We start from the raw sequence: 143,819 nt of genomic DNA, 5'->3' as shown, positions 1-143,819 counted from the left end.
GGCATATAAAGTTTGCAATATCAAGGGGCCTCTCTTCCCAGTGTTGGCCGACTAGGCCATCTTCTGCTAAATATGCAGCTAGAGATATGATCTCGGGGGTACTGGTTAGTTCATATTGTTGTTCCACCTATAGGGTTGCAGACCCCTTCAGCTCCTTGGGTGCTTTCTCTAGCTTCTCCATTGGGGGTCCTGTGTTCCATCTTATAGATGACTGTGAGCATCCACTTCTGTATTTGCCAGGCACTGGCATAGATAGCCTCATACGAGACAGCTATAACAGGGTCCCTTCAGCAAAATCTTTCTGACATTGTGCAATAGTGTCTGGGTTTGGTGGCTGATTATGGGATGGATCCCCAGGTGGGGTAGTCTCTGTATAGTCCATCCTTTTGTCTTAGCTCAAACTTTGTCTCTGTAACTCCTTTCATGGGTATTTTGTTCCCAATCTAAGGAGGAATGAAGTATCCACCCATTGGTCTTCCCTCTTCTTGATTTTCTTGTGTTTTGCGAATTGTATCTTGGGTGTTCTATGTTTCTGGGCTAATATCCACTTATCAGTGAGTGCCTATCTAATGACTTCTTTTGTGATTAGGTTACCTCACTCAGGATGATACCCTCCAGATACATCCATTTGTCCAAGAATTTCATAAACCCATTGTTTTTAATTACTTAGTAGTACTCCATTGTGTAAATGTCAACATTTTCTGTATCCATTCTTCTGTTGAGGGACATCTGGGTTCTTTCCAGCTTCTGGCTATTATAAATAAGGCTGCTATGAACATAGTGGAGCATGTGTTCTTATTACCAGTTGGAACTTCTTCTGGGTATATGCCCAGGAGAGGTATGGCTGGATCTTCCAGTAATATTATGTCCAATATTCTGAGGAACCTCCAGACTGACTTCCAGAGTGGTTGTACAAGATGCAGGCAGCTATTTTTAATTTGTCTAGTGTGTGTGTGTGTTGGGGTAGGGCAATACATCATGGCACATATGTGGAGGTCAGAGAAGTTGCTTCTGTCCTTCCTTCCTTCCTTCCTTCCTTCCTTCCTTCCTTCCTTCCTTCCTTCCTTCCTTCCTTCTTTCCTTTCTTCCTTCCTTCCTTCATGTGTGGCCCTGGTTTGGCAACAAGTGCTTTTACTTGCTGAACCATGTTGCTAGCCCCAGAAATCCAATTTTTAATAGTTACAGGACTATTAAGGCTTTATGCTTCTCTTTGAGGGAGGTTTTGCAGTGGCATCTTTCAAACTGTAAATCTGCTTCTAAGACACCAAGTGTCTAAGCCAGCAGTACACACTCCCTCCTTCCCACACTAGTGACTATTCTCCTTTCTTCTTGGTCATTCCGGTTAGGACTTGCCAGTTTTACTGATCAGTTTAATGAACTGCCTTTATTTCTTCAGCATTAATTATTATTATTATTATTGATTTCAGTTTCATTAGCTGTGTCTCAGTTGAGGAAATGCCTCCATGATATCCATTTGTAGGGCATTTCCCCAATTAGTGATCACTGGAGGAGTGCCCAGCCCATTGTGAGTGGTGCCATCACTGAGCTAGGTTTTATAAGAAAGGAGGCTGAGCAAGCCATGGGAAGCAGGCCAGTAAGCATCACTCCTCCAATGGCCTCTGCATTAGCTCCTGCCTCTAGGTTCCAGCTCTGCTTGAGTTCCTGCCCTGACTTCCTCCAGTGATGGACTGTAATCTGGAAGTGTAAGCCAAATAACCCCCTTCCTCCTCAGTCTGCTTGTTGGTGATGGTGTTTTGTCGCAGCAATAGAAACCCCTAAGACAAGCTGTGACCCAGTATCTATTACTGTTTTCTGTGTACTTTGGATTTACTTTCTTTTTCTTTCTTTAGTCTTTAAAGAGGGAAACTTGGGCTACTTATTCTTTCTTTTTAATTAGATATTTTCTTCATTTACATTTCAAATGCTATCCCGAAAGTCCCCTATACCCTAACCCTGCCCTGCTCCCCAACCCGCCCACTTCCACTTCCTGGCCTTGGCATTCCCCTGTACTGGGGCATATAATCTTTGCACATTTGATGCTATGAATTTCCTTTCAAACATGGCTTTAGCTGCCCTTCCCTGAGATGGTTTATTTGCATCCTCATGCCTTCTTGCTTTTCCCCACAACCCCACCAGCCTCTCCAAGGCTTACCCATATCTGCCCTGTACCAATCAGCCAACATGTCTGCTGTTATCACTGGGTGTCCCCAACTCTACCCAGAGCTGTGCAATGGATATGCTCTGCTTACTTCTGACTTGGGCACCTTGTGGATTCAGATCTACTAAAGAAACAAACTAGGGAGCTTTTGTGATAAACAGATAAGGGCAAGAATGCAAAGAGAGAAGAGAGCTGGAGTGTAGGGCATGGTGAATATTTTCTAATAGAAAGAAACCACAAAAGAACAAGATTTGCCAAAGAGGGAATATTTATTTATTGATGCTGCAGGGTTGACAGGGACTTTAATCATATGCTTTAATAAGTTTCTCTTTCAGCAGCTCATGGGTGGATGTGTGTGTGTGCCAGGGGGTGGCTGATCTATGTCCATGGTTACCTCAAATACAAGTGGGTGCTGGAGGCTTATATATCTACATGTGGAGCCTCATATCTTGCACTGGCAGCACACGGGGGCACAACAGCAGGGCTTGCAGCAGCTGGACTGGCAGCAAGATGATCCACAACCTGAAGAACAGCAGGGTTTGCAGCAGCTGGACTGGCAGCAGCAAGGCTTGCAACAGCTGGACTGGCAGCAGCAGGGCTTGCAGCAACTGGACTGGCAGCAGCAGGGCTTGCAGCCCCCACAGGAGCCACAGCCCCCACAGGAGCCACAGCCTCCCTTGCAGCCTCCACAGGAACCACAGCCACCACAGGAGCCACAGCCTCCCTTGCAGCCCCCACAGGAGCCACAGCCTCCACAGGAACTACATCCTCCCTTGCAGCCCCCACAGGAGCCACAGCCTCCACAGGAACTACAGCCTCCCTTGCAGCCCCCACAGGAGCCACAGCCTCCACAGGAACTACAGCCTCCCTTGCAGCCCCCACAGGAGCCACAGCCTCCACAGGAACTACAGCCTCCTTTGCAGCCCCCACAGGAGCCACAGCCTCCACAGGAACTACAGCCTCCCTTGCAGCCCCCACAGGAGCCACAGCCTCCACAGGAACTACAGCCTCCCTTGCAGCCCCCACAGGAGCCACAGCCTCCCTTGCAGCCCCCACAGGAACCACAGCCTCCACATGAACTACAGCCTCCCTTGCAGCCTCCACAGGAGCCACAGCCTCCCTTGCAACCCCCACAGCTGGAGCAGGAACAGGCTGGCACACAGCAGCACACAGGCTTGCAGCAGCACACAGGCTTGCAACAGCTGGAGCCACAGCCCCCACAGCTGGAGCCACAGCCTCCTGAACAGCCACAGCAGCTCATGGTGTTTGGTCGAGGATGGAGTAGGACAGAGGAGCAGGTAGAGAGAGAGAAGGTGTGCAGGTGTGGAGCCTTCTGACCCTGGGGTCTTTATATCCCTGCCCAAGTCAGGTGTGAGGCTGCACATGGTCACTTCCTGATTGCTCTTTGTTTCCTCCTAGTGCAGCTGCATGGCAATGTAATAAACATTGCTCTGTCCTGCCACTTCCTTCATATCAGTGGTTTTCTACAGATCTTCAGGATTTGGCATCTCAGGGTCTTGTATTCCTGGGCACAGAAGAGCTTCACCCATCCCTGCCCAGAGCCTTGTAGCCTGGGTGTCTCACAGCATTCAGGAGTTTTCTTTGTGTTATTCATTTCTACTCCATTGTCTTGTGGAAATACTGAGCTCTGCTGGCTCTCCATTCAAATTGGACAAGATGGAGGTCCTGTTCTAACCGTGTGCCAGAGCGGAAAGTTCAGAACAAGTTACCTGGCTTTTTCAGGTTCCTTGCTCAGCAGGCTTCTTGGAGTGTCTGTTTCCTCCTTGGCTTGTCCTGTTTCAGATCTGGGGCCCATTGTTCCCAGCTGATGCTCTCACCCAAGCTTGCTTGCCTTTCTTTCTTTCTTTCTTTCTTTCTTTCTTTCTTTCTTTCTTTCTTTCTTTCTTTCTTTCTTTCCTCTCTCTTCCTTCCTTCCTTCCTTCCTTCCTTCTCCCCTCCCTCCCTCCCTCCTTCCTTCCTTCCTTCTTCCCTCCCTCCCTCCTTCTTTCTTTCTTCCTTCCTTCTTCCCTCCCTCCTTTCTTTCTTCCTTCCTTCCTTCTTCCCTCCCTCTCTTTCTCCCTTCTTTTTTCCTCCCTCCCTCCCTCCTTCCTTCCTTTCTTTCCTTCTTTCTTTCTCCCTTCCTTTCTTTCTTCCTTCCTGCCTTCCTTTCTTTTTGCTGTTGTTTTGATTTTTTTGTTCATTTCATTTGTTTTCTTTTTTATTGAGCGGTTCTCTTTTCTCTTCTCTCTGTCTACTCTTGCTCACCAGAATTCCTTAGGTTTTCCTTCAGTCCACTGTGGGTTCTCAGAGCTTCCAGCCCACCCTGTTCCGAGGTGCCCTGAGCCCAGCAGAAGCTTCACAGTCTCTCTGCATGGTAAGCCTGCTTCTCAAAGGCCCAGCGCTTGTCAGGAGCTCAGCCTCTATGTCAGCTCTTCGGCTCTGCTACTACCTCGGATCTGCACACATGCTGGTGTCCCATGCATTCAGGGGCCTCTGCCTATCTCTGTCCAGGAGTTCATCTTTGACCTTCACCCCAAAAGGAATGACAGAAGGCACAACCCTCTCTCACGTGAAAGGCTCATTACTTTCTGGAGATGATGGATTTATTTCTGTTCTTGACTCTGGTGGATTTTTAAAAAATGCCTGTGCCTTTGTAGGCTTAAAAAAGTAAGTACATATGGATTGTACAAAATAAGGGGCTTTGCCTTGATGCTTCCATAAGGCACCCACTACACCTTGATCATATTCACCCTCTCTATTGTCCTGTTTGGGGGGAAAAATGTGTGCATGTGTGGTGTGCATCCATGGAAGTGTGTGTGCTCGTTTTTGTGTGTAATTGCAGGTGCTTATGCCAAGGTGCCCTGTGAAGTTAGGGAACAGCCTCAGGTATTCGCTGTCCACCTTGTTTGAGACAGGGTCTCTTTTTGCTGCTGTGTCACAGGGCTGACTATCCCACGAGCCTCTGGCAAGTCCTCTGTTTCTGCCTCTCATCTTGCTGCAGGGGTGCTGAGACTATAGAGATGGCCTACTGTGCATGGCTTCGCCTTCACATGGTGTCTTAGTCGGGGTTTTTCATTGCTGTGGCAAAACACCAGGAGCAAAAGCAATTTGGGAGGAAAGAGTTTATTCCGCTTACACTTACACATCCTCATTCGTCACTGAAGGGAGTCAAGACGAACTCAAACAGAGCAGGAGCCTGGAGGCAGGAGCTGATGCAGAGGCCATGGAGGAGTGCTGCTCACTGGACTGGCTTGCTCCTTGTGGCTTATTAAGTCTACTTTCTTATAGAACCCAGGGCCATCAGCCCAGGGGTGATCCAACCCACAATGGGCTGGGTAACCCCACATCAATCAATAATTAAGATAATGCTCTACAGGCTTGCTTACATACAGCCCAGTCTTATAGAGGCATTTTCTCAATTGAGGCTCGCTCCTCTTTGATGACTCTAGCTTGTGTCAAGTTGACGTAAGACTAACCAGGGTTTGGGGATCTGAACTCAGGTCCTTGTGTTTGCACAGCAAAAACTTTACCCTCTGAGCAGTATCCCCAGCACTCTTGTTGCCTGCCTGCCCGTCTGCTTGTTGTATGCTTTTCTTTGTTTCTTTATGTCTCTCCTCTCCTCTCCTCTCCTCTCCTCTCCTCTCCTCTCCTCTCCTCTCCTCTCCTCTCCTCTCCTCTCCTCTCCTCTCCTCTCCTCTCCTCTCCTCTCCTCTCCTCTCCTCTCCTCTCCTCTCCTCTCCTCTCCTCTCCTCTCCTCTCCTCTTCTTTTATTTCCTCCCCTTTTCTTTTCCTTTCATGACCTTTTATTTCCCCCTGGATCCCACTAATGAAAGAAAGCATATAGCATTTATTCTTGTAAGGCTAACTAATTTCTCTTATCAGGTGTATCTTCTTTGTGGCTGCATAAAGACTCTATTTTGATTACAAGCCATATATCCTTGTTCATCTGTTGATGGACATATAGGCTGCTTATGTAACATGGAAACAGAGACACAATGCAGAGAATCCGATGTTTCTGGAATGTTCTGAATGGTAATTTTGGGTATAAATCAAGAGGCAATATAGCTCACTCATATGGTGGCTCTGTTTTCAGGCTTTTGAGAGATCTCTGTACCGATTTCCATGGTGTCTGAACTAATTTAAGTTCCTACCAATAGTGTGAAGGGTTCCTTTCCCAATATGTCCTTGCCAGCATCTCTGGTTTGTTTTTTTAGTAGAAGACCTTCTGACTGGGACGAGTTAATGTCTCAATGCAGTTTTGATATACATTTCCTGATGCAGCATTGACCAGCAACCCCCTGCCTGTGTATTATTTAGGCATCTGTACTTCTTTTGATGGACTATTCTGTTCATTTTCTCATTTACTGATTGAATTATTTGCTCTTTTGATGTTCGATTTATTTTAAGATTTATTTATTTTATTTTATGTGGATAAGTGTTTGCCTGCATGTACATGCATGCATGGTTCCCACAGAAGTCAGAAGAAGGTACTAGATACCCTAGAATCGGGGTCACAGACAGTTTATGAACTGACATGTGGGTGCTGGGAGCTGGATCCAGCTCTCTGCTTTTAACTACTGAGTCATCCTCCCACCCATTGGTGTTTACATTTTTAAGTTCTTTATATAGTCTGTATTCTAATTTTTACTGGGTTTGAAGAAATATAGTTTTTAGCTTGGCTAATGTGCACCAAAGCTGTTTGCAGAACTTCTCCCCTTCCCCCTGCTGCTTGAAGAATTTTCCCTTTCCCTGCCAATATAAACAAGTTCAAAACCACCCGGCCCCTTCCCCATCTGGAAGGACTGACTAGCGGTCAGGATGACCACAGCTGCCAGAGCAAGATTAGCTGTTCTCAAGAATTAGCCATAACAAAAATAACAGTCCTTGGGACCCCTGACTCAGTTTGAATTCTAAGATAAACCAGCCTTGCTGACAAAGTTTATGGCACATCAATAGCTGACCATTAAAATTAAAAATATACTGTTGCTTTGCTAGCCAATAATAATATAGCTGTGTAACCCCCACCCCCTCAAAAGAGTATAAAAAAACTGTACTTTTGATAATCGGGGTTGACTCTCCCTGTGAGGATGAGCAACCCCACCCACGTCGGAATAAAAACCTCTTGTCATTACAGCAATCTGTTGTCAAGCTGTGTTTCTGGGGATTGCGTTCTCAACACTTGGGCCCCTGGGGGTCCAACAAGTTAATAGCTGGCAATATTTCTCTCCCATTATGCAAGTATCTCTTCATTCTGAAAGTGTTTCTCTTCACATTTAGAAGCTCCTCAATTTTGAAGCAACCCCATTTGTAGTTTCTTGCTATTATTTTTTCCTGTACTATTGGAATCTAGATGAGTTTGATCCCTGGAACTCACATGTCGGCAGTAGAGAACTTCATCAGGCAAGTTGTCCTCTGACCTCCATACATATGCCCCAACATTCATACACATAGTCTCCCAATAAGTAATCTGAAAGAACCTAGTGGGGAAACCCCCACTCAACTCCCGATTCGGCGTGCACCCGAGAATCACGAACAAACAGACCGTCTTGATGTAAATACACGAGGTAGTTTAATGGTGAAGCTCCGGGTCAAAACATATCTCATGCAGGAGACAGTGGATTTGACCACGAGGCTTGGAAGCTAGGGGTTTTTATAGAAAAGGGGCTGGGGCTGGGGGAGGAATTGGCGTGGTTTCACATGATTGGTCCATTTAAACATCAGCAGACTGTACATGCAGATAACATTTAACTTAGGTCAGAAGGGCGGGAGATAGGGAGGCACCGGGCCAGTCCAGACATGTCATTCTCTTAATCTTTATGACCAAGCAGCCTCAGGAATGTCTTAACACGGGCCTTCCCAGGCATGTCCTGGCCTGTTCTGCTATGTTCTCAGCCCCAGGTTTCAAAGTTCACAAACAACTCTTTAGGCTATTTGACATAAATTACAGGAATCACAGGTCTCAAGTTTTATTTTCTTTCAAAACAAATGTGTGTGTATGTGTGTATGTATATGTATATGTTTATGTATATGTATGTGTGCATGCATGTGTGTGATTTTTGAAAAGAAAAGGCATCTGAATGGAAGTATTTCTGTGTGTGAACCACACTGATCCCTGAAGACATGGCCTATTAAGTGAAAATCTCGGTGGCTGGCTGGATATCTGCTTATAAGTTATTAGTCAGAGAGGTCCCCGAGGTCTCCAAGACATCACAGGCTATTGCCATTTCCCTTGGTTACCTACTGTACTCACATGGTAAAGTAAGACCCTGTTTCTAAAGGCATGATGCAGTGTCAGGAGCCATAATAGGACAAGCTAGTAACTAGCAGGTGATCTTCCTGAGATGGTCTGCTTCAGATTATGATACAATCTGTGACATATTTGCTCTTATGAGGCAAGGCACTAAGAGAATTCATTTTAGGAAAGATTGCTGCTATTAATATGCGTTTCCTATTATCATTATTATTAAACATATATAATAATCACTAGATATTAGCCCTAGTTATGAAAATGTACTGTCATGTAGTTATGCTATATGAACAAATAGATGACTTAAGTCTTAATGATGACCCTATAAGAATTCCTAAAATTATATCAGTAATTATTAAGCTCTTTTATAGTGGGACTGCTATTAGGTCCTTTTCTGATATTCAAAACTGCAATGAGAACTCTGCCACTCTTCCATATGTCACCAGTTAATTGCTCTCAAATAGTAACTAGACTTTCCCCCTACCCAGACCACATTCCAAGAGGTTGTAAAACAATTAACCAAAGATCATAAAAAGGGAACTAATGATTTGTTGTAGGTGCTAGGACAGAAGATAAAATATTGACTGGGTTTATCTATACAAAACTTCACTAATAACTTAGTTATGGTTTTAAGCCTTCTGTGAACCTGTGGAACTGAGACAGGTGATGGATGTTTAGCCAGATAATTACTCCTAATGGATATGCATGTAAACATTTGCTGCTGTAAACTTCTATTTCAATTTATGATTTGATTTTTTGTGTGAACTTGTGATGAACGCTTTAACATGTGATTATGAATCCTGAAAGATGTATAAGTACTGAGGACAAAGAGATGAGAAGAGAGAAGACATTTTTTCCCTTTCCCTACTTAGAAGAAATTTTTTCCTTTCCCCACTTAGAATTTTTCCCTTTCCTCGCTTAGGATCTTTTTGCTTTTCCCCTAAGATAACTTTCATAGGAAACTTTTTACAACTTGGTAATAAACACTACAATCACTTTTCAAAGTGTTCCTTTTTCTTCCTGTGACTTCTGATTAGCAGGCTGAAAGTTAGAGCTCCTTGCTGAGACAGCACAAAAGCAATTTACTTACCCTTTGCTGTTTTAGGAAGAGGTGCTAAGTGCCAGAAACTGCAGTTTCTGACCTCAGAGGATCACAGAAGGCAGGTCAGCTACAGTAGAAAGGTAACTTAGACAAGTAAACTTTTTATTATTATTCAGCAATCCTAAATATCTCATAAGACCGGGCTGGAGAGATGGCTCAGCGGCTAAGAGCACCAACTGATCTTCTGAAAGTCCTGAGTTCAAATCCCAACAACCTCACGGTGGCTCACAACCATCCGTAATGAGATCTGGCGCCTTCTTCTGGAGTGTCTGAAGACAGTTACAGTGTACTTATCTATAATAAATAAATAAATCTAAAAAAAAAAAAAATCTCATAAGACCAAGCCTTACCCTCTGCTGACACTTTTCCTTCTCAGCTGCCTCAAGAAGAACCCACAAGAAAGAAGACTCCTGCTGGGGCTGGCCACAATGCAGGACACAGAGACACCAATCTCAAACCAACCAGGAAGATTCCTTCCTGATAGGTAGCTTTCATAGCTGGAAGATAATATGCAGGCTGTGGGGGAAGAAAAGTTACCATGGTCTTTCCCATTGCTGGATCCTGCATGTCACATACTGACCTTCCATGCAAGATCTGCATGCAAGTGCAATTGCTATTTGATAAGAATTGAGAGCAGCCCCACAGGAAGAGGTTTCTATAATCCTGGTCAAAAGCCCATGGCTGGAGAAGTCATGATCCTTAGGGTAGACCCCCACTACTTTTATTTTTGTCTAATTGCCCTCTAAATATTTGTGTTTCTGCCTATGGACCTAGGCTACTCTTAGGTCAGAGGGGCTTCTTTTGTGGTGGGGAGCTTTCAGTGGAAAGATCCATAACTGGTCATAGCACTAAAGTGAGTGCTACTGAATAATAGACTATAGACAAGGAAAGTGAAATGAATAAAGCAAATCCTCTCTAATCTAAAACAGAATAGTAGAATGAAGACTCAGTACAGAATTTTCCAGATAGAATAAGACCATATCTCAGAAAATGGGAAAGATGTAGGGATGAGCCATTAGAGAGAAAGTGGGAGAGTTAGTGCAGACATCCATTGCCAGAAGAATTTAGCATGTGAGAAAGTTGGCATGGAGAGAATAGAACATCACCTGATGTTACTCAGGAGTCCCTAGCACCAATAGACACAGCATGTAGGTTCATAATCTTCACCTCCCCCGTCTCCCACTATGTCATAGGTAAGATTGGGTGATGATCCAGCAGTGCACCACAATCACAGAGCAGAGATCTACTCAAGAGATCCTTGAAGCTTCTAGAGAAGGAGGGGTAGATCCCTCCTTCCTGGAAGGTGAGGGGTGAGACACTCTGGAATGCTCTGTAGTAAATATGACATAAACATGAGGAGGCTGGGTGTGGTTGCACATTCCTCTAAACTCAGTACACAGGAAGCAGAGGCAGACAGATCTAAGCTTGAGGTCATTCCAGCATACTTTATCTTAACCAACCAACAACCAACAAACAAAATGAAAAGAAGGAAAGAAAAAAGGAAGGAAGGAAGGAAAGAAGGGAGGAAGGAAGGAAGGAAAAAGGAAGGAAAGAAGGAAGGAAGGAAAGAAGGAAGGAAGGAAAGAAGGAAGGAAGGAAGGAAGGAAGGAAGGAAAGAAGGAAGGAAGGAAGGAAGGAAGGAAGGAAGGAAGGAAGAAAGGAAGGAAGGAAGGAAGGAAGGAAAGAAGGAAGGAAGGAAGGAAAGAAGGAAGGAAGGAAGGAAGGAAGGAAAGAAGGAAGGAAGGAAGGAAGGAAGGAAGGAAGGAAGGAAGGAAGGAAAAGAGGAAGTAAGAAGGTAGAGCAATTTGGTCTCCATTCTGGGAAGATTTTTGACCCAAAGTTACAAGTCAAATTTCTGGGTCAGAATTAAGATTTTTTTTCAGATACACCGATCTTCAAAGGATGTGTCTGCCAACTTTTCTTTCTTAGGACACTCATGGTAGGTGTCATATGATCAAGGTAAACCAGGAAAAGTCTCTGGCTCTGCTGAGAAGTTCAGAGAGGCAGCCACAAGCCTTGCATGCTCAAAGAATTTCTCAGGTGACAGCAGGCTCAGAGGCAGAGGGAAAGTCCCCTCAGAGATCTTCATCCTGGGAGAGACACCAAGACCAGCAGGACTGCAAGACACAGATTTCTGGGACTACAGAACAACTGGGCAAGATAGCCTACAGTGCTGAGACTATGCTGAGAGGGAGCTTAGGGTGGGTGTTGAACCCTGATAATTGTGTTCTTCACTGAAAAGTCCTGTTTCTAGTTGTGGTGTGGCTCAGCCTAGGCCTAGTCCTAAAAGCTTCTAGACTCTGTACAACCTTATCTAGGCCTAGAATGTTTTCAGCCTCTAAGACTTGCTGCTGAACAAGCTCACCCTTTCTAGTTCTTTCTGAGCACTTGCTGCCTGGTCAACTCAGCTGTTCTAATTGAAACTCCTCCTCTCCAAGATGACTCATTTAATCTGGCTTCCTTCTCTCTCTCAGCTTCTCCTAAATTGCTCTGCTTGGCCTCAAACTAATGCTAACAATCTGTTCTGATCTTCTGGCTCCTCATCTCTGGCTCATTCTGTCCTCACTGTGTCTATAGCTTGTTCTCTCTCTGCAACCTGCCTCTCTATAACTGTCCCAGTAAAACTCCCCTTTCTTCTCTCTCTCTCTCTCTCTCTCTCTCTCTCTCTCTCTCTCTCTCTCTCTCTCTCTCTCTCTCTCTCTCTCTCTCCTCTCTTAAATAGCTTTCCTTACCTCTCTTTTCATGAGAGTTGGGCATATCAAATCGTTCTCTTACTTGTCACTTTGTCTGCCACTCAATTAGACATCACTTTCAAACACTGCCATGACCAAAGGTAACTTATAGAAGAATTTATTTTGATTTATACAGATGGAAAGTCTATCATGGCAGAGGTGTGGCATGGCATGGCAGCAGAAACAGGAAGCTGGCTGATAGCAATTCATCTGTACATAGGAAAAAGAGCATCAGCAGAAAGTGGGCTGAGGCTATAAACTATCAAAACCTTCCAGCCGTGACATACTTCTTCCAACAAGGCTCTACCTCCTAAACGTTCAATAACCTTCCCAAACAGTGCCACCAATAGAATACCAGATGTTTAAATAGATGAGGGTAGAGGGGACATTTCTCATTCAGATTACTATAGTAGCACCAAGAAACCAGTCAAAATGTCTAAATTTGGGATAGAAGATTGCTTTTTGGTTTATTTCTTATAATAAAAGTCATTTAATTTTTTTGACAACTTTACTGCAGGATGATTAATGTTCAATGTCAGCTTGACAGAATCTAGATTCCCCCAGGGAGGTGGGCCTCTGGACATGTCTGTGTGGGATTATCTTTATTTCATTACTTGAAATAGGATGAACTATCCACTGTGGGGGCACCCCTCTCTGGCTTTGGTCCTGGACTGTGTAACCAGAGAGAGGGAGCCAAACAGCAGAATCCATCAATCTCTGCTCCCTGACTGTGGAGCTGCTTCAAGATCTTGCTATCTTAACATCCCTGACATGACGGACTGTACCCAGGAACTGTCAGCTAGAATAAACTGTTTCCTCCTTAAGTTGGCCTTTGTCACAGTATTTTATCACAATGACAGGAAAGGAAACTATGAAACATGAGTAAAGCAGACAAATATAAAACTATGTCTGAGAAAGGGAGGGAGGAAGCAGGAAGGAGAGAAGGAAGGAGTGGGGAAGGAGGAAAGGGAGGGAGGGAAGAGGAAAGGGAAGAAATAGAGGAAGAAAAGGAATGAGGGAGAGAGGAGCATGGAGAGGGGGGAGGCAGGGAGTGAGGAAGATGAGGAAGGCAGAGAGGGAGGCAGGAGGAAAGGCAGGGAGGGAGGCAGGAGGAAGGCAAGGAGGAAGGTAGGGAGGAAGGCAGGAGGAAAGAAGGTTGGAAGAAAAGGAAAGAAGAAAAGAATGGGAATAGAATAGAAGAAGGGGAAATGAAAGAAGAAAGGAAAGGGGGAAGTAGAGGGAGGACAGACAGAAGAATTGGATGCATTCAAACAATAACATGCATTACAGAGCAGCAATTATTGCGAAAGAGCTGCACATACAGGCAGATAAGAGTCTATTTTTTATGTGTGAGTGTTTTGCCTGTGTGTATGTGCATCGTGTGCAAGCAGTGCACTCCTGAGATGATACAGCAGACACCCTGTAACTGGAGTTACAGGTGGTTGGGAGCTGCCATGTGGGTGCTGGTAAGTGCAACAGGGCCCTCTTTGAGACCAGGCAGTGCTCTTAACTGCTGAGCCACCTCTTTGGCTCCAGGAGAGTCTATGTTTCATACAAAAAGAGCTTCGGAGCTCATGTAAGTAACTTCTCTCACATGCCATGCAAGCGATCCTGAGAAAACTCATGGACACATGGGCACTGAACATAGAAGGGGCACTAACTGGGGGGAAGGAAGCTGATCATTGGGGATGGGAGATGATGAAAGTGGGCAATGGGGGAGTTGAATAGAATAAAAATATGTGCATGAAAGCGTGTGTGTGTGCCTAGAAAATCCTAAGTGGACAGAAAGCTCTATCTCCACAGGGACAGGAAGATCAACACATGGGGCTTAGAGAACAACAGGGGAAGAGCAAAGGGAACCAAATGTGGCTTCTGTTTTGCAGTAGACAACAAATGGGAATTTCCCAGGATCGCTCCTAAACACACACAAGGAAGTGACCATGTGCTCCAGGCAGCCAGCACACAGAGATATAAGAGTTCCTGGAGGAGAGGTCGCCACACTCACACACCTTCTTCACCACCTGCTCCTCTGACCTGTTCCACCTCCAACCGATAACCAGAACCATGAGCTGCTGTGGCTGTTGTGGAGGCTGTGGCTCCAGCTGCTGCAAGCCTGTGTGCTGCTGTGTGCCTGTCTGTTCCTGCTCCAGCTGTGGGGGCTGCAAGGGAGGCTGTGGCTCTTGTGGGGGCTGCAAGGGAGGCTGTAGTTCCTGTGGAGGCTGTGGCTCCTGTGGGGGCTGCAAGGGAGGCTGTAGTTCCTGTGGAGGCTGTGGCTCCTGTGGGGGCTGCAAGGGAGGCTGTAGTTCCTGTGGAGGCTGTGGCTCCTGTGGGGGCTGCAAGGGAGGCTGTAGTTCCTGTGGAGGCTGTGGCTCCTGTGGAGGCTGCAAGGGAGGCTGTAGTTCCTGTGGAGGCTGTGGCTCCTGTGGGGGCTGCAAGGGAGGCTGTGGCTCCTGTGGAGGCTGCAAGGGAGGCTGTAGTTCCTGTGGAGGCTGTGGCTCCTGTGGTGGCTGTGGCTCCTGTGGAGGCTGTGGATCCTGTGGTTCCTGTGGAGGCTGTGGCTCCTGTGGGGGCTGCAAGGGAGGCTGTGGCTCCTGTGGTGGCTGTGGCTCCTGTGGAGGCTGTGGATCCTGTATTTCCTGTGGAGGCTGTGGCTCCTGTGGGGGCTGCAAGGGAGGCTGTGGCTCCTGTGGTGGCTGTGGCTCCTGTGGAGGCTGCAAGGGAGGCTGTAGTTCCTGTGGAGGCTGTGGCTCCTGTGGGGGCTGCAAGGGAGGCTGTGGCTCCTGTGGTGGCTGTGGATCCTGTGGAGGCTGTGGCTCCTGTGGGGGCTGCAAAGGAGGCTGTGGCTCCTGTGGTGGCTGTGGCTCCTGTGGAGGCTGCAAGGGAGGCTGTAGTTCCTGTGGAGGCTGTGGCTCCTGTGGGGGCTGCAAGGGAGGCTGTGGCTCCTGTGGTGGCTGTGGCTCCTGTGGAGACTGTGGCTCCTGTGGAGGCTGCAAGGGAGGCTGTGGCTCCTGTGGTGGCTGTGGATCCTTTGGAGGCTGTAGCTCCTGTGGGGGCTGTGGCTCCTGTGGTTGCTGCCAGTCCAGCTGTTGTAAGCCCTGCTGCTGCCAGTCCAGCTGTTGCAAGCCCTGCTGCTGCCAGCCCAGCTGTTGCTAGTCCAGCTGCTGCAGTCCCTGCTGCTCCTCCAAGACTGTGGGTCTTCATGTTGTCCAATGAGCTGCTCTCTTCCCATTTACTGCCAAAGGGAGATTGAGATCCTGCTCAGAGGTCCAAATCATCCTCTCTGTTTGAGGTTTCTGGGGATGAGTCTAGACTGCAGCTCAGAGCCCTAAAGGTCTAGTCTCACTTTGTGATCGGAAGGTCTTTCCTTGATCTACAAAGCTGGACATCCATTTGTCGGGCAACAGAGGACAAACAGTCCTCCTGCCCATCACCTCTAATGGGAAACCCAGATCCTTTTTGGTGTCACCTAGGATGGCAGTACTTTTCTCAGCATCCACAGGCCCCTTAGAGCCCCATCCATTCTTCCATGCCAATAGCAGGAAGGCCACCCCTACCATAAGGTATGCTCACCACTGGCTTCTATGTCTGCTTTCTTTCTTTTTGCTTTTCTTCTCTTCATTTAGCCCAAATGGTACACTGCAAAACATTAAATAAACAAATAAACGCCCTTCTTGTGTACACGATACAGTTCTTACAGTGATTTTTTTAAACCATCTTCAGCCCAACAAATGAAGCCACCTACACCTATTCCCTACCCCTTCCCCCTACACCTATCCCCTACACCTACTCCCTACATGTTATTTATGTATTCACTTGAAGAGCAATAATGAGTGGTAGACGTGCCCCAGGAAGCCCTTGGGGCCACAGATGCCAGGAAATCGTGGCACTGCCTTTTCAAGGAAATGAGAACTGAGAGGTCATACCAAACTTTAGCAGGAGAGGACAACAGGGGACCAGAACCTTCAAGACTCCATTCAGGAGCTAGTGTTGGGAATGAAAGAGGAGACTGTGCACATGGACACCAGGAGCAGGGTGTCTAGCGTGCTCATCTGCAAGACAGGAATATCCGTATCCCCATGATGGATGCAATAGTTTATATATGCTTAGCCCAGGTAGTGGCACTATTAGGAGCTGTGGAGTAGGTGTGTCACTATGGGTGTGGCCTTTAAGACTATTATTTTAGCTTCTTGGAAAGCTAAATTCTTTCTCCTGGCTACCTTTGAAAAAGAGGTGGAACTCTCAGCTCCTCCAGCCCCTTGTCTACCTGGATGTTGCCATGTTCCTACCTTGATGATAATGGACTGAATCTTTGAACCTGTAAGTCAGCTCCAATTAAGCATTGTCCTTTATAAGAGTTGCCTTGGTCATAATGTCTATTCACAGCAGTAAAACCCTAACTAAGACAGAAGTTGGTCCTGGGAGTGGGGTATTTCTGTGATAGACCTGACAATGCTTTTATTTGGAAGAATGTAGATTTGGGGTCTTCGGATTTGGGAAGCAATGGGATGTTTTAGGTGGGGCTTAATGGGCCATCCTAGTAGGAATATGGAAGACTTGGTAGCTGAGAGTGATTTGAACTTTTCAGATGTGGCCTAAGAGATTTCAGTGGAGAAGAATTTCAGTATATGGCATAGAGACGCCTTTTGTGGTATTTTGTTGAAGAATATGGCTGCTTTTTGCCCTTGTCTGAAGATTCTACCTGAGATTAAGGTAAAGAGATTTATATTAATTGCATTGGCAAAGGAAGTCTCAGAAATGCTCATCATGTACTTGTTCTCTAGTTATATCTCATGAAGAGTGTTTTGAACAAGCATTGCAAGCTTAGAAAGGAAAAATAAAAGGAGACACTAGGAAGTGAAATGGAGCTGAGTCCTGTGTTCAAGGATATTAAATTGAATTAAGGGAGTGGTGACCTTGGGGCAAGATTCCACGTAGCTAAATTTAGGTCTAGGCACCCTAGTATAAGCCTTTAATCCCAGGAGGCAAATGCAAGCAGGTCTGCAAGTTCAAGCCCAGCCTAGGACAGAGCAAAATAGGAGAAGAAAAAGTTTAAATCCAGGCGTGGTGGCGCACACCTTTAATCCCAGCACTTAGGAGGCAGGGGCAGGCGGATTTCTGAGTTTGAGGCCAGCCTTGGTCTACAAAGTGAGTTCCAGGACAGCCAGAGCTATACAGAGAAACCCTGTCTCGACCCCCCCCCCAAAAAAAAAGTTTAAGTCCCAGTGTGGTAGTATACACCTTTAGTCCCAGCATTCTGGAGACAGAGCCATTCAGATCTCTGAGTTCAAGGTCAATCTACAAAACAAGTTCCAAGACAGTCAAGCTTAGGCAATGAAGGAATTGGAAAACAGAAAGTTAGTGATAATATAACAGAACAAGGGGACTATGTTGCAGCTCCAGTAAGCAGGAGAACTTGGCAGCTTCAGCCATGTAGTTCTAGCTTTAGAGTCAAGGATAGAAGAGACTACTGGGACAATTAATGCTGGTTAGCTGGAGCTAAGAAGTTAGTGGTGATTAAAGAAGAGACCAGCATCACTGAAGTGAAATCTGGGACGTGTTTTCTGAGAGCACAATGAAGCCGTGTTCCAGAGATAGCCAAGGTTATACCTCGTGCTGCAGCTGGACTTGGTAATATGTAAGAATCACCAGGTGGTACTGATTTTGAAGGTATGGAGGGGTCATGGAAAGCAGCAGAGGCTTGGCACTGTGAGAAGCCAGGAAAGGGCATTGAAGAAATTGCAGCCTCTGTTGCAGTTGATGGCCCAGTAACTGAAGGGGTCAGACAAAGAAGTTGAGGCTTGGCATCATGAAGAAAGCCTATGAGAGACTATTGGTGAAGCCTAGTTGCAGAGGAAGACCCTATTGTATTGGAGATGCCAGTACCATGGGATGATCACCAAGAACAGCAGCCATAGTGAAGTGGAGTCAACCTGAGCTTAGAGTGCTACCGAGGCCAGAGCTGGAGAAGTGATGCCTGCCCTTTGGAGGCACCCAGAAGATCATGTGTGGATCCAGACATTGGAACAAGAAGCTGTAAAGTTGAAGTTGCCTTGGAGACCCTAAGATGTTAAAGATTCCAGAGCTGTGGGGTATCTGCTGAGGAAAGCTACTAACAGGGAGTGGATCAAGCCCAGGAGAAAGAAGTTTGTTGCAGTCAACAAAGATGAAAAAGGAATTGGCGTGCTTAAGACTGCTTTGCCATCAGAAATGGAGATGCAGAGTTTGGAGTTTGCCCTGCTGGTTTACTGTCTAGCTTTGGGGATTACAGTTAAGTGATTAGATGAATCTCAGAAGAAACCTTGAATTTTTAACATTGATGAGACTGCTATAGACTATGGGGACTTTGGAAGTTGGACTAAATATACTTTTTTTTTATTATGCTATGACTAGGTATGGCCCACATAGACTCATATGTTTGAACAAGCCTATGGGGCCCAGGGAGTGGAATGTGATGGTTTGTACATGCTTAGCTCAGGAAGTAGCACTATTAAGAGGTGTAGCCATGTTGGAATAGGTGTGGTCTGGTTGGGGTAGGTGTGTCACTATGGGCTTGGTACCCTCATCCTAGCTCCCTGGAAGCAATCTTCTAGCTGCCTTTGGAACAAGCAGTGCCATGCTTCACCTTGATGATATTGGACTGAACCTCTGAACCTGTAACCCAGCTCCAATTATATATTGTTGTTGTTGTTTTTTTTTTTTATAGAGTTGCCTTGGTCATGGTGTCTGTTTATAGCAATAAAACCCTAACTAAGATACTGGGTAAAGATTAAATGCCTGAACCATTCAGAGTGTGTAGCATACGGACGTAGCACATAGGCACATGTGAAGGACATGGGACATAATCAGCACCACTGAAACCCTGGCCTGAGTTAAGTTATTTGCTATAGTATCAAGTTCCTCATTTTCCTGAGAGTTGTCTGCCAGTGATCCTCTTCATCAGCCGAAGATTCCTTGTCCTGTGAGCCATCCTCAGCATCATCTTTGGCTGCAGGGTCTTTCTGACATCTCTCTACAAGGCCCTTGGGATGGTGGATTCAGATGCCCAGGCTGGGTGAGACACAGGGAAGTTTCAAGAGAGGGTTGATGTGGAGTAATGATGGGGAAGGGTGAAACAGGCCTGAATGTGCATGCTACTGCTCAGTGGGCTCCAGGCCTTGATGGAAGGGAGAGAAAGAAGAGGGAATCAGGGTGTGCACACAGTATGAGTGCAAGCTCAGTCTTTTCCCTCAATGAGTTCATCCTTAGCTGCCATTGCCATGGCCAGACTCCAGGTTCTTCAGCCTTTCACCATGGACTCAACACCAGTGACTCTTCAGGGAGGCTCCAGGCCTTCAGCACTTGACTGAGGCTATATCAATTGGTCTTCCTTGTTCTGCAGTATCTAACATCTTGGACTGATCAGCTACTAGGTTCTCTGCCTCTCCAGTATGTAGAGGGTCATTGTTGGATTACCCAGCCCCTGGGGTGTAAGCCAATTCAATAAATTCCCCTTTATGACAAATATGTGTTATTCTAGTTCTGTTTTCCTAAACATTGCCAACTAATACCGCCACAGACTTACCCCTTTTTTGGGTCTTCTATCTGAGCAGAACGGGTCTCTGGTTGCAGGTGGGTGAAGGAGTCGACAAGTGACAAACAGAGATGACACAAGAGAACGTGTTGAATCTGAGTGTATTGTCCAAACGAACACCAGACTTTTTTTATACAGAAGAAAAAAACAAGACAAGCCAGGCAAGACACATTCGCCCGAGTTACAGTGACACAAAACAAAAGGAATGTATACAACAAAAGATAGTGGGGACCAGGCCGCTGTTTACCACTAAGAAGGGAGCCAGGTGTAATGCTAGTCTATTGTTAAGCCCACCACCAGGGGTTCTTAGTAAATGCCTGATTATGCTGTTTCTTTGGGCCTAGTGAAGAAACCTGTCTCAGGGGGATTCCCTAACTCTTTCATGGTTAACCCACCTATTCACTAGGCCATTGTGTATTCCCTTGTTTGGGTGAGACTCAGCTACTGTCTTAAGTAATCACTCTGCAGACCAGCCCTGACCTATTCTAGCTCCGTTCTTTGTCTTTGTAACGCCTAATTAGTTTCACTGTCTCTACTAGAAGTGAATTTGAACCTCACTGAATAGGTAACTATCTTACTGAATTCCTACTGAATTCCAAGCTCATCAGCTTTAATGATTTTCTAGGACATTGGAACACTGGCAAAGGCTTAGCTATGTCAAGAAATCAATCCTTAAAGGCACTTATAATAAAACAATACTGAAAGAGAGCATGTGGATCCATACACCAAACTAACATAGGGTTTGAGTATACGGGCTATGGGAATGTCAAGGTTCCAGGAGGCATAGTTTCCTTGAAACTCTTTGCCTTGTGAGTGCTTCCAGGCCTCTTGTCCTGTCAAGCAGACTTCACTGGAGTGGGTGTAGCATAATACACCTATTTTAGAGCTCACCTGATTAGTCTGGGACCACACAGGACAATGTCCTTTTGGGTCAGATCCACTAACAAAGGGTCTTAATTATACCTGAAAACACCCCTTTCTGATAGATAGGCCACCATTCCATGAGTTCAGTCTCTTCATACCACAAGTTCCATTCACACATAAGGGGAATTGATTAAAAAAAAAAAAAAGTAATGTTTACAACTTTGCTGTCACAGGAAAGACGATATATTCATAGCATCGGTGGGACATCCAGATGATGGCATTCAAGAGAAGTCAGTGTGCTAATGAAAGACCCACAACGTGAGGACTTGCCCACGTTCTGACTCAGGAGAGGCGACACCCCAAAATCACCCACAAGAAATGGTCTTGCTGCAACTGCAAGAGGATTTTTATTCGAGAGCGTTCTCGGGCCCATGGTCATACACCACGCAGGGGTAGAGGACCATGGCGCCCTGAGTAGCTGAGTAAGGGGGTATTTAAAGGAAGAAACCACAATTCATGGAGGTGGGGAGGGCATTGTTGGAAAATACCAAAAATACCAGTTAAGAGTCACAAGGGAGTATAAAGTCACAAGTGTCAGGTTATCTCTCAAGACAGTTTCTAAGAGCCCCTAACAATCTAAGAGCCCCTAAAGATAGCACATTTGCATTGCAGGTTCCAGTAATGGTCAGGGTGCCATTCTTTGAATTGAACCCAGGAAGCGGGTAGGTGGAGGAAGGAATGTCGCTATCTGTTTTATGACCAGTACCTGGAGCACTAAGCCACAAAGGCTACACTCCCAAGCCTGGGCCCAAAAGCCTCGAATTTTGTTTTTACTTTGCTATACTTTTTTAATACTTCTTCATTCCCCACTTCTTCTAGTTAATAGTTCTAATCTTAGAACTAGACACTATCTTCTCCCTGACATAGTTGATCCTTTAGGGCATGGTACTGTTATCTCAAAACTAAAAGCCACACTGCATTAATTCTTGTTTTAATAAAGGTGACTTGCCTATTTAACACACATGGACCTATAATGAAAAGCAGAAGCAAAATCAAAAGGGGTCCCATAAAGGTAGAAAGTAGGGTGGTCAAGAGTACAAGATAAGGGCCTTTCCACCCGAGTCTCAAGGTTTTCTGCGTGGAGATGTCTAGCAGGTCTTCTGGAGCAGGCCTTCTGGAGCTGCTTTTTTGCTCGCTGTCTCACTCACTGGAGCACCATGAGCCTAGAGAACAAAGGCTGGGAAAGCAGCATGTCAGCACTATGTACAGAGGCTATTTTTACCAGTGGAGGGGGCCCCCTGTAGAGTAATTTATAAGGGGGTCAGTCTAAACTGTCCAGGGGTGTTTCTAACTCTGAAGAGCAAAGGGTAGGAGAGCTATCCAATCATTAGCGCCAGTCTCCGCTGTCAATTTGGTAAGGGTCTCTTAATGGTTCTATTTATTCTCTCTACCTGTCCTGAGCTTTGGGGCCTGCATGCACAATGTAACTTTTAACTAATCTCTAATATCTTGGCCAGTCCCTGATTTACCTGGGCAACAAAGGCAGGTCCATTACCTTGGGAAGATTTCTTTTAGGATCTTTAGTCCTGGTAGGAAAAGCTTCTATCTATCTTGAAACGGTGTCTATAAACACTAACAAGTACTTGTTGCAATATCTAGCTGGCTTAATTTCTGTAAATTCTACCTCGTCATAGCACAGGCCTTGCAGCTTTTGGCTATTTCTTCTGTCAAGTCAGAGAGTCCTGTAACATAGCAGTCAAAGGACCTAACCACACCTTTGAATTTCTTGGCCCCCAGGCGAGTCAAATACTGTCCATAACTTGATAGTGCTCAGGGGTGTATCTAAAGCTGGTCTCTCTGATGTCATAATAATCTTTAGGCTCCTTGACTGCCAGGATCATTGCTCCTTGAGTCACCTGTTTGGCAGTTAGATCTGCTATCTGATTTTCTTTAGCCACAGCATCTTAGGTCTTTCTGCAGATGTCAACAGCCCTCTTTGTCTGTATATTGCTCCGTACAGTGGCAAAAGCATACCTGCTGTCAGTGTAGACTTTTCTTTTGCCATTTATGGACCTTGTCTCAAAGTCACAAGTTCAGCTTTCTGGGCCGACGTCCCTTCAGGGAGGCTGCTGGCCTAGATCACTTGCTTTCTGTCCACCACCATACTGCTGTCCCTGCCTTCTGCTTACCTTTAACCTCGAGGCTACTGTCATCAGTGTACCAGCTCGAACCCTCAGGCCAAGGCTGATCTGATCCTTCAGATCATTTCAAGTACCAGTTTCTCAGCACAGTGATGAGTAGGTGCAGTCTCATGCAGTGGGACAGCAGGTGGAATGAAACGAAGGTCACTCGTTCAGTCAACAAAAAGTTCTGATGTGTCACAGGAGCGTTGGTAGTCATCCAGTCAGGGGGCTTTCAGATAATGTTTTCAAGAGCGTGGGATGCCATTACAGCTAGTTACTGTCCCAGAGTGAGCTTATCAGCATCCTTGACAAGCAGATTATGGCAGCAATAGCTTTCAGGCAAGAAAATCACCCGCTGGCAACAGGGTGTAACTTCTTGGATAGGTAAGCCACTGGCCTTTTTCAAAGTCCCAAAGTCTGAGAAAGGACTCCTCTGGTGACCCCTGATCTCTCTTCCACATAAAGAGTGAAAGGCTTGGTTAGGTCAGACAAAGGCTGGCCATCAGTAGGGCCTGTTTTATTTCTCTAAAGGCTTTCAGGTGATCTGGGATCCACACAAACACTTCTCCTTCCTTGGTTAGGAGGTACAATGGGAAGCTAAGGTCGCCAACCCAGGTGTCTAGAGTCTGTAGAAGCCAGCAAGTACCCAAGAATTTTCTTACTTGCCTTGGCGTAGTTAGCCACTACTTCCCGTCTCGAAGGGTGTATCTCAAGTAAGTAACTTCAGTCTGACACAGCTGAGTCTTTTTAGCTGAGGCTCGGTCTTCAGTTGCCCAGGTTTCCTGTCTAGATCCTGTCTTTTTCTTTCTCTCCTATCAAATTTCTCTCTTGTCTAAGATCCCTCCTGTTTTCTCTTTCTTCTGCCTCCCGCCTCTCTCTCTCTCACACACACTTTCTCTGCCTCTTTCACTAATCACATAACTGTCTCCCTCTCATAATACACCTTCTAATCTCTGAAGTTTCTTTCTGATATCGGGAGCCAACTGCCTTATGAAGGCCGGCCAGGCCACTGAGGCCTTCTGGGCTTCCGAGGTAAGATTAAAGGGAGTGAACTGCCTGAAGGCTTCCATAAGCCTTTCAAGGAACATTGAGGGAGGTTCGATCGGCCCCTGCATTACCTCTTACCTTAGCCAAATTAGTGGGCCTGTCTCGAGGCACCTTGGAGACCAGAGCCTGGCATTAGATTTTCAAGCTCTCCTTACCTTCAGCCATGTCGCAGTCGCAACTGGGGCGAGTCAAAAGGAATCCCATGTAGATCTCATTTTGTAGCTGTGTAGACCGCCCGTTGGCTCCCGGGCTATTTTTCTAGCCTCTAACAGAATTCTCTCTCGCTCTTCGGTTGTTAAGAGCATCTGCAACAGCTGTTGACAATCATCTCAAGTAGGCTGATGAGAGAACATAAGGAACTCTACAAACCCTGTGAGGCATTGGGGATCCTGAGAAAGGGGGTGGTTAGTTTTTCAGTTATAAATACCAACAGAGGAAAATGACCAGTACTGAAGGGTTTAAAGTTTGGGCGGGTCCACCAGAGTCCGCCTGGACTCTGTGCTCTGCAGTTCCATGTACCCGCAGCGGTCAGCCTCTTGACACCCCGAGGGGTTTAGGGTTCCCTTGGCAGCTGGGGTTGAGGCTGTGGATAAGGGGAAGGTTGTGGACTAGGCCACTCAGGAGGCTTCATACAACCACAATTTTGAGAAGCAAAACCAAATTTTAACAGTGAAAACAATCTAGTTTTTTCTTTAAAAATGAACTCTAAAAACATTACTTGCTATAAATTTTGGCTGCCTGTTCCTGCACACAAACACAAGAAGGTGTAGCCGCCAATATTTCAAAAAGACACTACCCTAAATCTTATCTTTTATAAATCGGATTTCTAGGATAAGAATTACATAGAATATTACTCAATTTAGGCGTATCTTTAGAGACCTGTTCCCATGGATTGTCTCATGCTGCATGTTGTAGTTCTAAATTACTCTAACCCAGAGTTACCAGTTTTAAGTCAACTTTTTGTTACCAATGTTACAAATTTTTAATCATAACTAATAACTTATGAGCCACTAATCTATAACCAAGACATATAAAAACATATTTATACTTTTGAAACTATTTAGAAACAAAAATGAAATGGCCGCATATATTTGCTCATTTAAACCAACCAAAATTCTTAATTTTTCTAGCTGTAACTTCAAGAGAGGAGCACCTTGTCACCTGATGAATCTAATTATCACAAGCACAGAGATTTTTGTAGAACTTGAGAAGCTGCTGGTCCCTATAAGAGCAGCATTTATAATCAGCTCCTAGCAGGACTTCTCTAGCCACACTAGATTCCTAACTACAGGTGCAGGGCTCCAAAGACCAATTAATACTGTTTATTTTATTTTATTTTTTACCAAATTATCCCCAGATAGTCGGAGAGTACTGCTTTTCTCAAAACCCATTCTCTCACATCTCAGGTGTAAACTATCTCTAGTCAGGGTATAAAGCACCTATGAGAATTACCTTTGCTTTCTTTCTTGTCCTCTACAAGCAGGCAAAAGAATTAGACGATTTTGGAGGGGGAAGCTTCCGCTTCAACAGAACTCGGTCCCTCTGACCGATCCGGAGACGGCCAGGCGTCCCTGGCTCTCCTTACCTCCCAGGGCGTCCCCTGGGGCCACAGCCTGTGGTCCTCCTAGCACGTCTGCCAACCACAGTCCTCCGGTCCTTACGGCCCAAAAGGACAGCTGCAAATACCGACCGCGCACGCATTTCAGACCCCATCACCCCATCGTCTACAAACACCAGCATCCATTTCTACCTAGACGACCAAAACCAGAGAAGCACACTTGTTCCTCACTCTGCCAGGTGTAAAACCAAGGCACGAGGTGGGACTCGAACCCACGATCTCGAAACCCGAAAACCAAGACACAAATTTAATAAACTCAGATGGATCCGAACTCAGACTTCGCCATGCTTCAGAAACATAGGACAAGACACAAACAACCCAACACAACAAGCACATGTTCCAATGTTCGTTTCAGAAAACAGACACTCAAAACAGAGACACCGGCCGGCACACACACAAGAGGGGATCCCCATACCTCCAAGTCGGTTCTCGGGTGTGAGGGGTGGTCGCGTTTCCCGGCCAATGCACCAAATGAAAGACCCACAACGTGAGGACTCCCTCACGTTCTGACTCAGGAGAGGCGACACCCCAAAATCACCCACAAGAAATGGTCTTGCTGCAACTGCAAGAGGATTTTTATTCGAGAGCGTTCTCGGGCCCATGGTCATACACCACGCAGGGGTAGAGGACCATGGCGCCCTGAGTAGCTGAGTAAGGGGGTATTTAAAGGAAGAAACCACAATTCATGGAGGTGGGGAGGGCGTTGTTGGAAAATACCAAAAATACGAGTTAAGAGTCACAAGGAAGTATAAAGTCACAAGTGTCAGGTTATCTCTCAAGACAGTTTCTAAGAGCCCCTAACAATCTAAGAGCCCCTAAAGATAGCACATTTGCATTGCAGTTTCCAGTAATGGTCAGGGTGCCATTCTTTGAATTGAACCCAGGAAGCGGGTAGGTGGAGGAATGTCGCTATCTGTTTTATGACCAGTACCTGGAGCACTAAGCCACAAAGGCTACACTCCCAAGCCTGGGCCCAAAAGCCTCGAATTTTGTTTTTACTTTGCTATACTTTTTTAATACTTCTTCACTGATCTGGAGGTCAGAACACTCATACATACAGAAGTTACTAACTCAGGTAATAGCAACAATAGATAACCAAAGCCCTTAGCAGGGACTGTACCTTTCATCAGCATGGAAGAAATGACTGAAGGCAGCTCAATAGCCTTCAGTTTCCCCCAAAGACTTCTGGAACAACAGCTCTTGGGAGCAGGTGAAGAGTGAGGTTAAATTTACCACATGAGAAAAGATGGATCAGTGGCAAAGAGCACACACTGCTCTTCTAGAATCTCTGAGTTCAGTTCCCAGCACCCACATCAGGCAGCTCACAACTGCTTGTAACTCCAGCCCCAGCAAAACCCAGCTCTGTCTTCTGGGGGCACCAGGGCACACATATGCACAATGCATATATGTACATGAACACATACATAAAGATGAAAAAAAATCTTCACAAATTGCTGTGTGAAAGGATTTAAAGAAATAGCTCTGCAGTTAAGAGCACTGGCTGCTTTTGCAGAGGACCAAGGTTTGATTCCCAACATCCACAAGGTAGCTCACAATCATCTGTAACTCCAGTCCCAAGACATCTGTCAAACTTGCCTGGCCCCACAGGCACAACACATGTGGTGTGTGTGTGTGTGTGTGTGTGTGTGTATACACAAGACATCCATACACATTAAATAAATAATTACTAAAAATTATTTAAAAGGTACATTTAAAAATGATCACGTGAAAGAAACCAGTTGGCATAAAGGAAGATCGAAAGCTTTCCACCTGAGGCCAGCATGTATCAGAACATACAAAAACATAGGCCATACCAAAGCCTTGGAAGGCCCCAGGCTGAGAAGAGTGGACAGATACCCTGAGCTTCTAGCCTATATCCCAGCTCCTGCCCTCATTTGCCCTTGGAACTGCACTTTTTTTTTTTTTAATGAATTATCCCTACTTCTAACCGCTATACACATCTCCTTTCAGTTTTTCTTTAACTTTTTATTGATTCTTTGTGAGTTTCACACTATGCACTCCAGTCTCACTTATATCTCCTCCACCCTTGCAACCTCCCCCACCTAATACACAAACAAACCAACCAACCAAACAAACAAACAAACAATAGAAAACAGCTCATCATGGAAGCTGTAGTGTATAGTGTGTCCCACAGTACACCCCTCTCTCCACACATCTTCACTTCACATTGCAACGAATCGTTGGTCTGGTTTGAGGTCTCTGGCTTCTGTGACACCATCAATATTGGATCCTCACTGGGACTTCTCAGGGTTATCCTGTTGTTGCCCTGTGTCATGGAGATCCTGAAGTTTTGGATCAGCAGGACTGGCTCTTTCATGCACCTGAACAGTTCACAAATGATGTAGATTTAAGTGTGAGTCAACTCAAAGCCTTGGGTCTGGCCAGCCCACTGGCTCTCACTTATTTGTACCACCAGCGGGAGTGCTCCAACACTGCTTGGGCAAATTCACTCAATGCTGCTACAATAGGCAGGATTAGTTCTCTTCTCATGCCCTCAGGGAAGGCTCACCCACACCTACACCTCCAGAACCAGCTCCACTGTGCTGCCCAGTGAGGGTGGAGGCCCCACTCTTCCAAGTGCTACAGCCAGTGAGGGGCAGGGCCGGCTCTCCTGCTCTCACATTCTGGGGGGCTGACTCACTTGTGCCTTTGCCACAAGGACCAGTTTCACTGTGTTACTCAGGCAAGGTGCAGGGCCCACTCTCCTGAGTGCTACAGCCACTGAGTGGCATGGCTAGTTCTCCTGTGCTCATGCCCTTGGGCTGGGGCAGTTCACCCATGACCTCTACTGTGCTACCCAGGGGAGATAAATGGCCTACTCTGGAAGGGGCAACTTTTCCATTCTCATGTTCTTATGACTCCGGGGGACAGCTTTCCCTACTGTTGGAGGTGGTGAGGAGGGAGGAGAAGAGGGTGTATCTCAGCGACCGCACCACTCCACAGCAGATGTCCATTTAACTTCTTATTGCAGTACACAAGAACCTGGCAATCTTGTCAGACATCTGCCAGAATCTGATACTCACTGACATCAAAGAGTTGCCAGTTAAAAGGTAAGCTTATATTTTTGATCTCTTGAATTATTCCACTAATTCTGGGGGCATCTGAAAGAATGCATGTCTCAACAGCCAATTTTCCCCTTCCACCTTCCTTCCTTCCTTCCTTCCTTCCTTCCTCCCTCCCTCCCTCCCTCCCTCCCTCCCTCCCTCCCTCCCTCCCTCCCTCCCTTCCTTCCTTCCTTCCTTCCTTCCTTCCTTCCTTCCCTCCCCCCTTCCTATCTTCTTCCCTGGGAGTACACGGAAACATTTGGCTCAGGATGGTAGACTCTCAGCCCTCTGGGACATATGCCCCAATTATGGCTGTGTTCACACACAGAGGTAGCCAAGATATGGTAGCACTCATGTGGTCACAGCCAAAATAGCTCTGATACCATGATAGCAACACCCTCATTATTGCCCTGAGTCTGGGACACATATGGCTGCTTGCTCTCCCAAGCATCTGCACTTCCTAAGATGTTTTCTGGTGGCCAGAGCTTTGCATAACTTTCCTTTCCCATCCTCGGAGCTCCTTGTTAACTTTGCTCCACAGAGTTGCTTTGCTTTGTGTATTTCTGGTTCATCATACTCTTCTGGCTCCGGATCCTTCCGGATATTTTCCTGCATTAGGGGTGTCCGACTTTCCAATACTAAGGAACCTAACCATCAGGGAAGAAGCCTCTAGGTCAGCAGCAGCTTGATTTTTCCGTATGATACTAACAATGTATGTGGTATCTTCAGCAACAGGGTCTTAAACTTCAAATTCTTGTAAGCAATCAAGAGCAATGACAGCCGGGCCTGGTGGCGCACGCCTTTAATCCCAGCACTCGGGAGGCAGAGGCAGGCGGATTTCTGAGTTCGAGGCCAGCCTGGTCTACAAAGTGAGTTCCAGGACAGCCAGGGCTATACAGAGAAACCCTGTCTCGAAAAACCAAAAAAAAAAAAAAAAAAAAAAAAAAAAAGAGCAATGACAATCGCTTATGCTTGTAGAAATATTTAACCTCAATCCAGGGTTTCTACTTCACCTTTGCATATTCAGTTCCTGGATAAAACACACACACACACACACACACACACAAAACCTTTATATTTATAATAAGCCTTAATCAACACTAGAACTGGGCAGGCATCTACCCTCTATGCTATTATGACTATTTCCCTGCCAATAATACCACTATGTGATTTGCCATGTTTTTACTGGGCTGCTCTTAACTCCAGGTAAGCCAGCCTGCATGGCCATTATTTTAAGGTTCTTACCCAAGGGCGTTTTTTCCTCTCTCTATCTTCCTTTCCTCCGTGATGGTCTCCTTAGGCTCCTAAGCCTGGGACCCCAAACCCTACCTATGTCTCTTCTGCCCAGCTATTAGCTGTGGACATCTTTATTTAACCAATAGTTTTACATTAAGGAACAAAGTCCTATTGTACATGCGTATTCTCTCTTTCCTGGGGGCAAAGGGGGACAACATTTAGCATTACAATACAAGCAGCTGCAGACCAACCTACTACAACCTTGTCTAAGTGGGTGGGGTCTCCTGGACACCTTGAACCAAGAGCTAGAAGAGAAGAATCCTACACCTGGCACTGGGCTTTTTATTTGACAACCCGTGGCTTCTGGGGGGAACATTATCCCCTGTTTAGGGGATAACTATTTTGTACAAAGCTTATAAGCTCGTAGTGTCTAGAATATGTGCTTTAAAAATAAGCAGAAGGTTATGAAGAGTTAAGACCTGTAGTGCATTAATAAACAGATTGGGTGGATACTTACCATCTTAGAAAGGGTGCTATTGAACAGTGTGAACAATTTCATGACTGATAATTTGGAACTTCAAAGGTGAAGAAAATGGATGGAGAGTGACCACAGGAGAACTTTAAATGATATCGTTCCACCTGTGTAGATTCTTCCCAGCGGCTGCAAACTGCAGAGAATTAATTTCTGCCACCCAGCAATGTACCGTAGCCATGCCACAACCTCAAATCAGGTAAAGGAAGGCTTAGGGATGAAAACTGTATGTGTAGGAAGTATGTCACAAGGTATAACAATGTTTGTGTTACTTTAAATAACAGGCAATGTCCCTGTGGATAGTATAAAAATAGACATAAGGAAGAGACCGTGGGCCAATCAGTCACCTAGGACAGGGATATAAAGGCCCCAGGCTCAGGAGGTTCCACACCTGCACACTTCCTCTTCACCTGCTCCTCTGACCTACTCCATCCTCAACCAAACACCAGAACCATGACCTGCTGTGGCTGTTCAGGAGGCTGTGGCTCCAGTTGTGGTGGCTGTGGCTGTTCAGGAGGCTGTGGCTCCAGCTGTTGCAAGCCTGTGTGCTGCTGCAAGCCTGTGTGCTGCTGTGTGCCAGCCTGTTCCTGCTCCAGCTGTGGGGGCTGCAAGGGAGGCTGTGGTTCCTGTGGGGGCTGCAAGGGAGGCTGTGGTTCCTGTGGGGGATGCAAGGGAGGCTGTGGCTCCTGTGGGGGCTGTGGCTCCTGTGGGGGTTGTAAATCTAGCTGTTGTCAGTCCAGCTGCTGCAAGCCCTGCTGCTGTCAGTCCAGCTGTTGCAAACCCTGCTGCTCTTCAGGTTGTGGGTCTTCTTGTTGCCAGTCCAGCTGTTGTAAGCCCTGTTGTTGTCAGTCCAGCTGCTGCAAACCCTGTTGCTCTTCAGGCTGTGGGTCTTCTTGCTGTCAGTCCAGCTGCTGTAAGCCATGCTGCTCTTCAGGTTGTGGGTCTTCTTGTTGCCAGTCCAGCTGCTGCAAGCCTTGCTGCTGCCAGTCCAGCTGCTGCAAGCCTTGCTGCTGCCAGTCCAGCTGCTGCAAGCCCTGCTGCTGCCAGTCCAGCTGCTGTAAGCCCTGCTGCTGCCAGTCCAGCTGCTGTAAGCCCTGCTGCTGCCAGTCCAGCTGCTGTAAGCCCTGCTGCTGCCAGTCCAGCTGCTGTGCCCCTGTGTGCTGCCAGTGCAAGATCTGAGGTTTACAGGTCACAGTTCTCCACTAATCCTGCGGACCAGCTCTCTCCAGACAGAGACAAGAGCAGCAGCCCTGAGCTCTGAGGTTCTCTCCTGGGTCTTCATTCTTTGGTCTTGAAGCTGCATCTCCTGACTGAGGGGGGGGGTGAGTCCTGGGGTAGAGAAGAACTCCTCTTGCTGGAAGCTCTCTCTTCATTCCACACTCAATGGATCAGATCTTCCTCCACTTCCTTCTCTCCAGTCTGCAAGACTCTGACCTCCTTGGCACCTGGCCTCACCTGGAGGCTACATCAAGACCACAGGTAGGTGTCAGGCTATGGAGTTCACCACAACTTGGGGCCCCAGGGAGCTGTGAATCCTTTCCACCAAGCACTGGCCAGACCAGGCCCATCTCTATGTGACCTCCCCTGGGTTTCCATTCTTTCTGATTCTGTCTGGGTGAGCACACTGTGCCTTTGATACAAACATCCTTCAATAAACATTATCTACCCACTGTATTTCTCATGTGTTTTTTTATTCTACTTACTGACCAGCAATATGCTCCCATACACATCTTCTGCCCAGTCCTCCTCTGAGCCTCCTGTATTAGTCCCTAGTGCAGTGTGCATCATTCTGTCTGCTCTGCTCATGAAGCCACTCTGAGCACACCCAGCATGGGGCAGTGGAGAATCAAGGCAGTGGCTTCTTGGGTAACTTTGAGAATCTGGAAAAAAAGACAACAAAAAGCACACAATACAGTTGATATGGCTTAGCTTAGTTACACCCTTGCAAAATCAGAGCTGAGCTGCAGAGGACTTCAGCATGGGCAGAGACTGGGGGCTCTCGAGGCCTTTAAGGGGTGGGCCTGCTTGGAGCATTCAACACAGGAACCTGCCTTGTCATGGGAGGGCCAGGAAACAAACTTGAAATACTTTCTGTTCTCTAGGTCCTAAGAGCCTTGCGTATCACACCAAGATGTTCTGAAAACTGATCAGAAACTCATTCAGGGTTGCTTGAGCTGCCTGCAGCAAGGGATAGGGAGACATGATCAAGTCAGAAGTTCTCTCTCTCTCTCTCTCTCTCTCTCTGTGTGTGTGTGTGTGTGTGTGTGTGTGTGTGAGTCCAGACAGCTCTACAGATGGGCATCAGCTGGAAATTGAAGGCAGAAGGTATGTATGGCACAATGAAAACCAGGCAGGGAGGCAGGGAAACCAACTAAAAACAGGGAGTAGGAGGTACTTGCACCCACACACACTGTGCTTGTATACACATACATATTTTATGTATGCACTGAGTGTATGCACTACATGTACAGATATGCACACACTTTATATCTGCTACAAATGCACTGTGCATAATGCATACATTTTTTCATACCTGTACAAACTATACATGCATACAAGCACACAGTGACCATAAGCATATTGCATCATGAACACCATATACACAAATATGTGCACACGCACAACATATTCTACACATACCAAGAGTACAGATACACTGCCCACATAAGTCATATGCATGGTTTTCATGTGAGGTGGGTGGTATAGAGTTGACTTACATGTTCTAGCCACCAGCTAGACAGTTTCTCTGAATCTATGTCCTCATCTGTTGTGGGACTCTGAAGTCCACACACAGGTGCTTAGGAAACCAGGATCATAGGCTGAGCCCACATACATGAATTGGAGGTTCATGAAGATGGGCTGAGGCATGTGTCCACTTCTACTGGGGATGAGGTTCCTGTGGGAGGGAGGGCTCCTTGTGGCAGATCTGGATGCACATTCTTGGCCAGGGGTCAGGGAAGTTAGACAGATAAATCTTTAGTTACTAATCCACAGCAGCAGAACTGAGTTAATAGCACTGTGTGTATGTGTACAAAATTACAGACTGAATGAGTGGGTGGGTCAGCAACCCTGTCTGAGCATGATGGATATATGTGTGAGCTACAGGGAACTGAGCAGGCTGATGACCATGTGTCAGGTCAGTGGCCACAGGTGTGAACCACAGGAATGGGCAAGCAGGTTGGTGACCGTGTGTGTAAGCCACAGGGTGAGTTGGCAACCACAGATATGAGCTGCAGAGTGCCCCAGTTTCTTTTTTCCACTCACCATCTCCTTATGTTCTTCAGAGAACCTGCCTCATGGCACAATGCACTGGAACCACGCAAGAAATGATATGGTGCTGATATACCCAGAGGACAGACAGCACCTCTGCTGAGCTATAAAGACTTCTCTCTACTCTGCTCCATCCTTATGGGTTACCCATTTCCCAATATGTGTGGTTTGTGACTGTCACCTTATCTAGCAAAAGGATGAATGACAGTACTGTGAGAAAGGGTCTTTGCGGACCAAGTTAACAATCTTAAGGTGCAGAGAGGTCCCTGGTTTATCTGTGTGATCTTCACATGCCACAATAAGAGCTTTTACAGAGATCGCAGACAGATCCACAGACAGACATGTGGGAGAGCATACTGTGTGACTGAGGAGGCAAATTGTACTCATTTGATCACAAGTCAGGAAATGTCAATCACCTGGAATGGCCCCGTGCTCTCCGGCAGAAGGGACCCTGCTAAACCACAACTTCAGACCTCTGTCACCAGAATTTAGGAGAAAATGTCAAAAGACACAAAGTGCCACACTGGTGTCACTTGTTAAGCGGTCATGGAAAATCAATGCAGACTTTGGTATCTGGGAGCAGAGGGCTGCTTAGATGGTACTGGAACACATGAACATGCAATGCAGCTAAGATAGTACCTAACGGCACGACTTGGATTTAGGTAATTAGACATGGAAACACATGTAACTCATCACAGAAAAGGCCACGAAGTCTGGAATAGATTGTTGGTGGATGTGTGGATGTCAAGGACTTGAGGTCTGAGAAAGAATGGCAGTTATTAGAAACCAGAGGGCAAGCAGTCATGTTATATGCATGTGGTCCTGGTGCCAAGGAGGTCAAGAAGCAGATCTTGTAAGTGGTTAATGTAGATATTTAGCTGAGGATATTTCCAGGCCAAGTATTAGAGATGTGGCTTGTTTTCTCTTTCTGCTTGCAAGAGGTGAAAGAGAGCACTGAGGAAGGAGCCACTAAGCCAAACACAGCCTATCAAGACTGCAAACGATGCTGCGTGATGATAACCCTTGTTAAAGAAGCATGTCCTGCAGACACAGCCTGATGATCAACTGCTGACTTGTCTGTCTGGCATGCAATGCACAGAGCTGGTCAGCCTTCTCAGAAGCAGCCTGGAACAGAGATGGGGCATTGGGGAATGATCTAAGAGTGCTCGCTCCTCCTTCATGATGTGAGTTCCTGTGGTATACATGAGAACCCCACTTGATTCCAGAGCCATTCACAGTAGGAGGGGTGAAGGTGTGGTGGTTTGAGGGAGAAATGCTCCCTCCTGCTCTCCCGGGTTCACAGATTTGGTGTCCAGTCAGTGTGTTCTGTAGGGAGGCATGGCTTTGTTGGGAGAAAGGGTCACTAAAGACAAGTTTAGACAGTGTAAAGGCTTAGCCATTTTCAGCGGTTCTTTCTGCTGCTTGTGTGAGCTCTCAGCTTCCTGCTGCTACAGCTACACCTACTGTTTCCTTCTGTTCCTTGCCTCCATGATGGACTCTGATATCTCTGGAACACAATCCCAAATAAACTCTTCCATCAGTCACCCTCATAATGATGTTTTACCATGGCAATAGAAAGGCACTTAGACAAAGGAAAATAAAGTGGGGGATATCTGTGCTTTTCAGGTAAAGGATAGGCTGGTAGGACTCCTGAGCTGCTGGGGTGCTGCCCTTCCAGAGAGAGGAAAGGGGCTTGAAGGTGGCCTGGAGTCCAATGGGACCTTTGTGGTCTACAAGACAGGGTATCAAGTTGTAGAGTTCTTACCCAAAACTTCAGTCCCTAATTAAATTTGGCTGGCAGGATCTCAGACTTTCTGGGGATAGGCTTCTCTTTGATTTCTTCTATCATCTTCTTGGGAATGAGGGTCCCTGTAAATGCCATCTTCTGCTCCCTATCCCATAGAGCACTGGGTAGTTTAGATGGTGACAGCAGGGGCTCAGGAGCTAATGGTGTTCTGTACAGATTTGTACTTACTACTGCTGGCCTCAGATGTTGGGGTGGGTGGGTATGATGGTCAAGCTTGCTTGTCAATTTAATGGGATTAAAAATCACCTGAGAGGACCTGGTGGCTGAAGGTCAGATAAGCAGTCACCACTATGACCATTGGTGCAGAAGAAACAGGTACTGGGTGGCTGGCAGATCCCAAAGCCTGGGGGTCATCCTGAGTGGGGACAGAGCTGGCTTCCCTGATGACATGGGAACCTCAGGCACCACGCTTCTGTGTGCACCCAATTAGAGTCTGCTGTCCCAGGAAGACCCTGGTGGGGCCTGGTGATCCCCACTATTCAGTGTTTTTCTCTGCTGAAGCAGCGGGGTCACCTGAGCTGTGTTTCTCAAAGTGGAGTTCATGCTCCCAGCCCCACCTCTCAGACTTTCTGACTCAGACCCTTGCAGCTTCTGATACAGCAGACATCCTCAGCTGTTGGATGGTTTGATGCAGAGGATTGTGCAGGAACCCTGCCATCACGCGACAGAGGGTGCGTTCGAGGAGTGCCTGCACTTTGGTTTGTGGTCTCCAGATGGTAACCCAAAAGGTCTGGGACTCTGATTGTTTCAAAGATTCTGAACGCTTAAGACACAGTTTTGGTGTCTGATGGCAGGCCACAAAGCAGAAGTGCTGGATATGCACGGACTGATCATGGGCGGCTGCTTTTACACAGCCCAGCAAGAGTCTGTACTGCTTTAAAGCCTCTGTGCTGGCATCTATGTTTAGTGGTCATTTCCCTCTAAAAACAGATAAATCCAGGGCATGCATTATTGACCGTGATAAACATTCATTCAAATACACTGGGATTACCTCCATAGGGAGGTTCATAACCTCTCCTGCCCTACCAGCAGACTTGAGCCACCCCGCAGGAAGGGGCTGACCACTTTGGCATCCCTTACACATATAGCCTGTCTGACTACTTGGCCATTGAGATGGAGACATATTCTTTAAGGCTTCAACAGACTCCTGTGATTCCTACGGCTTAGTTTGCCAAGAATTAACAGTTTGGCTTCTCCACTGTTTTAACACATCTGGTGCAAGCTGTGAAAGTAGAATTACTGGTGTCTATGCTATAGAAACTGATGGGAGAGATGCCATTGATAAGCAGCTGGGAGGAAGAATTCATAGTAAAAGCATTTTCAGAAGAGAGGTAGGGAATAATGTTCCATACATTTGGAGCTATTACTCAGTAGCTGAGTTGAAGCAAACGATGGATCCCTTTGATGCGTGGGAAGGTAAAGGTGTAAGGTACTGGCGTGTGCCTCATGAGCAGATAGAATGTCGGACTTTGGAAGAGCGGCATTTACCTGGAAGCCTGCATCATATGGCCCCAATTTGAAAGAGGAGGCTGATAGCTCTTGGTGAAGAAGATGAAGGTGTGAACTGTAAGACTGGTCCTAAGCCAGGCAGATTTTTGGGCCCTTCCACAAGTACCCAAATTAAAGTCAAGAACGCTGCTTCAGTGAGGGTGTCACCTGCTAATGCTGCCCAGATCTCCTCTCGGGATACAACAAACCTCTCTCAAAGAGGCAGCTGCCCTGCTTTCTCTCAAAGAGGCAGGACCTGCTCCCGCTTCCCCAGATGTCCAGAGCTCTGAAAACCAAGCCACACAGTCACCTCCTGCCAAGGCTCCTCTCTGACAGGAAGTCTCTACCTCACAGAGTGATCAAGCTGAGGAGGACTCCACTGTGTGTGTGTGTGGGGGGGGGGCTTTCCCTGCCCACCCTCTCAGCAGGGAGCCAGGATGCCCCTCCCCCAGTAGCCCTCTCCAGAAGCCTTTTAGCACTTTGGGTGTGCAGACTGAGAACAGGAAAGACCAGCCTTGTCCCACAGCTTCCAGCATGCTGATTCCAACAGTGTTCTTGAAAAGGAAGACCCCATGGATATTTAGGATTATTGCAGGAAAAGTGAATGCTGGGAGTAGAGGAGGGAGACTTTATGGTAACTTATTACCCTGCATTTTCCTAAGGTTGTCTGTGCATGGTTTAATTTCTAGTTTTTAATTTTAAGCTTTATTTAAGTGGTTGATTGATATCAAGGCAACCAAGCAGTAAGAAGTCTTTCTTTCTTGCAGCAGTATTAGAGTCTCTTAGTAATGTTACTCCTGTCAGGTGGAGAGAGTTCCTGTGCTGGTCACACTGTATGGTGGTCAGGAGAGGTCTCAGAAGGGAGTGTGAATCCACAAGCTGCATGTACTAGTCAGGGTTTGTATTCCTGCACAAACATCATGACCAAGAAGCAAGTTGGGGAGGAAGGGTTTATTCAGCTTACACTTCCACATTGCAGTTGATCACTAAAGGAAGTGATGCAGAGGCCATGGGGGGATGTTACTTACTGGCTTGCTTCCCCTGGCTTGCTCAGCTTGCTTTCTTATAGAACTCAAGAGTACCAGCCCAGGGATGGCACCACCCACAATGAGCCCTTCCCACTTGATCACTAATTGAGAAAATGCTTTACAGCTGGATCTCATAGAGGCACTTCCCCAACTCAAGCTCCTTTCTCTGTGATAACTCCACCTTGTGTCAAGTTGACACAAAACCAGCCAGTACACTGTGCATATTCTTCAAAGACAATGTGAAAAGACATGATAGGGAAAGGGAGAGAACATAAATAAAGGTCAGATGTTGACTCTCACTTGAAGGGGACAGTTTCTTTTCTATATTGGCTCCTAACTTGTTCTGTTAGCAGCTATGTCTTTGTATACCACAAGGGAATGAATGTGGTTGGAGCTGTAGCTTTTGGAATGGTTAAAACATGTTTTTGGTTTGTTTGTTTGTTTGTTTTACTTTGGTGAGGTTTTGAAGTACTTTGAAAAAGAGAAGTTAAACAAGTTTAATGTTTTAACTCAAGTTAGTTTGTTCAAGAAGTGACCACTGATGGGTCCTTCTGATTACATGCTATGTTTTATGCAGTTATAATTTCCATATAACTTGAACTTAGTATTTAAAAAAAAATCTTTTGGTTAATCTATTTTTTCATGGCCATTGAATTGTGTATGCTTTCCTCTTACATGTTATGTTTGGCAATTGCATGGTACATTTCTATTTCCTGTGCTTCAGGGTTTGTAGAAGCAGCTTCATAGAGCCTGGTGGTCCTTAACTCAGATGCTGGGCATGGCACTTGCTTTGAAAAAGTGAGGCAGGTGCACTTAAGATGTTTCTTTTTAAATCAATAAAATGTTTCCACACCAAAAAAAAAAAAAATCATCTAAGAGTCACATTTAGGGGATGTATGTGTGTGAAGGAAAATTCAGAAAGGTTTAACTGAGGTGGGAAGACCTATTCTGAGTGTGGATGCCAGTATTTATGGTCCTGAGCTGAAGAAAAAGAAGATGGCCAATGGAAAGTCCATCTCTTTCTGCTTTCTAGTTGCTCAGTAGCTATGAGCACTGACTGCTCTTCCAGAGGTCCTGAGTTCAATTCCCAGCAATCACATGTGACCCGTCCAGCAGGTCCAGTTATTCGAGGGTCTTGAGGGGACCTTCTCCTAAGAACCAAATGGGGGGAGGGAGAGACAAGAACCCTGTGCAATGAACGACACACAGAAGCAGTCTGAGTAGCATCAAGGTCTCGCTTTATTCAGAAAGGCTCAAGGCTTAAATGCACAAGCAAAAGGGGAAGTACTTTTCAGCAGGAGGGGTGGGGCAGCAGAAACGCATAAGTAAAAGGGGAAGTACAAATACTTCTCAGCAGGAGGGGTGGGGCAGTGGAAATTTTTCTTTTGGCAGCTACACGGGGAAGCAGGAACTTGGTGGTATCAGGGTGTGGTCAGGGCATCTGGCACCGACTTAGGGCTGGAACATTTTGTGGTTGTTCTCAGAATGGTGCGTCGGTGGCCCGCTTTTGACCCCCTTTTCTTCTCGGGGGGAGAGGCCCAATTCAGAGATCAGGACAATAGTGTTGTCTTAATAGCTCCCAACACACATGGCGGCTTACAACCATCTGTAATGGGATCCAGTGTGTCTGAAGACAGCTATGGTATACTAATATAAATAAAAATAAATAAATCTAAAAATGACAACAACAAAAAGGAATTTAGAGATGTGCCTAAATGGGGATGGTGTTCTATGCCTATAGTTCTGGGGCTTCAAAGATGGAGACAGAGGATTTCTTGAGTTCAAAGCCAATCTGCAATTCTGTCTTATAAAAACAAGAAACCAGGAGCTGGAGAGATGGATTAGTTAGTGGTTTAGAGTACTTGATACTCTTGCAGAGGACCTGTTTTCAATTTCCTGCATTACAAGGCTGCTTATAACCATGTGCAACTCCAGTTTCAGGGGCTCCAGCACCCTCTTCTGACTTCTGCAGGTACACAGACATGCATGCAGGCAAAACAGCCATAGGTAGGCATTAAATAAAATTAAATTTAAATCAACCCCCAATAGACTCAAAACAAAGAACAACAAGACCAAAAGAAAAATGAGCTTACCTAGAATATTTGGGTCAACATTAAATCCCATCATAGCCTTACAAAATAGAAAGATAGAGACCCACAAAGGTAGAGGAAGTATGACCAGGGAGGGAGGAAGACAGCTTAGAAGGCTGCAACCTCCAGTCTATGTGTGGTGGTCTGAATGAGAATGGCCTCCATAGGCTCATGTATTTGAATACTTGATCCACAGTTGGTCTGGGAAGGTTAGGACATGTGGCCTTGTTGGAGGAGGTGTACCACTGGAGGTGGGCTTTGAAGTTTCAAAAGCCCTCAACATTCCCAGTTAGGGCTTTTTCTTCCTGGTCCTTGTCTCTGGTAAGCTCTCAATTTCTGCCTGCGGTCATACTCCCTGCCTTGACAGTCATAGACTCTAACCTGATGTAAGCTCCCAATAAACCTTTTCTTCAGTATGTTGCCTTGATCATGATGTCTTACCACAGCAATAGAATAGGAACTAAGACCCTAAGAATGTCAACATCCACCAGATGAAACACCCATTCTCCCTCAGTCCAGAGATGGGGGCTCTCAGCTCTTGGCTGAGACCTTGGATTTAGACTCTGGCTTCCCACTTTCTGAGAAAATACATTTCCCCTATTTGAACCCATTCCGTTTCTATAATTTCTTATAGCAGTCCAGGGACCTTAGTTCTTGTAGTAAGAAATATCCAATTCTGGTGCTTGGAGGTAGCTGAGTTGGTAGAGCATGTGCTGAGTGTGTGTGAGGCCCTGAACTCGAGGAAGAGAAGCCAAAAGAGGGTGAGAAGTTATGAGGATGAAACATTAGCTTTCTCATCTGGATGACATGTCTTTTATAAAACTCTCTGATTCTAAGCCCCCCAGTGTGTCTATCAGATATCTCCCACAGCAATGGGATGTGTCCTGTGCTACTGATCTGTGACTCACTCCTGGGCCACATGAGCTTCTACAGATGAGAAGTAGCCTATGCAACTGAAGAAAGAAATTGTTTTTTAGTTTCTTTGATCTTAACTCATGGTCGCAATAAGAGACCACAGGACATAGACATAGGTCTTAGCATGCCTTACTCCCCCCGAGTAAGCCTAAGTGGATTCTTGGCAAACAAGGCAGGTTTGGATACTCTAAGGAAGGCTTCAAACCACACAGCTAAGTGCAGAAGCTCCGGCTACACCCATGAAAGAAGTATCAGCACCCCTTAGTGCAGTCCAGTTCTTGGTCACATGGCTGCCTTTCAATTGTTTGTTTCTGACTCAGTGACTAAAGACAAAACAAATAAAACCCATGCACTATGTCATGTCTGTTTCCTGATTCTTCAAAGATGCCCAACTCTAAAGGAGCTGCTGTTGGGCCTAGCCTTCCTGGCTCAGTCTGCTTCATATTGTATGTGATGGGGTTGGCTCTGGTGGGAGTTGGGGTGTGGGGAAGATGGCAGAAGAGTGCACCATGGAATAACACAAGGAACCTCAGAGGACAAATTGGGTAAGGAGAAAATGGGAGAATCTACTAATCAGTTATGAGAACAAAGAACCACATAAGAAATACAGTGGGCAGAGAACGTTTATTGAAGGATGTTTGTATCAAAGGCACAGTGTGCTCACCCAGACAGAATCAGAAAGAATGGAAACCCAGGAGAGGTCACATAGAGATGAGCCTGGCAGGGCCAATGCTTGATGAAAAGGATTCACAGCTCCCTGGGGCCCCAAGTTGTGGTGAACTCCATAGCCTGACACCTACCTGTAGTCTTGATGTAGCCTCCAGGTGAGGCCAGGTGCCAAGGAAGTCAGAGTCTTGCAGACCGGAGAGAAGGAAGTGGAGGAAGGTCTGATCCACTGAGTGTGGAATGAAGAGATAGCTTCCAGCAAGAGGAGTTCTTCTCCACCCCAGGACTCACCCCCCTCAGTAAGGAGATGCAGTTTCAAGACCAAAGAATGAAGACCCAGGAGAGAACCTCAGAGCTGGTCTGCCAGATTAGTGGAGGACTGTGACCAGTAAACCTCAGATCTTGCACTGGCAGCACACAGGGGCACAGCAGCTGGACTGGCAGCAGCAGGGCTTACAGCAGCTGGACTGGCAGCAGCAGGGCTTACAGCAGCTGGACTGGCAGCAGCAGGGCTTGCAGCAGCTGGACTGACAGCAGGAAGACCCACAGCCTGAAGAGCAACAGGGTTTGCAGCAGCTAGACTGACAGCAACAGGGCTTACAACAGCTGGACTGGCAACAAGAAGACCCACAACCCGAAGAGCAGCAAGGTTTGCAACAGCTGGACTGACAGCAGCAGGGTTTGCAGCAGCTTGATTGACAGCAGCATGGCTTGCAACAGCTGGATTGACAGCAAGATGACCCACAACCTGAAGAGCAGCAGGGTTTGCAGCAACTAGACTGACAACAGCCTCCCTTGCAGCCCCCACAGGAACTACAGCCTCCTTTGCAGCCTCCACAGGAGCCACAGCCTCCCTTGCAGCCCCCACAGGAGCTACAGCCCCCACAGGAGCCACATCCTCCCTTACAGCCCCCACAGGAGCCACAGCCCCCACAGGAACCACAGCCTCCTTTGCAGCCTCCACAGGAGCCACAGCCTCCCTTGCAGCCCCCACAGGAGCTACAGCCCCCACAGGAGCCACAGCCTCCTTTGCAGCCCCCACAGCTGGAGCAGGAACAGGCTGGCACACAGCAGCACACAGGCTTGCAGCAGCACACAGGCTTGCAACAGCCCCCACAGCTGGAGCCACAGCCCCCACAGCTGGAGCCACAGCCTCCTGAACAGCCACAGCCACCACAGCTGGAGCCACAGCCTCCTGAACAGCCACAGCAGGTCATGGTTCTGGTGTTTGGTTGAGGATGGAGTAGGTCAGAGGAGAAGGTGGAGAGGAAGTGTGCAGATGTGGAGCCTCCTGAGACTGCTGGGCCTTTATATCCCTGCCCAGGTCAGGTATGAAGTTACACGTGGTGTCCTCCATGTTGTTGTCTTCCCTGTTTACTTGTTTGGCAATTTTCCCTTTGGTCTGTTGACACTCCATGCTTGGAATGTGTTTTTTTCTGACGTAATTTCTATGGAATTTGTATTGAAGGAAAACTCTTTCTTGTCTGGCTCATGTCAGAGAGCATGACCTGGTTGGGACTCCGGCTCTTACACTCTTTTTCTTTGAGCAGGTTTTATTGTCCCTCTGAGCAGTGGGCTCTTCTACAGAATAGAGCTACCAGAGTGTCCTATACGGATATGAAGGCTTTGTGAGATAATTTCTGCCTTTTGCCTTCTGCCTTCTTAAGCCTCTCACTCCCCAATCTCTCTAAAGAGGGATCCAGCCTTAGCCGTTTCTGTGTGTCTGAGACATGTTCAGACTATTGCTTCTCCTGCCAAGATTCTGACTGCTCTCAGATGCCCTTAAACCAGAGCCATGTCATCATCTGCTGCTTCCCTTGGACACAGCAATGGTGGCAGGGGTTTCCATTGCAGAGAGATAGGATCTCTGTTTTCCTCTTCATGTTCCCAGGACAGTCTCTGTAGCTTATGACATTCCTAGCAGGAATAAAGATGTTCTGAGAGAAATGTGTGCCTGTCTCTTCAATTATCAGACTATTAAGGTCTTCAAAGACCTTAAATTTTCCAGGGAGAAGAAAAGGGCTGAAGCCTGGTGCCAGTGAGAGAGGAAACTTGTCTCCTAGAGACTTCCCTGAGTTCTGAGAACTTGTCAGACCACCTTGCAGGAGAGACTGGAGCTGAGACAGTGATGGGTCAGTGATGGGCAGGACCACACCCTGACCAGGACTCTTACCTCTGTGCTCCTCCTGCCCTCTGTTTAAGCCTGAGCCTCATGTCTGAACCCTGAAGAGGAATTTGGGAGTCACTACACTTCTTTGTTCCTTTTCCCAGTGTGGCTGCACTGAATGAATAATTTTCTTTTCTCTGCTTTTCACTGTGACTTGTCTGTTAATTGGCTCATTGTGAGAGGGGCTGAGCATAGGTACTTATGGATACTGGGGCCCAGGCTTGTACCCTAACAACTCTGACAATTCTGATGAGGTGGTGGTGTCAGAAACAGGCAAAGAAACATATTCTAAGAACTACCATTTCATTTTCAGACGTCATTTAATCACAGAAAGAAACTAAATTCAAGATCCCAGGCCCTAGAGGAGCTGGGGACTTCCTTATATCAGAACAGCTTCTGTTGTAATCAGTTGTGCAAGCCCAGACATCTCAAGGACTACGTATAAAGGAGACAGTTGTCTGATTCCAGATATCTCAAGGATAACTTCTCCATCTTGCTGGCAGGGTCAAACAAGTTCATGTTCCCAGGCCTAGGAATGGGTACCTATCCCACTCCTCCAAATATATTCTTAATTGTCTGTTAGCAGGTAAGAAATATAGAAATTGCTGCTATCTAAACCAAAGTGCATACGTTATAAAAATATATAACCAATTGCCTGTTATATCCTAATTAACCACAGGCAGCTGACCCATTCCTTTCACTTTTCCTTATCACTTTGACCTCTGGACCTAAAGTCTAGGATAATGAACTAAGGACCTAGTCCTGGGGCTCTTGTATTTTGATGTTAATTCCACTCTCCTGGGAGGGGATTAGAACAAGGAATGAGTCAGTACTCAGGTGACTTCCTGTGAACCTTCTCCCTACCTTAATTTGTTAAATAAAGGCTAGAGCCTTTGGGCAAGAGTAGGGAAGGTGGAGCTGAAAGTTTGGGAGAGAAGGGGGGTGAGGGGGAGAGAGAGGAAGACAGAAGAGGAGGTGGAAGGAAAATGGAGCAGAAGCACATGGCCTGGAGAAACTTCAAGTTATAAGGGATCTCATAGCTGGGAAATATAGTAGTGTAGTGGTAATGAAAAGAAATAAAACTTGAGACCTGTGATTCATGTAATTTATGTCAAATAGCCCAAAGAGTTGTTTGTGAGCTTTGAAACCTGGGGCTGAGAACATAGCAGAACAGGCCAGGACATGCCTGGGCAGGCCCGTTAAGACATTCCTGAGACTGCTTTGCCATAAAGATAAAGAGAATGACTTGCCGAACTGGCCCTGCGCCTCCCTATCTCCCGCCCTTCTGACAGTCTGCTAATGTTTAAATGAACCAATCATGTGAAACTGAGCCAATTCCTCCCCCAGCCCCACCCCTTTTTCTATAAAAACCCCTAGCTTCCAAGCCTCAGGGTCGAATCCACTGTCTCCTGTGCGAGATGAGTTTTGACCTGGAGCTCCGCCATTAAACTACCTCATGTTTTTACACCAAGATGGTCGTCCGTTTGTGATTCTTGGGTGCACACCGAATCGGGAGTTGAGTGGGGGTTTCCCCACTAGGTTCTTTCAGTAGATCTGCCCAATCTAGGCATGCAGCTTATATTCATATCAATTGAGTTGTGCTGTCTTTGCCCTGACTTATTTGGGTTGGAGATTTACTGCAACAGACCTTGAAGCTAGGTAGGTACCCTAGATCAGCCCAGTCTTCAATGGGTACTCCCTTGCTTAACCCATAATATCAAAATACAATGGATAACACTGCATCTCTCCCCAGCTCCCCACTTGCTTTGTGTTCCCATCCTTTAAAAATGAACAATCTCAAGCCGGGCGTGGTGGCGCACGCCTTTAATCCCAGCACTCGGGAGGCAGAGGCAGGCGGATTTCTGAGTTCGAGGCCAGCCTGGTCTACAAAGTGAGTTCCAGGACAGCCAGAGCTATACAGAGAAACCCTGTCTTGAAAAACCAAAAAAAAAAAAAAAAAAATGAACAATCTCAGCTGAGCAGTGGTGGCACATGCCTTTAGTCCCAGCACTTGGGAGGCAGAGGCAGGCAGATTTCTGAGGACCGGACTGGTCTACAGAGTGAGTTACAGGACAGTCAGGCTTGCACAGAGAAACCCTGTCACGAAAAATTAAAAAAAAAAAAAAAAAAAAAGGAAAGAAAGAAAAAGATTAATCTTCCCTTAGGTATGTGGTTCAGACCCTTAACTAGCTGCCTCCCTGAGTGTTCAGAAATAAAGGTTTTCTTTTTAAGTTTCTTTATCTGGTCAGTTTTCTTGGCTTCCACCCACTGAATCCAACAATAATTCGGAATATTTATTTTTCCTTAAGAATTTGGCCTAGGATGGAGAGGAAACACTGGGTGGTTCCATAGAGACCTGGGGTTACTTTATTCTGGGGACAATTTCCTTATTCTTCCCTCTTCAGCCAGCATCAACTGATTTCTAGCTCAACCTGGTGAAGCAGAGAAAGGACTGTTCTGGTTTTGTTTTGGACCCTTGACAAAGTCAATTCTTGGCAAGTTTCTCCTTGATCTGTGCCTTTCAGTTTGGATCCTTTGAGTAGCCTCATGGCTTCTCTGTCTCTTTGCCTCTCTTTCTGTCTCTCTCTCTCTCTGTCTGTCTCTCTCTCTCTGTCTCTCTGTCTTCATGAGTGTAGGCCTCCAAGCTTTGTTGAACACCTAGGAGGACAGTTTCACTAGCTTTTAGTTTTAACCTTTGTATATCATTTAGGCTGTACTGGTTAGTTTTGTGTCAACTTGACACAGCTGGAGTTATCACAGAGAAAGGAGCTTCAGTTGAGGAAATGCCTCCATGAGATATAACTGTAATGCATTTTCTCAATTAGTGATCAAGGGGGAAAGGCCCCTTGTGGGTGGGACCATCTCTGGGCTAGTAGTCTTGGGTTCTATAAGAGAGCAGGCGGAGCAAGCCAGGGGAAGCAAGCCAGTAAAGAACATCCATCCCTCCATGGCCTCTGCATCAGCTCCTGCTCCCTGACCTGCTTGAGTTCCAGTCCTGACTTCTTCAGTGATGAACAGCAATGCGGAAATGTAAGCCAAATAAACCCTTTCCTCCCCAATTTGCTTCTTGGTCATGATGTTTGTGCAGGAATAGAAACCCTGACTAAGACATAGGCAAAGTGTAGACAATCTTTAGTGGCACTTGGGTGTTTCAAAGGCTTCTTTACACATTTTTCTCTCTTGACCTCACAAAAGTCAGAGAGTTTGTCATACCTCTGAAGGAAGTTGATCCTAGCCATTGCACTAGATATTACAGGTGCCTCTCTGTTCTTGTCTTCTTGAAGAAAAGGATTCAGCCAGAGCATGCATAAGACCTGCATAGGTTCAAGCTGACTGGGTCTCAGCACTGAGAGGGAGAGTGTGCACAGGGTCCCAACCTAACCAAGATGCTACCAGAAATTGATATCTACTTGTAAATGGAAAAATAAGTGTTTCCCCAATACTCACTGGTACACTTACCACACTCCGGAGCAGGTCACACATGGAGTAGTCAGCTTCAGGAGTAGTTGGCCAACACAAAAGGAACTCAGTGGTACTTTTTGTGTACTTTTTGTTTCATTTAGCCTTGTTTTAGTATTTTTCACCTTATGAGTCTTTTGCTTGTTTTGATTTTCTTGTTTTTGTGTTTTTGCAGAGTGTGTGTGTGTGTTTTATTTTATTTTTGAAAGACAGAACATAAAATGAGGTAAGTAAGGCAGTGAGGAGAATCTGAGGAGAACAGGTGAGGGAGAACATTATCTAAATATACAATATACAAGTTTTCAACTAAGCCAGGTGGTAATGGCACAAACCTTTAATTCCAGCACTTGGGAGGCAGAGACAGCCAGATCTCATGAGTTTGAGGCCAACATGATCTACAAAGCAAGTTCCAGGACAGCTAAAGCTACATAGAGAAACCCTGTTTCAAAATCAAAAATAAAAAAAGTTTTTTTTTCAGTTAAAAAAAAAAAAGAATTCAGCTAAGCAACATAGGTAGTTTGAACAGAAGTTTATTTAGCAAAGCTAAGTGAAGCACACTTTCCAAAGAAAGGTTAAGATGGCTTCCCCAAGGCCGTCATCAACCTGGTGGATTCTGGACTATGGGTTTCAAGGAAGGTTTTATGAATATTTATGAAGTGGGTGATGTATTTATGGAGCTAGGTGACCCTTTACCCCTTCCAGAATATGGTGAACCATATCTTTCTTGTGGGGTTTTTCTTCCCATGATCCCCCCAAAAGGGGGGTGTGTCTGTGTGTATGTACTACAATGCAAGGGATGCTATAATGACATCACATCTTTTGAAGATACAGACCTTTGGTGGAGCACAAATCTGGATTCTCAGAAGTTTTCACTTCTGATATAATGTGAAAAACTTATCTTGAATTTTAAGAAGGTGCAACCACAAAAGGCCATTGTCTTAGGGTGTCCCGACCTGCGGGACAGTTGAACAGGGACTTGAGGGGCCACCTGGAAGAAAATGGGGGAGCAAGAAACACACAGAATGGACAGCAAGTCTGATGATCAAGCTAAAAAACTTTTATTTTTCCCACACAGGTTATATACTCGTAGGAGCAGGTAAAGGGGTGGAGGGGGTCGCTTTGTCTCTGGGTAATGCACCTGTTCCCAGGAACAGGATATTGACTGGATAAACAGTTCAGCAGAAAGATCAGAACAGAAAGGGTTGTTAGGCACCTATCCACAAGATGTATAGCTATTTGTTCTCCACTGACTTCAGGATCTATGTCTATTTGTATTCATCTGGGCTAGTACTTTCCTACAGGGGCCAAGACTTTATGCCAGCAAACACTTAAGGCAGTAAATGTTCAAACAAGGTCACTCCCAACATTAGGGTTTTATTGCTTTGAAGAGACACTATGACCAAGGCAACTTTTCTAAACTTAATTGGTGCTGGCTTATGATTTCAGAGGTTTAGTCCATAATCATCATGCTAGGAAGCATGGCTGAATGTAGGCAGACATGGTGCTGGAGGAGCTGAGAGTTCTACATCATGATTCACAGGCAGCAGAAGGAGACTGTGTGCCGCACTAGAGCAGCTTAAGCATAGAAGACCTCAAAGCCAACCCCCACAGTGCCCCACTTCCTCAAAAAGACACCACCTACTCCAACAAGGCCACACCTCTTAATAGTGCTACTCCCTATGGCCAATAATTCCAACACATGAGTCTGTGGTACTCTTTCCTATTCAAACCACTACAGCCACCCTAAGCATTAAGAGAAGAGACACCAAGTCACAGCTGCTGTTTTCCTTAGTTATTCATATCTCTCTCATTCTTTACCCAGTATCATAAGGACCTGTGCAAAGGTAATAGCTGCAGGCCAGGAAGAGACTGCCAGAGACTCAACCTGCCAGCCCTTGATGTTGGCAAAGCCCAGAGAAGGCAATGCATACGACCTATCATGAGTACTGTGGGAGCCTGTGTGTGTGTGTGTGTGTGGCTCCAGGTTAGCAATAAACATCATAGGCAAGAGACAGACATAGAGTTCAGCAGAGAGGTGGAGATAGCGTGAAAGGAAGTTGCTGAATGATGCTTGGGAAAGATTGTAGGGTTTGTTGACAGGTAAAGCTGAAGAGAAGGAACCAAAGATGTTCTTCCTTGTGGAAGGTAGGAAGGTGTGATTCCCTGAACCTGGAGGGGCCTCTCAGATGAACCATGACCCTGTCCTGAAGCACCAAAGAGATTACTTTATCTGGGGAAAAGGTCTTCGCAAATATAAGTTATAATGGGGTCATAACAGACTATGAAGGCCACAATGTACATGCTGTACTACAAGAAATGGGACCATGACAGAGGCACACAGAGAAGACAGAGTTGGCAAGTTGACAGAGGGCACAGGAGGACAGAGGCCACAGCTACTGCCCTGTGACATCTCAGTTTTAGACATCTGGCCTTTACAATCTGTATTAGTCAGGGTTCTCTAGAGTCACAGAACTTATGGATAGTCTCTATATAGTAAAAGAATTTATTGATGACTTACAGTCGGCAGCCCAATTCCCAACAATGGTTCAGTTGCAGCTGTGAATGGAAGTCCAAAGATCTAGCAGTTACTCAGTCTCACACTGCAAGCAGGCGAAGGAGCAAGAGCTAGACTCCCTTCTTCCAATGTCCTTATATTGTCTCCAGCAGAAGGTGTAGCCCAGATTAAAGGTGTGTTCCACCACACCTTTAATCCCAGATAAAAGGTGTAGCCCAGATTAAATCTCCTTAAACTCAGAGATTTAATCTTCTGGAATCCATAGCCACTATGGCTCAAGATCTCCATACCAAGATCCAGATAAGGATCTCCAAGCCTCCAGATAAGGGTCACTGGTGAGCCTTCCAATTCTGGATTGTAGTTCATTCCAAATAAATCAAGTTGACAACCAGGAATAGCCACTACACAATCCTAAGATTATTTGCATTTTCCATTCTTCTTTCTTTCTTTCTTTGTTTTGCTTGCTTTGTTGTTTTCATGATTTCTTCAATGGAGCCCAGAACCTCTCTTGAGCTACACAGTTATCTACATGAGGCTACAGATATCCAGGAAGACCTTTGTGTTGATTTCATCATTTAAATCACAAGCTCTACAGATGTCTGTGATGAAACCCTAGCAAAGGGAGTCCATGGGGAGCATGGCCTGAGGGTAACAGCGAGGCCACATGGCTTCCTAATGATACAGATTGAAAATACAGTATACAAACTCATTAGACAGACTGAAAACACGGTATACAAACTCTTGGAGGGATGCAGTGGATTTATTTAATGATTCAGGTACAGCATTTAACAGAGAGCTCCTGTTTGAGTTGCAGGAGAGAAATGGGAGAATTCCTTCCCTTGTGACTTAACTTATGGGTCTCCAGTGCCACCATGCCCTGGAGATTAAATTCCAAAGGAGTAGGGCTCAGGCAGCTGGGGGGAGGGGGGGTGATGAATTTGAAGGCTAGAATGACAGGGGCCAGTGAGAGCCTCTGTTCAGAAGATATCCAGTCTCAGAATGTCCCCAGCAAGTGAACTGGAGCCTTGGAATCCTTGAAAGGCTGAGTGATGAAAGTAAGAGAGAAGGAGAATTTAGGAGTTTGGACAGAACTCAAGACATGATATGCCCCATAACCTCAAGGCTGTAGGCTGTATGCTAATATTGGCACTCCACCCTGGCAAAATTCAGAGAATAGATGCAGACTTTTTTCAGGATGTCAGGATACAGTTTTGGTTAATCCTTGAGGTCCAGATTTTCAGGAGGTTTGTAGACAGAACCTCAGATCTTGCACTGGCAGCACACAGGGGCACAGCAGCTGGACTGGCAGCAGCAGGGCTTGCAGCAGCTGGACTGGCAGCAGCAGGGCTTACAGCAGCTGGACTGGCAGCAGCAGGGCTTACAGCAGCTGGACTGGCAGCAGCAGGGCTTACAGCAGCTGGACTGGCAGCTGCAGGGCTTACAGCAGCTGGACTGACAGCAGGAAGACCCACAGCCTGAGGAGCAACAGGGTTTACAGCAGCTGGACTGACAGCAACATGACCCACAACCTGAAGAGCAGCATGGTTTACAGCAACTAGATTGACAGCAGCAGGGCTTGCAGCAACTGGACTGGCAACAGCCACCCTTGCAGCTCCCACAGGAGCCACAACCCCCACAGGAGCCACAGCCTCCCTTGCAGCCCCCACAGGAGCCACAACCTCCACAGGAGCCACAGCCTCCCTTACAGCCCCCACAGGAGCCACAGCCTCCACAGGAGCCACAGCCTCCCTTACAGCCCCCACAGGAGCCACAGCCTCCACAGGAGCCACAGCCTCCCTTACAGCCCCCACAGGAGCCACAGCCTCCTTTACAGCCTCCACAGCAGCCACAGCCTCCTTTGCAGCCCCCACAGCTGGAGCAGGAACAGGCTGGCACACAGCAGCACACAGGCTTGCAGCAGCACACAGGCTTGCAGCAGCTGGAGCCACAGCCCCCACAGCTGGAGCCACAGCCTCCTGAACAGCCACAGCAGGTCATGGTTCTGGAGTTCGGTTGAGGACGGAGTAAGTCAGAGGAGCAGGTGGAGAGGAAGTGTGCAGATGTGGATCCTCCTGAGCCTGGGCCTTTATACCCCTGCCCAGGTGTTTTTACTCAGCACATGATCACTTCTTATGTTTACATGTAGACAAGACTTATTTTTAGACTTTGCAGTCCAATGAACTACTGTTAGTTCAAGGAAGGAGGAAAGGAAGGAAAATAGGAATGGAGGAAGGAAGGAATAGAGAAAGGAAGGAAGAAGTAGGAAGAAAGAAGATAAGGACAGAGGGATGGAAGGGGCTGTCAATCTTGTCAGACATTTTAATATTTAATTCTGTTTTTCTTCTGGATAATATTGCTGTCTTTGAAGTCTGCCCATTTTTCTTTCAGCAATGTCTAATATGCTGTTAAATCCATTCATCATATTTTTACTTCACAGTGATTTTTATCTCTAGAAGTTTTCTGTGGATATTTTATACTCTTTGTTGGGCAGAGGTGAAGGCTCACATGACTGGGAATCAGAAAGGCTCAATATCCATGCCTCAGTGCCAAATGTGGCATCAAGAACATGGCTGGCTATGGGGGGGGGCACCCTTCCTGTGGACCAGTTCTTCTAAGACTACAATCTGCAAATGACAAGAACCTCTCCTGTCTCCAGCCTAAGTCTAGCACAGAGGCAAAACCATTCCCACACTTGAACTGGCAACTGGCAGAGCGGAATATGAAGGGTGCAAGCCAGTCAGGAAGGCTGAAGCTGACATCTGGCTGTGGATTCCACCATAGGCTATCCTGGTTAGTTTTTCTATCAGCTTAATATAAGCTAGAGTCATCTGGGAAGAGCTAACCTCCATTGAGAAAGTGCCTCTATCAGATTGGCATGTAAGTCTGTGGGGGCATTTTCTTTTTCTTTTCTTCTTTATTTATTTTATGCATATGAGTGCACCATAGCTGTACAGATGGTTGTGAGCCTTCATGTGGTTGTTAGGAATTGAATTTAGGATCTCTGCTTGCTCTGGTCGGCCCTGATCGCTCTAGTCGGCCCCACTTGCTCAGTCCTTGCTCACTCTGGCCCAAAGATTTATTTATTAGTATAAATAAGTACACTGTAGCTGTCTTCAAACACACCAGAAGAGGGTGTTAGATCTCATAATGGATGGTTTGAGCCATCATGTGGTTGCTGGGAATTGAACTCAGGACCTTTGGAAGAACAGTCAATGCTCTTACTTGCTGAGTCATCTTGCCAGCCCTGGGGGGCATTTTCTTGATTGATGTGTTGTGGGAGGGCTCAGTCTATTGGGGTCAGTACTACCCCTGGGCAGGTGGTTCTGGACTGTATAAGAAAGCAGGCTGAGCAAGCCATGGAGAGCAAGCCAGTAGGTAGCTTTCTTCCACAGTATCTGCTTCAGGCCCTGCTTCTAACTTCTTGCCTCGACTTCCCTTCATGTTGGACTGTAAACTCTAAGATGAAATAAACTCTTTCTCTGCATGCTGCCTTTGGTCATGGTATTTACCACAGCAATAGAAAGCAAACTTGTAGACCCACTCACAGGAGGTGACTACAGCCCCACACACTCCCTGCCTCCTCTCTGCCAGGTGATTTTCTAGTTACTATTTTTTATTTACTTTATGGTTTACATGGACTTGTCATGGATTCTCAATGCTGTTCTTAATTATTTCCTTACACACACACACACACACACACACACACACACACAGCTTTTTAACCAGTATGTGGTGCTGCTGAGGGTTACATGTAGAGGCAAATGGATTATATAGCAAGTTCCAGACAGTCCAGGTATATGGTGAGGACATATCTCAAAATGCAGAGCATAGCAAAGCAAAATAAAACAAACCTTTTGCGTTGTTGTTTTTTAATCAGGGTGCATTTGTTGTCCAAAGTGAGGCATTTCAAGATAACATTCTGTGCATCCAATTAAGTACATCATGTATTGACCACATTCACCCCTTACCCTTCCGGTTCCTCTTCCTGCTTCCAGATAGTCCCTCCTCTCCACAAATGGTCCCTCTTCTGCTGTCGTGTCATTAAACATATGCATGGGTATGTGGGTTGCCTTTCTTAATACAGTGTTCCCCAGTAGCATCCATTTCCCTGAATATGGCATAATTTTATTCCTTATGGCTAAAAGCCCCATTGTATATGTAAACCACATTTGCTTTACCCATTGGTCTGTGGGTGGGCACCTCAGCTGATCCCATAGCCTGGCTGTAGTGTGTGGACTGAGGGTGCAAAGGAGTCCTGCTCTGTTGATGTGCATTGCTTTGGCTGTCTTCCCAGGAGTAATATGCTGGGTCACATGATAATCCTATTCTTAGTCCTTCAAGAACTTCCATGCTGATTTCCATAACGGCGTCAGTTTTCCCTCCAGCTGTGTTTGAAGGTTTCTCTTCATCTTGCTTGTTATTTGTTTTTAATGGTAACCATTGAGGCAGAATCTAGTACCCTTTGGTTTTTTTCATTTCTTGGATGGTAAGAATATAACTGCCTTCTGAGAGGCATCCAGCAGTTGATGGAAACAGATGCAGAGACCCATAGCCAAACATCAGGTAGAGCTCAGGAGATCCTGTGGAAGAGTGGAGGCGGGGACTGAGGAAGCCAGAGAGGTCAAAGATGGCACAAGAAAACCTATAGAACTAAATAACCTGGGCCCATGGGGGCTCACAGAGACTGAACCACCAACCAAAGAGCATACATGGGTTGGACCTAGGCCCCCTACACATTTGCAGCAGATGTGCAGTGTGGTCTTCATGTGGGGCCCCTCATGATTGAAGCTGTCTCTGACTCTGGTGCCTGCCTTTGGATTTCTTTGCCCTAGCTGGGCTGCCTTGTCTGGCCTCAGTGGGAGAGGATGCACTTAATTCTGCTGTGACTTGATGTGCCAGGGCAGATTGGTACCTATGGGGGCTTCTCCTTCTCCGAGGAGAAGGGGAGAGGGTAATGGAGGAAGAGAGGGGAAATGGGGGGAGAAAATGGGGGGCTGCGGTCAGGACGTAAAGTAAGTGAATAAAGTCATGAAAAAAAGAAAAAGAAGGATGTTGACTTTCTCCGTGTATTTTTTGTATCTAATTTTTATGAATTTTTAAGGTTTATTTATTTTATTTTGTGTGTATGAATGTTTTGCCTGCATGCCTAATGCCATGTGTGCCTGGCACCCTCAGTGAGCAGAAGAGGGCCTTGGATCTTCTGGAACTAGAGCTGGATGTAAACCAAGTGGGTTGGTTGTAAGCCATCGAGTAAGGCTGGGCACCAACCTGGGTCCTCTGCAAGAGCAGCTGGAGCCCTCAACAGCTGAGCCATCTCTCCAACCCCCACGGTTCATCTTTTTAAAAAATCACTGTATCAACTCTTCAAGACTCTCCTGCAATTTATTTAGATAATATTTACCCAACTTCTCCCCTTAACTCTTCCCAGGTTCATCCCTATTTTCCTACCCCCCCAATTTTCATGTCCTGTTTTATTTTATTTTGTTGATTCTCTCCAGTGTGAAGACAGCCATTGTTACACTCCCCAGTCCACAACACTCACTATAGCACCTTTTGCTGGCCTCAACTCATGAAAATCCACCTGCCTGTGGAATTAAAGGCATGCATCCATATGCCTAGTTCTTCAGGGCCTTTAAAATATAAGATTATATCATATGCAAGATAAATTGACTTGTTCCTTTCCAGCACATAACACTTTTATTTATTTATTTTTTCTTGCTTTATTACTCTGACTTCAAGTTCTATACTAAATGAAAGCAAAGAGAACAAGGCTGGAGGGATGGCTCCTTGGTTAATGGAACTTGCTGTTTTTCCAGAGAACCCAAGTTGGTTACCAGCACACATGTAGGCAGGCTCACCTATAACTCCAGCTCTCCAGGGGATCTGACACTCTCCTCTTGCCTCTGCACTAACGTGCACATGCACACATTCAGACATACATATATACTCACATAATGAAAGTAATACAAATAATAACTATTTTAAAAGGTAAGGAGAACAGAGGCCCTTGTGTTTTCCTGATTTTAAGGGAAATACTTTCCATTTTCTCAAATTCAGTGTAATGTTAGTCACAGGTTGTTATATACAGCCATTAGTATGTTACAGTATGTTCCTTACAGGCCTGGGTTCATCTGCCTGAACAGAGAAATGGACTTTACTCATTCTGAAGAGGTGTTAAGCTTTGTCAAAGGCTTTTTCTGTATCTGCTGTTACGATCATGTGATTTCTGTCTCTGGTCCTTTGATGTCTAGTGTTTGCTTGTGGACATTTTCCTCTTCTCTTTTGTTGTGGTCACAGAGTTTGGGGAGGGTATCTCTGCATTCTCTGTCGTATTAGTCAGAGTTGGTTTTAGAGAAACAGACAGATAGAGTATCTATTAAAAGGGGATTTATTGGGTTAGCGTACCTGCTGTGGACTGGGTAGTGTAGCAAGGCTGTCTTCACACCAGAGAGAATGTACAACATTGGATCCAGGATGGGACACTTAAAAGCCTTTCTCATTGCTGGGACAAAATACCTGAATCAGAGCAACTTAAGGAAAGAAGAGTTTATCTTGGCTCACAGTTTGAAAATATAGCTCCTCATGGCTGGGTAGGCATGGTGGCAGAGGCGGATGCTCCTTCTGCCTTTCTATTCACCCTGGACCCAAGCCTACTGGTTGTTGCTGTCCACTGTCAGGGTAGGGTTTTTCCCTCTTCCTCCTCCTCTTCCTCTTCCTTCTCCTCTTCTTCCTCGTCTTCTTCCTTCTTCCAAAGATTTATTTATTTATTTATTATTTTATGTGTATGGGTATTTGTCTGTAAGTATGTATGTGAACCCCATGCATACAGTTCTTGAGGAGGCCAGAAGAGGGTGTCAGATCCCTTGAAACCAGAATTATAGATAATCATGAGTTGCCATGTAGGTGCTGGGAATTGAACCTGGGGTCCTCTGGAAGAGCAACCAGTGCTCTCAACAGTTGAGCCACCTCTCCAGGCTTTTCTTTCTTTTTTGAATATGCTATTTATTTAGTTCATTTAAAATGTTATTTATTTTTATTTATTCTTGATATTTTTATACATGCGTAAAATGTATTTGATCATATCCACCCTTATTTAATTTTTGAGAATTTTATACATGTTTACAACGTATTTGATCATATCTACCCTGTCTCTACTGTATTAACACCAGCATCCTGAGGATGACACTATTATCATATTTTTAACACGATGCTATGTGAAAGCTGAGACAGGTAACTAGGGTACCCTTTATGCTTTGTTGTGACTAATATGAACCCACGGCTCTCCAAAACTGAAGCATTAAACCTATAAGAAAGGAGTGGGAAGTTCAGAGGAGTTTCTACTTGCTGGGAGAGTTGATGTTTATAAGTTGCATGACAGTGGGAAGTGGCAATTAGAGAGTGCCATTGAGGTTGAGTGTAGCAGCCGAAGTAATAGTTAGGTTAAAGTACCAGTTAGGCAATTAGTATATTAAATCCTAAGGGTATTTCAAAGGTTCAGCTAATGAGTGTTGCTTCTGGTTGGACGTGGGTGGTGACACTGAGGAGGCTGGCCTAAGCACTAGGAGGGTGGAGCTACCCATTATTACCATGATGGAACAGGCCAGGAAAGAGCTGGTTCCAAGGCAGATCAATGGGCTGGCTCCAGGACCCAGGCTCATTCATGGGTCTCTCTTTCTCACCCTGTAACTTTAACTTAACTGTCAAAATTTCACCCTCACAGGCCTTGGTGCCTGCTAGTCATTGTCACATATGCCATGTGACACATATCCCACTAAACATGTGTCCAGATGGGCATAGCCTAGAAGAAGGCCAGAAGATGAGGCCACTGGTAGTCAAGAAGAAATCAGGAGGCCTGAGCTGCCCCTATCCATTCAACCTTGCAGCAGAAACAGGCTGGGATTCTCCCTCAGGGCTTGCTCCACAGCTGAGCTCCTCCAGACTGGGTAGCCATGAGAGTCTGATATTCCAGTTTGAATTACCTGTCAGGATAAAAACAAATATTAACACATTGATCATGTCTGGAATAGGCCTTCACTCAGCAGCTTATCCATATTCCAATAGCAGTTCTTACAGACACACACAAGGTACATTCACAGATGGGCACACACACACACACATGCATACACACATGCACACACATGCATTCATAGCATGCACATACACACATACATGGTACATTCACAGATGGGCAGATACACACATATGCATACATATACATGTACACAACATGCACACACATACACATGGATGCACATATGCATACACATGCATGCACACACACACCCGTGCATACACACATACTTCAAAACACAGAGGATTGCATGATATCAATGAAAATGGCCCCTCCATTTTTGCACAGGTCTTCTCCTCTCACCACCAGACCTTCAATCATTATGCAAAAGATGATTCCCACACAAAAAATGGTAGCGACCACTTTTATGACATCTACCTGTGTCCATGCTCAGCTCACTCTGGAGGTCCCACACTTGTCATCCAGGACATTTCTCTTGCCCTACAGACTGGAGTTCATAGTTTTGGCTTTGGCAGTCTTCAGGCACTATTCTTTGGGTCACTTTCCTAACTGTCATGGAATCTTCTGTGCTTTGTGGGATGTGCAGCTTCCCTTATGAGAAATATCAGCATTCTGTTTGTGTGTGATAATGAGCAAAGAGTATGTATCTAAGACAGCAGAATCCACAGAGACATGACCACACTTCAATGAAAGGATTTTGTTTTTCTTTGCTTTCTTCCTGTTCTAGTTTTACGTCTGTTGCTGCAATAAAATACTCTGGCAAAAGGACACTTATGGGGAAAAGAGGTTTATTTCAGCTTACAATTGCAGACACTCATTATGAGGAAGTCAAGGTAGAAACTTTAAACACCTAGTCATATCACATGTACAGCCAAGAGCTTGGAGAAGGAATGTATGCATGCTAACTTGCTTGCTTGCTTCTGCTCAGCTCCATTTCTCAGCTCTTATACAGTGCAGGACCCTCTGCCTAGGGAATGGTGCTGCCCGCAATGGTCTGGATCTTCCCACATGATGAACTTAGTCAAGACAATCCCGCACAGACATGCCCACATGCTAAGCCAATGTAGACAAATCCTCATTGAGACTCTTCCCAGGTGGCTAACCTTCACACTTTCCTTTCCCTCCACCCCTAAACTTTTCATGCAGAATCTGGGTCCATCCTACTTTCAGTGCAACCATAGCAGCAGCAGGCCTTTCTCATCCAGTGGCTGTGATGGTGGGTCTGATCTTGGTCTGTAGGTCTCAGGGTTTTCTGAACTACAGGTGCTTTCTCCTCCATGCTCCATGGAAGGACTCCTTCCCCATCAGCAAGTCAGATACCTGTAAGAATGGCTAGTCAAGGGTGGCCAGTGCTCATTTCTGGGCTACTGGTTCCTCAGGAGTTCCCACTCTACCATCTAGATGGAAGTATCTGTTATCTGCAGGGGGTAGGGTGCAGCCTTGGGCAGCATGGAGGTAGACATTTAAAATGGGTTTGTTCAGGACTGACCAGCAGCTCCCTTGGAAAAGCACCTGTCATGCACTTTGCAAGTACAAAGACTCCAGTTTCATCACCAGAACCCATGTGAAATGCCAGGTAGAGTCTCAGCTCAGAGAAGACAGAGACAGCAGGACCTCTGGTCAGCCAGCCTAGTCTAGGCAGCAAGCCTCAGACTAGTGAGAGACCCTGCCTCAAAGGAGATGAACAAAGTTTCTGATCATGAGACCTGAAGTTGTTCTCTGGACTCCACATATGTTCATATATTGTGCTAGATCATTTTATGTCAACTTGACACAAGTTAAAGTCATCTGAGAGGAGGGAACCTCAGTTAAGAAAGTACCTCCTTAAGATCAGGCTGTACACAAGTCTGTAAGGCATTTTTAAAATTAGTGATTAATGAATTGTGGGTAGTGCTATCTCTTGGCTGTTGGTCTTAGGCCCTATAAGAAAGCAGAGTGATCAAGCCACAGGGAGCAAGCCAGTAAGCAACACTTCTCCATGGCCTCTGCATCAGCTCTTGTCTCCAAGTTCATGCCCTGTTTGAGTTCCTGTCAGGAATTCCTTCAGTGAGAGGCAATGATATGTAAATGTAAGCCAGATAAATCCTTTCATCCCTGTCTTAGTCAGGGTTTCTATTCCTGCACAAACATCATGACCAAGAAGCAAGTTGGGGAGGAAAGGGTTTATTCGGCTTACACTTCCATACTGCTGTTCATCACCAAAGGAAGTCAGGACTGGAACTCAAGCAGGTCAGAAAGCAGGAGCTGATGCAGAGGCCATGGAGGGATGTTCTTTACTAGCTTGCCTCCTCTGGCTTGCTCAGCCTGCTCTCTTATAGAACTCAAGACTACCAGCCCAGAGATGGTCCCATCCACAAGGGGCCTTTCCCCCTTGATCACTAATTGAGAAAATGCCTTACAGTTGGATCTCATGGAGGCATTTCCTCAACTGAAGTTCCTTTCTCTGTGATAACTCCAGCTGTGTCAAGTTGACACAAAATTAGCCAGTACAATCCCCAAATTGCTTTGGTCATGGTAAAAAATGAATTGGTTTCATTTTTTTTTTTCTTAAATTTAATTCTCCTCTGCAGTTTCCCCAAATATCGATTCATTTTTCTATCTCTTTTCTTCTGCAAGTGAGGTAATCCTTTGAGTTTCTATCTCCTAACCCTTCACTAACTGCAGCTACAGCAGTCAGAACATAGCAGGCATCGTGTTTTACCAATTTGACCCCAGAAGTAAGAGGCTAATAACTCCCTTGTCATTTACCATGCAACCAATAAACCAATGCCACAATTTTGGTAATGAGAGATTTCTGGGTCAACCCAGATGGACCAATGATGCCATGCAGCCCAGCTACCCCAGCACTTTGGGGAACTTACACACACAGTGTATCCTAGTTTTTTTTCTATTGCTGTAATAAACACAATGGTCAAAAGCAGCTTTGGGAGACAATAATTTCACCTCACATCTCACAGTTTAGTAGGAAGGAGAGCCAGGTCAGAGACTTGGAGGAAGGACTGAAGCAGAAGCCATGAAAGCTTGGTTCTTACAGGCTTCTTCTACAAGGCTTGTTCTACTTGCGGTTTTTTTATACAACTAAGGGTGACTTGGCGGGAGGAACACTGCCCATAGTGGGCAGAACCAGGTCTTTATTTTTTGTGCTTTCCATTGTTTAGGACCCAGGCTCCACAGAAGGAAGGTCTTCAATGTCTCATAGCCCTGGGGCCTGAGAGGGCTTTAAAGGACATACTTGGGTGCACAGCTCTCCCCTCAGCCCTTGACAAGCCAGTTCTCCCTTACAAGCAGCTCCATTTTAGAAAAGAAGTATGGCTGCCACCTGCTGGAAGCTCGATGAAAATGACCCATGGGAAAGACTTGAGGGTGAACATGCCTGAGCTCTGAGATCTGCAGGTCACTCATAAAACAAGAAAATGAGAGCCTTGCAAAGGAGTCATAAGAGGGGTGGGTCTGACACAGCCTAGAGCTGTCACAGCTTCAGGGCCTCTGTTGGCCTGGCAGTCCAGTGTACCTCTGATCAAAACTAGTAAGGCATGAATAGAGAGGAATCCCAAGAAAGAGAGAAGACAGGAAGAAGGAGGTGTGAAGCAGGAGACCTTACCTGTCCCAGCACCACCAGCAGGCTGGTAGAGTCCCACACAGACCTGCAGGAAAATGAGGAAACCATGGAGTGAGAGTGAGCGACAGGATAAATGAATGAGGCATGCTTGCATTGGTCCATGGGATGTGTTTATTAGTTTGTGATTTTCAACTTAGGATAAAGCAGGGATTGCTATTCCTTGGCTGACAAGTCCAAGTAAGTCTGAATGCTCACCTTATTGCAGGAGGTGGGTGGGCTATGGTGAGGGCACTAGAGGTACATGAGTGCAGAGGAGAATTTGTTAGCCCATAGTATATGAGCCTCTTCATGGCACTCAAAATCCATTCAACTCAAAATCCAATTTTGAGTTGAAGCTGTGGGAAGTAGGAGTGCTAAGGGAACATGCAGGATAATCAGGAACCTGGTGATAAAGTGAGGGCCACAGCTGAGAAAGGTACTTCAGAGGGGAGGGGTCAAGTTGAGAGTCTTAGATCTTGCACTGGCAACACATGGGGACATGGCAGACAGCTTCAGCAGCTGTCCTGACAGCAGGAAGACCCGCAGCCTGATGAACAGCAGGGCTTGCAGCAGCTGGACTGACAGCAGCAGGGCTTGCAGCAGCTGGACTGACAGCAGCAGGGCTTGCAGCAGCTAGACTGACAGCAGCAAGGCTTGCAGCAGCTGGACTGACAGCAACAGGGTTTACAGCAGCTAGACTGGCAGCAGCAGGGCTTGCAGCAGCTAGACTGACAGCAGCAGGGCTTGCAGCCTCCACAGCTGGAGCAGGAACAGACAGGCACACAGCAGCACACAGGCTTGCAGCAGCTGGAACCACAGCCCCCACAGTTGGAGCCACAGCCTCCACAGCTGGAGCCACAGCCCCCACAGCTGGAGCCACAACCTCCACAGCTGGAGCCACAGCCTCCACAGCCTGAGCAGGAACAGACAGGAACACAACAGCACACAGGCTTACAGCAGCACACAGGCTTGCAGCAGCTGGAGCTGCAGCCACCACAACCTGAACAAGAACAGGTGGGTACACAGCAGCACACAGGCTTGCAACAGCTGGAGCCACAGCCTCCACAGCTGGAGCCACAGCCTCCACAGCCAGAGCCACAGCCCCCACAGCTGGAGCCACAGCCCCCACAGCCAGAGCCACAGCCCCCACAGCTGGAGCCACAGCCTCCTGAACAGCCACAGCAGGTCATGGTTCTGGTGTTTGGTTGAGGATGGAGTAGGTCAGAGGAGTAGGTGGAGAGGAAGGTGTGCAGGTGTGGAGCCTCCTTACCCTGGGGTCTTTATATCCCTGCCCAAGTCAGGTGTGAGGCTGCACATGGTCACTTCCTGGATCCTGGATGTGTCATAGCTTAGGATTCTCTTCTGCATCCTGTTGTCTGATCCTATATATTCTGTTTTCCCTATGCCTTTCCCAAGCAGACTGTGACATCTTCCAAGGAATGCGGCCTGTCAGTAAACATTAACAAGTGTCCATCAGAAGACACCCAGTCCCCTTCCTTTGAGCTTTAGGGAGACATGGGCAAGCCTAGCTCCCATCCCATCACTAGCACTTCCTGATGTTTGTGTGCCTGCCTCCTAACCCTAACCCTAACCCACTTCAGCACTCACTTCCATCAGTCTACACCATTGGTGGCTTCCTGCTCTCACCTGAACCCTGTGTCTCACAGGTCACCGAGTCCTCTTCTTCACATGATATATGCCAGCCCTGGGTTTCCACAAGGGTGATTTCATGGAATTACCCCTTCCTGTCTTCTCAACATGACTTACTTATCTTGGAAAATATCATCTAGTATAAGTGTAGTCTTTTACAACAATGTTTAATTTTCATCTGGTACAAGTGTAGTCTTTTACAACAAAGTTTAGTTTTGCACAGACATGTATGTCTTTAATCCAAGTAGCTGGGAGCCAGAGGCAGACAGATCTCTGTGAGTTCTAAGCTAGCTGGGTCTTTATAGAGAGTTACAGGTCAGCCAGAGTTACACAGTCGCAGCACAGATCTAAATCTAGAGGGCAGGTTCTGAATTCCCAGGTTCTTCTCCTTTATTCCAGTGAGTTGTATGGACCCATGGGCAGGTAAAGGAAAGGAGGGGATTCATTCCTGGGGAAGATTCTACCTTACAGGAGCCTTGAGAATGATGGGGTGGTAATGGGCAGGATCATTCTTTGACCAGGACTGCTTAGCTATGGACACCTCCTGCTCCATTTAAATCTGAATATCAAGTCAGGACCCCAGAGAGTGACCCTCTCTGTTCCCACATTCAATATGGCTACCCCAAATAAGTCTCTTTTTTTCTGATTTGTGTTATTACTACTCTGTATAACTGTCCTGTGGAGGAAGGGTCATTGATCCTTGATTGTTAGAGATGCCAAGGCCCAAGCTCAGGACCCTAAGCATTTCACTAAGGACTTTGATGGACAGTCAGAAGACCCTCACAAGTAAGTTCAACAGGATGGGAGGGAGGTTGAGGGTCTCACACTGAGGCAGAATTACTTTACAGGATACTTTCTCATCTTCCCCCTCAGCCAGCATCAGTTATTTTGACCTCTACAGGGTACAGCAGAGAAGTTGATGTGAGTTTTTTGAGAGCATCAGCTTTTCCTGGCCCTTGGTGAGCTTAGCTGAGAAGCTTGTCTGAGGAACAAGGACCCTTCCTTCATAGGAGAGCCCTGGAAGCTCAGAGCAGCAAAGGTGAGATGGTTTACACCTTTTCATAGCTGGTCCTCACCCTAGAATGGGTGGCACCCTGGATGAATGCAGAGCACATCTTATAACCCTCCTGCACAGGACATCACTCCCTCCCCTTCATTTTTAGTCGAGTAAATAGGAGGGTACACTCTAAACCAGCAGCTGGTCTCATCTTTCTGCTGCTATGGTTTGTTTTTTCGTGAACAAATTCATGCATGGATTCATATCTTCTTTTCCTATCCTGTTTATTTTTGAGCTTACCAGGTACTGGATCTTGTAGAGCAAGCTTGGTTGTTAGTAAGTGCCTACTATAAACTCCGAGTTTGGTTGCATGTTAGTGAGAGACTTCAGTGTAGGATGACAGTCAGGAGTCCGTCCTGATTTGTTTGTTTGGTTTTTTTTTTTTTTTTTCTTTATCTGTATGTGGAAATAGATGGCCATGCTCAAGATATGTTTGAATGAATGTTAAATTTTATTTCTTATAGCAAGGATGCAGGAGAATTGATGGTTGCCAAAGCAATGAATGTAAATTTATTAAGGGAAAATGAGAAAGAACTCCCACCAGTGGTTGTGATTCAGTAAGCTTTTCTGAGGCTCATGTTGGAGACTGGATCAATGTACTTAGAAATGGGACATTTATTTAAAGCATCAGAGGCTGAAGCAATAATCAATATACAAGTCATGGAGGCTTCCTCTAACCAGTTCAGGAGTTACCTGCTCACTCAGTGGTGGGTCTGTTAGCCTAGGTCATGACCCACCAGAGCTCACAGATGTCTTACTGTCTAGAAGTTACCATGTGTCTCAGTCTCTAAAGGTGTGTTTGGTTTTGCCCTCTGGAATTTCTACTCCCAGTAAGTTTCTCTCTAGTTAGTATACCTTGGGCTCAACAGATAATTAAAGACCAAGGCATTTGCACTTTCCCTAGCAAGTGACCCCCCCACCCCCCAAAATTAGCCAGAACTCTGAAAGACAAAGCCTTTCACCAGGTGGGAGTGGCCAAAATGGTTGGGAATGAATCCTCTCAGGTCAACAGAGTCCATACCCACAGAAGCACAAGGTTTCAGTTGTCAGAACTCAGGAGAAACATACTGAGGCATTGGGGTGAGGCAGAAGCAGAGGTATTGGGGAGAGTTCTGCTGTGGTTTGTGAGCTGTGCAATTATCAAGCTTCTGCAGGCTCTGTGCTCCCCAGGAAACATCCAATTATCAGACATTGCAGACTCAGCCTGTGCTAAGGCAAACCCAGGCTAAATGTAACCTACCTGCAGAATGCCCAAGTAACTCAGCAGAGAACCTCTGGCTCCTTCAGTTGTGTTTGTATTTCTTAACTTACATCACAATAAGCTTCCTTTCTCATCATGTCTGATGTAGTGTGTGTACGTGTGTGTGTGTGTGTGTGTGTGTGTGTGTGTGTGTGTTTCTGTTACCATGTGTGCACGTGTGGGTATATGGGAATGTGGGAATTGGGACAGTTTTTGAACTATAATAATTTATAGGACAGTATTGTCTCTTTTTATCCATTTCATTAGAAGTAACTTGTTAAAAACAGGAATTTAATCGTTCACTATAACATTTTGGATTAAAAAAAACTATGGGTTCTTGTATACAGCCTTATCTGCAAGAAAAGTAAATGAAGTGCCAGCTCGTGATTTCAATTCTGGGTGGAACAGTTTGGCTCTGCTGCTTCCAAATGGAGTCTGAGGCTGAGAAAGCATCACAGGACTTAGACCAGATAACCAGTCCTATACAGTAAGCATCTTAGAGAAACTAAAGAGTCTGTAACAGTCAATTGAGTATACACTTTGAAAAAAGCCATGCTGACTAAATTATAAGGTAAAGGTTATATTACATATTTTTTTTCAAACTCTCAACAGAGATTTGTAGAGATTTTTTTCCAAAACAAATGCTTCCTACCCAGCATCCCACCCAGCACTGGGATTAGAAGCATGCCCCACCAGTTCTGGCTGTTTTGCTTTTTTGTTTGTTTTTTGTCTTTTTAAACAGCCTGTTCATTCTGTATCATGGGGCATCTTAGAATTTGCTACATAGACTTGGCAGCCTTCCAGCTCACAGAGCTCTGCCTACCTCAGTCTCAAGTGCTAGAGTGGCTAAGCCTTTTGCCACCATGCTTGGCACCCTTGGCATTTCACTTAGGTTCTGTAGTGAAAATTAGGTCCTCTTGCTTACCAGGCAAACATGTTCCCAAAAGAGCCCCCTTAGTTTCCCTTCCGTTCCCTTCTGTTCCCTTCTTTTCCCTTCCTTCCCTTTCCTTCCCCCTTGCTCCTTTCCCCTCTCTTACCCTTCCTTTACTTCTCTTCTCTCTCCAACCTCCCCTTCCATCCCCATGTCACCCTCTTCTCTCTCCCTCCTCTCCACTGCACTCCCCTCCATCCTCTCTCATCCCCTCACCTCCCATACCATCCCTGCACCTTCCCTTCCCTTCCCTTCCCTTCCCTTCCCTTCCCTTCCCTTCCCTTCCCTTCCCTTCCCTTCCCTTCCCTTCCCTTCCCTTCCCTTCCCTTCCCTTCCCTTCCCTTCCCTTCCCTTCCCTTCCCTTCCCTTCCCTTCCCTTCCCTTCCCTTCCCTTCCCTTCCCTTCCCTTCCCTTCCCTTCCCTTCCCTTCCCTTCCCTTCCCTTCCCTTCCCTTCCCTTCCCTTCCCTTCCCTTCCCTTCCCTTCCCTTCCCTTCCCTTCCCTTCCCTTCCCTTCCCTTCCCTTCCCTTCCCTTCCCTTCCCTTCCCTTCCCTTCCCTGCACCTTCCCTTCCCTGCACCTTCCCTTCCCTGCACCTTCCCTTCCCTGCACCTTCCCTTCCCTTCCCTTCCCTTCCCTTCCCTTCCCTTCCCTTCCCTTCCCTTCCCTTCCCTTCCCTTCCCTTCCCTTCCCTTCCCTTCCCTGCACCTTCCCTTCCCTGCACCTTCCCTTCCCTGTACCTTCCCTTCCCTGTACCTTCCCTTCCCTGCACCTTCCCTTCCCTTCCCTTCCCTTCCCTTCCCTTCCCTTCCCTTCCCTTCCCTGCACCTTCCCTTCCCTGCACCTTCCCTTCCCTGCACCTTCCCTTCCCTTCCCTTCCCTTCCCTTCCCTTCCCTTCCCTTCCCTTCCCTTCCCTTCCCTTCCCTTCCCTTCCCTTCCCTTCCCTGCACCTTCCCTTCCCTGCACCTTCCCTTCCCTGCACCTTCCCTTCCCTGCACCTTCCCTTCCCTTCCCTTCCCTTCCCTTCCCTTCCCTTCCCTTCCCTTCCCTTCCCTTCCCTGCACTTCCCTTCCCTGCACTTCCCTTCCCTGCACTTCCCTTCCCTGCACTTCCCTTCCCTGCACTTCCCCTTCCCTGCACTTCCCCTTCCCTGCACTTCCCCTTCCCTGCACCTTCCCTTCCCTGCACCTTCCCTTCCCTGCACCTTCCCTTCCCTGCACCTTCCCTTCCCTGCACCTTCCCTTCCCTGCACCTTCCCTTCCCTGCACCTTCCCTTCCCTGCACCTTCCCTTCCCTGCACCTTCCCTTCCCTGCACCTTCCCTTCCCTGCACCTTCCCTTCCCTGCACCTTCCCTTCCCTGCACCTTCCCTTCCCTGCACCTTCCCTTCCCTGCACCTTCCCTTCCCTGCACCTTCCCTTCCCTGCACCTTCCCTTCCCTGCACCTTCCCTTCCCTGCACCTTCCCTTCCCTGCACCTTCCCTTCCCTGCACCTTCCCTTCCCTGCACCTTCCCTTCCCTGCACCTTCCCTTCCCTGCACCTTCCCTTCCCTGCACCTTCCCTTCCCTGCACCTTCCCTTCCCTGCACCTTCCCTTCCCTGCACCTTCCCTTCCCTGCACCTTCCCTTCCCTGCACCTTCCCTTCCCTGCACCTTCCCTTCCCTGCACCTTCCCTTCCCTGCACCTTCCCTTCCCTGCACCTTCCCTTCCCTGCACCTTCCCTTCCCTGCACCTTCCCTTCCCTGCACCTTCCCTTCCCTGCACCTTCCCTTCCCTGCACCTTCCCTTCCCTTCCCTTCCCTTCCCTTCCCTTCCCTTCCCTTCCCTTCCCTTCCCTTCCCTTCCCTTCCCTTCCCTTCCCTTCCCTTCCCTTCCCTTCCCTTCCCTTCCCTTCCCTTCCCTTCCCTTCCCTTCCCTTCCCTTCCCTGGGCTTCCCTTTCCTTTAATCCCTACATTAACCAAACAAACTGTACAGAAAATTACACTCTTCTTAGAGCTACTACTTAGCTTAGATACACTTGGATGCTCCTAGCTTGTGCTTCCTGCTGGTCAAGGCTGTCTTTGGCATTTTGGCATCTGCATTCAGATGTAGCTGCATATCCTCAAACAGAATATAAGAGAAGTGAAACAGCACAGAGAACCTTCAGCTGGAGGAACCTCTCACACCGCCACCGTGTGGCTTTCAGAGGAAAAGCATGGAGCTGCTTCCCCTTGCTCTGACCCTGGGCAGGAATCTAGACATATTTACACAAAATTGCATTAAGCTTCAGTAGGGAGCTCGGGTACTACATATGTCTACAACTGGATAATAATCCAACAGGCCTAGAATGTGCCTTATAGACAGAAATGTGGAGAGGAACTGAGCTCTGGGGTCAAGTCTTCTGACAGTGTTTCAGTTCATGCTGAATGTTACTGAAATGCATTGAGCAGATTGGATGGAGCTCAGCAGACATTAGAGCTGAGCCCAGGATCCAGAACTGCAGAATCAGTCCCTAGGTCAGACTTGTAAAGGCCATGACCACAGCGCCCTGGCTCTGCTTCAGCAAGAAAGAAACCTTTGGGAGGCAGTGTTCATCCAGGCCTGCTGGAGCACACCTGTAATCCCAGCACTGGAGAGGCTGAGACAGGGGAGAAAGCTGTAGATTCCAGGCCACACTGAGCTGCAGGGTGGTTGTAGGGAAGGTCATGATTTTCCTTTCTAAACAAAAGAGCCTGCCAAGATGGCCCAGTGGGTGAATGTGCTTGAACTGAACTGGAGTTTGAGCTCCTGAATTGAAGATGAAAGGAGACAACCATTTCTTGAATCATATATGTATGTATGTATGTATGTATGTATGTATGTATGTATATGTGTATGCATGTATGTGTACATGTCAATATCACCAAATAATAATAAATTCAATTACTTAAAGAAAAATAATCTTTCTTTCCTATATAGGTGCCAAATTAAAAGATTGGACCTTAGCTCTCCCAAACTCTACCCCTGAGTTCCAGGCTCCCTTTCCCAAGTGCATCATGTGTTCCCAGTCCTCAGAGTGACAACAGTTTCACTGCCACCCCTACAAGGTCCTGAGGAGCAGGACCAGGTCTTTAGGTTTTGTGCTTTCTTTTTCTTAGGACACAGGTTTCTCATGAAGATTGGTCTTCATGGCTGATAGCCCAGGGTCCTGTGAGGGTTTTAGAGGACATGCTGGGTGCACAGCCCTCTTGTGCTCTTGACAGGCCAGTTCTGTGTCCCTTACAGAGAGTTCCATGTCAGAAAAGAAGTATGGCTGCAACCTGAAAGAAGCTCAATGAAAATGACCCATGAGAAGGACTTGGTGGGGGTAGACATGTGTGAGCTCTGATATCTGCAGGTCACTCACAAAACAAGTAAGAAAATCAGAGCCTTGAAAAGGAAGTCATCTGAGGGCTGGGTCTGACACAGCCTGGAGCCATCACAGCTTCAGGGCCTCTATTGGCCTGGCAGTACAGTGTCCCTGTGAACAAATCTAGTAAGCCTTGAATAGAGAGGAATCCCAAGAGAGGGAGAAGACAGGAAGAAGGAGATGTGAGGCAGGAGACCTTAGCTGCCCCAGCACCACCATCAGGCTGGTAGAGTCCCATACAGACCTGCAGAAAAATGCGGAAACCAGGGAGTGAGAGCAAGGGACAGGGAGGGATGAATGAATGAGGCTTGCTTGCATTGGTCCATGGGATTTGTTTATTAGTTTGTGACTTTCAACTTAGGATAAAGCAGGGATTGCTATTTCTTGGCTTACAAGTCCAAGTAAGTCTGAATGCTCACCTTATTGCAGGAGGTGGGTGGGCTGTGGTGAGGGCACTAGAGGTAGCATGACTGCAGAGGAGAATTTGTTTGCACACAGTGGATGAGCAGATGGCCTCTTCATGGAACTAAAGTCCAATTTTGAGTTGAAGCTGTGGGAAGCAGGAGTGCTAAGGGAACATGCAAGATAGTCAGGAACCTGGTGATAAACTGGAGGCCACAGCTGAGGAAGGTAGTTCAGAGGGGAGGGGTCAAGTTGAGAGTCTTAGATCTTGCACTGGCAACACATGGGGACATGGCAGACAGCTTCAGCAGCTGTCCTGACAGCAGGAAGACCCGCAGCCTGATGAACAGCAGGGCTTGCAGCAGCTGGACTGACAGCAGCAGGGCTTGCAGCAGCTAGACTGACAGCAGCAGGGCTTACAGCAGCTTGACTGACAGCAGGAAGACCCACAGCCTGAAGAGCAACAGGGCTTGCAGCAGCTGGACTGGCAGCAGCAGGGCTTGCAGCAGCTAGACTGACAGCAGCAGGGCTTGCAGCAGCTGGACTGACAGCAGGAAGACCCACAGCCTGATGAGCAACAGGGTTTGCAGCAGCTGGACTGACAGCAGCAGGGCTTGCAGCCTCCACAGCTGGAACAGGAACAGACAGGCACACAGCAGCACACAGGCTTGCAGCAGCTGGAGCCACAGCCCCCACAGCTGGAGCCACAGCCTCCACAGCTGGAGCCACAGCCACCACAGCTGGAGCCACAGCCACCACAGCTGGAGCAGGAACAGACAGGAACACAACAGCAAACTGGTTTACAGCAGCAAACAGGCTTGCAGCAGCTGGAACCACAGCCTCCACAGCCTCCACAGCCTGAGCCACAGGCCCCACAGCTGGAGCCACAGCCTCCACAGCTGGAGCCACAGCCACCACAGCTGGAGCCACAGCCTCCACAGCTGGAGCCACAGCCACCACAGCTGGAGCAGGAACACACAGGAACACAACAGCACACAGGCTTACAGCAACACACAGGTTTGCAGCAGCTGGATCCACATCCCCCACAGCTTGAGCTACAGCCCCCACAGCTGGAGCCACAGCCTCCTGAGCAGCCACAGCAGGTCATGGTTCTGGTGTTTGGTTGAGGATGGTGTAGGTCAGAGGAGTAGGTGGAGAGGAAGGTGTGCAGGTGTGGAGCCTTCTGACCCTGGGGTCTTTATATCCCTGCCCAAGTCAGGTGTGAGGCTGCCCATGGTCACTTCCTGGATCCTGGATGTGTCATAGCTTAGGATTCTCTTCTGCATCCTGTTGTCTGATCCTATATATTCTGTTTTCCCTATGCCTTTCCCAAGCAGACTGTGACATCTTCCAAGGAATGCTGCCTGTCAGTAAACATAAACAAGTGTTCAATCTACCACAGAAGCCATCATTGCCTTGGTTTCTGCAAAGTGGTATCATCTCTCTTCATAAAGCATTTCCTTTCCCATAACTGTCTGAAGGGTCCAACAATTCATTGTTAAAAACAAACAAACAAACAAAGTCCAGTCCCCTTCTGTACTGGCTAGTGTTGTGTCAACTTGACACAGCTGGAATTATCACAGAGAAAGGAGATTCAATTTTGGAAATGCCTCCATGAGATCCAACTGTAAGGCATTTTCTCAATTAGTGATCAAGGAGGAAAGGCCCTTTGTGGGTGGGACCATCTCTGGGCTGGTAGTCTTGGGTTCTGTAAGAAAGCAAGCTGAGCAAGCCAGGGGAAGCAAGCCAGTAAAGAACATCCTTCCATGGCCTCTGCATCAGCTCCTGCTTTCTTACCTGCTTGAGTTCCAGTCCTTACTTCCTTGGTGATGAACAACAGTATGGTAGTGTAAGCTGAATAAACCCTTTCCTCCCCAACTGCTTCCTGGTCATGATGTTTGTGCAGGAATAGAAACCCTGACTAAGACAAATTGGTACCAGCATAGTGGGATATTCCTGTGAAAACCTGACCATGTTTTGGGGAGGACTGTGGAACTTTAGGATTGAAGATCCATTCTGTCAGATGTTGTGTAGGAGCTTGGAAGATAATGTTGAGAACAGTGCAGAAGATGGAGGTCTGGCTTGTGAAATTTCAGAGGGAAAATTAAAGACTTTTCAGGGCCATTGTTATTTTGATTGGGAAGATTCTGTGGTTCTGGTTAGCTGGGGCTGAAGAATCAGCTGTGATTAACAAGATACCAGAACTACTAAAGCAAAAACTTTGCGTTACTGGGACTATTGATGCTGGTTAGCTGGAGCTAAGAAATTAGAGGTGATTAAGAAGAGACCAGCATCATTGAGGTGACATCTTCTGGGAAGTGTTTTCTGAAAGCACAAAGAGGCTGTGTTCCAGAGATAGCCAAGGTTGTACTCCTGTTGCAGTGGGACTTGGTAATGTGTAAGGGTCACCCCGGTGGTACTTGTTTTGAAGGCATGAAGGGTTCATGCAGAGCAGCTGAGGCTTGGCACTGTGAGAGGCCATGGAAGGCCATTGGTGAAGGTGCAGCCTCAGTTGCAATTGATGGCCCAGGACTGAAGGGGTCATGCAAAGGAGTTGATGCTTGGCACCATGAAAAGAGCCTATGAGAGGCTGTTGTTGAAGCCAAGTTACAGTGGAAGACAGCAGCATCTTGGAGATGCCAGTACCATGAGATGACTACCAAGAACAGCAGCAGCAATGGAGTACAGGTGGCTGAAGCCTGGAAGACAACCTGTGTGCTACAAAGGGCATGGCTGGAGAAGTGACCCAAGCCCTTGGAGGAGCCCAGAAGATCATGAGTTGGATCCCAGACATTGGATGGTTGGAGACTGATTTTTGCTTTTGATTGTGACTGTGCCCTGATATTTTCCCTCTTGAAGGAAGAAACTATTTTAGTGGATCCCACAGAGACTTTTAATTGTAAAAAGACTTTGGATTTTAAAAGAGATGGATATTTTAAAGAGGTTGAAAATTTAAGAATATGTAAAGACTGTGGGATGTTTAAAGTTATTTAGATCTTGGGGAATGAATAAGAATGTAAGGGTTGAGGTTTACTAGTGATGTGTTTGTGTGTCAAGTTGACAAGGGGTCAATTGTACTGGCTAGTATTTTCAACTTGACACAGCTGGACTTATCACAGAGAAAGGAGCTTCAGTTGAGGAAATGCCTCCATGAGTTCCAACTGTAAGGCATTTTCTCAACTAGTGATCAAAGGGGAAAGGCCCCTTGTGGGTGGGACCATCTCTGGGCTGGTAGTCTTGGGTTCTATAAGAAAGCAAGCTGAGCAAGCCAGTAAAGAACATCCCTCCATGGCTTCTGCATCAGCTCCTGCTTTCTTACCTGCTTGAGTTCAGTCCTGACTTCCTTGGTGATGAACAACAGTATGGAAGTGTAAGCTGAATAAACCTTTTCCTCCCCAACAGCTTCTTGGTCATGATGTTTATGCAGGAATAGAAACTCTGACTAAGACACCTTCCTTTGAGCTGTAAAGAGACATGGGCAAGCCTTGCTCCCATCCCATCACTAACACTTCCTGCTGTTTGTGTGCCTGCCTCCTGGGTTTCAGGCTCCACTTGCCCACCTCAGCACTCACTCCCATCAGTCTGTAACATTGGTGGCTTTCTCCTCTGACCTGACCCCTGTGACTCACAGGTCACCTGGTCATCTTCTTCACATGGGCTATGGCAGCCCTGGGTTTCCACAAGTGTGATTTGAGGAAACTGCCCCATCTTGTCTTCCCAATATGGCTTTATTTTTTTGAAAAATATAATTTGGTGTAAGTGTAGTGTTTTTAAACAAAGTTTAGCTGGGCATGGCCATGCATATTTTTAATCCCAACAGTTTGGAGTCAGACAGTTATCTTGGAGTTCTAAGCTAGCTGGGTTAATATATATAGTTACTCATCAGTCAGAGTTACATTGTCACAGCACAGATATTAATTTAGAGGGAAGATTCTGAACACCCAGGTTCTTCTCCTTCTTCTTCTTCTCCTTCTCCTCCCCCTCCTCCTCCTCCTCCTCCTTCTTCTTCTTCCAATAAGTGTTGGACCCCGCTGACAGTTATGGGAAAGGAAATTATTTATGAAGCAAGAAGATACCACTTTGCAGAAGCCAAGGCAATGATGGCTGGTGTGGTAGTTTGACTATGCTGGGCTCATTGGGAGTTGTGCTGTGTGGACGTTTGGCATTGCCGATGAAAGTGTCTGATTGTGGTAGTGAACTTTGAAGGTCTGCTCAGTGTGGGAAAGTCAGTTTTCCCCTGGCTGTAGGAGGATCAAATTGTTGAACTCTCTGCTCCTTCTCCAGCACCATGTCTGCCTCAACACTGCCATGCTTCTTGCCACGATGCCACAATGATAGTGGACTGAGCCTCTGCACCTGTAAGCCAGTCACAATGAAATGTTTTTTCTTTTAAGTGTTGTCATGGTCAAGAACACTTATCTAAGACAGAAGTTGGGGCCAAGAACAGATATGGCTGTAACAGGAGGCCTCAACATGTTTTTGATTGGAGGATTTGGGGGCCGTGGATTTGGAAAGCCATGGAATGCTTTAAGTGTGGCTTAATGGACCATCCTAGTTTGAGTATGAACCACATTGTTCCTGAGGGTGATTTGAACTGTGCCGACTGTTAGAGTCCACCAAAAGACCCTCACTCACAAAGAACACAGAGACCGGCATTGCTACAAACTGCATGAGGTTTTTTAATTGATCCAATGCATTGGGGACCCCCCTTAGCATGCAGGCAAGAGTAGAGACCCTGAACGAACAAAGAACACACTTTTTTTTTTCTTTTTTCTTTTTTCTTTTTTCTTTTTTCTTTTTTCTTTTTTCTTTTTTTGGTTTTTCGAGACAGGGGTTTCTCTGTATAGCCCTGGCTATCCTGGAACTCACTTTGTAGACCAAGCTGTCCTCGAACACAGAAATCCGCCTGCCTCTGCCTCCTGAGTGCTGGGATTAAAGGCGTGCACCACCACGCCTGGCTAAGAGCACACTTTTTATACCTTGTAAGGGGCAGATTTAGGCAACAGGGCTAGTTGTCTTATTCTGATTGTGAAAGTGACCCTTTCAGGCATTGGTTGGTTTGCATAGGGTGGCTACTTTGGCTTAGTGCCTCACTCTGCCTGCCCTTATGGTTTTTCTTGGAATTTAGTGTGAGGCATGACAGGAGAATTTTTCTGAGAACTGTTATTTTTGTTATGGTTATTTTTCCCGAAAAAAGCTAATCTTGTTTTGGTAGCTGTAGACTTGGTCTGGTCATTTTGACCACTAAAAAACTATATAGTTTGGAAAGTCCCTTCAGCAGTCGGGCATGGTGGCACACACCTTTAATCCCAGCACTTGGGAGGCAGAGACAGGCAGGTTTCTGAGTTCAAGGCCAGCCTGGTCTACAAAGGGAGTTTCAGGACAGCCAGGGCTACACAGAGAAACGCTGTCCGAAAAACAAAACAAAACAAAACAAGTCCCTTCAGAGAAGGAAGGGGCTAGGTGGTCTTGAATTTATTTTGGATTCTACACAGACCTCACCCAAGATGTTCCAGTGAAGTACATAAATATATTGCCTAAAAACAGTATTTGTGATATTTTGGTGGAGACCATGGCTGCTTTTTGCCCCTGTTGAAAGAGTCTGCCTGAGACCAATTCGAAGAGATTAAGATTAATTGCATTGATCAAAAACAAACAAACAAACAAACAAAATCCCTAGTTTAGATTTTATCCTTTGGTTCAATCTTATGAGGAGTGTTTTGATCAAGCATAGCAAGTTTAGAGAGGAAAGAGCAAAATTTATATTTCAAGTAATAAAGTTCACCAGAAAGTACAATGAAGCTAAATCCTGTGTTGGAGGAGGTGAGCAAATTAAGGGAATGATGATCGTGGGGAAAGATCCCACCCAGCTAATATTGTTTATTTGGCTATTGTTTTCATTTGGACTTTTAATCTGAAATGAGCTACCATACAGAAATGGAAGACAGATTCATTTAATCCAGGTCTTGAGGAATAGTGGCCATTAAAAGCTTAGGCCCAGGCATGGTACTACATGCCTTTAATTCCAGGAGATAGAGGCAAGCAGATCTCTAAATTCAAGGCCAGTCTAGGACAGAGCAAGTTCTAGGTAAAGAAAAGCTAAGTCCAGGCATGGTAGGATACACCTTTAATCCCGGCAATCAGGAGATACAGCCATGAAGATCTCTGAGCTCAAGGTTAATCTACAGAGTAAGTGCCAGGACAGTCAAGCTTAGGCAGTGAAGGAATTGGAAAACAGAAAGCTGGTGATCAATCATGTAATAGAACAAGGGGGCCATGATCCAGCTCCAACAAGCAGCAGAACTCGGCAGGTTTGGCCACGTGGCTCTGGCCTTAGAGTTAAGAATAGAATGGACTACTGGGACTATTGATGCTGGTTAGCTAGAGTTAAGAAATTGGCAGTGATTAAGAAGAGACCAGCATGATTCACTGAGGTGAAATCTTCTGGGAAGTGTTTTCTGAAAGCAGAAAGAAACTGTTTCAGAGACAGCCAAGGTTGTACCCCCTGCTTCAGCTGGTCTTGGCAGTGCTTAAGAATCACCAAGGTAGTACTGGCTTTGAAGGCATGAGGTGGTCAATGATAGCAGCTGAAGGTTGTCACAGTGAGAGGCCATGGGAGGCCATTGGTGAAGGTGCAGCCTCAGTTGCAGTTAATGGCCCAGTACTGAAAGAGTTGTGCAAAAGAAGTTGAGACGTGGCACCGTAAAGGGAGCCTATGGGAGGCTATAGCCTAGTTGCAGTGGAAGACTCCAGTGAATTGGAGATGCTAGTATCATGGGCTGATCACCAAGAACAGAGCAGCAGCAGTGAAGTGGAATCAACCAGAGCCTAGAGTGCTAGAGAGGGCAGAACTTGAAAAATGACACAAGCCCTTTGGAGGATTCCAGAAGATCATGTCTTGATCCTAGACATTAGAGCAAGAGGCCATAAAGTTAAGTTGCCTTGGATACCCCAAGATGTCAGAGCCATGAGATACCTACCAAGAAAAGCTGCTAACAGTGAGTAGAACCAGCCCAAGAGAATGAAGTTTGTTGCTGCTGAATGCCAGATCTGCCATTGACAGTCAACAAGAATGAAAAGAGTTGGAGATGTGAAGAGTGCTTTGACATTGGACTTGGAGATGTGGAGTTTGCTCAGCTGGTTTTCTGTCTTGCTTTGGTCCCATATTTCCTCACCATGACATTTTGGAATGGTAATGTATATCCTGCATGATGTTGGAGGTAAGTTGTGGATTGCTGTCTATATGTAGGTGAGGTGAGGTGAAATCTCAATTAGTCAGATAAGGCTAGAGCCTGTGATTGAGCAGTGAAAAAAAGAAGGTGGAGCTGAAAGTTTTAGAGAGGAACAGAGAAACAGAGAGATGGATGCTGAGGGATAGACAGAACATGGAGGAAGAAGTTGAACCAGACCACATGGTCCTAGGAGCCATAAGTAATTGGGGATTTCTTAGATAGATGATTCAATAACATAGGGCACATATGTTCATTCTAGCAGCTTGTATCTATATCATTTGAGTTTTAAGTTCTTTGTGTGGGCATTTTGTGGGTTGAAGATTTACTGTTATAAATCTGTCTAGGAAATTACAAGCCTCTGGAGTTTTCGTTTTAAGGGACTAGGGGTTTAGGGCCAGCGGTAGACAGTCTCTGCAGTCTAACCGCAGGAAATTGGGCAGACCACCGCTTTGGGAACCACAGGGGCAGGCGAGACCATCATTGCCAGCTTGTAGCCAGCATTAGCATGGATTTTTTTTTAAATAACTACACGCTACAGTTAGTGATCTGAGTTTTCATTTTGATTTCTTATGAGATCACCATTTAGAGATTGCATGAATATCAGAAGAAACTGTGAACTTTTGACTTTAAACATTATAGAGTCTGTTGTAAACTATGGGATATTTGAAGTTGGACTAAATGTATTTTGCATTATGCTATGACTAGGTTCAGCCCCTATAGACTCATGTGTTTGAACAAGCCTATGGGGGGCTAGGGAGTAAAATGTGGTTGTTTATATATGCTTGAACATAAGGCGAGGGAAGGTTAGGAGCCTTGTTGGGAGAAGTATGTAACTGTGGGTGTGGACTTTGGAGCTCCATCCAGTGTGGCTACATTTAGGTCAAGAAGCAGAACTCTCAACTGCTTCTACAATACCATGTCTGCCTGGATACTGCCATGGTTCCTGTCATAATATTAATGAGCTGAACCTTAGAAACTGTAAGCCAGCCCCAATTAAATGCTGTCCCTTAGAAGAGCTGCTTTGGTCATGGTGTCTCCTCACAGCAATGACACCAAAACTGAGACAGGTAGGAAATGGGCGGGACCACATCTTCACCAGGACTGCTTAGCTACCTATACCTCTCAATCTCATTAAATATAAACATCATGCCAGAACCCCAAAGAGGACTGGGTCTCTTTGTTCCTCTTTCCTTTGGCCACCATGACATAGTCTCTTTTCTCTGGTTTTTGTTATTACTTGTCTGTGTAACTGTGCTGTAAAGGAAGGGTCATTGATCCTTGATTGTTAGAGATGCCAAGTTCCAAGCTCAGGACTCTAAGGATTTCACTAACGACCTTGGTGGACAGTCAGGAGACCCTCAGAGCAAGGTGACCAGGGTAGGAGGGAGGTTGAGGACCCCATCCTGGGGCAGAATTACTTAACCTGACAGACTATCTCATCTTCTCCCTTCAGCTAGCATCAGTTATTTTGACCTCTACAGAGTAAAACAGAGAAGTTGATGTGAGTTTTTTGAGAGCATCAGCCTTTCCTGGCCCTTGGTGAGCTTAGCTGGGAAGCTCATATGAGGAAGAAGGACCCTTCCTTCATAAGAGAGTCCTGGGGGCTCAGAGCAGCAAAGGTGACATGGAGTAGTTTACAACTTTGCAAAGCTGGTCCTCAGCTGAGAATGGGTGGCACTCTGGATGAATGCAGACCACATCTTCTAATCCTCCTGCATGGGGTATCACTCCCTCCCCTTCCTTTTAACTGAATAATCAAGAGAACTTTCTAACCCAGAATCTGGTCTTATCTTTCTGCTGCTCTGGCTTGTCTATTTGTCAACAAAAATCTGTGCATGTGTTTATCTCTTTATTTTATATCCTATTTAGTTTCAAGCTTTTGAGGTGCACGACCTTGCAGGGCAAGCTTGGTTGTTAGTAAATGTCTACTATAAACTCCTAGTTTGGTTGCACATTTTGAGAGTATTGGGTGGTAGAATGAGTATCTGGAGTCCTGTTTTGTTTTTTTTTGTTTTTTTTCTTTTCTACATCTGTATTTGAACATAGATGGGTGGGCTAAGGATGTGTTTGAATGAACTATCAGATTCCATTTCCTATAGCAAGGGTGCAGGATAATTGAAGGTCGCCAAAGCAATGAATGTAAATTTATTAAGCCAAAGTGAAAAGAACTCCCAAGGGAGGGACCCAGTAAGCTTTTCTGAGCCTCATAATGCAGACTGGATCAATGTACTTTGAGATGGGCCATTTTTGAGAGCATCACAGGTTGAACAAATCAGCAATGTACACTTGCCATGGAGGCTTCCTCTGACCAGTTCAGGACTTACCTGATCACTCAGTGGAGGGTCCATTAGCCTAGATCATGATCCACTGTATTTTTTGGCCTTACCCTCTAGGAGGAATTACCCTGTGCCTCAGGGTCTCTCTCTCTCTCTCTCTCTCTCTCTCTCTCTCTCTCTCTCTGCTTTCCACCCTTCCTTTCTTTTTAAAAAACATTTATTTATTTTTTATATGTATATGAGTACATTGTCACTGTCTTCAGACACATCAGAAGAGGGCACTGGATCCCATTACAGATGGTTGTGAGCCACCATGTACTTGCTGGGAATTGAACTCAGGACCTCAGGAAGAGCAGCCAGTGCTCTTAACCACTGAGCCATCTCTCCAGGCCTTGGGTAAAGTTTCTAAGGGATACTTTATTTATCTCTGTGTATATTCATGTACATTTATAGGCATGCACTTTTGTATGCACACAAGAGCACATGTGTGCCAAGGATCCTGTATGGAGATCTGAGGACAGCCTCATGTGTTCTGTCTTGCCTTCCCTGTCTCCCTCTTTTGAGAGAGGATGTCTTGAAGACTATTGCATATGTTGGTGGGTATGTGAAAAGCTTCCAGGATCCTCCTGTCTCAGCCCTGGAATTTCAGATTGCACTACTGTGCCTGGATTTCCTGAGCTCTGCATATCTAGATCCAGGTCCTCATGCTGTGTAACCACTACTGCACCCCTTCATCAAACCATCGCCCTAGTCCATCCAAAAGGCCATTGTTTTTATAGTAGTGTGTAATGCATGTATGTGAGGGGTGTGCTGGTTCCTTTCCTGTATACATCGTACAAAGTAGAGCCATCAAGAGGACGGAGCCCCAACTGAGAAAATGATTCCATAAGATCCTGCTTTAGGCAAGCTTGTAAGGCACTTTCTTACTTAGTGAGCAGTGCAGGGGATACAACCAGTTCTGAGTGGAGACACTGCAGGGCTGGTGGTCTTGGGTTCTATAAGAAATCAGACTGAGAAAACCTTGCCATGAGTAGTAAGTCAGTAAGCAGGATTCCCCCATGGTCTCTGCATCAGTTCCACCCTTCAGGTTCCTGCCCTATCTGAGTTCCTGCCCTGACTTCCTTCAATGATGAGTAGTGATATGGAATTATAAGCTAAATAAACCCTTTCTTCTTCATGCTGTTTTTGGCTATGGTGTTCCTTCACAGCAATAGTAACCCTAACTAAGACAGGAATGCAGGCATTCCCCAGCCTCTGTCTATGGCACTCAGAACAACTTTGTGGAGTCGGCCTCTTCTTCCCACTTTTATATGAAGTCAAAATTAGGTTGTCTGCCATACATGGCACTTTTAGACACTGAGCCATCTGGTTGCCCCTGAAGGATCTTTGTAACTATCCTTGCCAGAAAAAGAAAATGAGCAAATTTCCTGCCATTTGTTAGAATCAGAGCATGCAGTCACAGTAGGACCACAGCACACACATGGTCACACATCTCTCCAGCACTTGGCTATAAACTTCTTGCACACAAGGATTGTATCCTGCCCATCTTTAGACTCCAAGAGCCTGGTGTGTAGTAAGTGCTCAGTAAATGTTAAGCTACCAACTTCTCTATGTTGCCATACCCTTGACACGCAGCTGATATGTACTATAGGGCAGCTACCATATGCCTGAGGACTTTTCTCCACACAGAGAAACTGCAAAGCTCCTAGTGCCCACATAGTCACAGGAACAAATACACGGTGAACAGGCAATGCATTGGGTCTTGCAGGCTTGATTCCATGATAGGAGGTATGGAGATATAAAGTCCAGGGTGTTACCCCTGTGCAGCAGGACAGTGAAAGTCACTATGTATTTTCTGCTCTCCTGGAACACACATGGTGGTACTGAATTTCTGTTGTGGATAACCCTGTTATTGATTGTATTTTCATGCTAATTCCATTTTCCCAGGAGGGGTTGTGGACAAGGAGTGAATCACATACATGGGTGATTTCTGGTGAACTTTCTCCCCACCTTCACTTGTAAAGTAAATGTTTGAGCCAGTGATCGGGCAGTGGAAGGGAAGGTGGAGCTGAAAAGTTGGGAGGAGAAGGGAGAGAGGAGAGAGGAGAAGGAAGATGGAGGAAGAGGAAGAAGATCCAGGTTCTGCAAGGCTTTAAATAGCCACAGGTAGCTATGAAAAGGATAGGGTAATTGAGATAACTTGTCTAATCTAGGTGGTCACCTTGTATCATTATCAATTGGCCTTGAAGTTATTGTGTGGGCATCTTGTGAATTGAGACTTTATTGATATATAAATCTGACTGATTAACTATAAGCTTCAGAGTTTTGATTTACTGGGTTAAGGGGATTTGTGACTACTAGCACAGGGAGTGGATGGCTAATAAGCTATGAAGAGCGCTGAGGCACACAAACTGGAGCTGCAAAGACCACTGCATTGGACTAGCCTAGAGGCAGAGGGACGGCAGGCAGAGAGTGGCTAGGTATAGTGTGAGATGGTGGCATTTTTAAAAATATTTCCCACAACATATTTCCCTTCAAATGGAATGGAAATGGAGCCAAATGACCTCCTTTGGTCAACATGGTCATCCTGTGCTGCAGAGGCCTTAAGAGACTTGTGGCTTACCACACTTGCCATGGGCCTCAGTCTCCAAAAGTGTGTTTAGGGTTTTTTTTTTTGGACTCTGAAATTTCTATTTAGTGTACCTTGGACTCAACAGAAAACCAATAGCTCAACAGATACCCAAAGTGCAAGACATTTGCACCTTCCCTAGCAATGAAGCCCCCCCACCAAAAAAAAAAAAAAAAAAAAAAAAAAACCTAAGCCAGAACTCTGAAAGACAAAGCCTTCCACCAAATTGCAGTGGCCAACATGGCTGGGAATGAATCCTCACAAGTCAACAGAGTCCACACTTGCAGAAGCATAATATTCTGGTTGTGTTAACTCAGGAGAAACATACTGAGCCTATGGGCGAGGCAGAAGCAGCGGTATTGGGGAGAACTCTACTGTGGTTTGTGAAATGTGCAAATGTCAAGCTTCTGCAGGCTCTGTGCTCCCCAGACAACATCCAAATACTAGTCCTTGCAGACTTAACATGTGTTAATACAAACTGGGACAAAATGCAACCTGCCCCACAAAGTCCCCAAAGTAACCCAGCAGTGAATTTCTGGCTCCTTCCCTTGTGTGCTTCTTAACTTATTTCACAATAAAATTCCTTTCTCATCATGTCTAACATAAATTGTGTGTGTCTGTGTTGTGTGCATGTGTGTGTGAAGTGTGCATGTGACCATGTGTGCACATGTGTGGGTGGGTGTGAATGTGGGAATAGGGACAGTTTTTGAACTATATTTATTTATAGGCCAATATTGTCTCTTTTTTTATCCATTTCTTTAAAGTGTCTTGTGAAATAATTTGTTCACTATAACATTTAGGATAAAAGCCTAAGTGGTTGTTCAATAATGCTTAAACTACTAGGTGGTTGTTCTATAGAGCTTTATCTGCAAGAAAATTAAATAAAATGCCAGCTCGTTATTTCAACTCTGGGTGGAACAATTTGGCTCTGCAGATCCCAAATGGAGACAGAAGCTCAGAAAGCAAATCTCATCCCAGGACTTAGACCAGATAACCAGTTCTCTACAGCAAGCATCTCAGAGAACCTGAAGCATCTAAAACAGTCACCTGATTGTACACTTTGAAAAAACCATGATGACTGGATCATAAAAATGAAGGACACATTACACAATTGTTTTGAAGGCTACAGAGATTTTGTTGAGAGTTTTCTTCCAAAACAAATGGTACCTACCCTGCATCCTGACCAGCACTGTTATTACAAGTATGGCCGGCCAGTCCTTGCTGTTTGTTTTGTTCTGTGTTTTAAACAGGCTGTTCATATGCTATCTCAGGCATCTTGGAATTTGCTACATAGGCCTGACTGACCTCCAACTGAAAGAGATCAGCCTACCTCAGCCTCAAGTGCTAGGGTTCAAGGCTTGTGCCACCAGGATTGTCAACCCCTAGCATTTCTCCTAAGTTCTGTAGTGAAAAGTCAGGTCCTCTTGCTTCCCAGACAAACATGTTCTCAACTAAGGAATCTCCTTAGTTCCCTCCCTTCCCTGCACTGCCCTGCCCTCCCCTCTCCTGCCATCCCCTCTCCTGCCCTACCTTTCCCTTCCACTTCCCTCTCTTTCCTCTCCCCTCCCTTAGACTTTTCTCCCCTGCCCACTCCTCCCCTTCCCTTTCTTTCCCTTTATTCTCTACATTAACAAACCAAACTGTATAGAAAGTCAAGCTCTTCTGGCTAACACCATATGAGCTTGGATGCTCCTAGCTTGTGCTTCCTGCTGGCCAAGACTGTCTTTGGCATTTTGGCACCACATCAAGATATAGATGCATCTGCTCAAACTAGATAAGGAGAGAGGGGGGAGTGAAACACCTCAAGGAGGAAGAGAACCTTCAGCTGGAGCCACACTGTGGTTTCTGGAGGAAGAGCATGGAACTGCATCCCCCTGCTCTGAACTTGGGCAGGAATCTAGACAATCTAGGATTTTAAACAAAATTGCATTAGGCATAACTGGGTAGCTGGGATACTCCCTATGTCTACTACTGCATAATAACCCAACAGGCCTAGAATGTGCCTTATAGACAGAAATACTATGTGGAGAGGAACAGAGCTCTGGGATCAAGTCTTCTGACTGTTTCAGTTCATGCTGAATGTTACTGCAATGCATTGAGCAGATTGGATGGAGCCCAGCAGATATTAGAACTGAGCCCAGGATCCAGAACTACAGAATCAGTCCCTACATCAGACATCTACAGGCCATGACTACAGTGCTCTGACTCTCCTTCAGCAAGAAAGAAACCTTTGGGAGGCAGTGTTCATCCAGGCCTGCTCGAGCACACCTCTAATCCCAGCCCTGGAGAGGCTGAGACAGGGGAGAAAGCTGCAGTATCCAGGCCAGGCAGAGCTATAGGGTGGGTTCATGGTTTTTCCTTTTAACGAACGAAGTCTGCCAAGATGGTTCAGTGGGTAAATGTGCTTGAAATGAACTGGAGTGTGAGCCCCCAAATCCAAGATGAAAGGAGAAACCATCTCATGAATCATGTATGTAATGTATATGTATAAATGTATGTGTGTAAAAACGTCAATATCACTAAATAAGATTAAGTTTATTTAATTAAAGAAAAATAACCTTGCTGTCATATTGAGGTGCCTAATTATAGGACAGTACCTTTGCTCTCCCCAACCCTATAACTGAGTTCTGGGCTCCCTTTCCTAAGTGAATCATGTGTTCCCATTCCTCAGTGGCTCTGGTTTTACTGCCATCCCTACGAGGTCCTGAGGAGCAGGACCAGGTCTTTACATACTGTGCTTTCTTTTGCTTAGAACACAGGATTCTCATGAAGAAATGTCATCATGTCTGATGGCCCAGGGGCCTGTGAGGGTTTTAGAGGACATGCTGGGTGCCTAGGCCCTCTCTACTCTTGACAAGCCAGTTTTGTGTCCCTAGCAGGCAGCTCCATCTACCTGCCACCTGCTGGAAGCTACATGAAATTGACCATCAAAAGGAATTGGTGAGGTGGACTTGTGTAAGCTGTGAGATCTGCAGGTCACTCACAACCAAGAGAAGAAAATCAGACCCTTGAAAAGGAAGTCATCTGAGGGCTGGGTCTGACACAGCTTGGAGCTGTCACAGCTACAGGGCCTCTGTTGGCCTGGCAGTCCAGTGTCCCACTGAAGAAATCTAGTAAGCCTTGAATAGAGAGGAATCCAAGAGAGGGAGGAGACAGGAAGAAGGAGAAGTGAGACAGGAGACATTAGCTGCCCAGCACCACCATCAGACTGGTGGAGTCCCACACAGACCTGCAGGAAAATGAGGAAACCATGAGTGAGAGCAAGGGACAGGGAGGGATGAAAGAATGAGGCATGCTTGCATTGGTCCATGGGATGTGTTTATTAGTATGTGACTTTCAACTTCAGATAAAGCAGGGATTGCTATTCCTTGGCTGACAAGTCCAAGTAAGTCTGAATGCTCACCTTATTGCAGGAGGTGGGTGGGCTGTGGTGAGGGCACTAGAGGTAGCTTGACTGCAGAGGAGAATTTGTTAGCTCACAGTAGATGAGCAGATGGCCTCTTCATGGCACTAAAATCCAATTCTGAGTTGAAGCTGTGGGAAGCAGGAGTGCTAAGGGAACATGCAGGATAATCAGGAACCTGGTGATAAACTGGAGGCCACAGCTGAGGAAGGCAGTTCAGAGGGGCAGGGTCAAGTTGAGAATCTTACATTTTTGCCTTGGCAATACATGGAGACATTGCAGCCAGCATCAGCAGTTGTCCTGACAGCAGGAAGACCCGCAGCCTGATGAACAGCAGGGCTTGCAGCAGCTGGACTGACAGCAGCAGGGCTTACAGCAGCTGGACTGACAGCAGCAGGGCTTGCAGCAGCTGGACTGACAGCAAGAAGATCCACAGCCTGAAGAGCAACAGGGTTTGCAGCAGCTGGACTGGCAGCAGCAGGGCTTGCAGCAGCTAGACTGACAGCAGCAGGGCTTGCAGCAGCTGGACTGACAGCAGGAAGACCCACAGCCTGAAGTGCAGCAGGGTTTGCAGCAGCTGGACTGGCAGCAGCAGGGTTTGCAGCCTCCACAGCTGGAGCAGGAACAGACAGGCACACAGCAACACACAGGTTTGCAACAGCTGGAGCCACAGCCCCCACAGCTGGAGCCACAGCTGCCACAGCCTCCACAGCTGGAGCCACAGCCTCCACAGCTGGAGCCACAGCCTCCACAGCTGGAGCAGGAACAGACAGGAACACAACAGCATACAGGCTTACAGCAACACACAGGCTTGCAACAGCTGGAGCCACAGCCCCCACAGCTGGAGCCACAGCCTCCACATCCAGAGCCACAGCCCCCACAGCTGGAGCCACAGCCTCCTGAACAGCCACAGCAGGTCATGGTTCTAGTGTTTGGTTGAGGGTGGAGTAAATCAGAGGAGCAGATGGAGAGGAAGGTGTGCTGGTGTGGAGCCTTCTGACCCTGGGGTCTTTATATCTCTGCCCAAGTCAGGTGTGAGGCTGACCATGCTCTCTTCCTGGATCCTGGATGTGTCATAGCTTAGGAATCTCTTGTGTATGGTGTTGTCTGGTCCTATATATTACTTGTTTCCCTATTCCTTTCTCACCCAGACTACCTCATCTTCCCACAAATGTTCCCATTAACTTGTAAACATTAACAAGTGTCCATCAGAAGACGCCCAGTCCCCTTCTTTTGAGCTGTAGAGAGACATGGGCAAGCCTTGCTCCCATCCCATCACTAGCACTTCCTGCTGTTTGTGTGCCTGCCTCCTGGTTTTCAGGCTCCATTTGCCCAACTCAGCACTCACTCTCATCAGTCTGTAACATTGGTGGCTTCCTCCACTGAACTGAGACCTGTGACTCACAGGTCACTTGATCATCTTCTTCTCCTGGGCTATGCTAGACCTTGGTATCCACGAGTGTGATTTGAGGGAACTACCCCATCCTTTCTTCCCAACATGACTTTCCTTTCTTAGAAAATATCATCCTGTGTAAGTGTAGTGTTTTACAACAAACTTTAGCTGATCCTGGACATGTATGTCTTTCATCCCAGCAGCTGGGAGACAGAGGCAGACTGATCTCTGTGAGTTCTAAGCTAGCTGGGTCTTTATAGAGAGTTACAGGTCAGTCAGAGTTACACAGTCACAGCACAGATCTAAATCTAGAGGGCAGGGTCTGAATTCCCAGGTTCTTCTACCTTATTCCAGTGAGTTGTATGGACCCATGGGCAGGTAAAGGAAAGGAAGGGATTGATTCCTGGGGAAGATTCCACCTTAGGAGAGCCATGAGAATGATGGGGTGGTAATGGGCAGGACCATACTTTGACCAGGACTGCTTAGATATGGACACCTCCCCTCCATCTAAATCTGAATATCAAGTCAGGACCCCAGGGAGTGGACCTCTCTGTTCCCCTTTCAATGTGGCCACCCATACTAAGTGTCTCTTCTCTGGGTCTTGTTATTACTAGTCTGTGTAACTGTGCTGTGGAGGAAGGGTGGTTGAGCCTTGATTGTTGGAGCACCAGGGTCCAACCTCCAGATCCTAAGTATTTCACTGAGGATGTTGGTGGACAGTCAGGATATGCTCACAGCATGGGGCCCAGGGTTGGAGGGAGCTATAGGGACCCACCCTGGGGCAGAATTACTCTGCCTGACAGAATTTCTCATCTTCCCCCTCAGCCAGCATCAGTTATTTCGACCTCTACAGGATAAAACCATTTTTTATTTTTGAGCTTACCAGGTACTGGATCTTGTAGAGCAAGCTTGGTTTTTAGTAAGTGCCTACTATAAACTCCTAGTTTGGTTGCATGTTAGTGAGAGACTTCAGTGTAGGATGACAGTCAGGGGTCCTGTTTTGTTTTGTTTTGTTTTGTTTTGTTTTGTTTTGTTTTGTTTTGTTTGTTTTGTTTTGTTTATCTGTATGAGGACATAGATGGTCATGCTAAAGATATGTTTGAATGAATGCTAAATTTAATTTCTTATAGCAAGGATGTAGGAGAACTGAGGGTCACCAAAGCAATGAATGTAAATTTATTAAGAAAAAGTGAGAAATAACTCACATGACTGGTAGGGGCCCACTAAGCTTTTCTGAGGCTCATAATGCAGACTGGATCAATGTACTTTGAGATGGGCCATTTTTGAGAGCATCACAGGCTGAAGCAATAAGCAATGTACACTTGCAATGGAGGCTTCCTCTGACCAGTTCAGGAGTTACCTGATCACTCAGTGGAGGGTCCATTAGCCTAGGTCATGATCCACCAGAGCTCTCAGATGTCTTGCTGTCTAGGAGAAGTTACAATGTGTCTCAGTCTCCAAAGGTGTGTTTGGTTTAGTTTAGCCCTCTGGAATTTGTATTCCTATTAAGTTTCTCTCTAGTTGGCATTCCTTGGGCTCAACAGATAATCAAAGACCAAGGCATTCGCACTTTCCCCAGCAAGTGACCACCCCACCCCCCTCCCCCAAATTAGCCACAACTCTGAAAGACAAAGCCTTTCACCAGGTGGGAGTGGCCAAAATGGTTGGGAATGAATCCTCTCAGGTCAACAGAGTCCATACCCACAGAATCACAAGGTTTCAGTTGTCATCACTCAGGAGAAACATACTGAGGCATTGGGAATGGCTATGCAGAAGCAGAGGTATTGGGGAGAGCTCTGCTGTGGTTTGTGAGCTGTGCAACTATCAAGCTTCTGCATGCTCTGTGCTCCCCAGGAAACATCCAATTATCAGACATTGCAGACTCAGCCTGTGCTAAGGGAAACCCAGGCTAAATGTGACCTGCCCTCAAAATCACCAAGTAACCCAGCAGAGAGCCTCTGGCTCCTCAGTGTTTCTTAACTTACATCACCATAAACTTCCTTTCTCATCATGTCTGGTGTGTGTGTGTGTGTGTGTGTGTGTGTGTATACACATGTGGGTATGTGGGAATATGGGAATTGGGGACAGTTTTTGAAGTATAATAATTTTCAGGACAGTATTGTCTCTTGATCCATTTCATTGGAAGTGATTTGCAAAAAACAAGAATTTAATAGTTTGTTATAACATTCATTTTGGATTAGAAATGTATGGGTTCTTGTATTGGGCTTCATCTGCAAGAAAAGTAAATAAAATGCAAGCTCGTTATTTCAATATTTGCGGAATACTTTGGATCTGCTGCTTCCAAATGGAGAGGGAGGCTCAGAAAGCAAATCTCATCCCAGGCTTTAGACCAGATAACCAGTTCTCTACAGCAAGCATCTCAGAGAAACTAAAGCATGGAGAAAAGTTAACTGAGGGCACACTTTGACCAAAATATAAGGTAAAGGTTATATTTCACAAGTTTTTGAACTCTCATCAGAGATTTGTTGAGAGTTTTTTTTCCAAAAGAAATGCTTCCTACACAGCATCCCACCCAGCACTGGGATTATAAGCATGCCCCACCAGTCCTGGCTCTTTTGCTTTTTTGTTTGTTTGTTTGTTGTCTTTGAAAATAGCCTGTTCATTCCATATCATGGAGCATCTTAGAACTTGATACATAGACTTGGCAGGCCTGGCACCCCTGGCATTTCACTTAGGTTCTGTAGTGCAAAGTAGTCCTCTTGCTTACCAGGCAAACTTGTTCCCAAATGAGGAGTCTCCTTAGTTTTCCTTCCCTCCCCCTCAACCCTGCTCCCTTCCCCTCTCTCCCCCTTCCTTTACTTCCTTTCCCTTCCCTCTCCTCCCCTCCCCTCCCACCTTCTCCCATCATCCTATTCCCTTCTCCCATCTCCCCTCTCTCCTCTCCCTCCACTCCTTTCCTTCCCATCACACCTCACCCTCCCCTCTCTCCCTCCTCTTCCCTTCCCTCTCCTCCACTCCTCCCCTCCCTCCACCTCTCCCCTCCCTCCTCTCCCATCCCTTCCTCTCCCCTCCTATACCAGCTTCTCATCTTCCCTTCCCTTTCCTCACTTAGCCTCCTCTCTCCTCCCCTCACCCTTCTTTCCTGTATCTCCTCTCTCCTTAGCTCCACTTCCCTTCCCTTTTCTTCCCTTCCATTTTCTTCTATCCCCTTAACTCTTCTCTCCCCAACTCCCCTCTCTTCCCATACTTTTCCTCACCTTCCCTTTCCCTCCCCTGTCCTCCCCTTCCTTCCCCTCTCAGCCCTCCCCTTCCTTCCTCTCTCCCTTCTACCCTTCTACCCTCCGGTTTCCCCTCTTCTCTTCTCTTCTCTACTCTTCTCTTCTCTTCTCTTCTCTTCTCTTTTTTCTCTTCTCTTGCTTCCACTACCCTCCTCTCCCCTTCCCTCTCCTCCCTCCATCTCCACTCCCCTGGGCTTCCCTTCTCTCTATTCCCTACATTAACAAACCAAACTGCATAGAAAATGACTCTCTTCCTCCAGCTAACAACAGATGAGCTTGGATCCTCCTAGCTTGTGCTTCCTGCTGGCCAAGGCTGCCTTTGGTATTTTGGCATCTGCATCCTGTTATAGCTGCTCTTCCTCAAACAAATTAGGAGAGAGAGACAGGAGTTCAAACAGCACACAGAGTAGGAGAACCTTTAATGGAAGAACCTCTCACGCCGCCACCGTGTGGCTGCTGGAGGAACAGCAAGGAGTGGCTTCTCAATGCTCAGTCCCTGCCAGGAATCTAGACATATTTACACACAATTGCATTAAGTGTCACTGGGCAACTGGGATAATCCCTATGTCTACTACTGGACAATAACCCAACAGTCCTAGAATGTGCCTTATAAACAGAAATACTTCACTATGTGGAGAGGAACTGAGCTCTGGGATCAAGTCTTCTGACAGTGTTTCAGTTCATGCTGAATGTTACTGCAATGCATTGAGCAGATTGGATGGAACCCAGCAGACATTAGAGCTGAGCCCAGGATCCAGAACTGCAGAATCAGTCCCTAGGTCAGACCTGTAAAGGCCATGACCACAGTGCCCGTGCTCTGCTTCAGCAAGAAAGAAACTTTGGGAGGCAGTGTTCATCCAGGCCTGCTGGAGCACACCTGTAATCCCAGCACTGGAGAGGTTGAGATAGGGGAGAAAGCTACAGTTTCCAGACCAGGCTGAGCTACAGGGAGGGTTCATGGTTTTTCCTTTTAAAGAAAAAAGTCTGCCAAGGTGGCTCAGTGGGTAAATGCGCTTGAAATGAACTGGAGTTTGAGCCCCCAAATCCAAGATGAAAGGAGAAACCATCTCATGAATCATGTATGTATGTATGTAATGTATATATATAAATGTATGTGTGTATAAAAGTCAATATCACTAAATAAGATTAACTTTAATTATTTAAAGAAAAATAACCTTGCTGTCATATTGAGGTGCCTAATTATAGGACAGTACCTTTGGTCTCCCCAACCTTATATCTGAGTTCCAGGCTCCCTTTCCCAAGTGCATCACGTGTTCCCAGTCCTCAGAGTGACAACAGTTTCACTGCCACCCCTACAAGGTCCTTAGGAGCAGGACCAGGTCTTTACATACTGTGCTTTCTTTTGATTAGGACACAGGATTCTCATGAAGAATGGTCTTCATATCTTATGGCCCAGGGCCTGTTGAGGGTTTTAGAGGACATGCAGGGTGCCTAGGCCCTCTCTACTCTTAACAAGCCAGTTTTGTGTCCCTAGCAGGCAGCTCCATCTACCTGCCACCTGCTGGAAGCTACGTGAAATTGACCATGAAAAGGAATTGGTGAGGGGGACATGTATAAGCTGTGAGATCTGCAGGTCACTCACAACCAAGAGAAGTAAATCAGAGCCTTGAAAAGGAAGTCATCTGAGGACTGGGTCTGACACAGCTTGGAGCTGTCACAGCTACAGGGCCTCTGTTGGCCTGGCAGTCCAGTGTCCCTCTGAACAAATCTAGTAAGCCTTGAATAGAGAGGAATCCCAAGAGAGGGAGAAGACAGGAAGAAGGAAATGTGAGGCAGGTGATATTAACAGCCCCAGCACCACCATCAGGCTGGTGGAGTCCCACACAGACCTGCAGGAAAATGAGGAAACCATGGAGTGAGAGTGAGCAACAGGATAAATGAATGAGGCATGCTTGCATTGGTCCATGGGATTTGTTTATTAGTTTGTGATTTTCAACTTAGGATAAAGCAGGGATTGCTATTCCTTGGCTGACAAGTCCAAGTAAGTCTGAATGCTCACCTTATTGCAGGAGGTGGGTGGGCTTGGTGAGGGCACTAGAGGTAGCTTGACTGCAGAGGAGAATTTGTTAGCTCACAGTAGATGAGCAGATGGCCTCTTCATGGCACTAAAATCCAATTCTGAGTTGAAGCTGTGGGAAGCAGGAGTGCTAAGGGAACATGCAGGATAATCAGGAACCTGGTGATAAACTGGAGGCCACAGCTGAGGAAGGCAGTTCAGAGGGGCAGGGTCAAGTTGAGAATCTTACATTTTTGCCTTGGCAATACATGGAGACATTGCAGCCAGCATCAGCAGTTGTCCTGACAGCAGGAAGACCCGCAGCCTGATGAACAGCAGGGCTTGCAGCAGCTGGACTGACAGCAGCAGGGCTTACAGCAGCTGGACTGACAGCAGCAGGGCTTGCAGCAGCTGGACTGACAGCAAGAAGATCCACAGCCTGAAGAGCAACAGGGTTTGCAGCAGCTGGACTGGCAGCAGCAGGGCTTGCAGCAGCTAGACTGACAGCAGCAGGGCTTGCAGCAGCTGGACTGACAGCAGGAAGACCCACAGCCTGAAGTGCAGCAGGGTTTGCAGCAGCTGGACTGGCAGCAGCAGGGTTTGCAGCCTCCACAGCTGGAGCAGGAACAGACAGGCACACAGCAACACACAGGTTTGCAACAGCTGGAGCCACAGCCCCCACAGCTGGAGCCACAGCTGCCACAGCCTCCACAGCTGGAGCCACAGCCTCCACAGCTGGAGCCACAGCCTCCACAGCTGGAGCAGGAACAGACAGGAACACAACAGCATACAGGCTTACAGCAACACACAGGCTTGCAACAGCTGGAGCCACAGCCCCCACAGCTGGAGCCACAGCCTCCACATCCAGAGCCACAGCCCCCACAGCTGGAGCCACAGCCTCCTGAACAGCCACAGCAGGTCATGGTTCTAGTGTTTGGTTGAGGGTGGAGTAAATCAGAGGAGCAGATGGAGAGGAAGGTGTGCTGGTGTGGAGCCTTCTGACCCTGGGGTCTTTATATCTCTGCCCAAGTCAGGTGTGAGGCTGACCATGCTCTCTTCCTGGATCCTGGATGTGTCATAGCTTAGGAATCTCTTGTGTATGGTGTTGTCTGGTCCTATATATTACTTGTTTCCCTATTCCTTTCTCACCCAGACTACCTCATCTTCCCACAAATGTTCCCATTAACTTGTAAACATTAACAAGTGTCCATCAGAAGACGCCCAGTCCCCTTCTTTTGAGCTGTAGAGAGACATGGGCAAGCCTTGCTCCCATCCCATCACTAGCACTTCCTGCTGTTTGTGTGCCTGCCTCCTGGTTTTCAGGCTCCATTTGCCCAACTCAGCACTCACTCTCATCAGTCTGTAACATTGGTGGCTTCCTCCACTGAACTGAGACCTGTGACTCACAGGTCACTTGATCATCTTCTTCTCCTGGGCTATGCTAGACCTTGGTATCCACGAGTGTGATTTGAGGGAACTACCCCATCCTTTCTTCCCAACATGACTTTCCTTTCTTAGAAAATATCATCCTGTGTAAGTGTAGTGTTTTACAACAAACTTTAGCTGATCCTGGACATGTATGTCTTTCATCCCAGCAGCTGGGAGACAGAGGCAGACTGATCTCTGTGAGTTCTAAGCTAGCTGGGTCTTTATAGAGAGTTACAGGTCAGTCAGAGTTACACAGTCACAGCACAGATCTAAATCTAGAGGGCAGGGTCTGAATTCCCAGGTTCTTCTACCTTATTCCAGTGAGTTGTATGGACCCATGGGCAGGTAAAGGAAAGGAAGGGATTGATTCCTGGGGAAGATTCCACCTTAGGAGAGCCATGAGAATGATGGGGTGGTAATGGGCAGGACCATACTTTGACCAGGACTGCTTAGATATGGACACCTCCCCTCCATCTAAATCTGAATATCAAGTCAGGACCCCAGGGAGTGGACCTCTCTGTTCCCCTTTCAATGTGGCCACCCATACTAAGTGTCTCTTCTCTGGGTCTTGTTATTACTAGTCTGTGTAACTGTGCTGTGGAGGAAGGGTGGTTGAGCCTTGATTGTTGGAGCACCAGGGTCCAACCTCCAGATCCTAAGTATTTCACTGAGGATGTTGGTGGACAGTCAGGATATGCTCACAGCATGGGGCCCAGGGTTGGAGGGAGCTATAGGGACCCACCCTGGGGCAGAATTACTCTGCCTGACAGAATTTCTCATCTTCCCCCTCAGCCAGCATCAGTTATTTCGACCTCTACAGGATAAAACCATTTTTTATTTTTGAGCTTACCAGGTACTGGATCTTGTAGAGCAAGCTTGGTTTTTAGTAAGTGCCTACTATAAACTCCTAGTTTGGTTGCATGTTAGTGAGAGACTTCAGTGTAGGATGACAGTCAGGGGTCCTGTTTTGTTTTGTTTTGTTTTGTTTTGTTTTGTTTTGTTTTGTTTGTTTTGTTTTGTTTATCTGTATGAGGACATAGATGGTCATGCTAAAGATATGTTTGAATGAATGCTAAATTTAATTTCTTATAGCAAGGATGTAGGAGAACTGAGGGTCACCAAAGCAATGAATGTAAATTTATTAAGAAAAAGTGAGAAATAACTCACATGACTGGTAGGGGCCCACTAAGCTTTTCTGAGGCTCATAATGCAGACTGGATCAATGTACTTTGAGATGGGCCATTTTTGAGAGCATCACAGGCTGAAGCAATAAGCAATGTACACTTGCAATGGAGGCTTCCTCTGACCAGTTCAGGAGTTACCTGATCACTCAGTGGAGGGTCCATTAGCCTAGGTCATGATCCACCAGAGCTCTCAGATGTCTTGCTGTCTAGGAGAAGTTACAATGTGTCTCAGTCTCCAAAGGTGTGTTTGGTTTAGTTTAGCCCTCTGGAATTTGTATTCCTATTAAGTTTCTCTCTAGTTGGCATTCCTTGGGCTCAACAGATAATCAAAGACCAAGGCATTCGCACTTTCCCCAGCAAGTGACCACCCCACCCCCCTCCCCCAAATTAGCCACAACTCTGAAAGACAAAGCCTTTCACCAGGTGGGAGTGGCCAAAATGGTTGGGAATGAATCCTCTCAGGTCAACAGAGTCCATACCCACAGAATCACAAGGTTTCAGTTGTCATCACTCAGGAGAAACATACTGAGGCATTGGGAATGGCTATGCAGAAGCAGAGGTATTGGGGAGAGCTCTGCTGTGGTTTGTGAGCTGTGCAACTATCAAGCTTCTGCATGCTCTGTGCTCCCCAGGAAACATCCAATTATCAGACATTGCAGACTCAGCCTGTGCTAAGGGAAACCCAGGCTAAATGTGACCTGCCCTCAAAATCACCAAGTAACCCAGCAGAGAGCCTCTGGCTCCTCAGTGTTTCTTAACTTACATCACCATAAACTTCCTTTCTCATCATGTCTGGTGTGTGTGTGTGTGTGTGTGTGTGTGTATACACATGTGGGTATGTGGGAATATGGGAATTGGGGACAGTTTTTGAAGTATAATAATTTTCAGGACAGTATTGTCTCTTGATCCATTTCATTGGAAGTGATTTGCAAAAAACAAGAATTTAATAGTTTGTTATAACATTCATTTTGGATTAGAAATGTATGGGTTCTTGTATTGGGCTTCATCTGCAAGAAAAGTAAATAAAATGCAAGCTCGTTATTTCAATATTTGCGGAATACTTTGGATCTGCTGCTTCCAAATGGAGAGGGAGGCTCAGAAAGCAAATCTCATCCCAGGCTTTAGACCAGATAACCAGTTCTCTACAGCAAGCATCTCAGAGAAACTAAAGCATGGAGAAAAGTTAACTGAGGGCACACTTTGACCAAAATATAAGGTAAAGGTTATATTTCACAAGTTTTTGAACTCTCATCAGAGATTTGTTGAGAGTTTTTTTTCCAAAAGAAATGCTTCCTACACAGCATCCCACCCAGCACTGGGATTATAAGCATGCCCCACCAGTCCTGGCTCTTTTGCTTTTTTGTTTGTTTGTTTGTTGTCTTTGAAAATAGCCTGTTCATTCCATATCATGGAGCATCTTAGAACTTGATACATAGACTTGGCAGGCCTGGCACCCCTGGCATTTCACTTAGGTTCTGTAGTGCAAAGTAGTCCTCTTGCTTACCAGGCAAACTTGTTCCCAAATGAGGAGTCTCCTTAGTTTTCCTTCCCTCCCCCTCAACCCTGCTCCCTTCCCCTCTCTCCCCCTTCCTTTACTTCCTTTCCCTTCCCTCTCCTCCCCTCCCCTCCCACCTTCTCCCATCATCCTATTCCCTTCTCCCATCTCCCCTCTCTCCTCTCCCTCCACTCCTTTCCTTCCCATCACACCTCACCCTCCCCTCTCTCCCTCCTCTTCCCTTCCCTCTCCTCCACTCCTCCCCTCCCTCCACCTCTCCCCTCCCTCCTCTCCCATCCCTTCCTCTCCCCTCCTATACCAGCTTCTCATCTTCCCTTCCCTTTCCTCACTTAGCCTCCTCTCTCCTCCCCTCACCCTTCTTTCCTGTATCTCCTCTCTCCTTAGCTCCACTTCCCTTCCCTTTTCTTCCCTTCCATTTTCTTCTATCCCCTTAACTCTTCTCTCCCCAACTCCCCTCTCTTCCCATACTTTTCCTCACCTTCCCTTTCCCTCCCCTGTCCTCCCCTTCCTTCCCCTCTCAGCCCTCCCCTTCCTTCCTCTCTCCCTTCTACCCTTCTACCCTCCGGTTTCCCCTCTTCTCTTCTCTTCTCTACTCTTCTCTTCTCTTCTCTTCTCTTCTCTTTTTTCTCTTCTCTTGCTTCCACTACCCTCCTCTCCCCTTCCCTCTCCTCCCTCCATCTCCACTCCCCTGGGCTTCCCTTCTCTCTATTCCCTACATTAACAAACCAAACTGCATAGAAAATGACTCTCTTCCTCCAGCTAACAACAGATGAGCTTGGATCCTCCTAGCTTGTGCTTCCTGCTGGCCAAGGCTGCCTTTGGTATTTTGGCATCTGCATCCTGTTATAGCTGCTCTTCCTCAAACAAATTAGGAGAGAGAGACAGGAGTTCAAACAGCACACAGAGTAGGAGAACCTTTAATGGAAGAACCTCTCACGCCGCCACCGTGTGGCTGCTGGAGGAACAGCAAGGAGTGGCTTCTCAATGCTCAGTCCCTGCCAGGAATCTAGACATATTTACACACAATTGCATTAAGTGTCACTGGGCAACTGGGATAATCCCTATGTCTACTACTGGACAATAACCCAACAGTCCTAGAATGTGCCTTATAAACAGAAATACTTCACTATGTGGAGAGGAACTGAGCTCTGGGATCAAGTCTTCTGACAGTGTTTCAGTTCATGCTGAATGTTACTGCAATGCATTGAGCAGATTGGATGGAACCCAGCAGACATTAGAGCTGAGCCCAGGATCCAGAACTGCAGAATCAGTCCCTAGGTCAGACCTGTAAAGGCCATGACCACAGTGCCCGGACTCTGCTTCAGCAAGAAAGAAACTTTGGGAGGCAGTGTTCATCCAGGCCTGCTGGAGCACACCTGTAATCCCAGCACTGGAGAGGTTGAGATAGGGGAGAAAGCTACAGTTTCCAGGCCAGGCTGAGCTACAGGGAGGGTTCATGGTTTTTCCTTTTAAAGAAAAAAGTCTGCCAAGGTGGCTCAGTGGGTAAATGCGCTTGAAATGAACTGGAGTTTGAGCCCCCAAATCCAAGATGAAAGGAGAAACCATCTCATGAATCATGTATGTATGTATGTAATGTATATATATAAATGTATGTGTGTATAAACGTCAATATCACTAAATAAGATTAACTTTAATTATTTAAAGAAAAATAACCTTGCTGTCATATTGAGGTGCCTAATTATAGGACAGTACCTTTGGTCTCCCCAACCTTATATCTGAGTTCCAGGCTTCCTTTCCCAAGTGCATCACGTGTTCCCAGTCCTCAGAGTGACAACAGTTTCACTGCCACCCCTACAAGGTCCTTAGGAGCAGGACCAGGTCTTTACATACTGTGCTTTCTTTTGCTTAGAACACAGGATTCTCATGAAGGATGGTCTTCATATCTGATGGCCCAGGGCCTGTGAGGGTTTTAGAGGACATGCTGGGTGCCTAGGCCCTCTCTACTCTTAACAAGCCAGTTTTGTGTCCCTAGCAGGCAGCTCCATATACCTGCCACCTGCTGGAAGCTACATGAAATTGACCATCAAAAGGAATTGGTGAGGTGGACATGTGTAAGCTGTGAGATCTGCAGGTCACTCACAACCAAGAGAAGAAAATCAGAGCCTTGAAAAGGAAGTCATCTGAGGGCTGGGTCTGAAACAGCTTGGAGCTGTCACAGCTACAGGGCCTCTGTTGGCCTGGCAGTCCAGTGTCCCTCTGAACAAATCTAGTAAGCCTTGAATAGAGAGGAATCCCAAGAGAGGGAGAAGACAGGAAGAAGGAGATGTGAGGCAGGAGACCTTAACTGCCCCAGCACCACCATCAGGCTGGTGGAGTCCCACACAGACCTGCAGGAAAATGAGGAAACCATGAGTGAGAGCGAGGGACAGGGAGGGATGAATGAATGAGGCATGTTTGCATTGGTCCATGGGATGTGTTTATTGGTTTGTGATTTTCAACTTAGGATAAAGCAGGGATTGCTATTCCTTGGCTGACAAGTCCAAGTAAGTCTGAATGCTCACCTTATTGCAGGAGGTGGGTGGGCTGTGGTGAGGGCACTAGAGGTAGCTTGACTGCAGAGGAGAATTGGTTAGCTCACAGTAGATGAGCAGATGGCCTCTTCATGGCACTAAAATCCAATTCTGAGTTGAAGCTGTGGGAAGCAGGAGTGCTAAGGGAACATGCAGGATAATCAGGAACCTGGTGATAAACTGGAGGCCACAGCTGAGGAAGGCAGTTCAGAGGGGCAGGGTCAAGTTGAGAATCTTAGATTTTTGCCTTGGCAATACATGGAGACATTGCAGCCAGCATCAGCAGCTGTCCTGACAGCAGGAAGACCCGCATCCTGATGAACAACAGGGCTTACAGCAGCTGGACTGACAGCAGCAGGGCTTGCAGCAGCTGGACTGACAGCAGCTGGACTGACAGCAGCAGGGCTTGCAGCAGCTGGACTGACAGCAGCAGGGCTTGCAGCAGCTGGACTGACAGCAGCAGGGCTTGCAGCCTCCATAGCTGGAACAGGAACAGACAGGCACACAGCAGCACACAGGCTTGCAGCAGCTGGAGCCACAGCCCCCACAGCTAGAGCCACAGCCTCCACAGCTGGAGCCACAGCCACCACAGTTGGAGCCACAGACACCACAGTTGGAGCAGGAACAGACAGGAACACAACAGCAAACTGGTTTACAACAGCAAACAGGCTTGCAGCAGCTGGAACCACAGCCTCCAGAGCCTCCACAGCCTGAGCCACAGCCCCCACAGCTGGAGCCACAGCCTCCACAGCTGGAGCCACAGCCTCCACAGCTGGAGCAGGAACACACAGGAACACAACAGCACACAGGCTTACAGCAACACACAGGTTTGCAGCAGCTGGAGCCACATCCCCCACAGCTTGAGCTACAGCCCCCACAGCTGGAGCCACAGCCTCCTGAGCAGCCACAGCAGGTCATGGTTCTGGTGTTTGGTTGAGGATGGTGTAGGTCAGAGGAGCAGGTGGAGAGGAAGGTGTGCAGGTGTGGAGCCTTCTGACCCTGGGGTCTTTATATCCCTGCCCAAGTCAGGTGTGAGGCTGCCCATGGTCACTTCCTGGATCCTGGATGTGTCATAGCTTAGGATTCTCTTCTGCATCCTGTTGTCTGATCCTATATATTCTGTTTTCCCTATACCTTTCCCAAGCAGACTGTGACATCTTCCAAGGAATGCTGCCTGTCAGTAAACATAAACAAGTGTTCAAACTACCACACAAGCCATCATTGCCTTGGTTTCTGCAAAGTGGTATCATCTCTCTTCATAAAGCATTTCCTTTCCCATAACTGTCTGAAGGGTCCAACAATTCATTGTTAAAAACAAACAAACAAACAAACAAACAAACAAAAAAAGTCCAGTCCCCTTCTGTACTGGCTAGTTTTGTGTCAACTTGACACAGCTGGAATTATCACAGAGAAAGGAGATTCGATTTTGGAAATGCCTCCATGAGATCCAACTGTAAGGCATTTTCTCAATTAGTGATCAAGTGGGAAAGGCCCTTTGTGGGTGGGACCATCTCTAGGCTGGTAGTCTTGGGTTCTATAAGAAAGCAAGCTGAGCAAGCCAGGGGAAGCAAGTCAGTAAAGAACATCCTTCCATGGCCTCTGCATCAGCTCCTGTTTTCTTACCTGCTTGAGTTCCAGTCCTGACTTCCTTGGTGATGAACAACAGTATAGTAGTGTAAGCTGAATAAACCCTTTCCTCCCCAACAGCTTCTTGGTCATGATGTTTGTGCAGGAATAGAAACCCTGACTAAGACAAATTGGTACCAGCATAGTGGGATATTCCTGTGAAAACCTGACCATGTTTTGGGGAGGACTGTGGAACTTTAGGATTGAAGATCCATTCTGTCAGATGTTGTGTAGGAGCTTGGAAGATAATGTTGAGAACAGTGCAGAAGATGGAGGTCTGGCTTGTGAAATTTCAGAGGGAAAATTAAAGACTTTTCAGGGCCATTGTTATTTTGATTGGGAAGATTCTGTGGTTCTGGTTAGCTGGGGCTGAAGAATCAGCTGTGATTAACAAGATACTAGAACTACTAAAGCAAAAACTTTGCGTTACTGGGACTATTGATGCTGGTTAGCTGGAGCTAAGAAATTAGAGGTGATTAAGAAGAGACCAGCATCATTGAGGTGACATCTTCTGGGAAGTGTTTTCTGAAAGCGCAAAGAGGCTGTGTTCCAGAGATAGCCAAGGTTGTACCCCTGTTGCAGTGGGACTTGGTAATGTGTAAGGGTCACCCCGGTGGTACTTGTTTTGAAGGCATGAAGGGTTCATGCAGAGCAGCTGAGGCTTGGCACTGTGAGAGGCCATGGAAGGCCATTGGTGAAGGTGCAGCCTCAGTTGCAGTTGATGGCCCAGGACTGAAGGGGTCATGCAAAGGAGTTGAGGCTTGGCACCATGAAAAGAGCCTATGAGAGGCTATTGTTGAAGCCAAGTTACAGTGGAAGACAGCAGCATCTTGGAGATGCCAGTACCATGAGATGACTACCAAGAACAGCAGCAGCAATGGTGTACAGGTGGCTGAAGCCTGGAAGACAACCTGTGTGCTACAAAGGGCATGGCTGGAGAAGTGACCCAAGCCCTTGGAGGAGCCCAGAAGATCATGAGTTGGATCCCAGACATTGGATGGTTGGAGACTGATTTTTGCTTTTGATTGTGACTGTGCCCTGATATTTTCCCTCTTGAAGGAAGAAACTATTTTAGTGGATCCCACAGTTAAGAGACTTTTAATTGTAAAAAGACTTTGGATTTTAAAAGAGATGGATATTTTAAAGAGGTTGAAAATTTAAGAATATGTAAAGACTGTGGGATGTTTAAAGTTATTTAGATCTTGGGGATGAATAAGAATGTAAGGGTTGAGGCTTACTAGTGATATGTTTGTGTGTCAAGTTGACAAGGGGTCAATTGTACTGGCTAGTATTTTCAACTTGACACAGCTGGAGTTATCACAGAGAAAGGAGCTTCAGTTGAGGAAATGCCTCCATGAGTTCCAACTGTAAGGCATTTTCTCAACTAGTGATCAAAGGGGAAAGGCCCCTTGTGGGTGGGACCATCTCTGGGCTGGTAGTCTTGGGTTCTATAAGAAAGCAAGCTGAGCAAGCCAGTAAAGAACATCCCTCCATGGCTTCTGCATCAGCTCCTGCTTTCTTACCTGCTTGAGTTCCAGTCCTGACTTCCTTGGTGATGAACAACAGTATGGAAGTGTAAGCTGAATAAACCTTTTCCTCCCCAACAGCTTCTTGGTCATGATGTTTGTCCAGGAATAGAAACCCTGACTAAGATACCTTCCTTTGAGCTGTAAAGAGACATGGGCAAGCCTTGCTCCCATCCCATAACTAACACTTCCTGCTGTTTGTGTGCCTGCCTCCTGGGTTTCAGGCTCCACTTGCCCACCTCAGCACTCACTCCCATCAGTCTGTAACATTGGTGGCTTTCTCCTCTGACCTGACCCCTGTGACTCACAGGTCACCTGGTCATCTTCTTCACATGGGCTATGGCAGCCCTGGGTTTCCACAAGTGTGATTTGAGGAAACTGCCCCATCTTGTCTTGCCAATATGGCTTCATTTTTTTGAAAAATATAATTTGGTGTAAGTGTAGTGTTTTTAAACAAAGTTTAGCTGGGCATGGCCATGCATATTTTTAATCCCAACAGTTTGGAGTCAGACAGACAGATAACTTGGAGTTCTAAGCTAGCTGGGTTAATATAGATAGTTACTCATCAGTCAGAGTTATATTGTCACAGCACAGATATAAATTTAGAGGGAAGATTCTGAACTTCCAGGTTGTTGTTGTTCTTCTTCTTCCTCTTCCTCTTCCTCTTCCTCTCCTTCTCCTTCTCCTTCTCCTTCTCCTTCTCCTTCTCCTTCTCCTCCTCCTCCTCCTCCTCCTCCTCCTTCTCCTCCTCCTCCTCCTCCCCCTCCCCCTCCTCCTCCTCCTGCCCCTCCCCCTCCTCCTCCTCTTCCTCCTCCTCCTTCTTCTTCCAATAAGTTGTTGGACCCCGCTGACAGTTATGGGAAAGGAAATTATTTATGAAGCAAGAAGATACCACTTTGCAGAAGCCAAGGCAATGATGGCTGGTGTGGTAGTTTGACTATGCTGGGCTCATTGGGAGTTGTGCTGTGTGGACGTTTGGCATTGCCGATGAAAGTGTCTGATTGTGGTAGTGAACTTTGAAGGTCTGCTCAGTGTGGGAAAGTCAGTTTTCCCCTGGCTGTAGGAGGATCAAATTGTTGAACTCTCTGCTCCTTCTCCAGCACCATGTCTGCCTCAACACTGCCATGCTTCTTGCCACGATGCCACAATGATAGTGGACTGAGCCTCTGCAACTGTAAGCCAGTCACAATGAAATGTATTTTCTTTTAAGTGTTGTCAAGGTCAAGAACACTTATCTAAGACAGAAGTTGGGGCCAAGAACAGATATGGCTGTAACAGGAGGCCTCAACATGTTTTTGTTTGGAGGATTTGGGGGCCGTGGATTTGGAAAGCCATGGAATGCTTTAAGTGTGGCTTAATGGACCATCCTAGTTTGAGTATGAACCACATTGTTCCTGAGGGTGATTTGAACTGTGCCGACTGTTAGAGTCCACCAAAAGACCCTCACTCACAAAGAACACAGAGACCGGCATTGCTACAAACTGCATGAGGTTTTTTAATTGATCCAATGCATTGGGGACCCCCCCTTAGCATGCAGGCAAGAGTAGAGACCCTGAATGAACAAAGAACACACTTTTTTTTTTCTTTTTTCTTTCTTTTTTTTTTTTCCTTTTTTTTTTTTTTTTTGGTTTTTCGAGACAGGGTTTCTCTGTGTAGCCCTGGCTGTCCTGGAACTCACTTTGTAGACCAGGCTGGCCTCGAACTCAGAAATCCGCCTGCCTCTGCCTCCTGAGTGCTGGGATTAAAGGCGTGCACCACCACGCCTGGCTAAGAGCACACTTTTTATACCTTGTAAGGGGCAGATTTAGGCAACAGGGCTAGTTGTCTTATTCTGATTGTGAAAGTGACCCTTTCAGGCATTGGTTGGTTTGCATAGGGTGGCTACTTTGACTTAGTGCCTCACTCTGCCTGCCCTTATGGTTTTTCTTGGAATTTAGTGTGAGGCATGACGGGAGAATTTTTCTGAGAACAGTTATTTTTGTTATGGTTATTTTTCCCGAAAACAGCTAATCTTGTTTTGGTAGCTGTAGACTTGGTCTGGTCATATGGACCACTAAAACTATATAGTTTGGAAAGTCGCTTCAGCAGTCCGGCATTGTGGCACACCTTTAATCCCAGCACTTGGGAGGCAGAGACAGGCAGGTTTCTGAGTTCAAGGCCACCCTGGTCTACAAAGGGAGTTTCAGCACAGCCAGGGCTACACAGAGAGACCCTGTCTGAAAAACAAAACAAAACAAAACAAAACAAAACAAGTCCCTTCAGAGAAGGAAGCGGCTAGGTGGTCTTGAATTTATTTTGGATTCTACACAGACCTCACCCAAGATGTTCCAGTGAAGTACATAAATATATTGCCTAAAAACAGTATTTGTGATATTTTGGTGGAGACTATGGCTGTTTTTTGCCCCTGTTGAAAGAGTCTGCCTGAGACCAATTCGAAGAGATTAAGATTAATTGCATTGATCAAAAACAAACAAAACCCCTAGATTAGATTTTATCCTTTGGTTCAATCTTATAAGGAGTGTTTTGATCAAGCATAACAAGTTTAGAGAGGAAAGAACAAAATTTATATTTCAAGTAATAAAGTTCACCAGAAAGTACAATGAAGCTAAATCCTGTGTTGGAGGAGGTGAACAAATTAAGGGAATGATGATCGTGGGGAAAGATCCCACCCAGCTAATATTGTTTATTTGGCTATTGTTTTCATTTGGACTTTTAATCTGAAATGAGCTACCATACAGAAATGGAAGACAGATTCATTTAATCCAGGTCTTGAGGAATAGTGGCCATTAAAAGCTTAGGCCCAGGCATGGTACTACATGCCTTTAATTCCAGGAGATAGAGGCAAGCAGATCTCTAAATTCAAGGCCAGTTTAGGACAGAGCAAGTTCTAGGTAAAGAAAAGCTAAGTCCAGGCATGGTAGGATACACCTTTAATCCCGGCAATCAGGAGATACAGCCATGAAGATCTCTGAGCTCAAGGTTAATCTACAGAGTAAGTGCCAGGACAGTCAAGCTTAGGCAGTGAAGGAATTGGAAAACAGAAAGCTGGTGATCAATCATGTAATAGAACAAGGGGGCCATGATCCAGCTCCAACAAGCAGCAGAACTCGGCAGGTTTGGCCACGTGGCTCTGGCCTTAGAGTTAAGAATAGAAAGGACTAATGGGACTATTGATGCTGGTTAGCTAGAGTTAAGAAACTGGCAGTGATTAAGAAGAGACCAGCATGATTCACTGAGGTGAAATCTTCTGGGAAGTGTTTTCTGAAAGCAGAAAGAAACTGTTTCAGAGACAGCCAAGGTTGTACCCCCTGCTTCAGCTGGTCTTGGCAGTGTGTAAGAATCACCAAGGTAGTACTAGCTTTGAAGGCATGAAGTGGTCAATGATAGCAGCTGAAGGTTGTCACAGTGAGAGGCCATGGGAGGCCATTGGTGAAGGTGCAGCCTCAGTTGCAGTTAATGGCCCAGTACTGAAAGAGTTGTGCAAAGAAGTTGAGACGTGGCACCGTAAAGGGAGCCTATGGGAGGCTATAGCCTAGTTGCAGTGGAAGACTCCAGTGAATTGGAGATGCTAGTATCATGGGCTGATCACCAAGAACAGAACAGCAGCAGTGAAGTGGAATCAACCAGAGCCTAGAGTACTAGAGAGGGCAGAAATTGAAAAATGACACAAGCCCTTGGGAGGATTCCAGAAGATCATGTCTTGATCCTAGGCATTAGAGCAAGAGGCCATAAAGTTGAAGTTGCCTTGGATACCCCAAGATGTCAGAGCCATGAGATACCTACCAAGAAAAGCTGCTAACAGTGAGTAGAACCAGCCCAAGAGAATGAAGTTTGTTGCTGCTGAATGCCAGATCTGCCATTGACAGTCAACAAGAATGAAAAGAGTTGGAGATGTGAAGAGTGCTTTGACATTGGACTTGGAGATGTGGAGTTTGCTCAGCTGGTTTTCTGTCTTGCTTTGGTCCCATATTTCCTCACCATGACATTTTGGAATGGTAATGTATATCCTGCATGATGTTGGAGGTAAGTTGTGGATTGCTGTCTATATGCAGGTGAGGTGAGGTGAAATCTCAATTAGTCAGATAAGGCTAGAGCCTGTGATTGAGCAGTGAAAAAAAGAAGGTGGAGCTGAAAGTTTTAGAGAGGAACAGAGAAACAGAGAGATGGATGCAGAGGGATAGACAGAACATGGAGGAAGAAGTTGAACCAGACCACATGGTCCTAGGAGCCATAAGTAATTGGGGATTTCTTAGATAGATGATTCAATAATGTAGGGCACATGTGTTCATTCTAGCAGCTTGTATCTATATCATTTGAGTTTTAAGTTCTTTGTGTGGGCATTTTGTGGGTTGAAGATTTACTGTTATAAATCTGTCTAGGAAATTACAAGCCTCTGGAGTTTTAGTTTTAAGGGACTAGGGTTTAGAGCCAGCGGTAGACAGTCTCTGCAGTCTAGTCGCAGGAAATTGGGCAGACCACCGCTTTGGGAACCACAGGGGCAGGCGAGACCATCATTGCCAGCTTGTAGCCAGCATTAGCATGGATTTTTTTTTAAATAACTACACGCTACAGTTAGTGATCTGAGTTTTCATTTTGATTTCTTATGAGATCACCATTTAGAGATTGCATGAATATCAGAAGAAACTGTGAACTTTTGACTTTAAACATTGCAGAGTCTGTTGTAAACTATAGGATTTTTGAAGTTGGACTAAATGTATTTTGCATTATGCTATGACTAGGTTCAGCCCCTATAGACTCATGTGTTTGAACAAGCCTATGGGGGACTAGGGAGTAAAATGTGGTGGTTTATATATGCTTGAACATAAGGCGAGGGAAAGTTAGGAGCCTTGTTGGGGGAAGTATGTAACTGTGGGTGTGGACTTTGGAGCTCCATCCAGTGTGGCTACATTTAGGTCAAGAAGCAGAACTCTCAACTGCTTCTACAATACCATGTCTGCCTGGATACTGCCATGGTTCCTGTCATGATATTAATGAGCTGAATCTTAGAAACTGTAAGCCAGCCCCAATTAAATGCTGTCCCTTAGAAGAGCTGCTTTGGTCATGGTGTCTCCTCACAGCAATGACACCAAAACTGAGACAGGTAGGAAATGGGCGGGACCACATCTTCACCAGGACTGCTTAGCTATGTATACCTCTCAATCTCTTTAAATATAAACATCATGCCAGAACCCCAAAGCAGACTGGGTCTCTTTGTTTCTCTTTCCTTTGGCCACCATGACATAGTCTCTTTTCTCTGGTTTTTGTTATTACTTGTCTGTGTAACTGTGCTGTAAAGGAAGGGTCATTGATCCTTGATTGTTAGAGATGCCAAGTTCCAAGCTCAGGACTCTAAGGATTTCACTAACGACCTTGGTGGACAGTCAGGAGACCCTCAGAGCAAGGTGACCAGGGTAGGAGGGAGGTTGAGGACCCCATCCTGGGGCAGAATTACTTAACCTGAGAGACTATCTCATCTTCTCCCTTCAGCTAGCATCAGTTATTTTGACCTCTACAGGGTAAAACAGAGAAGTTGATGTGAGTTTTTTGAGAGCATCAGCCTTTCCTGGCCCTTGGTGTGCTTAGCTGTGAAGCTCATATGAGGAAGAAGGACCCTTCCTTGATAAGAGAGCCCTGGGGGCTCAGAGCAGCAAAGGTGACATGGAGTAGTTTACGACTTTACAAAGCTGGTCCTCAGCTGAGAATGGGTGGCACTCTGGATGAATGCAGACCACATCTTCTAATCCTCCTGCATTGGGGTATCACTCCCTCCCCTTCCTTTTAACTGAATAATCAAAAGAGAACTTTCTAACCCAGCAGCTGGTCTCATCTTTCTGCTGCTCTGACTTATCTGTTTGTCAACAAAAATCCGTGCATGTGTTCATCTCTTTATTTCATATCCTATTTAGTTTCAAGCTTTTGAGGTGCATTACCTTGCAGGGCAAGCTTGGTTGTTAGTAAATGTCTGCTATAAACTCCTAGTTTGGTTGCACATTAGTGGGAGTATTGGGTGGTAGAATGAGTATCTGGAGTCCTGTTTTGTTTTGTTTTTTTTTTTTTCTTTTCTACATCTGTATTTGAACATAGATGGGTGGGCTAAGGATGTGTTTGAATGAACTATCAGATTTCATTTCCTATAACAAGGGTGCAGGATAATTGAAGGTCGCCAAAGCAATGAATGTAAATTTATTAAGCCAAAGTGAAAAGAACTCCCAAGGGAGGGACCCAGTAAGCTTTTCTGAGCCTCATAATGCATACTGGATCAATGTACTTTGAGATGGGCCATTTTTGAGAGCATCACAGTTTGAACAAATCAGCAATGTACACTTACCATGGAGGCTTCCTCTGACCAGTTCAGGAGTTACCTGATCACACAGTGGTGGGTCCATTAGCCTAGATCTTGATCCACTATAATTTTTGGCCTTACCCTCTAGGAGGAGTTACCCTGTGCCTCAGGCGCTCTCTCTCTCTCTCTCTCTCTCTCTCTCTCTCTCTCTCTCTCTCTCTCTCTCTCTCTCTCTCTCTCTGCTTTCCACCCTTCCTTTCTTTTTAAAAAACATTTATTTATTTATTTATTTTTAAAGATTTATTTATTTATTATATGTAAGTACACTGTAGCTGTCTTCAGACACTCCAGAAGAGGGCGCCAGATCTCCTTGTGGATGGTTGTGAGCCACCATGTGGTTGCTGGGATTTGAACTCTGGACCTTCGGAAGTGCAGTCGGTTGCTCTTACCCACTGAGCCATCTCACCAGCCCTATTTATTTTTTATATGTATATGAGTACATTGTCACTGTCTTCAGACACATCAGAAGAGGGCACTGGATCCCATTACAGATGGTTGTGAGCTACCGTGTGGTTGCTGGGAATATAACTCAGAACCTCAGGAAGAGCAGCAGCCAGTGCTCTTAACCACTGAGCCATCTCTTCAGCCCTTGGGTAAAGTTTCTAAGGGATACTTTATTTATCTCTGTGTATATTCATGTACATTTATAGGCATGCACTTTTGTATGCACACAAGAGCACCTGTGTGCCAAGGATCCTGTATGGAGATCTGAGGACAGCCTCATTGTTCTGTCTTGCCTTCCCCGTCTCCCTCTTTTGAAAGAGGATGTCTTGAAGACTACTACATATGTTGGTGGGTATGTGAAAAGCTTCCAGGATCCTCCTGTCTTAGCCCTGGGATTTCAGATTGCACTACTGTGCCTGGATTTCCTGAGCTCTGCATATCTAGATCCAGGTCCTCATGCTGTGTAACCACTACTGTACCCCTTCATCAAACCATCTCCCTACTCCATCCAAAAGGCCATTGTTTTTATAGTAGTGTGTAATGCATGTATGTGAGGGGTGTGCTGGTTCCTTTCCTGTATACATCGCACAAAGTAGAGTCATCAAGAGGACGGAGCCCCAACTGAGAAAATGATTCCATAAGATCCTGCTTTAGGCAAGCTTGTAAGGCACTTTCTTACTTAGTGAGCAGTGCAGGGGGTACAACCAGTTCTGAGTGGAGACACTGCAGGGCTGGTGGTCTTGGGTTCTATAAGAAATCAGACTGAGAAAACCGTGCCATGAGTAGTAAGTCAGTAAGCAGGATTCCCCCATGGTCTCTGCATCAGTTCCACCCTTCAGGTTCCTGCCCTATCTGAGTTCCTGCCCTGACTTCCTTCAATGATGAGTAGTGATATGGAAGTATAAGCTAAATAAATCCTTTCTTCTTCATGCTGTTTTTGGCCATGGTGTTCCTTCACAGCAATAGTAACCCTAACTAAGACAGGAATGCAGGCATTCCCCAGCCTCTGTCTATGGCACTCAGGACAACTTTGTGGAGACGGCCTCAGGTAACTGTTTTAGATGCTTCAGGTTCTCTAAGATGCTTGCTGTAGAGAACTGGTTACCTGGTCTAAGTCCTGGGATGAGATTTGCATTCTCAGTCTCAGTCTCCATTTGGGATCTGCAGAGCCAAATTGTTCCACCCAGAGTAGAAATAACGAGCTGGCATTTTATTGAATTTTCTTGAAGATAAAGCTCTATATAACAACCACCTAGTAGTTTAAGCACTATAGAACAACCACTTAGGTTTTTATCCCAAATGTTATAGTGAACTAGTAAATTACTATATTTCGCAAGGCACTTTAAAGAAATGGATAAAAAAAATAGACAATATTGGCCTATGAATAAATATAGTTCAAAAACTGTCCCTATTCCCACATTCACACCTACCCACACATGTGCACACATGGTCACATGCACACTTCACACACACAATTTATGTTAGACATGATAAGACAGGAATTTTATTGTGAAATAAGTTAAGAAGCACACAAGGGAAGGAGCCAGAAATTCACTGCTGGGTTACTTTGGGGACTTTGTGGGGCAGGTTGCATTTTGTCCCAGTTTGTATTAACACATGTTAAGTTTGCAAGGACTAGTAGTTGGATGTTGTCTGGGGAGCACAGAGCCTGCACAAGCTTGACATTTGCACATTTCACAAACCACAGCAGAGCTCTCCCCAATACCACTGCTTCTGCCTTGCCCCAATGGCTCAGTATGTTTCTCCTGAGTTAACACAACCAGAATATTATGCTTCTGCAAGTATGGACTCTGTTGACTTGTGAGGATTCATTCCCAACCATGTTGGCCACTGCCATTTGGTGAAAGGCTTTGTCTTTCAGAGTTCTGGCTTAGGTTTTTTTTCGGGGGGGGGGGGGGGGAGTGGGCGCTTCATTGCTAGGGAAGGTGCAAATGTCTTGCACTTTGTGTATCTGTTGAGCTATTGGTTTTCTGTTGAGCCCAAGGTACACTAAATAGAAATTTCAGAGTCCAAAGCAAAACCTAAACACACTTTTGGAGACTGAGGCCCATGGCAAGTGTGGTGAGCCACAAGTCTCTTAAGGCCTCTGCAGCACAGGATGACCATGTTGACCAAAGGAGGTCATTTGGCTCCATTTCCATTCCATTTGAAGGAAAATATGTTGTGGGAAATATTTTTAAAAATGGCACCATCTCGCACTATACCTAGCCACTCTCTGCCTGCTGTCCCTCTGCCTCTAGGCTAGTCCTATGCAGTGGTCTTTGCAGCTCCAGTTTGTGTGCCTCAGCGCTCTTCATAGCTTATTAGCCATCCACTCCCTGTGCTAGTAGTCACAAATCCCCTTAACCCAGTAAATCAAAACTCTGAAGCTTATAGTTAATCAGTCAGATTTATATATCAATAAAGTCTCAATTCACAAGATGCCCACACAATAACTTCAAGGCCAATTGATAATGATACAAGGTGACCACCTAGATTAGACAAGTTATCTCAATTACCCTATCCTTTTCATAGCTACCTGTGGCTATTTAAAGCCTTGCAGAACCTGGATCTTCTTCCTCTTCCTCCATCTTCCTTCTCCTCTCTCCTCTCTCCCTTCTCCTCCCAACTTTTCAGCTCCACCTTCCCTTCCACTGCCCGATCACTGGCTCAAACATTTACTTTACAAGTGAAGGTGGGGAGAAAGTTCACCAGAAATCACCCATGTATGTGATTCACTCCTTGTCCACAACCCCTCCTGGGAAAATGGAATTAGCATGAAAATACAATCAATAACAGGGTTATCCACAACAGAAATTCAGTACCACCATGTGTGTTCCAGGAGAGCAGAAAATACATAGTGACTTCCACTGTCCTGCTGCACTGCGGTAACACCCTGGACTTTATATCTCCATACCTCCTATCATGGAATCAAGCCTGCAAGACCCAATGCATTGCCTGTTCACCGTGTATTTGTTCCTGTGACTATGTGGGCACTAGGAGCTTTGCAGTTTCTCTGTGTAGAGAAAAGTCCTCAGGCATATGGTAGCTTCCCAGACAAACATGTTCCTAACTAAGGAATCTCCTTAGTTTCCTTCCCTTCCCTGCACTGCCCCGCCCTCCCCTCTCCTGCCCTTCCACTTCCCTCTCCCCCCCCCACCCCTCCCTTAGACTTTTCTCCCCTGCCCACTCCTCCCCTTCCCTTTCTTTCCCTTTATTCTCTACATTAACAAACCAAACTGTATAGAAAGTCAAGCTCTTCTGGCTAACACCATATGAGCTTGGATGCTCCTAGCTTGTGCTTCCTGCTGGCCAAGACTGTCTTTGGCATTTTGGCACCACATCAAGATATAGATGCATCCACTCAAACTAGATAAGGAGAGAGGGGGGAGTGAAACACCTCAAGGAGGAAGAGAACCTTCAGCTGGAGCCACACTGTGGTTTCTGGAGGAAGAGCATGGAACTGCATCCCCCTGCTCTGAACTTGGGCAGGAATCTAGACAATCTAGGATTTTAAACAAAATTGCATTAGGCATAACTGGGCAGCTGGGATACTCCCTATGTCTACTACCGCATAATAACCCAGCAGGCCTAGAATGTGCCTTATAAACAGAAATACTTCACTATGTGGAGAGGAACTGAGCTCTGGGATCAAGTCTTCTGACTGTTTCAGTTCATGCTGAATGTTACTGCAATGCATTGAGCAGATTGGATGGAGCCCAGCAGATATTAGAACTGACCCCAGGATCCAGAACTGCAGAATCAGTTCTACAGGCCATCAGATGTCATCAGACATCTACAGGCCATGACTACAGTGCTCTGACTCTCCTTCAGCAAGAAAGAAACCTTTGGAAGGCAGTGTTCATCCAGGCCTGCTGGAGCACACCTGTAATCCCAGCACTGGAGAGGCTGAGACAGGGGAGAAAGCTGCAGTATCCATGCCAGGCAGAGCTACAGGGAGGGTTCATGGTTTTTCCTTTTAACGAACAAAGTCTGCCAAGATGGCTCAGTGGGTAAATGTGCTTGAAATGAACTGGAGTGTGAGCCCCCAAATCCAAGATGAAAGGAGAAACCATCTCATGAATCATGTATGTAATGTATATGTATAAATGTATGTGTGTATAAACGTCAATATCACTAAATAAGATTAAGTTTAATTAATTAAAGAAAAATAATCTTGCTATCATATTGAGGTGCCTAATTATAGGACAGTACCTTTGCTCTCCCCAACCCTATATCTGAGTCCCAGGCTCCCTTTCCCAAGTGCATCACGTGTTCCCAGTCCTCAGAGTGACAACAGTTTCACTGCCACCCCTACAAGGTCCTGAGGAGCAGGACCAGGTCTTTACATACTATGCTTTCTTTTGCTTAGGACACAGGATTCTCATGAAGGATGGTCTTCATGTCTGATGGGCCAGGGGTCTGTGAGGGTTTTAGAGGACATGCTGGGTGCCTAGGCCCTCTCTACTCTTGAAAGCCAGTTTTGTGTGACTAGCAGGCAGCTCCATCTACCTGCCACATGTGGAAGCAACATGAAATTGACCATGAAAAGGAATTGGTGAGGGGGACATGTGTAAGCCCTGAGATCTGCAGGTCACTCATAACCAAGAGAAGAAAATCAGAGCCTTGCAAAGGAAGTCATCTGAGGGCTGGGTCTGACACAGCTTGGAGCTGTCACAGCTTCAGGGCCTCTGTTGGCCTGGCAGTCCAGTGTCCCTCTGAACAAATCTAGTAAGCCTTGAATAGAGAGGAATCCCAAGAGAGGGAGGAGACAGGAAGAAGGAGATGTGAGGCAGGAGATCTTAGCTGCCCTAGCACCACCATCAGGCTGGTAGAGTCCCATACAGACCTGCAGAAAAATGCGGAAACCAGGGAGTGTGAGCAAGGGACAGGGAGGGATGAATGAATGAGGCATGCTTGCATTGGTCCATGGGATGTGTTTATTAGTTTGTGATTTTCAACTTAGGATAAAGCAGGGATTGCTATTCCTTGGCTGACAAGTCCAAGTAAGTCTGAATGCTCACCTTATTGTAGGAGGTGGGTGGGCTGTGGTGAGGGCACTAGAGGTAGCTTGACTGCAGAGGAGAATTTGTTAGCTCACAGTGGATGAGCAGATGGCCTCTTCATGGAACTAAAGTCCAATTTTGAGTTGAAGCTGTGGGAAGCAGGAGTGCTAAGGGAACATGCAGGATAATCAGGAACCTGGTGATCAACTGGAGGCCACAGCTGAGGAGGGTAGTTCAGAGGGGAGGGGTCAAGTTGAGAGTCTTAGATCTTGCACTGGCAACACATGGGGACATGGCAGACAGCTTCAGCAGCTGTCCTGACAGCAGGAAGACCCACAGCCTGATGAACAGCAGGGCTTGCAGCAGCTGGACTGACAGCAGCAGGGCTTACAGCAGCTGGACTGACAGCAGCAGGGCTTGCAGCAGCTGGACTGACAGCAAGAAGATCCACAGCCTGAAGAGCAACAGGGTTTGAAGCAGCTGGACTGGCAGCAGCAGGGCTTGCAGCAGCTAGACTGACAGCAGCAGGGCTTGCAGCAGCTGGACTGACAGCAGGAAGACCCACAGCCTGAAGTGCAGCAGGGTTTACAGCAGCTGGACTGGCAGCAGCAGGGTTTGCAGCCTCCACAGCTGGAGCAGGAACAGACAGGCACACAGCAACACACAGGTTTGCAACAGCTGGAGCCACAGCCCCCACAGCTAGAGCCACAGCTGCCACAGCCCCCACAGCTGGAGCCACAGCCTCCACAGCTGGAGCCACAGCCTCCACAGCTGGAGCAGGAACAGACAGGAACACAACAGCATACAGGCTTACAGCAGCACACAGGCTTGCAACAGCTGGAGCCACAGCCCCCACAGCTGGAGCCACAGCCTCCACAGCAAGAGCCACAGCCCCCACAGCTGGAGCCACAGCCTCCTGAACAGCCACAGCAGGTCATGGTTCTAGTGTTTGGTTGAGGGTGGAGTAAATCAGAGGAGCAGATGGAGAGGAAGGTGTGCTGGTGTGGAGCCTTCTGACCCTGGGGTCTTTATATCTCTGCCCAAGTCAGGTGTGAGGCTGACCATGCTCTCTTCCTGGATCCTGGATGTGTCATAGCTTAGGAATCTCTTGTGCATGGTGTTGTCTGGTCCTATATATTACTTGTTTCCCCATTCCTTTCTCACCCAGACTACCTCATCTTCCCACAAATGTTCCCATTAACTTGTAAACATTAACAAGTGTCCATCAGAAGATGCCCAGTCCCCTTCTTTTGAGCTGTAGAGACATGGGCAAGCCTTGCTCCCATCCCATCACTAGCACTTCCTGCTGTTTGTGTGCCTGCCTCCTGGGTTTCAGGCTCCATTTGCCCAACTCAGCACTCACTCTCATCAGTCTGTAACATTGGTGGCTTCCTCCTCTGACCTGAGACCTGTGACTCACAGGTCACTTGATCATCTTCTTCTCCTGGCTATGCTAGACCTTGGTATCCATGAGTGTGATTTGAGGGAACTACACCATCCTTTCTTCCCAACATGACTTTCCTTTCTTAGAAAATATCATCCTGTGTAAGTGTAGTGTTTTTCAACAAACTTTAGCTGAGTGTGGACATGTATGTCTTTCATCCCAGCAGCTGGGAGACAGAGGCAGACTGATCTCTGTGAGTTCTAAGCTAGCTGGGTCTTTATAGAGAGTTACAGGTCAGCCAGAGTTACACAGTCACAGCACAGATCTAAATCTAGAGGGCAGGGTCTTAATTCCCAGGTTCTTCTACCTTATTCCAGTGAGTTGTATGGACCAATGGGCAGGTAAAGGAAAGGAGGGGATTGATTCCTGGGGAAGATTCCACCTTAGGAGAGCCATGAGAATGATGGGGTGGTAATGGGCAGGACCATACTTTGACCAGGACTGCTTAGCTATGGACACCTCCTCTCCATTTAAATCTGAATATCAAGTCAGGACCCCAGGGAGTGGCCCTCTCTGTTCCCCTTTCAATGTGGCCACCCCTACTAAGTGTCTCTTCTCTGGGTCTTGTTATTACTAGTCTGTGTAACTGTGCTGTGGAGGAAGGGTGGTTGAGCCTTGATTGTTGGAGCACCAGGGCCCAACCTCCAGATCCTAAGTATTTCACTGAGGATGTTGGTGGACAGTCAGGATATGCTCACAGCATGGGGCCCAGGGTTGGAGAGAGCTATAGGGACCCACCCTGGGGCAGAATTACTTTGCCTGACAGAATTTCTCATCTTCCCCCTCAGCCAGCATCAGTTATTTCCACCTCTACAGGATAAAACCAAGAAGTTGATGGGAGTTTTTTTAGAACATCAGCTTTTCCTGGCCCTTGGTGAGCTTAGCTGACTGAGAAGCTTGTCTGAGGAAGAAGGGCCCTTCCTTTATAAGAGAGCCCTGGGGGCTCAGAGCAGCAAAGGTGACATGGAGTAATTTACAACTTTGTAAATCTGGTCCTCACCCTAGAATAGGTGGCACCCTGAATGAATGCAGAGCACATCTTACAATCCTCCTGCAGGGGACATCACTCCCTCCCCTTCCTTTTTAGCTGAGTAATCAGGAGGGTACACTCTTACCCAGCAGCTGGTCTCATCTTTCTGCTGCTCTGGTTTGTATTTTGTGAACAAATTCGTGCATGGGTTCATCTCTTCATTTTCTATCCTGTTTATTTTTGAGCTTACCAGGTACTGGATCTTGTTGAGCAAGCTTGGTTTTTAGTAAGTGTCTACTATAAACTCTGAGTTTGGTTTCATGTTAGTGAGAGACTTCAGTGTAGGATGACAGTCAGGGGTCCTGTTTTGTTTTGTTTGTTTCGTTTTGTTTTGTTTTCTCTATCTGTATGAGGACATAGATGGTCATTCTAAAGTTATGTTTGAATGAATGTTTAAAATTTATTTCCTATAACAAGAATTCAAGAGAGATGATGGTCGCCAAAGCAATGAATGTAAATTTATTAAGAAAAAGTGAGAAATAACTCACATGACTGGTAGCGGCCCACTAAGCTTTTCTGAGGCTTATGATGGACACTGGATCAATGTACTTTGAGATGGGCCATTTTTGAAAGCATCACAAGTTGAACCAATAAGCAATGTACACTTACCATGGAGGCTTCCTCTGACCAGTTCAGGAGTTACCTGATCACTCAGTGGAGGGTCCATTAGCCTAGGTCATGACCCACCAGCGCTCACAGATGTCTTGCTGTCTAGGAGAAGTTACAATGTGTCTCAGTCTCCAAAGGTGTGTTTGGTTTAGTTTAGCCCTCTGGAATTTGTATCCCCATTAAGTTTCTCTCTAGTTGGCTTTCCTTGGGCTCAACAGATAATCAAAGACCAAGGCATTCGCACTTTCCCCAGCAAGTGACCACCCCACCCCCCTCCCCCAAATTAGCCACAACTCTGAAAGACAAATCCTTTCACCAGGTGGGAGTGGCCAAAATGGTTGGGAATGAATCCTCTCAGGTCAACAGAGTCCATACCCACAGAATCACAAGGTTTCAGTTGTCATCACTCAGGAGAAACATACTGAGGCATTGGGAATGGCTATGCAGAAGCAGAGGTATTGGGGAGAGCTCTGCTGTGGTTTGTGAGCTGTGCAACTATCAAGCTTCTGCATGCTCTGTGCTCCCCAGGAAACATCCAATTATCAGACATTGCAGACTCAGCCTGTGCTAAGGGAAACCCAGGCTAAATGTGACCTGCCCTCAAAATCACCAAGTAACCCAGCAGAGAGCCTCTGGCTCCTCAGTGTTTCTTAACTTACATCACCATAAACTTCCTTTCTCATCATGTCTGGTGTGTGTGTGTGTGTGTGTGTGTGTGTATACACATGTGGGTATGTGGGAATATGGGAATTGGGGACAGTTTTTGAAGTATAATAATTTTCAGGACAGTATTGTCTCTTTTAATCCATTATATTGGAAGTGATTTGCAAAAAACAAGAATTTAATAGTTCATTTTAACATTCATTTTGGATTAGAAATGTATGGGTTCTTGTATTGGGCTTCATCTGCAAGAAAAGTAAATAAAATGCAAGCTCGTTATTTCAATATTTGCGGAATACTTTGGTTCTGCTGCTTCCAAACAGAGAGGGAGGCTCAGAAAGCAAATCTCATCCCAGGCCTTAGACCAGATAACCAGTTCTCTACAGCAAGCATCTCAGAGAAACTAAAGCATGGAGAACAGTTAACTGAGGGCACACTTTGAAAAAGGCCATGCTGACTAAATTATAAGGTAAAGGTTATATTTCACAAGTTTTTGAACTCTCATCAGAGATTTGTTGAGAGTTTTTTTTCCAAAAGAAATGCTTCCTACCCAGCATCCCACCCAGCACTGGGATTAGAAGCATGCCCCACCAGTCCTGGCTCTTTTGCTTTTTTGTTTGTTTGTTTGTTGTCTTTGAAAATAGCCTGTTCATTCCATATCATGGAGCATCTTAGAACTTGATACATAGACTTGGCAGGCCTGGCACCCCTGGCATTTCACTTAGGTTCTGTAGTGCAAAGTAGTCCTCTTGCTTACCAGGCAAACTTGTTCCCAAATGAGGAGTCTCCTTAGTTTTCCTTCCCTCCCCCTCAACCCTGCTCCCTTCCCCTCTCTCCCCCTTCCTTTACTTCCTTTCCCTTCCCTCTCCTCTGCTCCCCTCCCATGTCATCCTATTCCCTTCTCACACCTCCCCTCTCTCCTCTTCCCTCCACTTCTTTCCCTCCCATCACACCTCACCCTCCCCTCTCTCCCTCCTCTTCCCTTCCCTCTCCTCCACTCCTCCCCTCCCTCCACCTCTCCCCTCCCTCCTCTCCCATCCCTTCCTCTCCCCTCCTATACCAGCCTCTCATCTTCCCTTCCCTTCCCTCACTTAGCCTCCTCTCTCCTCCCCTCACCCTTCTTTCCCTTCTCTCCTCTCTCCTTAGCTCCACTTCCCTTCCATTTTCTTCTATCCCCTTAACTCTTCTCTCCCCAACTCCCCTCTCTTCCCATACTTTTCCTCACCTTCCCTTTCCCTCCCCTGTCCTCCCCTTCCTTCCCCTCTCAGCCCTCCCCTTCCTTCCTCTCTCCCTTCTACCCTTCTACCCTCCGGTTTCCTCTCTTCTCTTCTCTTCTCTTCTCTTCTCTTCTCTTCTCTTCTCTTCTCTTCTCTTCTCTTCTCTTCTCTTCTCTTCTCTTGCTTCCACTACCCTCCTCTCCCCTTCCCTCTCCTCCCTTCATCTCCACTCCCCTGGGCTTCCCTTCTCTCTATTCCCTACATTAACAAACCAAACTGCATGGAAAATGACTCTCTTCCTCCAGCTAACAACAGATGAGCTTGGATCCTTCTACCTTGTGCTTCCTGCTGGCCAAGGCTGCCTTTGGTATTTTGGCATCTGCATCCTGTTATAGCTGCTCTTCCTCAAACAAATTAGGAGAGAGAGACAGGAGTTCAAACAGCACACAGAGCAGGAGAACCTTCACTGGAGGAACCTCTCATTCCGCCACCGTGTGGCTGCTGGAGGAACAGCAAGGAGTGGCTTCTCAATGCTCAGTCCCTGCCAGGAATCTAGACATATTTACACACAATTGCATTAAGTGTCACTGGGCAACTGGGATAATCCCTATGTCTACTACTGGACAATAACCCAACAGTCCTAGAATGTGCCTTATAAACAGAAATACTTCACTATGTGGAGAGGAACTGAGCTCTGGGATCAAGTCTTCTGACAGTGTTTCAGTTCATGCTGAATGTTACTGCAATGCATTGAGCAGATTGGATGGAACCCAGCAGACATTAGAGCTGAGCCCAGGATCCAGAACTGCAGAATCAGTCCCTAGGTCAGACCTGTAAAGGCCATGACCACAGTGCCCGTGCTCTGCTTCAGCAAGAAAGAAACTTTGGGAGGCAGTGTTCATCCAGGCCTGCTGGAGCACACCTGTAATCCCAGCACTGGAGAGGTTGAGATAGGGGAGAAAGCTACAGTTTCCAGACCAGGCTGAGCTACAGGGAGGGTTCATGGTTTTTCCTTTTAAAGAAAAAAGTCTGCCAAGGTGGCTCAGTGGGTAAATGCGCTTGAAATGAACTGGAGTTTGAGCCCCCAAATCCAAGATGAAAGGAGAAACCATCTCATGAATCATGTATGTATGTATGTAATGTATATATATAAATGTATGTGTGTATAAAAGTCAATATCACTAAATAAGATTAACTTTAATTATTTAAAGAAAAATAACCTTGCTGTCATATTGAGGTGCCTAATTATAGGACAGTACCTTTGGTCTCCCCAACCTTATATCTGAGTTCCAGGCTCCCTTTCCCAAGTGCATCACGTGTTCCCAGTCCTCAGAGTGACAACAGTTTCACTGCCACCCCTACAAGGTCCTTAGGAGCAGGACCAGGTCTTTACATACTGTGCTTTCTTTTGATTAGGACACAGGATTCTCATGAAGAATGGTCTTCATATCTTATGGCCCAGGGCCTGTTGAGGGTTTTAGAGGACATGCAGGGTGCCTAGGCCCTCTCTACTCTTAACAAGCCAGTTTTGTGTCCCTAGCAGGCAGCTCCATCTACCTGCCACCTGCTGGAAGCTACGTGAAATTGACCATGAAAAGGAATTGGTGAGGGGGACATGTATAAGCTGTGAGATCTGCAGGTCACTCACAACCAAGAGAAGTAAATCAGAGCCTTGAAAAGGAAGTCATCTGAGGACTGGGTCTGACACAGCTTGGAGCTGTCACAGCTACAGGGCCTCTGTTGGCCTGGCAGTCCAGTGTCCCTCTGAACAAATCTAGTAAGCCTTGAATAGAGAGGAATCCCAAGAGAGGGAGAAGACAGGAAGAAGGAAATGTGAGGCAGGTGATATTAACAGCCCCAGCACCACCATCAGGCTGGTGGAGTCCCACACAGACCTGCAGGAAAATGAGGAAACCATGGAGTGAGAGTGAGCAACAGGATAAATGAATGAGGCATGCTTGCATTGGTCCATGGGATTTGTTTATTAGTTTGTGATTTTCAACTTAGGATAAAGCAGGGATTGCTATTCCTTGGCTGACAAGTCCAAGTAAGTCTGAATGCTCACCTTATTGCAGGAGGTGGGTGGGCTTGGTGAGGGCACTAAAGGTAGCTTGACTGCAGAGGAGAATTTGTTAGCTCACAGTAGATGAGCAGATGGCCTCTTCATGGCACTAAAATCCAATTCTGAGTTGAAGCTGTGGGAAGTAGGAGTGCTAAGGGAACATGCAGGATAATCAGGAACCTGGTGATAAACTGGAGGCCACAGCTGAGGAAGGCAGTTCAGAGGGGCAGGGTCAAGTTGAGAATTTTAGATTTTGCCTAGGCAACACATGCAGACATTGCAGCCAGCTTCAGCAGTTGTCCTGACAGCAGGAAGACCCACAGCCTGATGAACAGCAGGGTTTGCAGCAGCTGGACTGACAGCAGCAGGGCTTGCAGCAGCTAGACTGACAGCAGCAGGGCTTGCAGCAGCTGGACTGACAGCAGGAAGACCCACAGCCTGAAGAGCAACAGGGCTTGCAGCAGCTGGACTGACAGCAGCAGGGCTTGCAGCAGCTAGACTGACAGCAGCAGGGCTTGCAGCAGCTAGACTGACAGCAGGAAGACCCACAGCCTGAAGAGCAACAGGGCTTGCAGCAGCTGGACTGACAGCAGCAGGGCTTGCAGCAGCTAGACTGACAGCAGCAGGGCTTGCAGCAGCTAGACTGACAGCAGGAAGACCCAGAGCCTGAAGAGCAACAGGGCTTGCAGCAGCTAGACTGACAGCAGCAGGGCTTGCAGCAGCTGGACTGACAGCAGCAGGGCTTACAGCAGCTGGACTGACAGCAGCAGGGCTTACAGCAGCTGGACTGACAGCAGGAAGACCCACAGCCTGAAGAGCAACAGGGCTTGCAGCAGCTGGACTGGCAGCAGCAGGGCTTGCAGCAGCTGGACTGACAGCAGGAAGACCCACAGCCTGAAGTGCAGCAGGGTTTGCAGCAGCTGGACTGGCAGCAGCAGGGTTTGCAGCCTCCACAGCTGGAGCAGGAACAGACAGGAACACAGCAGCACACAGGCTTGCAGCAGCTGGAGCCACAGCCCCCACAGCTGGAGCCACAGCCCCCACAGCTGCCACAGTCACCACAGCTGGAGCCACAGCCTCCACAGCTGGAGCAGGAACAGACAGGAACACAAAAGCACACAGGCTTGCAACAGCTGGAGCCACAGCCTCCACAGCCAGAGCCACAGCCCCCACTGCTGGAGCCACAGCCTCCTGAACAACCACAGCAGGTCATGGTTTCTGTGTTTGATTGAGGGTGGAGTAGGTCAGAGGAGCAGGTGGAGAGGAAGGTGTGCAGGTGTGGAGCCTTCTGACCCTGGGGTCTTTATATCTCTGCCCAAGTCAGGTGTGAGGCTGATTATGCTCTCTTCCTGGATCCTGGATGTGTCATAGCTTAGGATTCTCTTGTGCATGGTGTTGTCTTGTCCTATATATTACTTGTTTCCCTATTCCTTTCTCACCCAGACTACCTCATCTTCCCACAAATGTTCCCATTAACTTGTAAACATTAACAAGTGTCCATTGGAAGATGCCCAGTCCCCTTCTTTTGAGCTGTAGAGAGACATGGGCAAGCCTTGCTCCCATCCCATCACTAGCACTTCCTGCTGTTTGTGTGCCTGCCTCCTGGGTTTCAGGCTCCATTTGCCCAACTCAGCACTCACTCTCATCAGTCTGTAACATTGGTGGCTTCCTCCTCTGACCTGAAACCTGTGACTCACAGGTCACTTGGTCATCTTCTTCTCCTGAGCTATGCTAGACCTTGGTATCCACAAGTGTGATTTGAGGGAACTACCCCATCCTTTCTTCCCAACATGACTTTCCTTTCTTAGAAAATATCATCCTGTGTAAGTGTAGTGTTTTTCAACAAACTTTAGTTGAGCGTGGACATGAATGTCTTTCATCCCAGCAGCTATGAGCCAGAGGCAGACAGATCTCTCTGAGTTCTAAGCTAGCTGGGTCTTTATAGAGAGTTACAGGTCAGCCAGAGTTACACAGTCACATCACAGATCTAAATCTAGAGGGCAGGGTCTGAATTCCCAGGTTCTTCTACCTTATTCCAGTGAGTTGTATGGACCCATGGGCAGGTAAAGGAAAGGAGGGGATTCATTCCCAGGGAAGATTCCACCTTAGGAGAGCCTTTGACCAGGACTGCTTAGCTATGGACACCTCCTCTCCATTTAAATCTGAATATCAAGTCAGGACCCCAGGGAGTGGCCCTCTCTGTTCCCCTTTCAATGTGGCCACCCCTACTAAGTGTCTCTTCTCTGGGTTTTGTTATTACTAGTCTGTGTAACTTTGCTGTGGAGGAAGAGTCATTTAGCTTTGATTGTTAGAGCGCCAGGGCCCAACCTTGGTGGACAGTCAAGATATGCTCACAGCAAGATGACCAGGGTTGCAGGGAGGTATAGGGACCCACCCTGCAGCAGAATGACTTTGCCTGGCAGAATTTCTCATCTTTCCCCTCAGCCAGCATCATCTATTTAGACCTCTATAGGGTAAAGCAGAGAAGTTGATGTGAGTTTTTTGAGAGCATCAGCTTTTCCTGGCCCTTGGTGAGCTTAGCTGAGAAGCCTGTCTGAGGAACAAGGACCCTTCCTTCATAAGAGAGCCCTGGGGGCTCAGAGCAGCAAAGGTGACATGGAGTAGTTTACAACTTTGCAAAGCTGGTCCTCAGCTGAGAATGGGTGGCACTCTGTATGAATGCAGAGCTCATTTTATAACCTTCCTGCCCAGGACATCACTCCTGCCCTTCCTTTTTGGCTGAGTAATCAAGAGGGCACACTCTGACCCCGCAGCTGGTCTCATCTTTCTGCTGCTCTGCTTTGTGTTTTGGTGAACACATTTGTATGTGGGTTCATCTCTTTATTTCCTACCCTGCTTATTTTTGACCTTATTATGTACTCAAATCTTACAGGGCAAGCTTGATTTTTAGTGTGTACTATAAAACTTCTAGTTTGGTTACATGTTAGTGAGAGACTTGTGTGTAGGATGACTAGCAGGGGTCCTGTTTTGTTTTGTTTTGTTTTGTATCTGTATGAGGACATAGATGTCATACCATAAGAAAGTAGGTCTTTCAAAGTTTTCCACCCTAACAAGCCAAATGTCCTTGTGCTAAGGAGCTGGTCTTCACTCCCTCCTCCCTATTTCCTTCCTGGCACCTGAGGCTGTAAAAATCTGAATTATAATCCCCTCTTCCTTATCTCTTCCTGACTCCCAAGACTTCAAAGGACATGAGTTACAAGCTGAGCCCAGCCTGACACCCAAGGCTGTTAAGGAGGAATCTACATTCCGGAGATAAGACTAGGAGTGCCTCCAGCCTGCAGTTTGAATTCGGCCTTCACATCCCCAGACGCCCACTTCTTTGTTCTTAGTTGATCCCCCCTCAACCCCTCCCTATTCCTCTCGCTGTATGCTTAAAACCTGGCGTTTCAGCCTAATAAACAGAGACCTTGATAGGAACCCTTCTGTTTCTCTGCTTCTCCTTCCTTTCCTCTCATTTCTCTTCAGGTTTGTGGTCCCCCTCGCACCCATGAATAACTGGGTCCTGCTGGGCGGGACAAGTGGTGCCTGAGGTTCGATCGGTTTGCCTTAGGTGGAGATTAAGGAGTTTGACTCCCCCAGAGAAGTTCGTCGTGACCCCAAGAAAAAAGAAGTGAAGGACCGCTTCAGCCGCTCACGGGAGAGAGACATCCTTGGTAAGTGATTCATCTCCATTGAGAAATGGGAACTACGCTTTCTAAAGAGGCAGCCTTTATAAAAGGCTTAAAGATGGCTCTCAGGGAAAGAGGAGTTAGAGTTAAAAAGAAAGATTTGATAAACTTTTTTATTTTCATAGACCAGGCAGGTCCATGGTTTATTATAGATGGAGCAGAGATACATTGTAAGAAATGGAGAAGAGTAGGTAGAGAATTAAGTGAAATTTTGGCAAAGCAGGACCCCGATGCTATTCCTGCAAATATATTTACTTATTGGAGTCTAATCCGTGATTTAGTAGAAAGTGCAGTTGATGATCCAGAGAGACAGCAGCTTTTATCAGTGGCAGAATATTGCCTCTGTCCCCTGTCTCGGGAAGCTTCAGAGAGCTCCCTCCCTACTAAAAAGCCTCCAATAGCTGCAGACAGGCCCGAAGTCCTGCAGACTGCTCTCTACCCCCATATCCCGGTAAGCGCATTGCCTGCTGACCCGCCACTCATCAATCTAGTCTTTAAAAAATCTTTGGCTGAAGGCCCTTTAATTTCTGGGGACACAGACACTTTAGAGGAAGAGGTAGTCCGTCCCCGTAAGCCCGAGCGACTGCCGGGCGCTTCAGCTCCTCCCGGCAATGCCTCGCCCTACCTGCCACCAATCTGCGCTCCCGAGCCGAGGCCCCAGGCGCTGCCGGTCCCTACTCTCATTGATGCTAAAGACAAGCTCGCATCTCAGGTAGCAGGATTACAAGAAGTTTTAGAGCTCCAGCAACAGTACGCCCGCCTTTCCACAGAGCTCGCTTCACTCCAAAATTCTTTAAAAGAGACTATCCTTGCTCCTCCCCCAGCCGCAGCCTCGGGTGGCGTAAAAAAGAAAGCCATAAAAACTAAAACATTGGCTTCCCCTAGCTCCCCGAGAGCTGCTAGCTACGACCCGCCCACTTCTACGGCGGAGAAGCAGCCCCAAGTCACCCGGGCCGAGTCTGCTTCTGCAGAAATTGGGCCTTTAGAAACGCCCCAGGCCGACCTCTCCTCGGACACTAACAGTGAGGGCGGAGAAGATTATGAGAGTGAAAACGAAGTAGAATGTGAGCCAGAGGAACAAATTTCTGCTCCTGTCCAACAAACAGAATTCCGCAGACTACGTTTTAAGCTCTTAAAAGAGCTTAACTCTGCGGTTAGAACTTATGGCCCGTCTGCCCCCTACACGCTTTCGCTCCTAGAAGCTCTTCCGGGAGGCGAACATATGCTCCCTAGTGAGTGGATCAAAGTAATCCAAACTGTGTTAACCCGCGGGCAATTTCTCTCATGGAAAGCCGATTTCCTCGATCGGTGCCAGACAATTGCAGTGGGTAATCAGAAAAATCCTCGGGCGCCATCTGCTGGCTGGACCTTTGAAAAGCTTTCCGGTCAAGGTAAATACGGGGCAGAAGCCAGGCAAAAACACTTCTCTGTGGGTCTTTTGGCTCAGACTGCTAACGCAGCCCTGGGAGCTTGGCGCGCTATTCCTATGAAAGGTTCAGTTATTACGCCTCTAACCAAAGTCATTCAAGGGGCCCAGGAAGACTATAGTGATTTTGTGAGTCGTTTGCTTGAGACTGCAGAGAGGACTCTGGGTCAGGAAGATGCAGACAATAAACTTGTTAAACAATTGGCTTATGAAAATGCTAATTCGGCATGCAAAGCTGTCTTGCGTGGTAAGATTAGAGACAAGGATCTTAATGAGATGATTCATCTTTGCCGTGATGTAGATATGTTCACTCACAAAATGTCCCAGACAGTCAATCTTGCAATGGGTGCAGCTCTTCAGCCTCTTATGGCAATAGGCGCGGCTCTTCAGCAAGCCAGCCGGCAGAAAAGCTGTTTTAAATGTGGTCAGCCTGGACACTTCGCACGACAGTGTCCCACTGCGCTTTCCCTTAACGGTGCTCCAGCACCACCTACTGACCATTCTTCTCGGCCTACACGGCCCAATTTTCTTTGTCCACGCTGCAAAAAAGGCAAACATTGGGCAAGCACCTGCCGATCCCCAACAGATGCTTCTGGGAATCTCCTGCCTCCCTTTCAGGGAAACAGATATGGGGGACATCTCCCAAAACCATCCCATTTCTTCCGGCCACAGGGAACAGCCGGCAGACAAACCAGCCACTGGTCTCTCCCGAGCCACTACAAGTAGCGCAGGATTGGACTTGGTTTTGGACTCAGTTTTAACACCCGAGGATGGCGTTCACATCCTTCCCACGGGGGTCTATAGGCCTCCTCCACCCAATACTTATTTTGTAATATTAGGGCGTGCTTCCGCTACTTTAAAAGGACTTACTGTCCATCCCTCATTAGTAGATAATGACTACACTGGAGAAATTAAAATTTTAGTTAGTGCCTCTCAAGATCTAATATCTATATTCAAAGGGCAACGTCTAGCACAAGCCCTGCCTCTTACCTTTAGACACTTCCTATCCTTTAGACACTTCCTATCCAGCAATGGGCACACGTCGTGGCTCCTCGCAGCCAGGGTCATCAGACCTTTACTGGGTCCAAGCAATTACCAAAGACCACCCTACACTCTGCCTTAAGATAAACGGCAAGAGCTTTGAGGGCCTCTTAGACTCAGGTGCTGATTCCACTGTAATCTCACAAAGTGCCTAGCCCGCTGCCTGGCTGTTAAAGGCCTCTTTAACTCATTTACAGGGAATTGGACAATCAAAAAATACTCTCCAGAGTTCACAGTTATTGACTTGGGAAGATGGTGAGGGAAACTCTGGCTCTATTCAACCTTATGTTGTCCCTGATCTGCCTGTTAATTTATGGGGGAGAGACATTCTCTCTCAAATGAGAGTCATTTTGTGCAGTCCCAATGAAGTCATTACTCAACAAATGCTCACCCAGCGTTATCTCCCTGGACAGGGACTGGGAAAAAACAGCCAAGGGAGGCCTACACCAATAGAGGCCACCCCCAAGATGGATCGTGCAGGCTTAGGTTACAACTCCCATTTTTCATAAGGACCATTGCTCTCCCTGCACGCCAGGCAGATAAGATTACATGGAAAGATGATACCCCTGTCTGGCTTGACCAGTGGTCCCTCCCTGCAGAAAAATTGTCAGCAGCCATAGAGTTAGTGCAGGAACAGTTGGCAGCTGGACACATTGAATCTTCCACTTCGCCTTGGAACACTCCTATCTTTGTTATAAGAAAACGAAATGGTAAATGGAGGTTGTTACAAGATCTTAGAGCAGTTAATAAGACCATGGTCCCTAGGGGGGCCCTACAACCTGGGATCTCCTCTCCAGTGGCTATTCCCAGGGGATATGCAAAATTAGTGATTGATTTAAAAGATTGTTTCTTTTCCATTCCTCTCCATCCTGAAGATTGTAAACGCTTTGCATTTACCCTCCCAGTGGTTAATTGTATAGGACCTTCTCCTCCCTTCCAACGGAGGGTCCTTCCTCAAGGCATGGCCAACAGTCCTACCCTTTGTCAGAAATATGTGGCTGCCTCTGTCCCCCTTTTAGAAACTGTTCCTTATATTCGCCCTTCTACCAATGCATCTCCAATGTTTGCTAAACTTCAGAGCCTTATTCTTGCTCAAAATCTTCCCTTTTTTATTGGTCATATTCGTGCTCATTCTGGCCTGCCTGGACCTTTGTCTGAAGGCAACGATAGAGTTGATCAGGCGACCCAGGTAATAGCTTCGGCTTTGTCTATTACCCCTCTTGCTGCTGCTCAACAGGCCCATGATTTACATCACCTTAATGCCCATACCCTGAGGCTTAAATTTTCCATCATCTGTGAACAGGCTCAACAAATTGTCCAGCAGTGTAACGGATGCCTGACCCTTTTACCTGAGCCACATGTGGGAGTTAACCCCCGCAGTCTAATTCCTGGTGAACTGTGGCAAATGGATGTTACCCACTACACCCCCTTTGGAAAGTTAAAAATATATTCATGTCTCTGTTGATACCTTTAGTGGTTTTATCTGTGCATCTTTACAAATGGGAGAGGCTATGTTCTCTCCTGCTTGGCGGCTGTGCCACAGCCTAAGATCCTCAAGACAGACAATGGCCCAGCATATGCTAGTGCCAGCTTTAAACAGTTTTGTGCTCAAATGGGCATTAAACATATTACTGGCATTCCCTATAATCCCCAAGGCCAAGGTATTGTAGAAAGGACTCATCAAACCCTTAAAAACGTGCTTTTCAAATTACAGTCTGGGGGTGGGGGTGTTCTATATCCTCAGTCTGGTAAGTCCAAGACACTTTTAAATCATGCATTATTTGTCTTAAATTTTCTTACATCGACAATGCAGGCAAGTCTGCTGCAGATCGCCTCTGGCATCCTTCTACTGCTAATAACTATGCACAAGCTATTGGAGAGACCCTTTGTCCAATAAATGGCAGGGTCCAGACCCAGTCCTTATATGGGGCAAAGGACATGCTTGCATCTATGATTCAAGAGCACAAAATGCTAGATGGCTCCCTGAGTGCCTAATAAAGCCATATAACTGTCCAGGGAAGAAAAACCCTGAGGAAATTTCTAAATGTGCTTCTTTGCAGAAAAATGAAAGCGCCTCGAAAGAAGCCACTCCTGATCATCGAGATTTGGCTGTGTCTTTGCCTGATGAGAAGCATATTGCCAGTGGTAGGCCAAGTTAAGAAAAATCCTTATCGACTTTATAATTACACCTGGCTGATCATTAACGAAGCCGGTGACACAGTTTTTTTTTTTTTTAAGATTTATTTATTATATGTAAGTACACTGTAGCTGTCTTCAGACACTCCAGAAGAGGGCGCCAGATCTCGTTGCGGATGGTTGTGAGCCACCATGTGGTTGCTGGGATTTGAACTCTGGACCTTCGGAAGAGCAGTCGGGTGCTCTTACCCACTGAGCCATCTCACCAGCCCCCCGGTGACACAGTTAATGCCACCTAATTGAAGGTTCTATCCCATGGCCCATCCTGAGGGTCGATCTTTGTAAATTAGTCCTAGGAGGTCACAGTGACTGGGGAACCCACTCAGTATTCATGACCCAAGAACAAGCTGTTGACAATCTAAGACAAGTTACCTCTACCGCCCCTGGATGTGCTAGCTTAAGTCGTAGGACAGCACTCGCCAGTGTTTTAAGAAGCTGGGGCATGTATATTTGTCCTGGCCCCAGTCACAGGAACCACACTCTTAATTATAAATGTGGTTTCGCCCCTGATTATTTCTGTGCTTCCTGGGGCTGTAAGACCACAGGAGACACCTACTGGAAACTCACCTCTAACTGGGACCTAATAAAGGTCCAGAGCAGGCCCAATCGTGCTGCCTGTGATAGTTCCAACCAAACTTCCTGAGGATGGTGCAACACCTTAGAGATCTCCTTTACTGACTCAGGAAAAAAAAAATTAATTGGGAAAATACACGAGGGGCTGAGTGGGGTTTATGCATCTATAGAGAAGAAAGAGGCCGGGCGTGGTGGCGCACGCCTTTAATCCCAGCACTCGGGAGGCAGAGGCAGGCGGATTTCTGAGTTCGAGGCCAGCCTGGTCTACAAAGTGAGTGCCAGGACAGCCAGGGCTACACAGAGAAACCCTGTCTCGAAAAACCAAAAAAAAAAAAAAAAAAAAAAAAGAAAGAGATTTCAGAGTGACTTTCAAAATCCAGTTACTTAAGAACACCCCATCCTTAGGGTCGGCTGCTATAGGCCCCAACCTTATTCTGCATCCCTCATCACCAAAAAAGCAGTCTCCCACAGGGTGTTACCCTGGGTCCACTTAGGACTACTATATTCCAGCCTACTTTACCTGCTGGATCTCCCTCCTCCTCAGAATTGATTTTATCCTTGGTAAATGCATCAATTGCTACCATGCATGCAGCTAATGCTACTCAAAATGAAGAACGTTGGGTGCGCTTTTCTCCTCAACCTCCCTTTTACGAAGGGGTGGCAACATTTGGATCAATTATGGCTATCAATGATTCCAGCAGACTTGGATGGCACCCGGAGAATCATGACGGGCTCACTCTGAGTCAGGTGTCCGGCCTAGGCTTATGCCTTTTGGGGCCTTCCATGCTTCCCCCTCAGGCCTTATTAGAGGTTTGCAATCAGACTGTTATGGTAAATGCCGCCTCTTGATACCTTGGGGCACCTAATGGTACTTATTTAGCATGCTCTACTGGACTTACTACCTATGTGGTTACCCGGACCTTTTCAGATGACAGAGATTATTGTGTCTGGTTCAGCTTCTCCAAAAACTGATAGTGCACCATGCAGAGGACCTCCTCCAATTCTGGGAGAGAGGCACAGACCTACCCCGTGATAAGAGAGAGCCTATTTCTGCAGTGACCTTGGCAGTAATCCTGGGGTTAGGAGCCGCAGGCGCAGGAACTGGCATTGCCTCTTTGGTCACCTCCCAACAACAATACACTAGGCTTCACCTTGCTGTGGACAGAGATATACAAGAGCTACAAAGGGGCTTGAAAAATCTAAAAGACTCCCTGGTCTCTCTGTCCGAGGTAGTATTACAGAACAGGCGAGGCCTTGATGTAGTGTTCCTAAAAGAGGGAGGGCTATGTGCAGCCCTCAAAGAAGAATGTTGTTTTTATTCTGATAAGACTGGCTTAGTTCAAGATAGCATAGACAAAGTTGGAACTAGTTTAGAAGAGGGAAAACGTAACAGAGAGAAACAAGAATATTGGTATCAAAATTGGTTTTCTACTTCTCCTTGGCTCACTACCCTACTTCCCAGCCTTTGGAGACCTTTAGTGGGTATTTTACTGCTTTTGTCTTTTGGCCATTGGGCCTTTAATAGATTAACCAGTTTTGTTAAGTCACAGATTGAAGCTGCTTTAAGCAAGCCGGTTGCAGTTCACTACCATCAACTGGATATCTGAGACTCAGACGAAGAAGATCTTCTTCCCACCGATGCAGAAAGAGCAGCTACTGGTCTCCAGGTTTCCACCCTTGCTGCAAATGCAGAGTTCCCTTGGTTCTTCAAGCCGTGGAGACAATAGAGATGAGGAGGATGACCTCTAGCTCCTAATATAGCCTAAGAGCCACAAATTGTGGTGTTACGATTGGCATAATTCTTGTAGAGGCCTTGCTAAATCTGAGGTTGACAATTCTCCTTTGGGAGCTGCACAGGACTCAGAACTGTGCATACTGGTTTGTGATAATATGAATCCAGTATGGGCACCAGCGTGGGTGCGAGGCTAAGCACTGCAGGGGAAGGTCCAACTAGACCGTTTCTGAGTTCCCTGAGAGACACACCCGGTTTACACGGAGGTTGGTATCTAGTTCCAGTTACAACCAAAGAATCTTTCTAAGGCTCTGCCTCCCCTCCCCAAAAGATACCAAGAGCCATAAGTGTGGGTCGTGACAGCACCTACGGGAGGAATCGGGTCAATGCTCCCCCAGCAATGGTTAATGCCCACTCATCCAAGGATGAGAAGATCATTTGATCACCTCAGTTAAGTGTGGCCTTATTAAATTTAATTCAAAGTGGGGAGATGTTGGAGACCATACCATAAGAAAGTAGGCCTTTCACAGCTTCCCACCCTAACAAGCCAAATGGCCTTGTGCTAAGGAGCTGGTCTTCACCCCCTCCTCCCTATTCCCTTCCTGGCACCTGAGGCTGTAAAAAGCTGAATTATAGTCCCCTCTTCCCTATCTCTCCCTGACTCCCAAGACTTCTAAGGACATGAGTCACACGCTGAGCCCAGCCTGACACCCAAGACTGTTAAGGAGGATTCTACATTCCAGAGATAAGACTCAGAGTGCCCGCCTTGAATTCAGCCTTCCTGTCCCCAGATGCTCACTTCTTTGTTCTTAGTTGATCCCCCTCAACCCCTCCCTATTCCCCTCGCTGTATGCTTAAAACCTGGCGTTTCAGCCTAATAAACCGAGACCTTGATAGGAACCCTTCTTTGTCTCTGCTTCTCCTTCCTTTCCTCTCATTTCTCTTCAGGTTTGTGGTCCCCCTCGCACCCACAAATAACTGGGTCCTGCTGGGCGGGACAGCTATAGATATGTTTCAATGAATGTTTAAACTTTATTTCCTATACCAAGGATGCAGGAGAGATGGTGGTCACCAAAGCAACGAACGAAAATTTATTAAGGGAAAGTGAGAAAGAACTCCCAAGATTGGGAGCGGTCCAGTAAGCTTTTTTGAGCCTCATAAGGCAGACTGGATCAATGTACTTTGAGATGAGCCAACTTTGAGAGCATCACAAGTTGAACCAATAAGCAATGTACACTTACCATGGAGGCTTCCTCTGACCAGTTCAGGAGTTACCTGATCACTCAGTGGAGGGTCCATTAGCCTAGGTTATGATACACCAGAGCTCTCAGAGGTCTTATTGTCTAGGAGAAGTTACCAGGTGTCTCAGTCTCTAAAGGTGTGTTTGGTTTGGTTTGGTTTTGCCCTCTGAAATTTCTACCCCTAGTAAGTTTCTCTCTAGTTAGTATACCTTGGGCTCAACAGATAATCAAAGACCAAGGCATTTGCACTTTCCCTAGCAAATGATCCCCTACCCCCATCCCACCCACCCCCCAAAATTACCCACATCTCTGAAAGATAAAGCAATAAAGCCTTTCACCAAGTGGGAGTGGCCAAATGGTTGGGAATGAATCCTCTCAGGTCACCAGAGTCCATACCAGCAGAAGCACAAGGTTTCAGTTGTCTTCACTCAGGAGAAACATACTGAGGCATTGGGAATGGCTATGCAGAAGCAGAGGTATTGGGGAGAGCTCTACTGTGGTTTGTGAGCTGTGCAACTATCAAGCTTCTGCATGCTCTGTGCTCCCCAGGAAACATCCAATTATCAGACATTGCAGACTCAGCCTGTGCTAAGGGAAACCCAGGCTAAATGTGACCTGCCCTCAAAATCACCAAGTAACCCAGCAGAGAGCCTCTGGCTCCTCAGTGTTTCTTAACTTACATCACCATAAACTTCCTTTCTCATTATGTGTGATGTAGTATGTGTGTGGGGGTGTGTGCGAGCGCGTACACGAGTGCAGTTTTCTTCTTACCATGTGTGCACATGTGGGTATGTGTGAATGTGGGAACTGGGGACAGATTTTGCACTATAATAATTTATAGGACAGTATTGTCTCTTGTTATCCACTTAATTGGAAGTGATTTGCTAAAAACAGGAATTTAATAGGTCACTGTAACATTTTGGATAAAAAAAGCAAAACAAAAAAAACTATGGGTTCTTGTGTAGGGCTTTATCTGCAAGAAAAGTAAATAAAATGTTAGCTCATTATTTCAATTCTGGGTGGAACAGTTTGGCTTTGCTGCTTCCAAATTGAGACGGAGGCTCAGAAAGCAAATCTCATCCCAGGCCTTAGACCAGATAACCAGTTCTCTACAGCAAGCATCTCAGAGAAACTAAAGCATGGAGAACAGTTAACTGAGGGTACACTTTGAAAAAAGGCCATGCTGACTAAATTATAAGGTAAAGGTTATATTTCACAAGTTTTTTGAAGGCTACAGAGAATTTTTTGAGAATTTTTTTTTCCAAAACAAATACTTTCTACCCAGCATTGTTATTAGAAGCATGTCCTGGCAGTTTTGCTGTTTTGTTTGTTTGTTTGTTTGTTTTTTGTCTTTTGAAACAGCCTGTTCATTCTGTATGATGGGGCAACTTAATATTTGCTACTAGACTTGACAGGCCTCCAGCTCACAGAGATCTGCTTACCTCAGTCTCAAGTGCTAGGGTTCAAGGCTTTTGCCCCCAGGCTTGTCAACCAAGTTCTGTAGTGAAAGTCAGGTCCTCTTGCTTACCAGGCTAACATGTTCCCAAATGAGGAGTCTCCTTAATTTCCTTCCCTCCCCTCCTGCTCCCTTCCCCTCTCCCCCTTCCTTTACTTCCCTTCCCTTCCTTCTCCTCCCCTTCTCTCCCTCCATGCCCCTCCCATGCCATCCTATTCCCTTCTCCCACCTCCCTCCACTCCTTTCCCTCCCATCACACCTCACCCTCCCCTCTCTCCCTCCTCTTTCCTTCCCTCCCCTCCCACTCCTCCCCTCACCTCCACCTCTCTCCTCTCTCCAATCCACTTCTCTCCCTTCCCTCCTACCCCACCCCTTCCCCTCACCTCCTATACCAGCCCCTCATCTTCCCTTCTCTTTTCTTCCTTAGCCTCCTCTCTCCTCCCCTCACCCTATTTCCCCTTCCCTCCTCTCTCCTTAGCTCCCCTTCCCTTCCCTTCCACCCCTTCTATCCCCTTAACTATTCTCTCCCCAACTCCCCTTTCTCCCCATACCTCTCCTCACCTTCCCTTTCCCTCCCCCGACCTCCCCTTCCTTCCCCTCTTTGCCCTCCCCTCCTTTCCTCTTTTCTCCCTTCTACCTCCCTCTCCTCTCCCCTTCCTTCTCCTCCCTTCATATCCTCTCCCCTGGGCTTCCCTTCCCATTTTTCCCTACTTTAACAAACCAAACTGTATAGAAAATGACTCTTCCAGCTAACACCAGATGAGCTTGGATCCTGCTAGCTTGTGCTTCCTGCTGGCCAAGGCTGTTTTGATGTTCTGGCATCTGCATTCAGATGTAGCTGCTCCTCCTCAAACAAATTAGGGGAGAGAGAGAGAGAGAGAGAGAGAGAGAGAGAGAGAGAGAGAGGGAGAGGGAGAGGGAGAGGGAGAGGGAGAGGGAGAGGGAGAGGGAGAGAGAGAGAGAGAGAGAGAGAGAGAGAGAGAGAGAGAGAGAGAGAGAGAGGAGTTAAACAGCACAGGCAGCAGAACCTTCAGCTGGAGGAACCTCTCACGCTGCCACCGTGTGGCTGCTGGAGGAACATCGAGGAGTTGCTTCCCCATGCTCAGACCCTGGGCAGTAATCTAGACATATTTACATAAAATTGTATTACCTGTCACTGGGCAGCTGGGATAATCCCGATGTCTACTACTGGACAATAACCCAACAGTCCTAGAATGTGCCTTATAGACAGAAATACTTCACTATGTGGAGAGGAACTGAGCTCTGGGATCGAGTCTTCTGACAGTGTTTCAGTTCATGCTGAATGTTACTGCAATGCATTGAGCAGATTGGATGGAGCCCAGCAGACATTAGAGCTGAGCCCAGGATCCAGAACTGCAGAATCAGTCCCTAGGTCAGACCTGTAAAGGCCATGACCACAGTGCCCGGACTCTGCTTCAGCAAGAAAGAAACCTTTGGGAGGCAGTGTTCATCCAGGCCTGCTGGAGCACACCTGTAATCCCAGCACTGGAGAGGCTGAGACAGGGGAGAAAGCTGCAGTTTCCAGACCAGGCTGAGCTACAGGGAGGGTTCATGGTTTTTCCTTTTAAAGAAAAAAGTCTGCAAGGTGGCTCAGTGGGTAAATGCGCTTGCAGTCAAATTGAGTTTGAGCCCCCGAATCCAAGATGAAAGGAGAAACCATCTCCTGAATCATGTATGTATGTATGTATGTATGTATGTATGTATGTATATATATATGTGCAGGTCCTTGCCAGCAGGTATAGGTGAGAGGAGAGAGATCCCTGTCCTGCCTGGGTCTCTTCAGGACTGGGTAGATGGAGAGTGTCCTGACCCAAAACAAACACACTGGGTCCTGGAGTCTGTCAAAGCAGGAACTGAACTTTCTGGCATCAGTCTCTCCCTTATGTCAGTTTGGTATATAGGGAGAGGGATTTTTGGTGGGGTAAGATGACATAGAGGGTGGGGAAGGGTGACAGAGGATATGGAGTAGCTGACAGGGCCTATGACAAAGCTCTACATCAGCAATGGTGGGGCAGAGGCAAGGACAAACAGTCACCCAGATAAATAAGGAAGTGTCTGAGACAGGTCTCAAAACTCAGCCAGGATTCTGCTCTCACACAAGGCTGCAGAAACTCAAGCCAGGTTTGGGTTTGTCCTAAAGGCCCATACCAGGGCCAAAATGGGGCCCCACATTTATGCATACATTTATGTGTATGTATATGTATTGTGTGCACATGTCAATATCACTAAATAATATATTAAGTTGAATTAATGAAATAAAAATAACCTTGCTGTCATATTGAGGTGCCTAATTATAGGACAGTACCTTAGCTCTTCCCAACCTTATATCTGAGTTCCAGGCTCCCTTTACCAAATGAATCATGTGTTCCCAGTCCTCAGAGTGACAAGGGTTTCACTGCCAAGCCTACAAGGTCCTGAACAGCAGGACAAGGACTTTACCTTTGTGCTTTCTTTTGCTTGGAACACAGGATTCTCGTGAAGGAAGGTCTTCATGTCTTAAGGCCTAGGGTCCTATGAGGGTTTTAGAGGACATGCTGGGTGCCTAGCCCTCCTCTGCTCTTGACAAGCCAGTTCTGTGTCCCTAGGAGGCAGCAACATCTACCTGCCACCTGCTGGAAGATACATGAAATTGACCATGAGAAGAAATTGGTGAGGGGGACATGTGTGAGCTCTGAGGTCTGCAGGTCACTCACAAACAAGAGAGGAAAATCAGGGCCTTGCAAAGGAACTCATCTGAGGGCTGGGTCTGACACAGCCTGGAGCTGTCACAGCTACAGGGCCTCTATTGGCCTGGCAGTCCAGTGTCCCTCTGATGAACCTAGTAAGGCACTAATAGAGATGTATCCCAAGAGAGGGAGGAGACAGGAAGAAGGAGATGTGAGGCAGGAGACCTTAGCTGCCCCAGCACCACCATCAGGCTGGTGGAGTCCCACACAGACCTGCAGGAAAATGAGGAAACCATGAGTGAGAGCAAGGGACAGGGAGGGATGAATGAATGAGGCATGCTTGCATTGGTCCATGGGATGTGTTTATTAGTTTGTGATTTTCAACTTAGGATAAAGCAGGGATTGCTATTCCTTGGCTGACAAGTCCAAGTAAGTCTGAATGCTCACCTTATTGCAGGAGGTGGGTGGGCTGTGGTGAGGGCACTAGAGATACATGACTGCAGAGGAGAATTTGTTAGCTCACAGTGGATGAGCAGATGGCCTCTTCATGGAACTAAAGTCCAATTTTGAGTTGAAGCTGTGGGAAGCAGGAGTGCTAAGGGAACATGCAGGATAATCAGGAACCTGGTGATCAGCTGGAGGCCACAGCTGAGGAAGGTAGTTCAGAGGGGAGGGGTTAAGTCCAGAATCTTAAATCTGCCTTGGCAACACATGGAGACATTGCAGCCAGCTTCAGCAGCTATCCTGACAGCAGGAAGACCCGCAGCCTGATGAACAGCAGGGCTTGCAGCAGCTGGACTGACAGCAGCAGGGCTTGCAGCAGCTAGACTGACAGCAGCAGGGCTTACAGCAGCTTGACTGACAGCAGGAAGACCCACAGCCTGAAGAGCAACAGGGCTTGCAGCAGCTGGACTGACAGCAGCAGGGCTTGCAGCAGCTAGACTGACAGCAGGAAGACCCACAGCCTGAAGAGCAACAGGGTTTGCAGCAGCTGGACTGACAGCAGCAGGGCTTACAGCAGCTGGACTGACAGCAGGAAGACCCACATCCTGAAGTGCAGCAGGGTTTGCAGCAGCTGGACTGGCAGCAGCAGGGCTTGCAGCCTCCACAGCTGGAACAGGAACAGACAGGCACACAGCAGCACACAGGCTTGCAACAGCTGGAGCCACAGCCCCCACAGCTGGAGCCACAGCTGCCACATCCACCACAGCTGGAGCCACAGCCTCCACAGCTGGAGCCACAGCCTCCACAGCTGGAGCAGGAACAGACAGGAACACAACAGCACACAGGCTTGCAGCAGCTGGAGCTGCAGCCACCACAACCTGAACCAGAACGGCAACAAGTGGGTACACAGCAGCACACAGGCTTGCAGCAGCTGGAGCCACAGCCCCCACAGCTGGAGCCACAGCCTCCTGAACAGCCACAGCAGGTCATGGTTCTGGTGTTTGGTTGAGGACGGAGTAGGTCAGAGGAGCAGGTGGAGAGGAAGGTGTGAAGGTGTGGAGCCTCCTGACCCTGGGGTCTTTATATCCCTGCCCAAGTCAGGTGTGAGGCTGCACATGGTCACTTCCTGGATCCTGGATGTTTCATGGCTTAGGATTCTCTTCTGCATCCTGTTGTCTGGTCCTATATATTACTTTTGTTTTCCTCATGTCTGTGCAGGCAAACTGCCACATCTTCCAGTAAGTGTTCCCATTAACTTATAAACATTAACAAGTGTCTATCAGAAGATGCCCAGTCCCCTTCCTTTGAGCTGTAAAGAGACATGGGCAAATCTTGCTCCCATCCCATCACTAGCACTTCCTGCTGTTTGTGTGCCTGCCTCCTGGATTTCAGGCTCCACTTGCCCACTTCAGCACTCACTCTCATCAGTCTGTAACATTGGTGGCTTCTTCCTCTGACCTGACCCCTGTGACTCACAGGTCACCTGGTCCTCTTCTTCACACGGGCTATGGCAGTCCTGGGTTTGTTTCCACAAAGGGTTACTTGAGGGAACTGTCCCATCTTCTTCCCAATATGGATATCTTTTCTTCAAAAGTATCATCCTGTGTAAGTGTAGTGTTTTACAACTGCATGTGTGTGGACATGTATGTCTTTCATTCCAGCAGCTGGGAGCCAGAGGCAGACAGATCTCTCTGAGTTCTAGTTCTAAGCTAGCTGGGTTTTTAAAGAGAGTTACAGGTCAGCCTGGGCTAACATTGTCACAGCACAGATCTAAATCTAGAGGGCAGATTTGAGTTTCCAGGTTCTTCTACCTTATTCCAATGAGTTGTATGGGCCATTGGGCAGGTAAAGGAAAGGAGGGGATTCATTCCTGGGGAAGATTTCACCTTAGGAGAGCCATGAGAATAATGGGGAGGTAATGGGCAGGATGACACCTTGACCGGGAAGCTCTTGACACCCCCAATAAGTCTGTATTCTCTGATTTTTGTTATTGTCTGCATAACTGTGCTGTGGAGGAAGGGTGGTTGAGCCTTGATTGTTGGAGCGCCAGGGCCCAACCTCCAGATCCTAAGTATTTAGCTGAGGATGTTGGTGGACAGTCAGGATATGCTCACAGCATGGTGCCCAGGGTTGGAGGGAGCTATAGGGACCCACCCTGCAGCAGAATGACTTTGCCTGGCAGAATTTCTCATCTTTCCCCTCAGCCAGCATCATCTATTTAGACCTCTATAGGGTAAAGCAGAGAAGTTGATGTGAGTTTTTTGAGAGCATCAGCCTTTCCTGGCCCTTGGTGAGCTTAGCTGGGAAGCTCATATGAGGAAGAAGGACCCTTCCTTCATAAGAGAGCCCTGGGGGCTCAGAGCAGCAAAGGTGACATGGAGTAGTTTACAACTTTGCAAAGCTGGTCCTCAGCTGAGAATGGGTGGCACCCCGGATGAGTGCACAGCACATCTTATAACCTTCCTGATTAGAACATCACTCCCTCCCCTTCCTTTTTAGCTGAGTAATCAGGAGGGTTCACTCTTTATCCAGCATCTGGTCTTATCTTTCTGCTGTTCTGGTTTGTCTCTTTGTGAACAAATTCGTGCATGGGTTCATCTCTTCATTTCCTATCCTGTTTGATTTTGAGCTTATCAGGTATGCGATCTTGCAGGGCAAGCTTGGTTGTTAGTAAGTGTCAACTATAAACTCCTAGTTTGGTTGCATGTTAGTGAGAGACTTGGGTGCAGGATGACTAGCAGAGGTTCTGTTTTATTTTATTTGTTTTGTTTTCTCTATCTGTATGAGGACATAGATGGCCATGCTAAAGATATGTTTGAATGAATGCTTAAAATTTATTTCCTATAGCAAGAATTCAAGAGAGATGATGGTCGCCAAAGCAATGAATGTAAATTTACTAAGGGAAAGTGAGAAAAAACTTCCAAGATTTTGAGGGGCTCAGTAAGGTTTTCTGCGCCTCATAGTGGAGACTGGATCAATGTACTTTGAGATGGGTCATTTTTGAGATTATCACAAGTTGAACCAATAAGCAATGTACACTTTCCATATAGGCTTCCTCTGACCAGTTCAGGAGTTACCTGCTCACTCAGTGGAGGGTCCATTAGCCCAGGTCATGACCCACCAGCGCTCACAGATGTCTTGCTGTCTAGGAGAAGTTACAATGTGTCTCAGTCTCCAAAGGTGTGTTTGGTTTGGTTTTGCCCTCTGGAATTTGTACCCCCATTAAATTTCTCTCTAGTTGGCATTTCTTGGGCTCAACAGATAATCAAAGACCAAGGCATTTGCATTTTCCCTAACAAATGATAACCCCATCCCCACCCTAATGCAAAAGATTAGCCACAACTCTGAAAGACAAAGCCTTTCACCAAGTGGGAGTGGCCAAAATAGTTGGGAATGAATCTTCTCAGGTCAACAGAGTCCATACCCACAGAAGCACAAGGTTTCAGTTGTCATCACTCAGGAGAAACATACTGAGCCATTGGGGTGAGGCAGAAGCAGAGGTATTGGGGAGAGCTCTGCTATGGTTTGTGAACTGTGTAGATGTCAAGTTTCTGCAGGCTCTGTGCTCCCCAGGAAACACCCAATTATCAGTCCTTGTAGACTTAGCCTGTGCTAAGGAAAACCGGGGCAAAATATAACCTACCCCCATAATCCCTAAGTAACCCAGCAGCCAACCTCTGGCTACTATGTTTGTGTTTCTTAACTTAATTCACAATAAACTTCCTTTCGCATCATGTCTGATGTGTTGTGTGTTTGTGTGTGTGTGTGTGTGTGCGCGTGCCCAGTTTTCCTGTTACTATGTGAGCACATGTGAGTATGTGTGAATGTGGGAATTGGGGACAGTTTTTGAAGTATAATAATTTTCAGGACAGTATTGTCTCTTTTGATCCATTTCATTGGAAGTGATTTGCTAAAAACAGAAATTTAATAGTTCACTATAACATTTTGGATATAAAAAAAAAACCCTATGGGTTCTTGTATAGGACTTTATCTGCAAGAAAAGTAAATAAAATGTCAGCTCTTTATTTCAATTCTGGGTGGAACAGTTTGGCTCTGATGTCTCCAAAGGAGGCTTAGAAAGCAAATCTCATCCCAGGCCTTAGACCAGATAACCAGTTCTCTACAGCAAGCATCTCAGAGAAACTAAAGCATGGAGAACAGTCAACTGAGGGCACACTTTGAAAAAAGGCCATGCTGACTAAATTATAAGGTAAAGGCTATATTTCACAAGTTTTTTTGAAGGCTACAGAGAATTTGTAGAGATTTCTTTTCCAAAGCAAAAACTTGCTACCCAGCATCCCACCCAGCACTGGTATTAGAAGCATGCCCCACCAGTCCTGGCTGTTTTGCTTTTTTGTTTGCTTGTTTGTTTGTTGTCTTTTAAAACACCCTGTTCATTCCATATCATGGAGCATCTTAGAACTTGATACATAGACTTGGCAGGCCTGGCACCCCTGGCATTTCACTTAGGTTCTGTAGTGCAAAGTAGTCCTCTTGCTTATCAGGCAAACATGTTCCCAAATGAGGAGTCTCCTTATTTTTCTTCCCTCCCCTCTCCCTTCCCCTCTTCTGCTTCCTTCCCTTCCCTCCCCTTCCCTCCTCTCCCTCCATGCCCCTCCCATGCCATCCTATTCCCTTCTCAAACCTTCCCTCTCTCCTCTCCCTCCACTCCTTTCCCTCCCATCCCCACCTCACCCTCCCCTCTCTCCCTCCTCTTTTCTTCCCTTCCCTCCCACTCCTCCCCTTACCTCACCTCTCTCCTCCCTCCACTCCCCTCCCTTCCCCTCCCCTCTTATACCAGCCCCTCATCTTCCCTTCCCTTTCCTCACTTAGCCTCCTCTCTCCTCCCCTCACCCCTCTTTCCCTTCCCTCCTCTCCTTAGCTCCCCTTCTCTTCCCTTCCATTTTCTTCTATCCCCTTAACTCTTCTCTCCCCAACTCCCCTCTCTTCCCATACTTCTCCTCCCCTTCCCTTTCCCTCCCCTGCCCTCCCCTTCCTTCCCCTCTCAGCCCTTCCCTCCCTCCCTCTTTCCTCCCTTCTACCCTCCTCTCCTCTCCCCTTCCCTCTTATTCTCTGGCTTGTTCTGACTTCACCTGTGTCTAGCTTGTTCTCTTTCTCAGCAACCTGTCTTCCTAGAACTTTCCCAGTAAACCTGACCTCTCTGTCTCTGCCATGCTCTCTCTTAAGTCATCCATTTCCCCTCTCTTCCCATAAGAGTTGGGCAGATCCTGTTGGCCAAATCTTTCTCTGATTTATCACTTTGTCTACCTCTCTATTTGACATCACTTTCAAACATGGCTGCTTCCTTTTCCAAACTAACTTTACCTTCATTGTTTGAGATTAAAGTTCTGTGCTAAGGGCATATCTGTATGCCAGCCAGAGGGATTAAAGGTATGTGCTAAGGCTGAGCCACACCATGACTAAAATCAGGTTTTTTTCCCCAATAAACAACACAATCTTGGGGCTCACAGTGAGATCAAATATCCTGCAACAACTCACCATGTGTTGACAAACTGCGGCAAAGTATAACCTGTACCCAGAATCTCCAATGATCCTCTGGCCCCTTTAGTTTGTGTGTGTGTTTTCTTAACTTGTTTCATAGTAACATTCCTTTTTGGCATGACTAATTTAAAATGGGGGGGGGGCATTTCAGGGCCAGTTTTTGAACTTTATTAATTTATGTATTTTTTTTTCCTCCATTTCTTTGAAAGTATCTACCTAAGTGTGAATTTAATAGTTAACTATAACATTTGAGATAAAAAACCGTTTATAGGGCTTTACCTCCGACACACATAAATATAATGCCAGCTAACTGAAATACTGTCTTTAAATTTCATTCTGGGTGGAAGTTTGGCTCTGCTGTTTTCAATGGAAACTGAGGATGAAAAAAAAAAATCTCATCACAGGAGTTGGAGGAGAAAACCAATCATATAGAGCAAGTATCTTGGAGAAACAAGAAGCATCTAGAATTGATAACAGAAAGTACAGTTTGTATAAAACCATGCTGCTTGCATCATAAGAGAAAAGTTCTATTACAAAATTTTGTGTAGGCTACAGAAATTTTGCTAAGAATTTTCTTCTGAAACAAATTCTACCCCCCTAGCATCCTACCCAGCACTGGGGTTAGGAGCATGCCCCCACCAGTCTTGGCTGGGTTCTTGTTGTTGTTTATTGTTCTTGTTTTTAATGGGTTGTTATTCTGTATCTCAGGCATCTTGGAACTTGCTGTATAAAACAGGTTGGCTTCCAACTCACAGAGATCTGCCTACCCTGACCTCACATGCTAGGGTTCAAGGTTTGTGCCACCATGCCTGGCAACTCCTGGCATTTCAATAAGGTTTTGTAGGGGAAAGTCAGGTCCTCCTGCATATCAGGCAAATATTTTACCAACTGAACTGTCTCTTTAGTTTTCTTCCCTTCCCTCCCTCCCTCCCCTTCCCTTTATTCCCCACATTAACAAACGAAACTGTATGAGAAAATTAC

The 143,819-nt window shown here is 46.6% G+C and overlaps 1 protein-coding gene and 1 pseudogene across 1 annotated transcript; one reads left to right on the top strand and one right to left on the bottom strand.

The window, feature by feature from the left end:
• The first annotated feature begins 36,218 nt into the window (after nucleotides 1-36,218).
• Nucleotides 36,219-69,563, top strand: LOC110298093 (BTB/POZ domain-containing protein KCTD18 pseudogene; annotated as a pseudogene).
• A 289-nt stretch (nucleotides 69,564-69,852) lies between these two features.
• Nucleotides 69,853-122,242, bottom strand: LOC147002819 (uncharacterized). The gene is made up of 9 exons (XM_085841109.1): nucleotides 122,145-122,242; nucleotides 121,188-121,807; nucleotides 114,179-114,451; nucleotides 99,241-99,357; nucleotides 92,697-92,832; nucleotides 92,583-92,636; nucleotides 86,026-86,099; nucleotides 70,556-70,657; nucleotides 69,853-69,878 (listed from the first exon to the last, which is right to left on the bottom strand). The coding sequence occupies exons 1-9, from the start codon at nucleotides 122,240-122,242 to the stop codon at nucleotides 69,853-69,855; spliced, it is 1,500 nt and encodes a 499-aa protein (XP_085697235.1).
• Nucleotides 122,243-143,819: the final 21,577 nt, after the last annotated feature.

The sequence above is a fragment of the Mus caroli genome, unplaced genomic scaffold (assembly GCF_978045245.1).
Source record: "Mus caroli unplaced genomic scaffold, Mus_caroli_1 scaffold_8, whole genome shotgun sequence".
Taxonomy (NCBI): Eukaryota; Metazoa; Chordata; class Mammalia; order Rodentia; family Muridae; genus Mus; species Mus caroli.
This window is presented reverse-complemented; position numbering and strand designations above follow the sequence as displayed.

Bases quoted from the DNA above. Each gene is read 5' to 3' on its own strand.
- LOC147002819 (XM_085841109.1), bottom strand. From the start codon at position 122,242: ATGCACAAGAGAATCCTAAGCTATGACACATCCAGGATCCAGGAAGAG. The intron at 99,358-114,178 runs GTTCATCAGGCT...CCAGCTATGGAG, and splicing joins CAGCTGCTGCAAGCCCTGCT to GCTGCAAGCCCTGCTGCTGT. The intron at 92,833-99,240 runs GCTGCTGTCAGT...CCAGCTGTGGAG, and splicing joins GTCCAGCTGCTGCAAGCCCT to GCTGCAAACCCTGCTGCTGC.